The sequence below is a fragment of the Lutra lutra genome, chromosome 6 (genome assembly GCF_902655055.1).
Source record: "Lutra lutra chromosome 6, mLutLut1.2, whole genome shotgun sequence".
NCBI classification, from domain to species: Eukaryota; Metazoa; Chordata; class Mammalia; order Carnivora; family Mustelidae; genus Lutra; species Lutra lutra.
Window position 1 is genome coordinate 140,956,889 of NC_062283.1, and position 122,898 is coordinate 141,079,786.

At 36.0% G+C, this 122,898-nt stretch overlaps 1 protein-coding gene across 3 annotated transcripts; it reads left to right on the forward strand.

Moving 5' to 3' along the window:
• Positions 1-50,829: 50,829 nt before the first annotated feature.
• On the forward strand, positions 50,830-119,995 carry OPRM1 (opioid receptor mu 1). 3 transcript variants are annotated; one of them, XM_047733019.1, is made up of 4 exons: positions 50,830-51,339; positions 101,491-101,843; positions 102,550-103,070; positions 119,466-119,995. In XM_047733019.1, the coding sequence occupies exons 1-4, from the start codon at positions 51,047-51,049 to the stop codon at positions 119,502-119,504; spliced, it is 1,206 nt and encodes a 401-aa protein (XP_047588975.1). In that variant the 5' UTR covers positions 50,830-51,046; the 3' UTR covers positions 119,505-119,995. The 3 variants fall into 3 exon arrangements, with proteins under 3 accessions (XP_047588975.1, XP_047588976.1, XP_047588977.1); XM_047733020.1 differs by lacking the exon at positions 119,466-119,995 and adding an exon at positions 105,744-105,788; XM_047733021.1 differs by lacking the exons at positions 101,491-101,843; positions 119,466-119,995 and having other exon boundaries at positions 102,550-102,848.
• The last annotated feature ends 2,903 nt before the right edge of the window (positions 119,996-122,898 follow it).

The following is a 122,898-nucleotide window of genomic DNA, read 5'->3' on the forward strand; positions in this document are numbered from 1 at the left end:
CATTGTTCTGTATATTTATGAACATACTGAATTTAGTACTCTCAGTGTGTTGAATTCTGCCATTCTGATATATATGTCATTATGTTTTAATTTACATTTCTGTAATCACCTTATTCTATATTTATTGAGCACTATGTATCCTTCTTTCTGTCCAAGACGCTTGCCTGTAGTTTACTAGACGATCTATCTCTTTTTATTTTCTTTGAATAATTCTTAATATAGTTTGGAAATAAGCCCCATTCATTTTTCAGTCTATTCTTTGATATGTTTAATTTAATATTTTGGTGAGTTGAGCAGGACAAGCTAGGCTTACGCTAAAGGAACACATAATCTTCAATGATCAGCGGACTCACACATAAATGTTAAGATTTGCTTCAGCCCATTGGATTCAGGGACAACTACTTTACTCCACATAGTTCTACCATTTCAAATGCTGTTAGTTGCCACAGCAGGAAAAGAAAGAAAAAAGTTCACATCAGAAATGATACACCTTATTTTTGTTCACATGACAACATGTCAGCTCTAGTCAATTGTTCATACCTAGCCTTGAAAAAGATTGGAAGTGCACTCTATCAATAATGCCCAGGAATATTGGTGAGAACTAATGTCTACCATGTCTGGACATTTCCCCTTATCAATAATACAAGTCTAATTTTTCTTTTCATTCCAGTTTGAGTTTATATTATACTTTAGTGAAGTACTTCCCCAAATTATTCACACTGTGGCACACAAGAAAAATAATATTTCTGTAGTAAAATGGGGTGACTACCAAAGACTTGGTCATACTAGTGACATCTATATGGTTTTGGGTGAAAAAAATAATTGTTTCTTTTTTATATTAGTTTTATATAGTTTATATTAGTTTATAATTAGAAAAAAATGTCTTCAGTTATGTATTGTGTGATGAATTTCTATAAAACATTCAAATTACAGCTTTTCAAAAATGTAACTGAAAAACTTGAACTGTTTCTGTAAACATGTCTTTTTTTAATATCAGGTCTTGTACTTGAAATGGCAAGATGAAGCTCCTGGTCAAGGCTTTTTTACATGATGATATAGTCAAGTTTTTTATGTGATTATCAATAAAACTTTATTCACATTAATTTGCTGAAAAAAATAAAATTACCGGGCGCCTGGGTGGCTCAGTGGGTTAAGCCGCTGCCTTCGGCTCAGGTCATGATCTCAGGGTCCTGGGATCGAGGCCCGCATCGGGCTCTCTGCTCAGCAGGGAGCCTGCTTCCCAATCTCTCTCTCTCTCTCTCTGCCTGCCTCTCTGCCTACTTGTGATCTCTGTCTGTGAAATAAATAAATAAATAAATAAATCTTAAAAAATAAATAAATAAATAAATAAAATTACCTTTTTGGAAATTATATTTGAAGATTCCAACAGCTCTTCTTTATCTTTCACTGTCAAATTAATTTTTAAAATCGCTTATTGAAATGACAATGAATTCTGAAGCCCAATTCAACATTGTCAACTCAGCTACTTCAAATTACTGATGTAGGTTTAATTTGTAAAATGTCCATGCATTATTAGAACAATATTCTATAGCTAGCATAAGCATCACAAAAGGGATATATCAACCACAAAAGGATAAAAGTATCTGATATATGTAAAAACAGAAATTCAGAGATTGGGGCAAGTGCACCCACCAAGAAGAGCCCCTGCCTACCTCCGTACATCAACCTGGGACAGCACTCAAGAACTCCTACGTGCCAGAGACGCCACTCCTCCTCACAACATGCAAACCCTTGTCCTGATGGGCAGCAGCATACTCTGAAGCTGACAGCTAAAGTTGTCAAGGCGGTTGACACACCAGTGTGTGGCAGTGAAGTCCTTAGTGCCCATCACCTGCAGAAAACTTGGGTGTATCACAGTCCTGCTCTGAGGAGCTCTGGGGGAGTTCCTTGCTACGGCAAAGGCACCTAGCAGGGAGATGTGTTTGGCTAAGCTCCATATTGCTGAGCTCTCTGCCTCTTTTCACAATATTCTGGGCACTAATTAACTAGACCCAAATAGGAGGTCATAATGACATTTGCTCAATTTAACACAAGAGAAAACTGGGGCACAGAAAGATCAAATGTCTTATGCACAGCGACACAGAGTGCTAAGAGGGGGTTAGGATTTGAAACCAGGGAATTTGCTCTATAGTTGCCGCTCCCAAGCATTAGAGATGGACATTGATTTTTCTCAAGGTGAAACAAAAATGGCGCAGTGGCAAAGAATGGATATGTTGTGTTGATATTAACCATCTACAGTGTGTGACCTGTTATCTACAGATAAGAAACACCTGCAGATTTGCACTAAGATAATGGCCTTTTGCAATTCATCATGACTCTGGCTTTTTCTCACTTAACAAAATGAGCTTAGAACTAGTTTGCCTGTAAATTGAACATGTTAGAATATAGGATGAAAACTGTGATGATTATAGCTGAAATTTGTACAGTTCTTTTAAATTTCTCAGTGTTTTGATGTGGTATTAATTGTATCAATAAAATTGTGGGTTTTTTCAGGTGAAACATGTAGAATTTCCAGAATTGATCATACATTAAATTAGAGCTTAAGTGGGTACATTACTTAGCAACACAATTTCCCTATTCTCTTGTAATGATATAGAAAAGTTCTACAGTAAGGAAATCACAAATTACTTAAATTAACACCATTCTGAAGATTATTATTCAAGCATACTCTCGGTTTATTGTCTTATACAAAATTTGACTAGCTAATAGGACTATTACTGTAGATTTCTAATAAAGAATATTAATTGCCAAAAAAAGAATATAATTACATTATCGTAGCTAAACTGACATACTGAAATTAGTAAAAATAAATCTGGTTAACCTTTTTGACACCTAGATCTTTAGAAATCAGAAAATGGCATTATCATTTTTTTTAAGAATTTATTTATCTGAGAGAGAGAGAGAGCGCATGAGCAACGGAGACGGGGGCGGGGCAGAGAGGGAAATGCAGGCTCCCTGCTGAGCAAGGAGCTCCACATCTAGGTGGGGCTTGATCCATGGACCCTGAGATCATGACCTGAGTCGAACCGACTGAGCCACCCAGGCTTCTTGCATTATCTTTCAAACTGTAACATATTTAATGACATTTTAATTTTAATTGAAAACCTCAGACTGGGATGCCTGGGTGTCTCAGAGAGTTGAGCGTCTGACTCTTGGTTTCGGCTCAGGTCTTGATCTCAGGATCTTGATATCAAGCCCCAAGTTGGGGTCCCATGCTCAGCAGGGAGTCTGCTTGAGATTCACTCTCCTCTTCCTCAGCCCCTCCCCCCCACTTGTTTTCTCTCTCTCTCTCTCTCTCCAAAATAAAATCTTTTTTAAAAAGTAGGAGAATGGGGCGCCTGGGTGGCTCAGTGGATTAAGCCGCTGCCTTCGGCTCGGGTCATGATCTCGGAGTCCTGGGATCGAGCCCCGCATCGGGCTCTCTGCTCTCTCGGGGAGCCTGCTTCCTCCTCTCTCTCTGCCTGCTTGTGATCTGTCAAAAAAAAAAAAAAAAAAAAAAAAAGTAGGAGAATATTACATAAGGTAAGCATAGATTGAACTTCAACAAGTTCTAGCAACAAAGTATATTACAAATCTATTCTTGCCTTCTCCAATTTGTTCATTTTGACATGATTTAGTTGCATGAATTGCAATTTGAAGGAAATAGAAAATAGTTTAAGTTATTTTGTTGTGTTTTCTGGGAGGTAATTTTATTCTTTTGGACTTGAGATGCATGTGAGATCCATCAGCTTGTGGCACGCTCTAACGTTTGCTTCTTGTATTTTTCTTTTTAAATATATTTCCATGTGCTTTAATTTTCCTTCCTTTTATCCCCTTGTATATCATCCCTAATATTATCTCATCTTCCCCCAACCCATCATGTCACCATACTTTATGTGACTGCAGTTTTTTAGAATGATTTGCAGTTATTCGACTCTTTGTGTTACTTCAAATTTTTCACTAAGATTACCTCGGACTCCTCCATCCTGCTTCTTATAGGTAGAGAAGTTTTTTTTCTTTTCACTGTGGCAAAGTATTCCATCCTTTATGGCACCACATCTTACTTTCTCTGTCCCTGCTGCTGGTCATTGACATTGTTCCCCACTCTGTACCAGCAATGCTGGGCAAGTGCTTCACGGGTATGTACACTGTATTTTCTCAGAAGTACATCTCGAGAAAGAGTTAATGAGTGGTAACACATGTACATACACAAATCCACAACAGATTGCTGCGCAGAATGGTTAAACCTACTTATATTTCAGAAGCAGGAAGAGATTTAGTTTTCCACACTGATACCGGACCTTAATTTTGATGGCAAAATATTTGCATGTCATTATTGCTTTTTAATTTGATAATTTTCCTCACTATTGAGATTGAATAATCTTTACTTTTTAGGTATTTGTGTTTCTTTCTGTGAATGTAATTATCTAGTACATCTTTTCTTGGCTAATCAGAGATTTTCCTCTCTTATTATGTCTAAACTAAAAGAATGTCTTATGAATTTAAGATTTCTTATAAATTATTAAGAACAGTTTTTAGTTGTATATTGCTTCAGAATCATCTCCAAGCCTGTGATCTATCTGTTAATTTCATCCATGCCATTTTTATAACAGAAATATTTCCTTATATTATATTCAAAACCCACAAATTTTGCCTGTATATTTATTTTTTATTTTATTTTTCAATATTTTGTTGTGATGAAGGATCTATAAAGGGCCCAAATTTTGAGTGTACAGCTTGACAAATGTTTAATGAGCCTCTATGCATATACCCTTGTAAATGTCACTGAGATCAAGATAAAGATTTCTAGCATCCCAGAAGCTTCCCTTGTGTCTTTTCCCAGCCAAAACCTACTCTTCACCCACACCCAGACAGCAACCACCATACAAGCAAACATCAGTTTTGTTTGTTCTTCAACTTCATATAACTGGAATCATAGGTTATGCACTCTTGTTGTCTAGTTTTCTTTGCCCAATATTATGATAGTGAGATTCATGCTGGTTGTGGCAGGTAGCTACTTTGTAGCTGTGTAGTTCTTCATTGTGTAAATAGAGCATATCGTATCTATCCATTCTACTACTGATAGGGATTTGGGTTTTTTCCAGTTTGGGACCATTATAAATAAGCTGTTACATATTGTACAAAGAATTTCAAAAACCTATTTCATACACAAATCTTTGAGTGGATGTGGGTACTTGTCTCTCTTGAATGCATTTATATAACACACATGTAGGTATACATAAAATTTCTGGGTCCAGGGTTGTGTAAATATTTATTAGGAATATTATTGCAAATTTAGTTTCCCCAGGGATTGTCCCAATTTACACTCCAAATTGCTCTACAGTTCTAATTGCACCACATCTTTGCCAAGATTTTGTATTGTTGGTCTGCTTAATTATAGGCATTCTCATGAGTGTGTAGCAGAATCACATTTGTGCTTATTCTCTTTTTTCTCAATATTGAACTTCATTTCTCTGTCTTTTTTTTATCAATTGTTTAGAGGGGAATATGGCTGGGAGTACCACAATACTAAAGTTATTGCCTATGGACTGTCAATGTGAATGAATCAATTTCCTGCCTCAGAACATCATTTAAGAAAATTTTCTAATCACATATAATAATCTTTGTCAACTTCATTTTCAGCATTTCTGTGTATGTAAAATTGCTTCATTTTAATATACTACTTGATGAATTACATTACCAGATTTCCCAGTGCTGAAACTTTGACATCTAACTGGATTAAAATGAAGTTTATTATGCTGTTAATGTGTTGCTCCATTCTGTTTCCTTGGAGTCCTGTTTACTTAGAATGTTTATATCGTTATCCATATGTGATCTTGGCTTCCTGATTTACTTTAATGCGCTGTATTTGAGGGGCATTAATACGAGGCTATGTTTGCTTCATAGAATAAATTGGAATTTTTTTTCTGTTTCTCTCCTCGGGGACTGGTCAAATAATATTGATGAGATCTCATTCCAAGTAAGGTAGAATTCTCCTGCCTCTCTGCAGCCTGGTGCTTTTTGTTTGTTTGTTTGTTTTTGTGTTGTTGTTGTTGTTGTTATTTGTGTGGGTTTTTTTTCCAGAAAGTAACAATGAGACAAGCAATTCCCATTTCCTTTGTGGCATTTGGCTTATGTTTTCTTAAAGGCAATGAAATAAATGGCTCAACGTGTGCACCTTGGTGCAGAAGCCCATGGTTTAGAATCTTGGTTCTATCCCTTACAGGCTGTGACCTTAGGCAAATCTCTTGTCCTTCTGTGCCTCCATGACTTCAGTGGAGAATAGGAATGATAGAAAGTTCTGATAGTCCCTCCATAATGTTGTTGTGAAGATTAAAATAAGTAGGTATGTAAAACTCTTAGAACAGTGTGTGGCACAAAATACAGATTTTAGTTCTATTATTTCAATACTTGTAGGGACAATTTGGGCAACTTACATGCTTGTGGAAAATATATTTCATCAAATTAAAATCAGAAATATGGACAGAACCATTTCTTTACATGCTTAACTTTTTAAACTTTCATTATTTCCTCATTATTTTTTTCTATTGATGTAGTCCTCTTTTCCTTGATTGATTTTGCTAACAAGTTTGTGATGTTGTTGTTTGTTTCCCCAAAGAACCAGCACAAGATTTATTCATTATTTCTAATGATTTTTGTTTTATTTATTATTTCCTGCTTTTATTTTTATTTGCTTCTTCCTTTGGTTTCCTTAGGTTAATTTTATTTTTTTGTAAATTCTTATGTTGAGTGCTTAACTTTTTTCCTTTCATTTTTCTTGATTATTTAGTTATAGTTATTTTATCCCATGTCTGTGTCAAAGATTCAGATATGTAATCTTTTTGTTATTTTTCTTTTTTAGATATTTTGCAGTTTTGGTGTAAATTTCCTCTTTTACCAAATAATTCTTTATGGGAAGTTTTTATCTGTTGATTTTTGTTTTTCTGCTCTTTTAATTTTCTTTTAATATGTGTTCCCTTATTCTCCAGGTCTCTTGTGAATAGAATAATTTTTATTGAATTTTGATCAGAAAGTGTTCAAATATCATCTCCCACTCTATAACTTGCTTTTTACTTTTTCTAGTGATGTCTTTTCATGAGCGGAGTTCATAAATTTAATATAGGGAAAATTTGTCAAGTGATTTACTTATTATCACTTTCTAAGTGTTATTTTTTTAATTTTTACTAGTCAAAGTTCATACAGATTCAACCTACATTTTTTCCAAAGTTTTCATTTTGCTTTTTACATTTACTTCCTTAATCTACAGAAATCCATTTTTTAATATGACATGAGATCTAATTTCAGTTTTCCTCATTTCCAATCTATTTTCACAACACTGTCTATTCAATTTTCCCTCTTCTACAATTCTACTTTTCATATCTATTGTGTCCATATGATTTGTCAGCTTATCTCTATTAAGTCCAATACCACATATAACTAACTACCGTATCTTTATAAAGGTTTTGTGATCAGTAGGGCAATTTCCTACAACCATCTTTAGAAACAGTTTGTCAAATTTCATTTACATATTCTATTGAAATTTTAACCCCACTGAAATTTTTATTTGAATTATATTCAACTGATCAACTTGGGAAAAATCAACATTGTTTTAACCTAAGCCACAACACATTTCTCCATTTATTTTCTTGACAATGTTACAGAAACAGTTACATTTTTTTTTTTTCATACAGGATTCACATATCTTTTGCTGGACTTAAATCTAAGTGATTTCTATATTAGTTTCAAAGGGCATTTCATTTTAGCAACTTAATTTCTGGTATACAGAAATGCAATAAATTTTTATACATTGACATTATATTCAGATATGTTAATGAAATCTCTTATTTCTTCTAACAATTTGAAAGTGTAACTTTTTAGTTTTATATGTAAATAATAGAACATCTGTGAATAATTACATTTTTGTTCCTTCCTTTTTAATCTTCATATTTTTTAATTTTCTTGTATTACAGTAGTAATAGTAATCTTGTATTATTCCTATATTATTCCTAAAACAATTTTTTAAAATATTTTACCATTCAAGATGTTTGCTTTTGGTTTATGTCAGATGTCTTTTGTCAGATAAAGGAAGTCTTACTATTTTGATAAGAATTTTTAACATAAGTGGATGTTGAATTTCATCAAAAGTTTTTCATACATGTATTAATATGGTCACAAGTCTTTTTCCTTTTGATATGTTAACGTGGTAGAAGATATTTCTGGACACTTATGCCTTCCTAGGATAAATTCAATTTGTCATGATATGTTCTTTTTCTGTTATAAATTTTTTTAAAGATTTTACTTATTCATTTGACAGAGAGCACAAGAAGGGGGAGGGGCTGAGGCAGAGGGAAAAGCAGACTCCCTGCTGAGGAGGGAGCCAGACAGGGAGCTGGATCCCAAAATCCTGGGATCATGACCTAAGCCAAAGGAAGACACTTAAGTGAACCACCCAGGTATCCTTCTGTTATAGAATTCATTCACTAACTTTGCTTAGGAATTTTGCATCTCAATTGAGTTAGGCTTAAAATTTTGTCTGATGTGGACATCAAGTTTCTATTGAATTCAACGTATGAATTAGGAGTTCTCTCTTTTCCTGTTCTTTTAGAATCATTTGTATAAGATTACAATACTCTACTCCTTAAGAATTTATGAAAATCAGTCTGTAAATCCATCTAGCTCAAGTATAAACCTTGGGGGAAAATTTTTTAACTAGAGTTAATTTCACGTATTCAGAATTTTTATTTATTTTTAATAAATTATAGTAAACTAAATTTCTGCCCATTTTATTCACCTAATCTTACTTCATTTGCCCAATATATTTTTTCTAAAATTTTACAAATTTAAAAAAAATTTTTTTTTTCCAAAGAACTAAATTTAGGTTGAGATTCCTTATGTCTTCTTTGGTTTCTATTTTATTTTCTACCATAACCTTTTTATATCCTTCTTCCACCTTTTAAAAATTTTATTCTGTTACATGTTATATGTTATACATACATATATATGTTATATGTATATATGTTATATGTTATATATATGTAACATATATATAATTTTCATATCTATATATCAGAAGAAAATTTTATATTTTGTTATATATGTATACATACACATATATATGTATATATATATACACACATTTAAGTTCTACTCTCAGCAAATTTTAATTATACAATACAGTATTATCAACTGTTCTCACTATTTGATACATTCAATCCTCAGACCTTATTCATCTTATAGAGGAAAGTTGTTCTGTTCTTTTTCTAACTTCTTAGGTTGGCTGCTTAGCTTACTCATTTTTAACCTTTGCGTGACCTTTTTTTTCCACCAGTGGTTTTTAAAAGTTTTCTCCTTACCTTTTGTTTTCTGCAGTTTCATCACAAATTATGTAAGCAGAAATTTCTTAGCATTTATCCAGATGGGTAGATGTTTTGCTTTCTTAAAAGTCTACGGATTTGTTACTTTATTTTATAAAATTCTCGGACATTATCTCTTCAAGTAATTCCTTCGCTCCACTTTTTTCTGTCCTCTTTTTCTGGAAGTCCACTTAAAATAGGTTATACCTTCTTATTCTTTCCTTCCTATATCCTAAGATTTCTCATTTTTTTTTCATCTCTTTGTATCTCTGGGATGAATTCTAATTAATTATTTCAAGAAATACCTTCCAAAAAAAAAAAAAGAAATACTTTCCAGTTCATTCATTCTGTGCTATATTTAACCTGCATACTTTGAGTTATATCAACACTTTCTATTTCTAAAAGTTTTATTTGTTTCTCTTTCAGATCGATCAGGTTTTTTCTGGTGGTTTTTTGTTTGTTTTCATGCCACAGTTCATTTCTTGAAACATTTCATCCGTGGATATGCTGTCTTTTCTGTTTCAAGGGTGCTTACTCCAGGAGAGCCTATATGAATTCTCCTGTTGTGACCAGTTCATAATTTCTGGAGTCACAGGTTTTTCTGTCAGTGGTCAGGAGATGGTTTATAGATGACTCAGACCATCCAGTGTTGCAAATGAATAGTCAATTGCCAAATGCTAACTTTTTCTCTCCCTATCGACTTTTGTAAGATTTTTGTATCTTTAGGGTCAATAAGTGTTATCAGAATATGTTTAGACACTTTCATATTTTCATCATTCCTACCAGGAATTTGATTATTCCTTTCAGTCTATAGGTTCAATTTATCCTTAATGCAGAGGTGTTTTTTTTTTTCTCTCTCTCTCTTTTTAGGCAGTACATATCCTTTATCTGTTCTTTTCTTTCCTTTTTAAATTATTCACATGTTAGATTCCTGGACTTATCAACTAAATCTTTCATCTTTTCCTCATAATTTTTATCTCCTTGTCTTTACTCTGAATTTTGAGATAATTTATGGTCTTTAACTTCAAAGGCTTTTAATTCAGGTTTCAACAGTGACAATAGGTTCCTTCAACTCACCCACAAAATGGATTTATTTGGGTAAACATAAGTAGTTTCTAATTCTAAAAACATTATTCTGTGTAATACATTTGTATTTCCTTAAAATCTGGGCCAGGGAAGTCCCCAGATTTTTTCATCTTCCTATGAAATCAATTATATTATACTAAAATGTCCTATTTGTCTTCGCTGATAATCATTTTTACAGCTATTGGGTCGCTTAGACAAGATGAATTTTTCTTTCCCCAGTCAGCACAGGTGATGAAAAGCAAAGTGTCTATAATATAGAACTAGGAGTGCTTCCTGCCAGTGTACCTGGGAGAAGCTCTCTTCTCCTCAGAACCTTGAGCTCTCCTGGCCTCAAGGACAGAAATGACTGACACTTCCCTTAGCAACTTCTGACTCTGAGTTATTGGGAAACCAAGTTCCCTGATGGTAAGTGCTGCTCAGTCTGCTACTTTCCAAGGCTTTTGCCAGGCAAAGGGTCAAAAGCTATGCACAGTCTGCTGGCATGAGACCGCAGGGATAATTGCCTCCAGGCCTACTACTGCTGTATTTTTGCCTTCTTTTCAACTACTCTGTTCCTCACTTAGCTTTTATGGGAAAGAGAGGAATATTTTGAGAGCTGAAGTTATTCAATCACCTAACTGGTATTTTTTCCCCCAGAAGCAGGTTAGTTGTTATTGTGGTTGTTCTTTCTCTATCAAAGATTTCCCATGGCCGTCAGAATTAGAATTACTTTAATGTCCTCTGCATACTGTTTCTCTGAGCACCTCAAGCCAAGGTTATTATAATTGCCACCATTTAGTAGTTGTGGCCCTTATGGTTTTTCTTTATATGATTTCAATCCTTCAAATCTCTTAGATTTCTATTTGTTTCCTGTGGCAGATAGAATAGAATTAGAACCACACTCCCCATGTCTTCTGAAAAAAATACACATATGAGAAAGAGAAAAATATTTTTTCCCTTGCCATAAACATCAACTTGGATCTAAACTAGTAGTTGTTTGTTCTGAAAGGCTTTGTCCTTTGTCTCTGAACTCTAAGCACCCTGGAATACCTCTCCCTGACAATGAAAGCTTTCATATTACTGTCACATCATGCCCGAGTTCCTCATCCACATCCAACATCAATAGATCAGAAAAATACCCAAAAGTATGTCCGTTCTATATGTGTTAGGTGAGAAGTGAAACAGTGTATGACAATTAAACGCAAGTCCATATCATGCAGCTTTTTTCATAGATGAGGAAATGCAAACCTGGGGTCTTTAACATTTCTCACAGTAATAGTTATAATTCTGACAGTTACAATTCTAATTCCCAGTATTTATTGAGAGCCCAGAATATCCTATTCTGTTCCATCTTTGCAAAGACAGGAATCCTCAGGTACCCCCTAGGCTTTTCTCTCTAGTGCATGGGAAGTATACACCCTCTCAGCCCTCTCACCCTGAAGCCTTTACAATAACTGGTGTATGACCATGCCTTGCTACCCCGACTTATTTTATGTCCAAATAACTTCTTGTCATGCTTTGGTCTGAGTTTAACCTCAGTCTGTGAATGCTCACCCATCTCATTTCCAAAAGTTCAATTACTTCAACTAGGTAGTTTCTCTAGAGACTTAGAGCTGGGAAAATTCTGGGCGCTATCACTCTTACTTCAAAAGCTAATTCTCATTCAGCAGAATGAAATATTTATCCCCTAGGGGAACTAAGGAAGCTAAAGAGCATGTTTCAATCATCTGCCTATTATCACTTCTGAATGCTTCCACTGCTTATTCCATTAGATAATTCAGTGACTCAAAGCCAGATGTTTTTATCCCCAAGTGAAAAGTCCTACATTTGGTCTAAAATTACAAATATACTGCAGTGCAGAAAATGACATTCTGAAATTGGCCGAAGAGTTTTATTTAACATCAGAACACTTAGAGCATTTCTGAGCTGGCACCAAAAATTTATCTTTTATAAATGTATTCTCTGTATCAGTATGTGTTTCATGACATATCAATACTTACTGTCTGGACAGTAAGATTTGTTTTCATACAGGTCTGGTTTTACCTAAGTTATGGCTTAAAAATAGATTGCCATGATTTTTCCTTTTTGGTGCTAAGGAAGACAAGTCACATTTCCCTCTTACTTCTCCATGGGTTCCATCACTAGTACCCCCTACTTGTTCCCTCTACAGTGTTGGATAATTCTTTTTTTTTTCTTTTTTTAAATACAGTAACTGATCTCTTTTTAAAATCTAAACAGGCTCCGCTACCTTTTTTTATTTACCACTTGAATAATAGAATGATTTTTTTCTAAAAATCGGTGAGATATATATATATTAACATACATAAACATAAATATATAACTATATAAACATATATTACATATATATTACATATTTATATAAACATAAATATGTGTGTGTGTGTGTGTGTAGTTCACCAGTCCCTCAGTCTCTCTCTCTATATATATGTATTACATATATATAATATATATATATAATATATATATAATCTCCAGACTTTTCTGGACACCACTAATCTGTAATTCAGGAGTTTAAGATCTTCCTGTAGTTCTGCGGTTCCTTGTTGATAAATAAGTATTATGTATAAAGTATATACATAAGTATATACCAAAAAAAAAAAAGAACACCTTTGTTGATGGATGATGAAAATGTGTTAGCAGAGAATGCTGAAGCTGCAAGACAGAATGGTATCACACTGACAGTAATTCATAGTTAGCCAAAAAAACAAAGAACCACCCTGAGGCCAGCTGAATGGCTTCAAACCTCAGCCACTGCGGAGCAAATACATTTTCTGCCTCCAGAATGGAATTACATCCTTGGAAATAATTCTGCCCTGTGGTGTTGCTAAAACTTTCACAATGACAAGCAAACGCACTCCTGAAGTCTGCCTGTATAGAGTCTAATCAGGTGTCCTGACTAACAGCACACCTATCCTGAATTTGTCCCCAACAGATGTGGAATTTGTGGTGATTCACTCAGTCTCCATGCATAAGCTCTATGGCAACCTTAATTCAGAACAATTTCAACAATAACTTTTGGGCAAAACGGTAGAATGCAGAACAACAGGACAGAAGGTCAGGATCAGATCACTCTTCTGTGGAGAGACAGAAACTCAGCACTTTCAATATGCTTCCAGATGTATGCAGCATTTACTCTACTGAGACGATTATCTCACAGTATTTTGTTTTTCCGCAGAACACCAACATCTCCCCAAAACATCATTCTAGCAGGAAAATCAGAAGGGCTCAACAGATAACCTCCTCATCCTGTTTCAGCAAGTCCACCACAATAAAATATCTATTCTTTTACACATGCCCCTGGTATTTACCCAACTACTTACATGACAGTTCTACTTCTGTCTGGTAGTTATACTAACAGTGATATCTAAAAGCTAAACTTCTATTTGCCTTTCTTAAATAGACTTTTCTCTAAATTTTTTCACCTCAGTTGCTCCAGTCAGTAAACATAAAATATCTTGATTCTTCTCTTTATCTCACCCCACCAGCCGCCCATCAACAAATCTTGTTAGAGATCTAACTTCGATTTCTTTTTATCTCCTGAAATCTTAGTTCAAGGCCACATCATCTCTGACCTGGACCACTGAGTAACCCTTTGACTGTTATGGCTGCTTCTTTTTTTTGCCTTTCCACATCCACATTCTGATTATCTGTTGTTGTGTAAAAAACTTTCTCAAAGCCTAGTGACTTGAAAATAACAATAGGGTCATTGTTTTTCATGATTCTGTTCTTGACTGGAATCAACTGAGCAATTATTTGGTTGATGTCTGTTGACGTCATTAACACAGTAGCAGTTGCGTAGTGGTTAAGATACTGAAAAACCTGGGTGTCTGTCTCTCTCTCTTTCTCTCCTTTCTAGTCTCAGAACTTGTCCTCTCCCTGTGATATCTCCAGAACAGTAACCAGGCTTCTTACATAGTAGTCAGAGGCTCCCAAAATGAGTGAAAGGCCTCTTAAAACTTAGACCTGGAATTGGAATAACATCACTTCTATAACATTTTATTGGTTAACAAAGTCAAAGGCCAACCCAAATTTATTGTGCTGGAAAGGACACACACACACACACACACACACATATTTTTTTTTTATAAACATATATTTTTATCCCCAGGGGTACAGGTCTGTGAATCGCCAGGCACAGACACATATTTTATATACAAACTATTTGTTCTGCTTCTCTAGAGAACCCTGACTAATACACTGATGCATATTTTACATACCAGGCATCCTTTTAGTTTTAATATCTTTCTTATTATTAATGTCTCTTTTATTGATTTCTCTTAGCTATTTTCATTTCAATATATCTTGGGAAAGAGAAAAGCAAATCTTGACAGCCACAAGCCAGTCTGGCACTCATAGCTAGGCCATGGTGTTCTCCCATGGAACATAATTTCAGAGAACGTCAATATCAAAGAAAGCCAATCTGTGATTCTATGGATCCAAAAAAAAAAGGAAAAGAAAAGAAAGAAAGAAAGAAAAAGACAAGACTGTAATCATGTCTGAACACAGACAAGAATATTAACATTGTCCAAATCATAAAAATGTCTGCACATCCCCTTATCCTGGCTGATATGAATGACTACAATTTTAACCTTAGTCTACTCTTCTCTCCCTGTTGATAAGATATATAAGACAAAATTACCTCCACTTTCTGACAGCATCCAATCAAGAACAAAGTCTGCTTCTTCAATCCTTTTCAAAATTGATAAACCAAGCCCAAATCTTATTTTACAAAGTTGTTTCTAAAACTCTCCTACTGAAATGACTCATAGTTCTTGAGGGCAAAGATTTACCTTAGATGAAATAAGCAATAAACCGAAGCTGCTCAACTACAATTATATTTCTGATAGTCTTTAACGAAAAAGCATTGGCAATCTTTTTTTTTTTAAGATTTCATTTATTTATTTGACAGACAGAGATCACAAGTAGGCAGAGAGGCAGGCAGAGAGAGAGAGAAAGAGGAGGAAGCAGGCTCCCTGCAGAGCAGAGAGCCCGATGTGGGGCTTGATCCCAGGACCCTGGGATCATGACCTGAGCCGAAGGCAGAGGCTTAACCCACTGAGCCACCCAGGTGCCCCAAAGCATTAGCAATCTTAACTTATTATATGTGCCATCAGTATTAGCCTTAAATGATTTCTAGGTCAAATCAAGGTGGTATGCAATACTTAAACAACAGGAGCATAAAATGAGTTTTGTATTCTAAGTAATTCTTAGAATTACTTCTTAGAATTACTGAGTGATTTCAATGTTTATTTTGGTTCTTAGGGTTACAAACCAATATTGAATATCAAAAGCACTCAGCAAATTGCTGTCTGGAAGTTATTAAATTAATCCCAAGTAGCTATATTGTTTCCTTTTCCTCAGGAAAACTGTAGGCTTGTAATCATTATAATTCTAAGTCCTGTGAGTATTCTGTAGCAATCAAACACTTATTAACTGCCACTGTTAATGCAGCCATCAAAAAAAAATGTAGAATGTATAAATTTTAATTCAATTTAGGAGATAATGGAATGACACAGTTAAAAATCCAAATGATGAACCAAAAAAAAAAAAAAAAAAGAGAGAGAGAAGAAAAAGTCCAAACATACTGAGGCACAGAAAAGAAGCATAAAAAGAAAACAGAAAACAGAACAAACACAAATTCAAATGTATTTTTACTTTTTTATTCTATTTTTTAAAATTTAATTTGATTTTATTTTTTTTCAGTGTTCCAAAATTCATTGTTTATGCACCACACCCAGTGCTCTATGCAATACATGCCAAATGTAGTTTTAAAAAGAGTAAGTTTCTCCTATTGGCCAAAAGGAGTCACAGAGACTTAACTAACACTCCCATTGAAACAATCAAAAACAGGATGAGATATATAAAACAAAAACCTTCAAGCATTGGTCTATGGCAACAAAGGACAGTGAGCCCTGAGAAACATAAATGAGGTAAACCCCACAATTCTCCAACTAACTGTCTTGAAAGAGCTCCCAGTCCACTGTCACAGGAAGGGGAAACATGGACAGAGAATGTGAGTTGTGAGAGAGAGCAATAATCCAAACAGCTAGATGTCATCAAGCAAGATCCTGGAGAGGAAAGGGCTGCCCAGGAAAAGGATCATGACATCTGCAGAAGCGCTCTCTTGAGTATTCAACATAGCACTGAACAGTGCACATGTGTGAAGAAGGTATGCAAGGCTGAGAAAGGATGAGAGGGCCCATTTTTACCGACCAAGTGCAAAAACATCCTATTTTAGAAGGCATTGAGTAGAATATTCTGAAGGTCCTCTAATCTACTAGTTAAAAACCCCACAAAGGTACGTGGGTTGGGACAAGAAATGATCTTACTGCAATTTCAATTATCATCTCAAAAATCAGCCTTTGTTTTTACTAATTTTCTCTACTGTTTTTCTGTTTTCTCTTTCATTGGTTTCTTCTCTGACCTGTATTATTTCCTTTCTTTTGCTTGCTTTGGGATTAATTTATTCTTCTTTTTCTAATAGTCTGAAGTGCAAGATGAGATCATTGACTTGAGATGCATTTTTTTCCTCATAAAAAGCTTTAGTGCTATTAATTTCCCTTTAAGTGTTGCTTTATCTGCACCACACAAATTTTAAGAAGTTGTGTTTTCATTTTTATTCACTTCAATATATTTTTAAATTTCCCTTTTGAATTCTTTTTCCTATGCCTTACTTAGAAGATCTCTAAGAATCCAGAAATGTTTCTCTTTATTATTGCTTTCTAATTTAATTCCTCTGTGCTCAGAGAACATATTTTCCATGACTCGAATCTTTGAAAATTTATTGAGACTCATTTTATGCTCTAGAACACGGTCTACCTTGTTAAATGTTCCATGTGTAATTAAAAGATTAAGCATTACCCCGCCTTTTCAGGGGGAATGTTCTATAAATGTCAATTAATTCAAATTGGTTGCAAGTATTACTCAAGTTCTCTATATCCTTACTGGTATTCTGTCTATTTGTTCTATTTATATTAAGAATAGATGATGACGATGATGATGGGATGCCTGTGTGGCTCAGTCAGTAAAGTGTCTCAGCTCAGGCAATGATCCCAGGGTCCTGGGAAAAAGCCTCCCTGCTCCAGGGGAAGCCTGCTTCTCCCTCTGCTCCTACCCCTGCTTGTACTCTCTCTCTCAAATAAATGAACAAAGCCTTTTATTTATTTTTTAAGAGTAGATGATGAACTATTTAACTATAATTTGGGGCTTGTCTATTTTTCTTTGAAGTTCTTTCATGTTTGTCAGTTTTGCCTTCAGGCTCTATTATTAAATGTATAAACAATTAGGATTATTAAGTCCTCTTCATTAATTGACCCCTTTATCATTATGAAATGGCTCCCCTTATTGCTGGTAATATTTATTCTGAAATCTAGTTTTTCTGATATGAATGCAACCACCCCAGATTTCTTTTCATTACTGTTATCATGGTACATTTTCCCATCATTTCCCTTTAAATTTATTTGCCATTTTTTAATATTTCTTTATAATTTTCCTAATTCTCCTTATTTGGAGATTCCATTGCTCAAAGTTTTTCTTTGGCTCTCTGATAGTATCTTCATTTTTGTTCATTCTTTACCTCTCTCTATTTCATTATGAGTATTCTTTTTTGCTATATCTGCCAGTTCATTGATTTCTTTCTTCTGCAATGTCTAACCTACCATTAATTTCATCCAGTGTATTTATCATCTTAAACATTATATTTTTCATCTTGAGAAGTTTAATAAGGGGATATATACATTTTCCCCAGCTTCATGAAGAAGTAGCCTATGATTACAATAACTGCTTTAATATCCTTGTCTACTAATTCCATCATGTGCATCATTTGGTTGTCTCGGTTAATTTTTAGTTTTAGTGCTCATTAAGGTTTATATTTTCCTGCTTCTTTGGCACACATGGTAATAATTTCTATTATTTGCCAACATTATGACTTTTACCTTGTATGTTGGATCCTTTTGTATGTCTATAAATATTTTTTGCCTTATTCTGGAATAGAGAGAAGTTTTTTGGTAGGATTCTTTCAGGTCTTGCTTTTGAATTTTGCTAGGCAAGACCAAGCAGTATTTAGTCTATGATGAATTATCCTACCACTGCAATAAAACCCTTTTGAGGACTTTTTTTGATATCCCTTCAATTAAGAGGTTTTTTATTTTGGTTGGTGGAACTATTCTCAGCCCTAGTTCAAGTACTGTTTTCTCTAATCCTTTCAGGTGGTTCTTTCTTTGGACTCAGTCCCTCACAGACATGTATGTATCAGTATAAACCTATATAAGAAGACCTGAGAAAGAACTCTACAGGTCTCTCTAAATGCAGCCTCCATGGACTTGAGCCCTCTTTTCTCAGTTGAAGGAGACCAAGAGATTCTAAATGGGTTTTTGTTTCCCTGTATTATAGCCATAAAACTTCATTCAAGCAAGAATTTGGACAAATTTGGACAAAGCTCAAGTTCACTTTGTTTGTTTTCTATTTCCCAGGCATTGTTGTCCTCTGTTGTCCAATGTCCAGTATCTTAAAGACCACTTTTGTATGTATTACATGTACTTTTACTTATTTAATAGGTTAAGTCTAGTTCCTCTTACTGCATTTCCACTGGAGGCAGAAGTCCTAGAGTTGAAGATTTGAATTTACAAAGTACTGATCCCTAATAGAAGTAGACTCCAAATTTCATATAGTATACCCTGATTCTTCCCAAGGATTTAATTATTGGTAAAATATAATGGATTATTACAGAATGGTAAGAAATGACATTACCTTAATATTTTTCGTTTCATACACAATAAAGGGAAGAAAGATTTCTCCCATTAAGGACATCTGAGTCTGCCCCAACTCTTATTTTCTCAACTGCTATCATCTATTCTATTTCCCATCAACTACTTCAAAGGAAGAACATTTCACCAAATTCAGTGACTGGCTAGTTGTCATTCAGCTAATTTTTGTTTTGTTTTGTTTTGTTTTGTTTTGTTTTTTTGTTTTTAAATTTTTTTTATTTTTTCAGCATAACAGTATTCATTATTTTTGCACCACACCCAGTGCTCCATGCAATCTGTGCCCTCTACAATACCCACCACCTGGTGCCCCCAACCTCCCACCCCCCACCCTTTCAAAATTCTCAGATCGTTTTTCAGAGTCCATAGTCTCTCATGGTTCACCTCCCCTTCCAATTTCCCTCAACTCCCTTCTCCTCTCCATCTCCCCTTGTCCTCCATGCTATTTGTTATGCTCCACAAATAAGTGAAACCATATGATAATTGACTCTCTCTGCTTGACTTATTTCACTCAGCATAATCTCTTCCAGTACCCCCATGTTGCTACAAAACTTGGGTATTCACCCTTTCTTTCTTTTTTTTTTTTTTTACAGCTTTATAAACATATATTTTTATCCCCAGGGGTACAGGTCTGCGAATCGCCAGGTTTACACACTTCACAACACTCACCATAGCACATACCCTCCCCAATATCCATAACCCCACCCCCTCTCCCAACCCCCTCCTCCCATCAACCCTCAGTTTGTTTTGTGAGATTAAGAGTCACTTATGGTTTGTCTCCCTCCCAATCCCATCTTGTTTCATTTACTCTTCTCCTACTCCCTCAACCCCCATGTTGCATTTCCTCTCCCTCATATCAGGGAGATCATATGATAGTTGTCCTTCTCTGATTGACTTATTTCGCTAAGCATGATACCCTCTAGTTCCATCCACGTCGTCGCAAATGGCAAGATTTCATTTCTTTTGATGGCTGCATAGTATTCCATCGTGTATATATACCACATCTTCTTTATCCATTCGTCTGTTGATGGACATCTAGGTTCTTTCCATAGTTTGGCTATTGTAGACATTGCTGCTATAAACATTCGGGTGCACGTGCCCCTTCGGATCACTACGTTTGTATCTTTAAGGTAAATACCCAGCAGTGCAATTGCAGGGTCATAGGGTAGTTCTATTTTCAACATTTTGAGGAACCTCCATGCTGTTTTCCAGAGTGGTTGCACCAGCTTGCATTCCCACCAACAGTGTAGGAGGGTTCCCCTTTCTCCGCATCCTCGCCAGCATCTGTCATTTCCTGACTTGTTCATTTTAGCCATTCTGACTGGTGTGAGGTGGTATCTCATGGTGGTTTTGATTTGTATTTCCCTGATGCCGAGTTATATGGAGCACTTTTTCATGTGTCTGTTGGCCATCTGGATGTCTTCTTTGCAGAAATGTCTGTTCATGTCCTCTGCCCATTTCTTGATTGGATTATTTGTTCTTTGGGTGTTGAGTTTGCTAAGTTCTTTATAGATTTTGGACACTAGCCCTTTATCTGATATGTCATTTGCAAATATCTTCTCCCATTCTGTCAGTTGTCTTTTGGTTTTGTTAACTGTTTCCTTTGCTGTGCAAAAGCTTTTGATCTTGATAAAATCCCAAAAGTTCATTTTTGCCCTGGCTTCCCTTGCCTTTGGTGATGTTCCTAGGAAGATGTTGCTGCGGCTGAGGTCGAAGAGGTTGCTGCCTGTGTTCTCCTCAAGGATTTTGATGGATTCCTTTCTCACATTGAGATCCTTCATCCATTTTGAGTCTATTTTCGTGTGTGGTGTAAGGAAATGATCCAGTTTCATTTTTCTGCATGTGGCTGTCCAATTTTCCCAACACCATTTATTGAAGAGGCTGTCTTTTTTCCATTGGACATTCTTTCCTGCTTTGTCGAAGATGAGTTGACCATAGAGTTGAGGGTCCATTTCTGGGCTCTCTATTCTGTTCCATTGATCTATGTGTCTGTTTTTGTGCCAGTACCATGCTGTCTTGATGATGACAGCTTTGTAATAGAGCTTGAAGTCCGGAATTGTGATGCCACCAACTTTGGCTTTCTTTTTCAATATTCCTTTGGCTATTCGAGGTCTTTTCTGGTTCCATATAAATTTTAGGATTATTTGTTCCATTTCTTTGAAAAAAATGGATGGTACTTTGATAGGAATTGCATTAAATGTGTAGATTGCTTTAGGTAGCATAGACATTTTCACAATATTTATTCTTCCAATCCAGGAGCATGGAACATTTTTCCATTTCTTTGTGTCTTCCTCAATTTCTTTCATGAGTACTTTATAGTTTTCTGAGTATAGATTCTTAGTCTCTTTGGTTAGGTTTATTCCTAGGTATCTTATAGTTTTGGGTGCAATTGTAAATGGGGTGGACTCCTTAATTTCTCTTTCTTCTGTCTTGTTATTGGTGTAGAGAAGTGCAACTGATTTCTGTGCATTGATTTTATATCCTGACACTTTACTGAATTCCTGTACAAGTTCTAGCAGTTTTGGGGTCGAGTCTTTTGGGTTTTCCACATATAGTATCATATCATCTGCGAAGAGTGATAGTTTGACTTCTTCTTTGCCGACTTGGATGCCTTTAATTTCCTTTTGTTGTCTGATTGCTGAGGCAAGGTCTTCTAGTACTATGTTGAATAGCAGTGGTGATAACGGACATCCCTGCCGTGTTCCTGACCTTAGCGGAAAAGCTTTCAGTTTTTCTCCATTGAGAATGATATTTGCGGTGGGTTTGTCATAGATGGCTTTGATAATATTGAGGTATGTGCCGTCTATCCCTACACTTTGAAGAGTTTTGATCAGGAAGGGATGCTGTACTTTGTCAAATGCTTTTTCAGCATCTATGGAGAGTATCATATGGTTCTTGTTCTTTCTTTTATTAATGTGTTGTATCACATTGATTGATTTGCGGATGTTGAACCAACCTTGCAGCCCTGGAATAAATCCCACTTGGTCGTGGTGAATAATCCTTTTAATGTACTGTTGAATCCTATTGGCTAGTATTTTGGCGAGAATTTTTGCATCTGTGTTCATCAAGGATATTGGTCTGTAGTTCTCTTTTTTGTTGGGATCCTTGTCTGGTTTTGGGATCAAGGTGATATTGGCCTCATAAAATGAGGTTGGAAGTTTTCCTTCCATTTCTATTTTTTGGAACAGTTTCAGGAGAATAGGAATTAGTTCTTCTTTAAATGTTTGGTAGAATTCCCCCGGGAAGCCATCTGGCCCTGGGCTTTTGTTTGTTTGGAGATTTTTGATGACTGTTTCAATCTCCTTACTGGTTATGGGTCTGTTCAGGCTTTCTATTTCTTCCTGGTTCAGTTGTGGTAGTTTATATGTCTCTAGGAATGCATCCATTTCTTCCAGATTGTCAAATTTGTTGGCGTAGAGTTGCTCATAGTATGTTCTTATAATTGTCTGTATTTCTTTGGTGTTCGTTGTGATCTCTCCTCTTTCATTCATGATTTTATTTATTTGGGTCCTTTCTCTTTTCTTTTTGATAAGTCTGGCCAGGGGTTTATCGATCTTATTAATTCTTTCAAAGAACCAGCTCCTAGTTTCGTTGATTTGTTCTATTGTTTTTTTGGTTTCTATTTCATTGATTTCTGCTCTGATCTTTATGATTTCTCTTCTCCTGCTGGGTTTAGGGTTTCTTTCTTGTTCTTTCTCCAGCTCCTTTAGGTGTAGGGTTAGGTTGTGTACCTGAGACCTTTCTTGTTTCTTGAGAAAGGCTTGTACCGCTATATATTTTCCTCTCAGGACTGCCTTTGTTGTGTCCCACAGATTCTGAACCGTTGTGTTTTCATTATCATTTGTTTCCATGAACTTTTTCAATTCTTCTTTAATTTCCTGGTTGACCCATTCATTCTTTAGAAGGATGCTGTTTAGTCTCCATGTATTTGGGTTCTTTCCAAATTTCCTCTTGTGATTGAGTTCTAGCTTTAGAGCATTGTGGTCTGAAAATATGTAGGGAATGATCCCAATCTTTTGATACCGGTTGAGACCTGATTTAGGACCAAGAATGTGATCTATTCTGGAGAATGTTCCATGTGCACTAGAGAAGAATGTGTATTCTGTTGCTTTGGGATGAAATGTTCTGAATATATCTGTGATGTCCATCTGGTCCAGTGTGTCATTTAAGGCCTTGATTTCCTTGTTGATCTTTTGCTTGGATGATCTGTCCATTTCAGTGAGGGGAGTGTTAAAATCCCCTACTATTATTGTATTCTTGTCGATGTGTTTCTTTGATTTTGTTATTAATTGGTTTATATAGTTGGCTGCTCCCACGTTAGGGGCATAGATATTTAAAATTGTTAGATCTTCTTGTTGGACAGATCCTTTGAGTATGATATAGTGTCCTTCCTCATCTCTTATTATAGTCTTTGGCTTAAAATCTAATTGATCTGGTATAAGGATTGCCACTCCTGCTTTCTTCTGATGTCCATTAGCATGGTAAATTCTTTTCCACCCCCTCACTTTAAACCTGGAGGTGTCTTCGGGTTTAAGATGAGTTTCTTGTAGGCAACATATAGATGGGTTTTGTTTTTTTATCCATTCTGATACCCTGTGTCTTTTGATTGGGGCATTTAGCCCATTAACATTCAGGGTAAGTATTGAGAGATATGAATTTAGTGCCATTGTATTGCCTGTAAGGTGACTGTTATTGTATATTGTCTCTGTTTCTTTCTGATCTACTACTTTGAGGGTCTCTCTTTGCTTAGAGGACCCCTTTCAATATTTCCTGTAGAGCTGGTTTGGTATTTGCAAATTCTTTCAGTTTTTGTTTGTCCTGGAAGCTTTTAATCTCTCCTTCTATTTTCAATGATAGCCTAGCTGGATATAGTATTCTTGGCTGCATGTTTTTCTCATTTAGTACTCTGAATATATCATGCCAGCTCTTTCTGGCCTGCCAGGTCTCTGTGGATAAGTCTGCTGCCAATCTAATATTTTTACCATTGTATGTTACAGACTTCTTTTCCCGGGCTGCTTTCAGGATCTTTTCTTTGTCACTAAGACTTGTCAATTTTATTATTAGGTGACGTGGTGTGGACCTATTCTTATTGATTTTGAGGGGGGTCCTCTGAACCTCCTGGATTTTGATGCTTGTTCCCTTTGCCATATTGGGGAAATTCTCTCCAATAATTCTCTCCAATATACCTTCTGCTCCCCTCTCTGTTTCCTCTTCTTCTGGAATCCCAATTATTCTAATGTTGTTTCGTCTTATGGTGTCACTTATCTCTCGAATTCTCCCCTCGTGGTCCAGTAGCTGTTTGTCCCTCTTTTGCTCAGCTTCTTTATTCTCTGTCATTTGGTCTTCTATATCGCTAATTCTTTCTTCTGCCTCATTTATCCTAGCAGTGAGAGCCTCCATTTTTGATTGCACCTCATTAATAGCTTTTTTTATTTCAACTTGGTTAGATTTTAGTTCTTTTATTTCTCCAGAAAGGGCTTTTATATCTCCTGAGAGGGTTGCTTTAATATCTTCCATGCCTTTTTCAAGCCCGGCTAGAACCTTGAGAATCGTCATTCTGAACTCTATATCTGACATATTACCAATGTCTGTATTGATTAGGTCCCTAGCCTTTGGTACTGCCTCTTGTTCTTTTTTTTGTTGTGAATTTTTCCGCCTTGTCATTTTGTCCAGATAAGAGTTTATGAAGGAGCAAGTAAAATACTAAAAGGGTGGCAACAACCCCAAGAAAATATGCTTTAGCCAAATCAGAAGAGATCCCGAATTGTGAGGGGGGAGGAAGGGGATAAAAAGGGGTTCAGAAAGAAAGAAAAAAAAAAAGAAACTATTAAAAAAAAAAGAAAGCCGGTAAAGAAAAAATATAAAAAGAGGAAAAAATATATATATATTAGATAAACTATTTAAAAAACGTTAAAAAAAGAAAACGGTAAAAGTTAAAAAAAATTTAGCAGAAGAAGAGAAAAAGAAAAAAAAATTGAAAAAGAAAAAAAAATTAAATTAACTGCAAGGCTAAAAAATCATGGGGAGAAAGCCTTGAGTTCCGTGCTTTGCTTCTTCTCCTCTGGAATTCCGCCGTTCTCCTTGGTAGGTGAACTTGGTCCTGGCTGGGTTTCCCATAGATCTTCTGGGGGAGGGGCCCGTTGTAGTGATTCTCAAGCGTCTTTGCCCCAGGCGGAGTTGCACCGCCCTTACCCGGGGCCGCGCTGAGTTATCCGCTCGGGTTTGCTTTCGGGAGCTTTTGTTCCCTGAGCGCTTTCCGTAGAGTCCGGAGGACGGGAATGAAGATGGCGGCCTCCCGGTGTCCGGCCCGGAGGAGCCTAGAGCCCGGGGCCCCACTCCTCAGTGTGCCCTCAGAGAACAGCACCCAATGACTCCCGCCACCCTGGCCTCCGGCCACGCTCCGAGCTGACCGAGCCTGCGACCGGTTCAAGGCAACCCCGAGCTGAGAGTCACTCCTCGGCTCTGTCTCTGTAGCCGGCTTCCCCGTTCTAATACCGGTAAGCTCTGCGACACTCAGACACCCCCGATCCTTCTGCGACCCTGTGGGACCTGAGGCCACGCTGACCCCGCCTGGGCTTCACCCCGGTTAAGCCTCTGGAGCGATGTCCCTCAGCGGAACAGACTTTTAAAAGTCCTGATTTTGCTCCGTTGCTCTGCCGCTCGCCGGGAGCCGGCCCCTCCCCCCGCGGTCTATCTTCCCGTCGCTTTGGATTCACTTCTCCGCCAGTCCTACCTTGCAGAAAGTGGTTGATTTTCTGTTTCTGGAATTGCTGTTCTTCTTCTCTTCAATCTCCCGTTGGATTTGTAGGTGTTTGCAATCTTTAGATAAGCTATTTAGCTGATCTCCTGCTACCCGAAGTAGTCTCAGCCTGCTACTTCTCCGCCATCTTGACTCCTCCCTCTCTTGTTTTGTTTTTTGTTTTGAATTGTTTTGTTTTGTTTTGTTTTGTTTTTTGTATTGAGAACAATGTAGAGAATCACTCTGGAAATAATTTGGGGAAGACTATGAATAGTGCTCAGTTGTGTTTCTCTTTTACTGCTGCTTTTATGGACTTTATGTTGTAGTTGGGTTGAAGTTCACAGAAGTTTTAATAAATGTAAACCCAGGGAACTCATAAACCTTGTCCCAAAGTCTACAACTGTAATTGTTCTTTATTTTGCTCTGCTCTAAGGAATGCTGACACACACCCATTTCTCAAAGAAATTTTCTGCTCTATTTAACTTACGTATTTATTTAGGAAATATTTATTGAACATAGCCATTCAAAACACTGTGAGACACTGAGGTTATAATATCTGAAACAAAAAATAGTCTTTTTACTAGCAAAATATATAATCTAGTGAAGAAATGGATAATACAAATAAGTATTTAACACAAGTTGTATTAGGTGAGGTGACGAAAATTAACAAGGGACTATGCTGCAGAATTCTTTAAAAATCAATTTTTATAATATACAAAAGTCTTTAGACAGTAAGTTATAAAATGATCCACCAAATGAAAACAATCAATCACAGGAATAGCACAAAAAAGAGTGGGCATAGAGATATATTTGTGCTGAAATATTAAGAAAGGAAAGTGGAACTTGGTGTGTTCAAAGATTTGAAATAAAGCCACTGTGGTTGAAATACAGCAAAGAAGAGAGTGGAGCAAATGAGGTTGAAAGAGAAGCAGAAGCCATACCACACAGGATCCTACTTGCAATAGTCATGAACAGTTTAAAGCATGGGGACAGCAGAATCATCCTTTTGTTTCCAAAAGACCACTCTGACTTCCAGATGTATAATAGATCAGAGGAAGGCAAGACTGGAAAAGATACTATCAAGTAGGAGACTAATGCAGGAGTCCAGATCAGAATGATAGTGAAATAAACTGAGGTGGTGGAGATGTAGTGAGTGGGTGACTATATGTTTGAACAGTGAGTTTGTGCATGGATAGGCATGGAGGTGGGGGAGAGTTTCTGGTTTGAGCGGCTAAGTGAACAACAATGCCCATCCCCGAGAGGTAAAAGACTAAATGAGGAAAAAGTTTGGAGGTGAAAGCAATTCAACTTGGCCCCCATTTAAGTTTGGAATGCTCAGGAGTTATCAAAATAGAGATATTAGGTAGCCAGTTGAATAAATAATTTACAGGAGGAATTTGAAATGGAAATATTATTTCTGTAGTTTTTAAAATTTAGATTATATTTAAAGGCATGGAACTGGATAAACTCACCTAAGAAAAGAAGGTGATCGGGAGAGCCTAGCACTGACCTCAAGTGTGATAGTTAATATTATATGTCAGTTTGACTGGATCACAGATATCTGACTAAAGATTATTCCTGGGTGTGTCTGTGAGGATGCTTTCAGAAGAGATTAGCATTTGCATTGGTAGACTGAGTGAAGTTCATCACCCTCCCCATTGCAGGTGCCCATCACCCAAACCACTAAGGACCTGAATAGAAGAAAAAGGAGGAAAGTAGTACCCTTTCTCTCTTCTCCCTCTCTCTCTTTCCTGACTATTGAATTAGAGCATTACCCTTCTCCTGTCCTCAGCACTTCTGGTTCCCAGGCCTTCAGACTCAGACTGGAATCTACACCACTGTGGTTTTCAGGCCTCCCAAATATGTCACTGGTCTTCCTGGGTTTCCAGCTGGCAGATGAAAGATCATGAAATTTCTCAATCTCCACAATCAACTGATCCAAGACCTTTTAGATAAGTAGATGAATAGATAGATGACGATGATAGATAGATGATAGAGAGAGAGAGAGATCCTGTTTCTCGGGAGAACTCCGACCAACATACACCAAGGAACCCCAACACCTAGATTTCGCACAGAGGAAGAGGAGTATCAAACAGGAAAGGACAGTGTGTTATCGTAAAAGCCAAAAGAGAAAAGTTATCTTTTGAGAAAGATAACATGAGTGGGCTGTGGAAAGACACGTCAATTAGTTCTAAATCTCAATAGCACTCTTGTGAAGAGTTTTTGCGAAGCATTAGAAGTGACAGGCAGATTTAACAGGTTAAGAAGAGGTAGGAAGTGAAGAAGTAGAGACTGCGTGTGTGACAAATAACTTGGAAAAATGATTTTGAAAAAAAATCAATGAAGTGCAGTCACAAATAGAAGGAAGCATGGAGTCAAGGGATTTGTATATATGTACATATATATGGTTCATCACTTTCCTTGCTAAAATAGACCCTGAATACTTGCCAAGGTACCAATTTGAAGCATATATAAATAAGTTAGGGAAAGAAATCAAAGTCATCTAGCATCCTCAAGGAAGAAAAGCTGCATAGTCATTCATAGTCCTGAAAGATAGGTGGAAATCCATTCTATCGACATTTGTGTAAACCAACCTATTGCAAAAACTCATTAGCATCAACACAGTTTTACAAAACAACTGCCTAATCAGAAATAATCCTTTTTCTATTTAACAAAAGGAAATGATTTTTGATGCAAATTCTTGTAAAACCACAGTAAGTCATGTGACATTACTATGAAAGTTCTCTTTCTCTGACTATATAATACTAAGCATTCCATTTAAAAGAAAAAAAAAAAAAAAGCATTAAGCACAACCAGAATGAAGATAGAGTTTGACCTCAGATTTAACTTCCAGGTGTGATTTTCCTGAAATTTTACTGAGAAAAGAGCCAAACGCACAGGATATTTTCAGCAAATAAGAAAACTCTTCAGTTTTTCTCCCAGTATTTGGTGATATATGGCAGGTGAAAAGTAAATAAATAAGCATAGGTGAAGGAATGAGGAGAACATGTAGCTGCAAGAGAACAGTCAATAAACTAGTCTTTTTTTTTTAAAGATTTTATTTATTTATTTGACAGAGAGAGATCACAAGTAGACAGAGAGGCAGGCAGAGAGAGAGAGGGAAGCAGGCTTCCTGCTGAGCAGAGAGCCCGATGCGGGACTCGATCCCAGGACCCTGAGATCATGACCTGAGCCGAAGGCAGCGGCTTAACCCACTGAGCCACCCAGGCGCCCCAATAAACTAGTCTTATAATTTACTATGAAAACATATGAATTTTAGGTGAAGGGACCATTTTTTATTTAATAATTCCCACCCAAGTAAGGACTCCAAGCATATTCTATTTGTTCTTACTGAACACAATGAGGTTGAGCTTATTGTTTTAATTTTACAGAAAAGGAAACTAAGGTTTATGGAAGTTAAACACGTTACCCAAGGACGCATAACTGGTACGTTCCAGAACCAGGGTGTAAACCCAGCTTGTCCAGCTCTAGAGCCAATGCTTCCAAAGATGGAGCATAGTGATCAGCAGTAGAAGGAAACAGGACTGTAGGCTGCGAACTTGGCTGCCTCCGTTTGACACCCAACTCAACCCCATATTAACTCTATGAACTTGGGCAGGTTGTTTCTTGTACTCGATCCCAGTTTTCTCATTTATAAAAGCGATATAATAGTTACTTCATAGATTGCTATGAGACTTAAATGAATTAAACAGGACTTGGACCATGGATTTTAATAAATGATAGGCATTAGTATAAGAGTAGTTCTTTCTTTGGTAAAGTTACCCTCTTAAGGAGTTCCTAGTGACTTCAGTGAGCAAAGATGATTCCCAGTCCAATCACCCTAAGTCACTTTTAACCTTACATCATAACACAGACAACTAGAATTTTAATTTCAAAATACAAATAATATTGTCTTTGTCTGATCATTGCTTATGTATTTGCTTGTTGTTCAAGATTTCCCCACCCCAGAGCCCTAATAAGTCTTTGTTTGTCTGAGAAGTACAGCAACTAAATCTATCAGCACCAAAACTGGGAAGGCTTCCAGGATCATTTGGAGAGTACTCCATAGAGCTTAGGGAAGTGTGATCTGTCACAATATTGTAAGCTTGCACTAAGTCTGCATTCTAAAAACTCACTGGGAAAAGCAAAAGCAAACAAGATGGAACAGCTGGGGTTGGAAAGGCTTCTCCATTCAGTGTGCAGTAATGATTTTTGCCTGCATTAATTGCCTCTTTCTTTTATGAACAGGAGAATTCAGTCAAGTAGATGTGGCATAACTGAATTGCTCTAAGATAATAAAAAAGGACTCCTATCTTTTATATAATTGCAGCTCTTGTTCTTGTGTTTGTTAGATGCAATAAATGTTATTCTATGAGAAGGACCAGCTCTTGCATCCCATCAAAATCTTTCCGGGAAACCTGAAGCATAGAACTCTGATATCCTCTCATATTGTGGCAGAAAAGCAGCAGTACAAGGCACATTACCGAAATAACATGCTACAAGGGAGATAGGGCTGATTTGTTTTGTTGTAGAACCTTTTCCACTGAATTTGCTGGAATAGCAGAGTAAGAGCTACTTAAGACTCATCTTTTGAATATTATGCATTCTGACTTGTCCCTGTGATAGAAGAGCAGAAAAATGAGGGACGGCAAACATAAAAAAAGTAATTAACAATTTTGAGAGTTAAATAAAAGGCATGTACGTGTGCATATCTGTGTTTTTCCAGAATGGCTATGGGATAAGTAATATTTAGGTTGAAGTATGGTTTTATACAAGTTATTTTAGAGTTCCTGTGGTTACTTACTAGTTTTATTATACATCTAGAAACTTGGAAAACAGAGGGAAATCTAGGGCTCCTACCTCTGTAATTAAATATTTAGAAAAATCTGCTAAAAGCAGAAGAGAAGAGATAAAACCTGCAACAGATGAAAAGTTTGACAAAAGTGTTGTTTTTCAATATAAACATAAACTAACTTAGGACTGTATGCTTATTTGTGTGCATGTCTTTGTGCATTCATACATGGTCACACACAAAAAGATTTTAAGGGCAAGCAATTTAAATTGAAATAATACATATGTCTCAATTATCTGGATGCTACAAGAAAAAGTAAAAGTATTCTGACCACAGTAAGTTTTCCATTTCAATCATGTATAGACAATTTTAGAACATACAGGACATTTTTCTTTGGAAAAAAAAGTCTTTGGCAGCTTTGGAATGGAGAACAAAATAGGTCCCATTTATTTGTTTCACAGATGGACTCCTAATAGATGGTGCTATTAAAATTACGTTACAGCAATGTTTGAAGAGAAGTGGGATTTAAATTCAAATATGAGAAAAAAGTCCATTCAGAACCAAAAAGAATGATACTTTGAGAAACAAGATGAGAAGACCTTCCAAGTAACTTAAGCAATACTTTATATACAAAATAATTTTTATTGCATTCCCACTTCCAAATGTAAAAACTTAAATATCACCTTGAATTCTTTCCCTTGTGCCACGAAGTCTCTGTTTTAAGGATTCGGTTGAAAGAGAGAAATAATTACATCCTTAGCACTTATGTGATGGGATCAATTCAATAATACCAATAGAACTGAATATTTATAATCATTCCTTCAGCAAATGGCCATATAGGCTAAATAATAAAAACAAGATGAAATTTTTATAAATGTGGTTAAATATTTGACAAATTTCTGAAATAATTGCAAGTAAAGCTCAACAGAAATAAACATTTGTTTTCCAATTGCTGTCATGATGGAAGCTTTCCATAGCAAATATTGTTGAATTGTTCTACTCAGAGAGGAACAGTAAGTAGATCACCAGCCTTTGGTCTAGATTATCAATGGCTACATCTCTTTTCTTCCTCTAAGAGGAGTTGGGTAAACTTAAGCTGAAAATACAAATTTGTGGAGTCCCCACTTTTGGCACTATTGGCATTTATGATGACATCTGATTTGCTGAGCCCTTCTTGGGTATCATACCTCCAAAGGGTTGAAGTGACAAATAATACCACATTCTGGCACCTGGGAGCCTAGCCTAGAGTCGCACATTAAAAGCAGAATTTGGGTTAAGATTGCTCTATATTTTCAATTACATTTCAGTCAATTAACAACATTTTCTCTAACTTTAAACTTATTAATTCTCAACAATGTTCAAAGATTTAAAAAGATCAATGAAATATTTTCCAAAAATAAATGAAATATGAGAAAATTTGCTTAGTAATATTTATTGTTCACTATCCTTATTCAGTTAGGCATGCAAAAGAGGAGAGGAAAATTTCAAGTGGGTATTAACCTTGAGCCCCCAAACAGTTTGATTCCTGCCTTTTTAAATCAGCCAATAATCCAGAGAAAACAAGAACAATGAAAATGGTTATTTGTAGAATACCAACCAACTGTAGTCATGATATTTTCAAATAATTATGTACAAAATTCAAAGGATAGTTAAAGACAGCTATATGCACTTAATTTAAATCACCAGTGTAAGTGTGTGAGAAAATAATTAGTTTGGGAAACTCTATCGGCAGTGTCGTACATACACTGAAATAATCAGTGTATGTTAGCAAAACTTACGGAAATAATTTATGAACTTACTCATCTAACAAATGTTTATTGAGAATCTACTCATGCCAGAAAAATTCCCTATCTTCATGGAAGTAATATTGAATGGTAGAAAACAATAAACACAAAAGCAACATATATTCAATTGATTCTTGAAAACATGGGTTTGAATTGCATAATCCACTTATGCACGGATTTTTTTCAATAAATACAGTACAATATTGTAAGTGTATTTTCTCTTCCTTGAGATTTCCTTAATAACATTTTCTTTTCTATAGTTTACTTTATTGTAGAAATAGAATACTTTACTGTAACAATGTATAATACATACAGCATAGAAAATATGTGTTAATCAACTGTTTATGTTATCAGGAAGGCTTCCAACCAAACAGTACGCTGTTGGCAGTTAAGTTTTGGGAAAATCAAAGCTATATGTGAATTTTCAATTGTGTGGGTGTCAGCACTTCTCACCCTGTCATTGCTCAAGGATCCACCGTAATTGACTGGATAAATGGTAAGTGCTAAATAAAGGTGAGTGCTGTGAAGTGGAATAAAGTGGCAATGGTGTACCTATTAGTCAACTATTACTACAAAGTTGTGACATTCAACAGTAAGCATTTATTGCACATATATCAACTATGCTGATGTCAGCTAGGATTGGCTGACTCTAGGATGGTCAAGGTCAATCTTGATCAAGGTGATTGGGCAACTCAGACCTAATTCATATTTCTCAACCTCCAGCAGGCTGGTCTGAGCAGGTTCTCAGGGCCCTGTAAGAGATGTGGGAGAACATATGAAGGAAACAGCCAAGGTTTCCTGTGACTTAGACTTGCAACTAACACACTGTTTCTTCTAATTCTACTGGCCACAGAAAGTCATATTGCTGAACCTAGACTCAAAGAACTGTGTATGTCACCCTACCCACTGGGAGAAAGAACTAGAGAGTTAATAGTAAGGGGTATAGACACAGGGAGGGGTAAAAAAAATGGGGTCAATAATACATCAACCACAGTATATAGGCTACTTGAAAAGAATGATCAGGAAAGGAGTTGTTGATCTATATGATCTATATGATGAAACACCTTAAAGAGGCAAAGGGGTGAGCCACTGGGATATGCAGGAGAAATAAGTGCAAAGACCATGAGGCAATATGGAGGAAATGAGGGACAGAAGTAGAAGATGAGGTTACACAGGTGGTGGAAGGAAGTGAATTGAGGCACAGATCTTATAAGGCCTTATGAGCCCTGGAAAGTATATTTATTTTCTTGTAAGTAAGAGGAAAAGCCGTTTCAATTTTATGAGATGAGGTGAAACAAACTATTTAGGGGAACTACAAATGACAAAATGCTGGGCAGGCTAAAATTTGCCATGAAAATTGAAAAATTGAGAGCCATAGAGAAATATGTATCTATAGACTATAAGAGAAATGGGTAAATTCTACAAAAGGATTCATAGACACAAAACTATATACAGTAGTTCCCCAGTACCCACAGGGATAATGTTCTAAGATCCCCAGTGGTTGCCTGAAACCACACACAGTAGCAAATCTTATATAGACTATATTTTTCCTCTACATACATACCTATGATAAAGTTTATTTTATTCATTAGCACAGTACAAGATTAACAACAACTGAAAATAAAATAGAAAATTACATTAATATACTATAATAAAAGTTACATGAATGTGATCACTCTCAAAATATTTTACTTACTATACTCACCCTTCTTCTTCTTGTGATGATAGGAGAGGAGAATACCCATGTGATGATATGAATTGAAGGGGATGACATAAGTGTTCTGAGGTAGGACCAGGTTACTATTGACTTTCTGACAATATCTCAGAAGGAGAATCATCTGCTTCCAGACCTTGATTGACCACAGGTGACTGAAACTACAGTAAGAGAGACTGCAAATAAGGGAGGACTACTGTATATATACCTTAAAGGAAATCTAATGGCTCTTCAAAGTAAGGTGATTTACAACTTGCTTATGCTGAATTTAGAATATAGCCCAACCAGGGGCGCCTGGGTGGCTCAGTGGGTTAAAGCCTCTGCCTTCAGCTCAGGTCATGATCTCAAGGTCCTGGGATCGAGCCCTGCATCAGGCTCTCTGCTCAGCTGGGAGCCTGCTTCCTCCTCTCCCTCTGCCTGCTTCTCTGCCTACTTGTGATCTCTGTCTGTCAAATAAATAAATAAAATCTTTAAAAAAAAAATGAATATAGCCCAACCAAGCAGAGATTTGAGACTTCAGTGTGGGCTATGGTCTTGGATTTATTACCTAGAGGCTCATTGAGCACAGATATTCTTTATTTTATGTGGTATATGTATTTCTGGAAATTTTCTGGGGCTTTGAATTTTAAACTGAAATAATTTCCCAATGGTTATTATTTAAAATATGTGACCCCATGCAAAAATAAATTGAAATCCCCTAAAATAAAAAAATATCATAAATAATAAAATAACATGTATGAAAATTAACATACAAAAACAATATCATATATATATATATGTATGTATATATATGTATGTATATATATATATATGATGTAACCAAATAGAAGATATAATGAAAAAAACACATTTGCAGCAGCTAAAAATGATAACAATAATATGTTACCTAGGTCAAATTTTAAGAAATATCCACACTTCTATGATGAAATCTTTAAAACACTCTTACATGACACAAAAGTAAATGTTAACAAGTGAAAAAATAGACCATGTGCTTAAGAAGAATCAACATTATAAATAGATCAGTTTCCCTTAAGGTAATTTAGATTTTAATACAATACCACTTGAAAAACATCAGGCTTTTTTTCTTTTCCAGACCTGGACAACTTAGCTATAAATTTCATTTGAAAAAACAAATAAGCAAAAATATTGAAACAGAAGTAGGGAAGTGGCCAGTCCTATCAGTTCTTAAAATACACTGTGGATCTTCATAACAGTGTGGAAACTGTTGCGTTAAAAAGACAGAGAGACTAATGGAATGGAATAAAACATTCAGAATAAACTCAGTTACATATATACACACATAAAACAGAGTACAATAAGGAGGTGGTATCTCAAGTCTGAGGGGAAACACGAACTGTTTAGTAAATGGAATTATGATAACTGGATAGTCATATGAAAAAAAAGCATAAAAATTAAACCCATTCCATACATCATAAAAGACAATAAATTCCAAAAATACCAAAAAAATAGACATAAAAAATGAAACATCATAGTTCTAGAAGTTAGTATGGTTAAATTCCTCTATAGTCTGGGAAACTTTGTGTACCTACTGCTCAAATTCCAGAATATGGGGAAACATGGATAAATTTGAACACATAAAATAAAAAGATACTTTTTGCATGGCAAAAGACCTTAAGCAAATTACAAAGACAAATGAAAAACTGGGGAAAAAATACTAACTGAAGTGTTAATATCTCTAATATATAAACTGGTCCTAAAATAAAAAAGACTAATCACCTCATTTTTTTTTTATTTTTTTAACTTTTTTAAAAGATTTTGCTTTAATTCTGCGGCAGTTAACATCCAGTGTTATAATAGTTTCAGGTATACAATATAGTGATTCAACAATTTAATGACCCTATTTTTAAAATGAACAGAGCACAAAGAAAACTAAAGGCTGGCTCTTAACTCTAAGGAAAGATATTCAACCTTACAGAAAAGAGAAAAGCAAAGTGAAACTTCTGGTATACTATTTCTCTTCTACCACATAAACAAAAAGTCCAGAAGGTTGAAACCACACTCTGTTGGCAATTCAATGTAGAATCAGGCACTCAAATTTTTCTGTTAAAGCTGTAAACCATGAAATTCCCAATGAGAAGAGTTTAAAAATACCTAGCATAATTATATACACATTTACCCTTTGATCTAGCAGTAATTCCAAGGACCTATCTAAAAGACATACTGGCAAAAATATGAAAAGCACAGGTGTTCATTGCACTAGTATTGGTGGTAGCAAAAGTCTGAAAGCAATTCAAATGTCCATCAAAATGGATCGGTTGAATAAACTGTGGAACATCCAAATAATAATTTGTTGCTTACAGCTGTAAGAAGGAAGGAATAACAAATATGTGCTATCTCCAGAAAATTTAAATAAATTTTCAATTTATTTTAAAATAATTGATTATAGGGGTGCCTGAGTGGCTCAGTCCGTTAAGTGTCTGCCTTGAGTTCAGATCATGATCCCAGGGTCCTGGGATGGAACCCCACGTGGGACTCTGCTCAGCAGGGAATCCACTTCTGCCTCTCCCCCATCCCTCCCCCGCTTATATTCTCTCTCTCTATCACTCATTCTTTCTCTCAAAAAAAGAAAAAAAAGAACTTAAAAAAAAATAAAGTAATTGATTACAAAGTTAACATGCACAAAGTATAAGAAAGCAATAAGGGGTGGGGGGATGGGTTAGCCCTGTGATGGGTATTAAGGAGAGCACAAATTGCATGGAGCACTGGGTGTTACACACAAACAATGATTCATGGAACACTACATCAAAAACTAATGTTGTACTGTATGGCAACTAATGTAACATAATAATTTTTTTTTAATTTAAAAAGTCAAAAAAATTTTTTAATTAAAAAAAGAAAGCAATAAAGAAAAAATCTATGATGTGCTAACAATTGTCTAAGAATGGAAGGACACTATTAATATATTTGTATAACTAGGGCACTTGGGTGGCTCAGTTGGTTAAGCGACTGCCTTTGGCTCAGGTCATGATCCTGGGGTCCCAGGATCGAATCCAACATCAGGCTCACTGCTCAGCTGGGAGTCTGCTTCTCCCTCTGACCCTCCTCCTCTCATGTGCTCTCTCTCTCAAATAAATAAAAATCTTTAATAAAATATATATATGTATATATATAACTATTTATAATTTAAAAATCCATGGAGAAAACACAGTTAAAAAAAATTATCCCTAAAAAATAATAATTATAATACTTAGCTTTAAGTCAGAAAGGAAAAAAGATAGTTAGTAGGTATTGAGTAACTAAACTTCCGTAAAGTACTTTGTATCTTCACACTAAGAGTTTAAATTGCTTAATAAGTTTTAGAGCTGAATTTAAAGAATTTATATTGAAATTCGTTTTCAAGTTTGGAAATTCTAATTCAAATTTGTTAACATGAAATTAGATTATTTTCTACAGTTCCTTATACATAATAGATATTTTGGCATTTGTGAAAGCACAGTATTTATGGACTGTATTTTTTGCTGTGATAGGTGTTCCCATTATACTGTGAAGAAGGAGATTGAGTCTGGTGGAAAGTTTGCCAGTTGAAAATCAGGTTATCAGCCAAAACTAAAAAGATTCTAGAAATAAAAACCTCAAGTGCCACCTGGGTGGTCCAGTTGTTTAGGCATCCAGCTCTTGATTTGGGCTCAGGTCATGATCTCAGGATCATGAGACCTAGCCCCTCCTCAGGCTCTGAATTAAGCATGGACCCTGCTTAGCATTCTCCCTCTGCTCCACCCCCTCACCACACACACACCTGTCTCTTAAAATGAATTAATTAAAAGCTCAATTGTTAGTAATTGAGGAAATAAAAATATGGTTGAGCTTTATTCTCTTAATTCCTATGATCTCATTTATATAATCAAATCCAAATATCTTGATATGCCTCTCAATTTGGTTTCTCATTGGACTACCAATATGATTTTATCACAAAACGGGCTTGTTTTTTTCCTAGCACTTATTATTATCTGACTAATCGTAAATTAGTCATAGACTAATTGTTCTCTCCCTGTCCCTTTCCCACTGCCCCCAACACTTTTTCCCTCCCTCCCTCTAGAATGTAAGCTCCATTCACACAGGGACTTGTTCATTCTTTTATCCTAGTATCTGGTTCCAGTGCCTGGCATACAAAGTTCTAATGTGTCTGATCATGTGTATAAACCCAGGTGTTTATGATGTACAGCATAATCTCTAGGCCCTTAATGACACTGAGCTACATGAGATCAACAGCAGAATGTAGTGACTAAAGAGGAGCCTTTGAAGTCCTCCTCTCCAACTTCTCATAGAGCTCCATTACTCACTTGTATAGAAGTCTTCATGATATTACTTATCTCTTAAGGTTATTTGAGGTAAAGCACTACCACTGTGCCTGGCATAAAGTAGCCTGCAAGGAAATGTCTTATTTATACTCATATGCTATAAGAAGGGATTAAGAAAGAAGACTGAAGGAATTTGCCCCGTAACATCTAACTTCCTCAAGTCTCTGTTCTACTATTTTCCATACAGGTGATCATCGTTGAGTTGTTGAAATAGTTTGAGCTTCAGTTTCTGAGTTCGTAAAGTGGAAACGAAGTGATTTCTACTCAAGCTACCATTTCCAGGTTGTTTTGAGAATCATATCAGACAATTTAAATGGAATTCCTATGCTGTATCCTTTGCCATCTACCCATTCAAACCATTTAATCAAATAAGTTACCTGCTCAGTCAATGAAACTGCACATATTTGTGATCACACACCTTGTGAAATACACTGAACTTTATGGAATTATTTAGCTATTTATAGCATTACCCAAGGGAACCATACAACAATTCAACAGCGTCTCCCGACTTTTGTTTAATATTTAGCTGCTAGCATCTACATGTAAATGTGGAAGAGAACCCAACACAAGCATCCGTGGGCTCAAAGTTCTTTCTCATTTTCCATTTCCCGCCAGCAATTCCCTTTCTTGTCTCTTCTACTTGTGCTCATCAAAAATATGGGAGTCCAAAACCTATTATTGTTCTGGGAAATAATAAAAGTAGAATAAGGTCATTTATTGCTCCAGCAGAAAGCATTAGATTTCTCCTTGAGATGGAGTGTTATTCTCTCGCCCATACTTAGGCCCAGGTATTCAAGTCCTGAAAATAGTATTATGCTCAGATCTATGATAATTTTTCCTTTTGTGTTTCATATATCACTGTATGATGTATGAAAAAGAGACCATTTTCTATTTGGGTGCATGGTACCCCCTCCTTGGATCCATCATTGAGCTGTTTTTCCAGCCAGTCTATTCCCACCCTGTTAATATATCTTTCCTCTTTCTGGACACAGAATTCCTCCCCCACAAGGTTTTTTTTTCATTCTATTGTCACTTTTCTAACAATATGATCATCTTGTTTGTCCATCTTATAGAATCCCCTCCTCTTTGTACAGGTCTCCATATCCCTTCCATGGGCCTTCACTGAGCTCAATATAAATTCATACATTAAAATATTGCCCATTTATGCTCTGAGCTTTCCTTAAAATATTTAATATACATAAGACTGACACTTTCTAAGGTAATATACATGCAATATCACAACAAATTAAATGTTTTTTTTTTAAAAAAAACTAAGCACTCTAGAACATAAATGAAAGTATTTTTTCATATGGTCATTTTATAAGATTATATTTTTAGAAAAGCTTCCTGCTTATAGAACTAATCTTGAAATTGCCTACAAAAAATGTATAAACCAAATATTTTAAAAATCCATCTCCATACTCTAGGGCTGACTATCTTATTTTAAACCCAAAATAAAATGATGAAAGCAGAACAGATAAACTTGGCTCTAAATGACTCTTTTATTATGTTAGAAAATCAATCTTAACCTCAAAGAAAGAAGACTCTAACACTTGCAGCTATTTTAAAAGATACATTAATAATTATAAAGAAGCATTGTTTCAGGTGAGATTTTTCTATCCACATGAGATGGACTAACATTGATAATTCTGAAGGCTCCTATCAGGGAAAATTTGGAGAAAAATTCCTGTTTATATTTATATTCAGAAATGTTCCCTTAAACATTCAGAGTAGACATCACATATTGTACCCTTCTCAGAGTTTCCTCATGCTATCCAGGTATTCATTTACACTTATGAAGGTATATTAACATATATACAAAGGAGGGTAAATCTTGCTTTTTGCTCTTGAGGTTCTTTTAACTTGTTGAAGGGAATAAATTGATAGGTAGTATGGAGACACTAGGATTTTAGAAATTTTCACTTACACTGAGGAAAATTATAAAAATCCAAAACTGGACTATGTCTGGTTCCTTTAAGAATTAAAAACTTTAATAGGATTGTATTATCAAGTATGAGCGTGGAAGTGTTGATTTGCCTGAATCAAAAGTCTTACTGTCTGCCTGGACTCTTTCAAGAGAAGTGTGGTGAAAAGTAAAATTATAAGCTAAAAACAAAAGGAAAATAGTGTTAATCATGTGTACTCAGCTTTCCCCTCACAAATTTGTTTTTAGTAAAGAAAAGTCTGGGATATTCTCCTCACAGGACGTGGAAAGTATAGGGAGTTTGGGCAAGAGGTTTGGGTGACAGATGTTGTCCTACCTCAAATTTTGTGCAATCTATTCATGGAAAGCGAGGAAAGTTATATGAAGATCAGAAGCATCCAGAGTTAAAAAACAACTTTAAAAATATATGTATTGCTTTCATTGTTCTTGTAGAAAAGGGATCACGGAAAAGACAAAAAATAGGGGAAAATTGTATTAACATATCTCTCTGAACCTGCAAATAGACCCAGGTGAAGGCTAGAACGTGTAACCCAAGGTAATGGTCAGAAAGCCACATTCCAGCCACAAATGTTACTTAATGGTGGAGTTATCATAGAAGTTTGTCTTAACTTTATATTAAAAACAATAAGAAAAAAGGGAATTAAAGAAAAATCTATGATAGTTTAATTCCATCAAAAGCTCTGTGACAGTTTATATCTCTTTAAATCCTATTTCAAAAACACAGTCACTTAATGTTAATATAAAAATATTGGCATTTAGACAATTTTACATTGTTGTTTTACCACAGGTCCTCAAGAGGGAAATGACCAATTAGTTGTTGGGCACAAATGCATTAAGTTCTGAGATACTCTTCTCTGTATATCTAGAATGCATCTAACGATTGGGTCTTCTCCACTTTCCTGCCAATCAGTTGTTACAGGATGTTTACTGAAGATTTGCTCTATTCCATTACTGTACCAGTCTCCATGGTCAGATGGGGCTAAAACAGTGCCTTACAGCCAGTCAACAAATACTTATTAAATACCTCCTGTGTGCCAGAGAAGAAAATGATGAAAATACAGAGACCAGAAAGAGTAAGGCAAGTACTAGGAACTATATAAGTCATTCAGTATTCACAGGGAGCAAAGTGCAAACAGTGAGTACCCCAGAGATGAAGCTAACAGGGTTGATCCTGAGGGACCATATATAACAGGAAATTCAACTTTATCCTATCAATAACGGGAAGCCAACAAACTAGATCAGTAGCAGCGCAGTCAGATTTCTATTGTTTAACATCACCTTTTGGCAACACTGTGTAAGGTGAATGCAAAGAGAGAAAGAACAGTTAAGAATTTACTATTTAACTCTACAGGAGTAATAAAAGCCTAAATTAGAAGACTGATAGCAAGAATGAGAGAAAATTTAACAGGCAGAATCAGCAGTCACGGTAACTGGATAGGGGATTAAAAAGAGTGAGAGCAGTCTATGAGTTTATTTAACAAATATTTCTATCACGTTTACATGTGCCAAAGACTCTTGTAAGTATTTATTAACAAAAACTCAAGCAATACCCATAAAAGCCATATCAGGAACTCAATTTTATAGATGAAAACACTGGCTATTAGATTAAGTACATTGTCCACAGTCACATGGTTTGATTGTGGTTAAAGTGGGATTTTACCAAGGAATGGGGCACCAGACTTTACACTCCTAACCACTACATGCTGCCCATCTAGAAATGCAAGTATGGCTGTCAGGCTTCTCATTTGGGAGACTCAGGGGATAGTGACACCATTAAGAGAAGTATGTTTGGATTGGATGGTGAAAATACTTTGGACGTATGGCATCTCCAGTACCCATGAGTTGTTCAAGTAGAAATGTCTACCAAACATTAAAATCTGAAACATTAGATAAAGGTCAGAGCTGGAGATGTGAATGATTGGGTCCGTCAGCATATAGGTTAAAAATCAAGAGTGATTTGCTATTACTTTGGAAATGCATGTTGAGAAGGTTAGTAGAGGAGATGTTGAAAAATCAATATTTAAGGAGCAAGTAATGGAGAAAGGAACAATTAAAATAAATGAAAAGGATAGGATGTGATAAGCACTGGGTGCTGTACGCAACTGATGAATTGTTGAACTAGTGATATACTACGTCTGAAACTAGTCTGAAACTAGTGATATACTATGTGTTGGCTAATTGAAATTAAAATAAATGAAAATATATGATCAGAGCAATAGGATTATCAAGAAATAGAGTTGAGGTGAGGCACTAAAGAGTATCAGGAAGAGAAATCCTATAAGACTTAAAGTGTCAGTAGGTTAGCATTATGAAAGTACCTAATGTCCTTAGAAATGAAGGCCAGATTTTTAGGTGTGGAGGAGTAAATGAGGCTGTGAGAAAAGAGAGGGAAGATTAAGGGCAGGGCTTGGGTTAGAGAAAAAAACATGAATAAAGTGCCTTTTTAATGAGGATGGAATGGCCTGATTTTATTAACACCAAAGTAGAAGGTCTTTTGTACAAAGGCAAATGTGTAATTATTTGAATGCAGAATTAACACGCTAGGAAAAAGTTGCCACCATCACTTTCTATGTGATCTTTGGAGCATGCAAGTTCAAGGAGCGGAAAATGGGGAAATGAATTAAGAAAAAGGAAATATAGAGTAGTCTGTACAAAAAATAAAGGTTGATAAAGTTGGTTTAGGTTAATCATTAAAAGCTATGGTACAAAAGAATGATTTGCTCAAGGAATGATTTTAAGAAGATTTATATAGCACTGACACATATGTCCAGTAGACTGATAAGAAATAAAAGCAGACGGGACGCCTGGGTGGCTCAGTTGGTTAAGCAGCTGCCTTCGGCTCAGGTCATGATCCCAGCGTCCTGGGATCGAGTCCCACATCGGGCTCCTTGCTCATCAGGGAGCCTGCTTCTCCCTCTGCCTCTGCCTGCCATTCTGTCTGCCTGTGCTTGCTCTCTCTCCCTCTCTCTCTCTGACAAATAAATAAATAAAATCTTTTAAAAAAAAAAAGAAAAAGCAGAAAACAGGAGATATTTATAAAAGTCTAAACTGGTGGTTCTGAAAGTGTGGTCTAGGGATTCCTGGAGGTCTTTAAGACTCTTTCAAGGGATCCACGAGGTCAAAACTGTTTTTATAATAACCCTAGAAAGTTCTACAACTTTCTCACTCTTGCAATTTGCATCAATAGTACAAAAGAAATGATGGGTTGAAACTGTTAACACCTTAGTAGGAATCAAGGCAGTGACACAAAACTGTGTCATTGTATTTTTCACACAATTCACAGAAAAGAAAAAAGAAGTTTCACCTTTAAAATGTCATTGATGGAGAGGGTGGTTGGGTTATGGACATTGGGGAGGGTATGTGCTATGGTGAGTGCTGTGAAGTGTGTAAGCCTGATGATTCACAGACCTGTACCCCTGGAGCAAATAATGCATTACATGTTAATAAAAATAATTTTTAAAGATAAAAATAAAATAATATGTCATTGACAGATCAGTAAAAATAATTAATTTTATTAAATCTTGACCCTTAAGTAAATGTCTTTTTGATATTTTGAATGATGAAATGGGAAGTACACATAAAACACTTCTGCTGCATACTGGAGTAGGATGGTTTTCTCCAGGAAAAGTATTTCTGTGATGTGGGATGAACTGAACTCTTCCATGGACTACTATTACACTTATGACTGAAAATAAACTACATGTATTCAGAATTGTATGTCTAGCAAATATTTTCCTAAAAATGAAGGGAATGAGCCTATCACTTCAAGGAAAACTGAATATATTTCTTACCAATGATAAAATCCAGTCTTTCAAGAAAAATTGAAAATTAGAAAAATTTGTCTTCCATTGCAGCTTGCCAACATCCCAATATGTGAAGAAATTTCCTATAATACCAGTAGTGACATTAACAAATGTGATTTTTTTTTTAATATCTAGTGGACTGGTCCAGCATTTGGAAAATTGACATAATCCAGTAAACCAACATTTTCCAAATGATCAATACATGATTTACAAAATCATGCACAGTAGCGAGTTCATTGAAAAGTGGAAGATAAACCACTGGATTTTAATTGAAAAGAAAAAAATCACTACTTCAATTTCTACATTCCAACTAACCTTTAAGTAACTAGCACTTGTGAACTTTGGGTTTACTATCAAAGAAAAATATCACAATTATCTGCAAAGGCCACTGAAATACTCTTCCCCTTTCCAACCACATATTTGTGTAAGGCCATAGTTTCTTCATTTCCTCAACCAAACAACATATTGCAACTGATTGAATGAATAAGCAAATATGAGAATCCAAATATTTTCTTCTAAACCAGACATTTAAAAAAAAAACATAATGTAAGACAATGCCACTCTTCTCAGTAAATATTTTCTTACTCTGGAAAATATAGTGTTTTTTTTCCCTAAAAAATTTTTACCTATAATAAGTTTACTGTTTTTATTTTAAATGAATGGATAAATGCTTTTAAATTTTTTGTCTTAATTTTTAATGTTACAAATTGTGATAGAGAACAACCTACATAAACCAAAGTTTCTATGAATTGTCAATAATTTTTAAATGTGTAGATTCCTGAGACAAAAAAGTCTGACAACTTTTTGTTTAGGTATAAAGTGATAAAAGACTATAATAGAGTAATGGCAGTCCTCTATAACTGGAAATCGAAGAGAAAAACTCAAGTAGCAATGATCCAGATTTTAAGGAAGATATTTAGGCTTATGAATCACTTAAACTACCTGCTTTTATAAATTATTCAAGAGAATTAACTGAGTTGGACTTACAGGTACCATCTTCAGGCCCTTAAAGGAATCAGGCCCTTTAAAGTCATTTTTGCACTATTAAATATACTGTATATTTCCTGTAATTCATCTTGCTAATCTTCAAGCCACATTCAACAAGATATAAAGATCCAAAAGGTGAAGGATAAATACTTTCACATACAATGGAATATTACTCAGCCATGAAAAGGAATGGAGTCTTATCATTAATGACAACCTGGGTGGACCTAGAGGGTTTTATGCCATGTGAAATAAGTCGGAGACAAATACTGCATGATTTCACTCATATGTGAATCTGAAAAACAAAGCAAAGGAACAAATAAAATGAAATAGTAACAGACTCAGAGACAGAGAACAAACTCCCAGGTTGCCAGAGGGAGGACAGGCAAAATGGGTGTAGGGGAGTAGCTGGTACAGTCTTCCAGTTATAAAATAATTGTCATGTGAATAAAAGATTAAACATAAGGTTTATAGTCAATGGTACTATAATAATGTTGTGTGGTGACAGGTGGTGGCTACACCTGTGAGCACAGCATACAGAGTTATTGAATCACTATGTTGTAAACCTCAAACTACTGTAACATTGTATTTCAACTATATTTCAATTAAAAAATGTTTACAGGACAGAACCCCCCACATCCCCAAAAAGAATTATCCAATCCCCTCTAAATGTGAATTACTATGTGGTACACCTAAAACTAATATAACATTGTATGTCAATTATAATTCAATAAATAAATAATTTTTTAATGTTTTAAATAAATAAAGTCCAGGGTTTTTGTCTCTTCTATCCCAGACATCTCTCTCTTAGGTTTATTGAGTTGAAGTGATTGTGAAATTATTTTTTTTCCTTTTTGTTTTATTTTTACCATATAAACATACCTGTTGCACTTTACTGGATGTTTATGCAACAATACAGTGGTCAAGGATAATATTGCATCATAATGCATTTAAATTTTCTTTAGTTATACACATTCAGATGTTAAATAACATAGAAAATATCAGTCAATAAACACATAAAGTGTTCTTCTAATGAAATCTTAGATATCCCCTTTTATCCTGAGCTTCAAACCACTATAATAGTTTTATACATTGTATTTATGTCTGTATTCCTCATTAATAACCATTAATCTTGTGTTCCATTAACAGTCAGTCTCCAGAAAAAATTAAGACTAAGCTATTAAAATATGTGTGGGATAATGGCAATTATATGAATAATTAAAGCTAATATATTTTCAAATTCAGTGAGTGTCTTTTAGCACCTGTCTAGAATCCATTCTTTTACTAAATGCATTGCTTTGAAGCAAATATTTTTATGAAAAATGTTTTATGATAAGGGTTTGATAGTAATGTTAAGTCTTGACTGGTAGATAAGTTTTTCTTTCTTCAAATAGAAAATCCAGGTGAAATAAGAAATACTAACAAAAATGCAGATATTCCTATTATACAGATAACTACTAAGACTTAAGGAAATTAAAGATTATATAGTTAGAATTTAAGTTATATAAAATAATTAGGCATGTTATAAAATGACTTATGTATTTACATTTCACCTCTTTTTACAAGAGACCTGAGATTTCACAGCAGACTTATGACCACTCTGTAAGAGGGGCACCTGCGTGGCTCAGTGGGTTAAGCCTCTGCCTTCATCTCAAGTCATGATCCCAGGGTCCTGGGATCAAGCCCTGTATTGGGCTCTCTGCTCAGCAGGGAGCCTGCTTCCCCTCTCTTTCTCTGCCTAGCTCTCTGCCTAATTGTGATCTCTCTTTCTCTGTCAAGTGAATAAATAAAATCTTAAAAAAAAAAAAAAAAGAGAAAACTCTGGTAAGAAACATGAAAGTAGGAGAAAAGGGAGAATACCCCATAGGGCAACTAAGATAAAACAAAACTGGAACTTGAGGTCCTTTTATACTATATATTAAGTGGTATCAAATTTTATTTCTGTAATAGCTTTTCCCTGGGTTTCTCAAGGCTGTCCTATGACATTTGAAAGAGAAATTAAGTTTGTCTTGCATTTTCTGAAATTTTATATTGGTAGGATATACTCAGCCTGCAAGGAAAGACTTGCATTGGTGTCCAGAAAATCCTGCATTCAAAATAGAAATAATAATTTCCTTAATAAAACTTGAGAAAGAGTAATAGAAAAGCCAAGCATCAAATTTCAGTTAAAAATATGTAATTAAAGCCCAGAATTCAAATACTTACTTGATAGAATAATTGTATATTTATAAAATAGAATGATAAACAAATGATGTTTCTAGAGAAGGATAATGGGAATTTGTACTCTGTGACAGTAATTCTAAGAGAAAAGTTTCATGAGCTCTCCATATGTCTGTTCATTTAAATGCTGACTAGTTAACAGAATATACTGAATTTAAAAGGGCAAATATTATTATTATTATATTCATTAAAGTGTTTTTTTTCCTAAGCTGTACCATTTAAAAATCAGCCAGATTAGTTTAGATGATATTATTGTCTTACTCAATTTGGGCTGCTATAACAAAAATGCCATAAACTGAGTGGTTTATACATAAGAGAAATTTATTTCTCAGTTCTGGAAATTGAATTCCAAAATCAGGGTGCCAGCATGGTCAGGTTCTGATAAGGGTCTTCTTCCAGGTTGTAGACTGCCAAACTGCTTTTTTCTCATTGTACCTTCAAATGGTGAAAAGGGAGCTAGAGAATTTTCTGGAGTTTTTTTTTTAATAAAGGCAATAGTCCCAGTCCTGAAGCCTCCACCCTCATAACCTAATTGCTTCTCAAAGACCCTATCTCCTAATACCATCACATTGGATGTTAGGATTTTAACATATGAATTTTGGAGGGGCACAAACATTCAGTGACAGTCCGTAGCATTTATAAAACATATGGTATATGTTTATATTATATTTATATATATGTATGCATGTATGTATATATATAATATTATATATAGCATATAGATAGCATATGACATATGCTATATGTATATATTATATCTCAATTAAATTAACATATTATATATGTACACATACTATATATTTAATACATAAAGAAGGAAAAAGTCCACTATGTATTAAGTACATAGTGAACAAGCCCACCCTCAGGAGTCAGTTAAAGCTGGGAAGGTAAATAAAATATATAAAGTCAGAAGCAGGCATACAGAAGATGACAGAATCACAATTCCAAAAGATTTTATTAGATATGAATCATAAACTAGATCTAACAAGATGTAATCTAAAAATTAAAAACCTATTTGTTGTACTCAGATCTCTCTAAACAACTATAAATTTATAGGAAAAGAAAAACATAACTTACGCGATATGAGAAGTCAGCTCCTGTGTCCAAAAATAATTGTACCTATCTTTTAAAACCACAGTACCCGACCCAAAGTAGATCTTTAATAAATATCTATTGAACTCATTTGGATCATGTTTAGGGAATGGTGTCAGTACTAGGCCTCAGGAGTGTCAAGAAAGCATGTGATTTCAAAAAAATAAAAAGTTAATGGCACCTTCCAATACATATATTGGTAGAAAGAAAAGTTTATAATCTTGCTCAGTTTTTATCGGTCATGCCAACTTAGGGCACTGTTTTTAGCTTTGGAGCTCTACCTTACGAACAGAGAACTGACATACAAAAAAAAAGTAGAAGAAGAACAGATGTGCAAACTATAATGTGAATAGAAAAAAACGGAAGCCTACTGAAAAAAAACAAAACTATACTTTATAAGAAATAGCCAAAAGAAGCTGATATTTAACTTGTGGAAGAGACTACTTTGTTATTTTCAAATATATAAAATGGAGTAATAAGCTATCATTTACTAAATAACTAGTATTGTATTGTATACCTTATTTAATCCAGCTAACACACCTATAAGGTATTATTAACATTTTTTTACTGATAATAAAACTGTCACTCAGTGAGATAAAGTAACATATTCAAACTCACACAGCTAAATAGTTATAAATCCAAAATTCACAAAATTATTTGAGCCCAAGTCCACGGCTTATTACATTATCCTTATTTGTCTTTCACATGAAATAAGCTTAAACTGATTCTATGTGTCCTCAAGAGACTAAATAATGTCAGACAGATTTCAGCTCAATGTGTGTGAGGTCGTATACTAGTTCATATGAGAATATGTGGCAAGGTATTTTTACTAGTCCTTAGGAGATCTTTGTGAACTTTTACTGATGAATTTATACCTTTAGTGTAAAATGATAAAAATAATGTTGAAAATTGGTAAAGTAACCTATGATTAATGGAGTTTACCTGTGAGTTATCTGTTTTCAAGAAAATGGTAGAAATAATATGGGAATTAAATGTTCTTTCCAAGCTCCCTAACCCACTTCTCTTCCTGTTCCCCAAGAGTGTTGTTTTCTACAACCAATTGGGGATATCTAATACCAGTGAATATTGTTAAAAGATATATACATATATATACATATATACATACACAAATACACTTACAGTTATGAGATTTACCTCACAATTAGTGTTAATTTACAAAAAAAAATAAATAAATAAACAACAACAATCAAAAGATCTTCACCCTGGTTGATTTACAAATTTATTTCCAAAATTGAAGTATTTGGGATCTTGGAAGTTAGGTATCAAATTTTAAAATGTATCAAAATTCCCCAACTTTGTGTGGGCCGCTCCAGTTCCAGATGTTTGTGAAATTCCTCCTGGAATCTCTACACTAGGAAACAGACTAAACTAATGCAAATATCTGATTTTGAGAACTGCTACTGAGAAGTTCATGTCCATGTGGGAAGTCTGTCAATAAAAGGGTAATAAACAATTCTAAATGGATCTTTGAGATTTAAGATGTGGAGGCTCACCATTATTTTTGGTTGGCTTTCCTGGATGCCACAACCCCCTGATTTCTGTAACAGAATTTGTGCCTCGTCCCCACCAAGACAGAAATCAGGTGTAACCAAAACTTCTACTTTAAGAGAAATTAGGGGAATGTGGAATGAAAGGAACAGGTTTCCTACACAAAAGTTGTTTCTCACTTCTTTTTTCAGAGACAGGACCACTTTTTTTTTTTCCAGACAGGTTTGAAGGGTTGAAAATTCTCATTTAGTGATGTAAAAAACATGGTTACTTTTGTGTGTGCGTGCAGGACTGAGGCAAGAAAAGGCAAAGAAAAGGAGTTAGTGTAACCTGTCCCGAATGATTTCAGCAGACTGGAGGGCTGGAAGAGCGATGGGATGTAAGGATTGTCCCGGTTGCACCAGGCCAACGTCTTTCCTTTCATATTACACAGAGAAAACGGAGCTGGGAAAATAGACCGATGTCAGCCCCCTTTCTTTTGCTTTACTGCTGCCAAGAACTAACTCTCTGTCTCCCCCGCCCCTTCCCTCCAACTCCCTTCCCCATTCTGCCCCTCCTTAGTGGTGTTTGCACGGATGCGTGCCGAATGGGGAGGCAGACCAACTGGTCGGATTGCTTTGCGCAAAATCCACCCCTTCTCTCTCCTCCCTCCCCTCCAGCCTCCGGATCCCGCACAGCCCTCCCTCCCCTCCCCATAGCGGTGTGAGGTTGAGGATGTGTCTCTACTACTAAGGCGGAAGGGGGCTACAAGCAGTGGAAAATGTCAGATCCCCCCTCTCCCATTCTACCTGACGCTCCTCTCTGGCTACACCAGGGCTGATCTCTGTAAGAAATAGCAGGAACTGTGGCAGCGGCGAGAGGAAGCGGCCGAGACGCGTGGAACCTGGAAAAGTCTGGGTGCTCGGGTTTACCTCAGAGCGAGGTCCCAGCCAGCCGTCAGCACCATGGACAGCAGCACCGTCCCCACCAACGCCAGCAATTGCACTGATCCCTATACGCACTCTTCAAGTTGCTCCCCGGCACCTAGTCCCGGTTCCTGGGTCAACTTCTCCCACCTAGATGGCAACCTGTCCGAACCATGCGGTCCGAACCGCACCGCGCTGGGCGGGAGCGACAGCTCGTGCCCTCCGACCGGCAGTCCTTCCATGATCACGGCCATCACCATCATGGCACTCTACTCCATCGTGTGCGTGGTGGGTCTCTTCGGAAACTTCCTGGTCATGTATGTGATTGTCAGGTAAGAAAGGCGCCAGGACTCCCACCAGAGACTTCAGCAGCTAATAGGGCATAAAGGGACACCTGACCCCCCAGGCAGTGTTTGGCGGGAGGATGAGAGAAGGGAGGTGAATAAGGGGGTGACAATGAATAGAGTGGTTATTGTGAGTGCAAAAATTCACTTTTCGACTTTCCCTTCCACTGTTAAAGAAATCAAAAATTTCAGTAGCAGAGAATTGCCTTGGTAGAAGATGTAAAGCTCTGGGAGAAAAAAAAAAAAAAATATATATATATATATATATATATATATATATATATATATATATATGCTCTGTCTTAGAGCTCACTTACACTGAGCCAAGAGGGTTCTTGGGCACAGAATCCCACAGTCCCTTCCACAGGAGCTGTGGAAAAGGTAATTTGTGCATAATGGAAGAGGAATTCTAGTTAGGTTTCCTGGTGAGAGGGCCAAACTCCTTCTCAGTTCTTTTCAGACATGAACCTTGGCAACTTTCCTATCCCTGCTTTCTTACCTGTACTTTACTGCACCATACCACCACCCCCATTCGCTTGTCACACTTGTCCTTACCCCACGGTTCCTTCTATCCTGAGGACACACTCAGTGAGAAAGTTTTTTTCTGGTGTCTCTCTGCAGTAAATAGTGTTTTGTAGTAACAAATGTGACAGTTGTGTTGCCTAGACCATTTTGCAGTTGGCAGCTGCCAACTCTGCTAGGGGAGTCACAAACTGAATTGGACATAGACAGTGTGTTTCGGGAGAAATGCAGAGCATGACTGTTTTCCAAATCCTCTGAAAGTGGAAGCCAATTAGAAGTGACCAAAAGCGCATAATTCTGGATTAAAACTATTATATAGGAAGTTACAGTGGTTGCTCTGGGAGGAAAATCTGTCTTTATCCGTGAAATTATTTCAAGATTTTGTGTCCCATTTTCTGTTTACCTAGATGCTCCAGGTTTATTTGGCAAAGAGTGTGCAAGCTTTCAATATTAACTGTGTTAGTGTTGGCGTGCATATTCAAGTCCTAATGATAATAATTGAATACTATATATGCATTTCTGTTAAGGTAGATAAATATTTTAACACTTTAAAATGATTTCTAATTTGAGATGTTCTTCCTACTCAGGGTTATATGTATGTAGAGAACATGGCAATTTCATACTTAGTTGCAATATTTTTCATCTATTCAGCAAGTACTGCAGGTTTTAATGGAGTTCCTTAATCATTTAACATTCATTTTTCCTATTATGCTTTCATGATCAAGTTCTGCGAGTTGTTTGTAATTGATTATTTCTTGTATGTCTGATTGCCTTAATTAATGATTGTTAAAGAATAAAACTAATTTCTCTAATCTTTTGATGAGGAATAAGATAAATAGTGTCTCTGAGAAAAGAGCACCATCTATTGAGAAGAAGGCTAACAACAGAAGGGAAAATGCAGGAAGGAAATCAATAGAATTTATTTTTTTAAATATTTACCATGTATAATGTAATACAAAGACTCCTATCAAAGATAAAAAACCAGTCTTACTTACCTTTTTAATAAAAATCATAATTAAAGATCTTCCTTATGAAGAGAAAATATGTTTCTCATTTGTCCTAAGAATATTCATAGATTCATAAGCTGATAGGGCTAGAAGGGAACCTAGAGTTTACCTATGGTAGATGAGTAAATTGAGGCACAGAAAGTATTAATGATTTATTCAAGGACAGTAGTTCATTAGTTCAGTAACACTGTATTAGTTCAATATAATATCTATCTTAGCCAATATAGTTTTCTTGTTATTAGAGTGGTAAATCATGATTTGAGTTAATTCAACTAAAATATTGCAAAGTAGATTTGATTAGCAGTAATAATGTGGAAATAATAAAGTACCCCAAATTTATGTCTGGAATCCTGGAGAATAAATGATGAAGAGAGATTACCGAGGTCTCTAGAAATCCTGCTGTCTGAAACATAACCCTTTATTCCCTTTTATTGCTTCTCCTGGTATTGTCCTTCCTTATTTTTCTCCCCTCTAGCTTATGCTTTTCCATAAAGAGAGAGCCGATAAAACAGCAACTGGCTGTGAAATAAGATTGGTCTTATTTCAGTGTTTAAGTGATTGCTGGTTGATTTTCTTTTACAGGCATTACCTCTGACCTCTTGATGACTTGGAGAAGCATAGGGACATTGCGTCTTAGTAACAACATGACATTATGCTTTACTTCTCTTTACCGAAAGTTGGAACAAAATGCAGTCTGATTTGAAAGGTCACCCCAAATATCCACCTATGACAAGTTGGGTGTTTAATTCCATAGTCAAGTAACCCTCTGGGAATATGACAGTGAAACAGAAAAATGGACAATTTAGTGACCAATGAAGTAGTGAAGAAAACATTTGGGGATTGAATAAAATATGTTTATTTAGCTTAGAATATTTAACTGGACTATCTCCAGGCTGTAGTGTTTTCACTACAAAATAATAGTTCAGAGATATTATTGTCCCTGTTAAAAAGATGACTATAATGCTACATCTTATTGAGGTGAAATGCTTACTTCCTGCTATTATTTAAAAATACAACAAATACTTTTGAATGGTCAAGTGCAGTTAATGGTCAAGTTACAATCTTCTATCCAGATTAAGGTGATATTTATTAGAACGTTTTAATACATCAAATGAATTATGAGTCTCAGATGACTATAGCAACCAAAACAACAACAAAAGTAACCGGCAATACAGATGCCATGATTCATACTTTTTTGCTCTATGTCTCAACTCCACCATCATCATACCGTCATCAACAACATTATTAAATAGTATTAACTTAAGTAGAATTCTTACACTGTGCTATTCTAAGGAACATAAGGGAGGAAAAGAGATACTATCATATGATCCAAAGATTTAAAATCTAGCTGTTAAATGATTAAAATATTAAAACTATTCACCACATGGAAACTTTTTCAGTTTTAAAGAAAAAATATTACTTGCAAGATAACATTATTATAATAATTTAATAAGATAATAATATTATATTAATAATAATAATAAATATTATAAAAATTACCATAGATTCTAAAGAATATGGAGATAAAATATTATACAATTTAGCAATTATTTCAAATGGGATGATACTTTATTACTGTCAAGACTGTTTACTAGGGGCACCTCACTGACTCAGAGAGTGGAGCACACAACTCTTAATCTTGAGATTGTGAGTTCAAGCCTCACGTTAAGTGTGAACATTACTTAAAAGTCAAATTTTTAAAAGAAATAGAATTTTTTAAAAATTAACCAAAATAGTACACAAAGTTATAGCAACCAGCATGCTTCACTTTGTGAGAACACTTGACCCAAGAATAGAATTAACCATAAATTTAAAAATTGATATTGTCATACATGTATTTATTTTGTGATATATTCTTCCAAGAATTTGTTCATATAGTCATGAATATGGCCTATGCACACACTATTTTAAAAAAGTAAAGGGTTGGAAACCATTAGATCTTTATGAGCTGTGTAAACCATCCTTCCCAATAAATTACCAATGAAGAGTACCCAATATTGTCTTCATTTTTCAGATTATTTCTTAGTATGACTAGATGAATTCTTAATATAACTAGTTATCAGAGCAGAGCATTTAAATATATGCAAGATTTTATTGTCATTTTTCTTTCACTAAAAAGTATTTCTCATTTTAAAACACTTGTTCTATATACTAAGTATTTGATTCAGGTTTAAACTATGAAGTGATCAGTCATGCCTGATTGGAACAGAACTACAAGCTTTTTTACTTCATATATAAGTTGCTGGGAAAATAAGGAATAACAATATTTTTTGTAAGTTTATATATGTTGTATTTATATATATACATCTATCTACAAATACATATATACATATGAATTAATTTCAGTGCTTATGTCCCTGAATATGATCACTAGTAATTTTTATAAAATAAAAGTTTTTTTATTTTAGAAAGCTCAAATACCAATAAAGCTCACTCTCTTTTTTTAAAGATTTTTTTTTATTTGACAGAGAGCGATCACAAGTAGGCAGAGAGGCAAGCAGAGAGAGAGAGGGGGAAGCAGGCTCCCTGCTGAGCAGAGAGGCAGATGCAGGGCTTGATCCCAGGACCCTGAGATCATGACCTGAGCGGAAGGCAGAGGCTTAATACACTGAGCCACCCAGGCACCCCTCACTTTCTTTTTTTAAAACTATAAAATATCCTAGTTAGAGGTTGGATTCAAAGGGAAAAAAGAAACTCTGTCTTTGACATAATGTTTTACATGAAAACATAAGAATTTAATTGTATTCCTTTTACTTCACAATGGAGAGCTTCTAGTATCATCTATTACAATTTCAACTTTAACTGCTGTTTCCCACACAGGTGCTAATTCTGTCAGAACAGTTTTCTTCCATGTGTCCCGAAAACAAAAGTTACTTTTCATTTCCTCAACTGAATGCTATGTCTGTCATTCACATAGTGTTATCAATCAGTTTCTTTTCCTTCTCGTCTTTGCTTCTTGAAAGAATGAGCTATCTTATATTTTATGTAATATTACCAACATAGAGGAATGTATAGAGAGTAATAGAAGATTCTTCACCTTTAAAAGTTATATATAATTATAATAATTATATATATTTTAATAATTATATTATTTATTATATTTATTAATTAATATTATTATTTATTATATTTATTAATAATTATATATACTTCTAGTAATATGTTATATATAATAATATCCATTATTTATGTATATTATACAATATGTAATTCATAATTATGTATGACTATATATTATGTAATACATAATTATATATCTATAATAATGTATAATTTATAAATTGCATTATATATATATATGTAATATATATGTATAAGAAACTTCCTTTCTTCTCCTATTATACTGCTTCCCCAGAGACTATTATTAATGCAAATTTGGTGGTTATTATTCACATGAATATTTTTAAATATTTTTAAACTTTATTTTTAAACTCTGATGTGTTTCTCCACAAAATATAATCTTTTTTTTTCTTTTTTTTTTAAAGATTTTATTTATTTATTTGACAGAGATCACAAGTAGGCAGAGAGGCAGGCAGAGGGAAAGAGGGGGAAGCAGGCTCCCTGCAGAGCAGAGAGCCCGATGCGGGCTCAATCCCAGGACCCTGGGATCATGACCTGAGCCGAAGGCAGAGGCTTTAACCCACTGAGCCACACAGGTGTCCCAAAATATAATCTTTTAAACATGTTCTTTGAACTTTACATATTAAAATTTATATTTTTCATTAATGTTAATTTAGACATAATTTCACTATTTTCCCAGAATTATTCTAGTTCCAGCAGATCATGATAGAACCAAGATGTCAAAGAACTAGTCCTCCTTAATACTTTTAACTTATCTGTAAATCTGTGTTAAAAATCATTGTAAAGATTTCTTTGCAAGTGTTTTCTTGAACTAATATTTTCATTAATACTTACATTCAATATTTGGGGAAAAAAATTTCTGGCAACTGCTACAGTAAGTAAATCTGTTCATAAATAAAACCTAGGTGTAATTTCTCTATTCCAAGAAGGAAATAAAAATAATTTGTTTCTGGCTACTTCAAAATGTCATTCAAGTAATAAATGCTAACAACACTTACTTCCAGATTTTGAATATCTTAGAGAACTTTTTACACATTAAAGTTGAAAATGTTACTTCTTCCATTATTCCACTTTAGGTATTAATTAAAATAAAATTATTTTAGTTTCCATAAATAATGTAAAACAATATAACATTTTAAAATATGTTAATGATAAATACCAAGACTAAACATGTGAAATGCTAAAATACGAGAATTTCATATCTTTAACCTTCATAAAGTTTAATTTATATGAACTAAAATAATGATTTATGACAGTAGTCTCCAAATTTGTTTATAGACATAGACACTTATTTCAAGAACTTATGGCCAATATATAAAAGAGATCAAACGAACTATGCAGGATTAATCACATGCTGCGGCCACACAGTACTGCTCAACTGCTACCCCCATCCTACACTCCACTGGGGTCCCCAAGGTACCTTCAAAGAATTTCTAGAGCACCCTCAGGTAATATTAATATTGTAAAACAATGGTTTTCATAATGTTTCAGACATTTGTGTATCTCACCTCTCATCCTGAAGCTCACCTTTTACTTCAGTGATCGGTATGACAGTCAGTTATGCCCAGATATAACTTGTTAATTCTCTATCCTAGCTACATCTACACCCCTTGCCTTTGGCTCTGGAAGTTCTCTGATTTCACCACCCTCCACAAAAACCATTGTGATACAACAGATCAGAAAGTGTGAGGGAGTTGCCACGCCATGAAACAACCACTGACTGGGGAAATGAGAGACTGTGGATGAATGTCACCTAAGCTTCCTTCTATCGAGTTCTAAGATGCAGACCACAAGGCACATTAGAATTTGTGTTCCACATTGTTTCCTTCTTTCTTGTTTCACTTTCCTACTCCCCACTTCTGGTCCCACTTCTCTTCCCTACAGTTGCTTTCCAAAATGATTCACCTTCACACCAATTCCTGCTATTTTACAATGGGTTACAACATTTTGGCACAGTAAAATCTTACTAATAAAGTCTTTACATTATCATAGAATATAGGTTTTTCTCTTTTTTTAAGATTTTATATATTTATTTATTTGACAGACAGAGATCACAAGTAGGCAGAGAGGCAGGCAGAGAGAGCAGGGTGGGGGTGGTGGGGGGCGGGAAGTAGGCTTCCCTCCCAGCAGAGAGCCCGATGCAGGGCTTGATCCCGGGACCCTGAGATCCTGACCTGAGCCGAAGGCAGAGGCTTAACCCACTGAGCCACCCAGGTGCCCCTAGGTTTTTCTTAATAATTAAAAAGTTCTTAAGAAAAACTTGAATAAGTAACCCAAATTCGAACAATGAAGAGAGTTCATAAGTGAAGTTTTTCCTTTTATTTGTTTTCCTGCCTCAGGATTCAGGAAAGTCTTTCTTAGTACATTTTTACTTTATGACAACAGTCATGTGTGGTGTCCAGATTACTTCTTGAGTTCAAGAGGATGGTGGCAGTAGGGTCTCTGATATGGAAAAGAAATAAAACCTCCTGTGCCTTCTAACAAATTATCAGAAAACAAAAACTACCACCCCCTTCTCCACAGATTCCAAGTTGTATAATAACTATAAGGGTTCTTATAATAACTGGGCTCAAGAAAATTTCAGGATCCTCAAAGTGAGCTGAAACAACAGATAGAAGAAATGTCATGTATAAGAAACATTTTATAAAGAGTTTGTTTGAGCACCTCCTTTCCCTTAGCCACCTGTGTCGCTTCAGGCCACTTTCTTTCTCCACAAATTCTTCAGGCTGAGGGTCCTTGAACCAAGATAGACATTTATAATGGAAAGGTTACATGGAATAAAAAAGAAAAAAAGTTGCTTTAGCTCAGAACCCTAAGTGTCAGTTGTGACTTAACTTCAAATTGTTCTGTGCCTCATTCTCCTCACCTACAAAATGTGAGAATTAAACTAAAAATCTTGGAGTCCCTTCTAGTAGTAAGAATTCCTATGGCAACTTCAAGGACTGTTTCTCCATAATTTTTGTAGCTGTACCATATAGAGAAAAAAGTAATGATCTACCAAATTAAATAACCTTGGTTTCATTCCATCTCACCCTTTGGATTCTAAATAAGCTCAAATGGAGTCTGCCAGAGAAAGAAAATGCTGAGCTGTCAGTTTTATGCTTGTCAGTTAATGCAATGAGACTAACCGAAAACAATAAAGACTTTATTCACTTATTGTGAGAGTATAAGCAAGACATGAAACAGGAAAAAGGTGTCAGCTTCCCACTCTTCAATTTTTCCCAACAGAAGAGCACCAGGTTACATGTATGAGTATAGATGTGACAGAGGGGGGAAGAAGGCCATCATCTTGTTGTACAGAGAGCCCCAAAAAACATATTTTATTTACCCACGGACCAGAGGGAGGGAGAGGTAAAAGAATAGGAATGGGAAAGTATGGAGTAAGAGAGGAGAGAAGTTTTTTCCAGAACTCCTGATATGGAGGTCTCAACAGAGACACTTGGAAATAACCTTCTTAAGGGCTCCTCAACAAGGAGACTTCAAATGGAGGCTGTTGGACTAGCAATGCATATACATCTTTTCTTTTTAAAATTTTTTATTAACATATAATTATTATTTGTTTCAGAGGTACAGGTCTGTGAATCATCAGTCTTAAATAATTCATAGCACTCACCATAGTACATAACCTCCTCAATGTCCATCACCCAGCCATCTTATCTCTCCCATCCCTCTCCCCTCCAGCAACCCTTAGTTTCTTTCCTGAGATTAAGAATCTCTTATGGCTTGTCTCCCTCCTGGTCCCATCTTGTTTCATTTTTCCCCTCCCTTACCCCTATGACCCCCCACCCTGCCTTTCAAATTCCTTATATCACAGAGACCCAAAGATTGTATGATAATTGCCTTTCTCTGATTGATTTATTTCGCTTAGCATAATACCCTCTAGTTCCATCCACATCGTTGCAAATGGCAAGATTTGGGGGAGTTTGATGGCTGTATAGTATTCCAGTGTGTACATATGTATGTGTGTGTGTATATATATATACACACACATATATAACACATCTAAGAGCATGGTTGTTGAGTTGGAAAAGGAGCATGAGTCCTTGATCACAACCTCCTCCAGATTATGTACCAAGTTTGTTGTGAGGAGGGCAGATTCTTCCCATGAAGCCGGTTAGATAAGCCTTTATAATTGCCTATGGTTGGGCCTCAAAGTTCACACATAGGATTTTGCCTGAACTCAGACCCTTCAAATTCAGCTTAAACCCTGACACCCTCTCTTCTCTCCTATGTCTTTCTCTCTCTCCTTCTCTAACACCCTCTCTCTTCCTTTCTCCCTCTCTCTTTTTCATTCTCCTTTTAATTCATGTAAAGATTGCTTTAATATTTGCTTTCAGAAATTAATTATATTCTAGTTGTTGCATTCTAAAGTAGGGTGGATAGGGCTCTTACACTTGATGGAAACTGGGATGCATTTTAATAAGAGAGACATTATTCTGCTCTGGATATAAGTTTCTGCCCAGGCAAGAATACTGTCGAGTACAGTTGTATAATTTTTCTTATTCAATCATGTGTTATTCTTATTATTTACATATAAGTAGATGTTCTAAAGTGATTCAAATGGTAATCATTCATACAAAAAAGTATTCTTAATAATTTAAATTAATGATAAATAAATTAAACCCAGGGTACCTAGGTGGCCCAGTTGGTTAAATGCCCAGCTCTTGCTTTGGGATCAGGTCATGATCTCAGGGTCATGGGATTGAGCCCCACATCAGGCTGCATGCTAAGCATAGAGTCTGCTTAAGATTCCCTCTCCCTCTCCTGCCCCTTCCCCTGGTGTGTTCTCACTCTCTCTCAAAGCAAATAAATAAAATATTTTTAAAATAATAAATTAATTAAACCAACTTAACACATTCACTATCTCCAGATACACTACATATTAATTTCTCCTACTCTACTTTACTTCTTTACTTCTTTCTATTTCTTTACTTCTTTTTCTTTACTTCTTTCTATTTTCCCCTATCATCTACTTTTTCTAATAAAAGCCTTGTTCTTCAAGTCTCAACTTAAAGCCATGTCTCTTTGCAGTCTCCTCATAGTACTTCTACAACCAAGCTCCCTGCAGCATAATCCATGATAAATGTTCTGATTGTGAAAAATCTGGGAATTTTCTCATGCTTTTACAAAATGTCTTTTCCTAATCATTGAAGATTTGACGTACAACTATTTTTCTGCTGTAGCTAAGAAATTTAAACATCTTAAGGTTTAACAAAAGAACCATGCATCTTTGAAATATTTTACAATTGAAAGTTTTTAGCATTTCAAATTCACCTCAAAGTATTCAGATACAAATTTTCATTGATCAATTCTCTCCATTCACTGCTTTGTTCATGGGCATTTAGCTTTTATAACTTGAGTCATGAAAACTGATCTGTACCAATAGATTAATATCAACAAATCATAAATTCACACACACACACACACACACAAGTAAATAAATAAATTCACATAGATAGATAGATAAATGGATAGATGATAGATGTGTAAGTCCAAAAATTTTAAATAGGAAACAGATCAAACTCATGGCTGAGATACAGAAAGTAAAATCTTAAAGAGTAAGAAAAATAAAAAGTTAATAATCAGTTCTCATTATTCACGATAGTTATGTTCTATGAAGTCATTGTGATTAGTAAATTACAGAAGACTGTATTATTTCTAGAGAAGATGCAGGGTTAGGTTCCTATGAGCCTCCAATTTCATTTGTATCAATTAATCAAAACATAACTCTCTGTTATTTGTGGTTCTGTTTTAAAGGTGTCTGTTTAGTGTATATTGTTGATTCATTAACATTGAATGTATGATCAACAGTATTATAACTAATGCCTACATGAAGCTCATCTAAGAGACCTACCTCTCCATTAGACACATCACTACTATCTTATACTTAGAAACACCTAAACACCTGATAGCACTTCAGCACTCTGTTTGAGGTCCATTTTAAACACTGAGATCACCAACAAAAAACACAAAAATGCTATAAGTATGTCATTAAATAGGGGGGTTCCCCTCTCTCCACATCCTTGCCAACATCTGTCATTTCCTGACTTATTAATTTTAGCCATTCCAACTGGAGTGAGGTGGTATCTCATTGTGGTTTTGATTTGTATTTCCCTGATGCTGAGTAATGTTGAGCATCTTTTCATGTGTCTGTTGGCCATTTGTATGTCTTTTTTGGGGAAATATCTGTTTATGTCTTTTGCCCATTTCTTGACTGGATTATTTGTTCTTCGAGTGTGGAGTTAGGTAAGTTCTTTATAGATCTTGGATAATAGACCTTTATCTGACAAGACATTTACAAATATCTTCTCCCACTCAGTAGGTTGTCTTTTGATTTTGTCAACTGTTTCCTTTGCTGTGCAAAAGATTTTATCTTGATGAAGTCCCAATAGTTCATTCTTGCTTTTGTTTTCCTTGCCTGTGAAGACATGTTACACTGCTAGTGGTAATGCATGCTGGTAGAGCCACTCGGGAAAGTGGTACAGAGATTCCTCAAAAAATTAAAAATAGAGCTACCTTATGACTCAGCAATTGCACTACTAGGTATTTACCCAAATGTTACAGACATAATGATCTAAATGGGCATCTGCACCCCAATGTTTATAGTGGTAGTGCCCACAATAACCAAACTATGAAAAGAGCTCAGATGTCCATCAACAGATGAATGGATAAAGATGTTGTATAGGGATGCCTGGGTGGTTTAGTTGCTAAGCATCTGCCTTTGGCTCAGGTCATGATCTCAGGGTCCTGGGACTGAGACAAGCACTGGGCTCCCTGCCCAGCAGGAAGCCTGCTTCTCTCTTTCCCACTCCCCCTGCTTGTGTTCCCTCTCTCTTCGTCTCTTTCCCTGGCAAATAAATAAAATAAAAACCTTTAAAAAAAGAAGAGGTGGTATATATACAATGAAATATTACTCGAAGATCAAAAAGGATGAGCTGTTATGATTTGCAATGACATGGATGGAACTAGAGGGTATTATGCTAAGTGAAATAAGTCAATCAGAGAAAGACAATTATCATACGATTTCACTCATATGTGGAATTTAAGAAACAAAACAGGATCATAGGGGAAGGGAGAGAAAAATGATAAGAAAATCAAAGAGGGAGACAAACCCTGAGATTCTTAACTATAAGAAACAAACTGAGGGTTTCTATAGGGGAGGTGAGGTGAGGATGGGGTAACTGAGTAGTAGGCATTAAGGAGGGCACATGATGTAATGAGCACTGGGTGTTATATGCAACAGATGGATCATTAAACTCTACCTCTGAAATTAATAATACACTATATGTTAATAAATTAAATTTAAATTTTAGAAAATAATAAAAAAATAAATGAATCACTTAATGAACCTCAGAAAGGAGACATTTAGAGTCTGACAGCTAAAATGGGACAGCAGAGTGTTGCTTTTACCTCAGCTGAGAACTTGCCCATCAGAGCAATTCAAATTTTTCATAACTCTGTACATATCTGCAAACGACCACAAAAACCCAAAAGTAAAGATTTTCAAGGTTAAAATACATTCTAGTATGTAAGGTTGTTTGCTGATACAGAATCCATTCATAATGAGGTTTGACTGCATATGCAAATGTTTTACAAGGAAATATTTTAAAAACACAGCTGAAGAAAAAAATCAGAAATTATGTTCCACATTAAATATAATGACACTTTCATGACATGAAGACAAGTTTAATGTTTTTATTTTCATTATCATAATCAAAAGGAATAGCTTGAAAATAAAATGGATTCCCATATGAATCAATCATCAGTCTGTCACTAGATACCTAGGTCGGCACACAAATTTAAAAACCTACATTATGCACAAGGGTCCCCAGTTCTCAGCATTTGTTACTTCTTGACTTTTTGATAATGGTCATTCTAAGAGGTATGAAGTGGTATATCACTGTGGTTTTAATTTGCATTTCCCTAATGACTAATAATGTTGAACATTTTTCCATGTACCTGTTGGCCCTTTTATAGATCCTCTTTGGATAAATGTCTATTCAGGTCCTTTGCCCATTTTTTATTCAGTTTATTTGTTTTCATGTTACTGAGTTATACAAGTCCTCTCTCTACTTGGCTATTACCTTTTTATCAGATATATGGCTTGCAAATACTTTTTCCCATTCCATAGGTCCTCTTTTCACTTTGTTGATGGTTTATTTTGTTGTTCAGAAGCTTTTTAGTTTGATGTAGTCCCATTTGTTTATTTTTTATTTTGTTGCCTGTGCTTTTTGTGGCATATCCAAAAAGATCATTACCAAGACCTACATCAAGGAAACTTTTTCTTATGTTGTCTTCTAGGAGTTTCATGGTTTCAAGTCTTACACACAAGTCTTGAGTCTATTTTGTGTTAATTTTCATGAGTGGTGTAAGGTATGGGTCCAGTTTCATTCTCTTACATGTGATTATCCAATAATTCCAGCACCATTTAATTGAGACTGTCTTTTCACCATTGCATATTCTTGGCTCCATTGTCAAATATTAGTTGCCCATTGTGTTTGAGTTTATTTCTGGGCTCTTAATTCTGTTCTGTTGGTCTATTTGTCTGTATTTATGCCAGTCCCATACTGTTTTGATGATGATAGCTTTATAATATAGCTTGAAATCAGGAAATGTAATATCTCCTGTTTTATTCTTTCTCAAGATTTCTTTGGCTATTCGGGGTCTTTTCTGGTTTCATATTAGAAGTGTTTTCTCTACTTCTATAAAAATGCCATTGGGATCTTGATAGAGATTGCATTGAACTTATAGATGACTTTTGGTAATATTGACATTTTAACAATATTAATTCTTCCAATCCATGAACATGGGATACCTTTCCATTTATTTGTGTCCTCTTTGATTTCTTTCATCAATATCTTATAGTTTTTAGAGAGATCTTTTGTCTCCTTAAATTTACCCCTAAGTAATTTATTGTTTTGATGTAATCATATATGGAATTGTTTTCTTAATAATTTCTTTCTGATAGTTTGTTATTAATGCATAGAAGTGCAGCAAATTTCTGTATGTTGATTTTGTATCATGAAATTTTATTGAATTCATTTATTAATTCTGACAGTTTTTTTGTAGAGTTTTTAGTATTTTATATCTATAGTATGTCATCTGCAAAGAGAGACAGTTTTATTTCTCTCCACTTTGGACTTTTTTTTTTCTTTTTTGTTACCTAATTGCTAAGTCTAGGACTTCCAATACTATGTTGAACAAAATGGCAAGAATGGGCAACCTTTTCTTAATAATTATCTTAGAGGAACCCTTCAGTTTTCCCTATTGAGTATTATGTTAGTTTTAGGCTTCTTATATATGACCCTTTATTATATTGAGGCACATTCCCTCTATATCCACTTTGTTGAGAGTTTTTATCATAAATGGGTGTTGAATTTTGTCAAATGTTTTTCTGCATCTGTTGAAATGATCACATGATTTTCATCCTTCATTTTGTTAATGTGGTGTGTGTATCACATTGATTATTTGCAGATGTTGAACCATTTCTGCTTTCCTAAAATAAATCCCACTTGATCATGATGCATGATCCTTTTAAAGTGTTGTTGAATTTGGTTTGCTAATCTTTTGTTGAGGATTTTTGCATATGTTCATCAGGAATATTGGCCTGTAATTTTCTTTTTCTATGATTTCTTTGTCTGGTCTTGGTGTCAGGGTACTGTTGGCCTCATAAATAAGTTTGGAAACATTCTCTTCTCTTCAGTTTTTTTTTTGGAAAAGAAGGATAGGTATTAAATATTCTTTGAAGGTTTAGTAGAATTCACCCATGAAGACTTTTGGTCCTGAACTTTTGTTTGTTGGGAGGTTTTGATTAATGATTTTATCTCCTTGCTAGTAATCATTCTGCTCAGATTTTCTGTTTCATCATATTCATTTTGGTAGGTTTTATGTTTTTAGGAATTTATCTATTTCTTCTAGGTTGTCCAATTTGTTGGCTAAAATTGTTCAGAGTCATCTTTTATGATTTCTTGTATTTCTGTGGTATGAGTTGTAACTTCTCTTTTTCTTTTCTGATTCTATCTATCTATCTTCTATGTTTTCTTAGTGAACTAGCTAAATGTTTGTAATTTTTTGAGATCTTATTTATTTATTTGGCAGAAAGAAACACAGTGAGAATAGGAACACAAACAGAGGGAGTGGAAGAGGGAGAAGAAGGCTTCCTGCTGAGCAGGGAGCCTGATGAGGGGATTGATTCCAGGACCCCAGGATCATGACCTGAGCTGAAGGTAGACACTGAGGCACCCAGGCCCCCCATGTTTGTAAATTTTGTTTATCTTTTCAAAGAACCAGCTCTTACCTTCATTGACATTTTCTATTGTCTTTTTAATAGTCTCTATTTCATTTATTTCCATGTTATCGCTGCTATTTACTTCTTTCCAATCCCTTTGGACTTTGTTTATTCTTTTTTTTTCCTAGTTCCTTTAGGTGTAAGGTTAAATTGTTTATTTGAGTTTTTCTTGTTTCTTGAGAGAGGACTGTACCACTATAGACTTCCTTTTTAAAATTGCTTTTCCTTCATTCCATAATTTTGGTCTGTTGTATTTCCATTTGCATTTCTCTCCAGGTATTTTTTTTTCTCCTTTGATTTCTTTGCTGCTCAGTGGTTGTTCAGTAGCATGTTATTTAATATCCACATATTTGATTTTTCTAGTTTTCTTCCTGTAAATGATTTCTAGTTTCATGCGATTGTGGCCAGAAAAGATACTTGATAATGATTTCAATCATTTTAAATCTATTGAGACTTGTTTTGTTGCCTAGCATCTATCCTCGAGAATGTTTCATTTGCACTAGTATTCTCCTGCTTTTGAATGGAATGTTCTGCATATGTTTATTAAGTTCATCTAGTCTAATGTGTCATTTAAAGCTAATGTTTTCTTACTGATTTCTGTCTGAATAATCTATTCATTGATGTAAATGGAGTAAGGTCACTAACTATTATTCTATTGCTGCCATGTTCTCCCTTTTTTCTGTTAATATTCGCTTTATATATTTAGGTGCTCCTATGTTGAGTGCATAAATATTTACAACTGTTGTATCCTTTTGTTGAATTGGCCTCTTTATCATTATGTGATGCCTCTTTTTGTCTTTTACTACAGTCTTTTCTAAAAGTTTATTTTGCCTGGTATAAGCATAGCTACACCAACATTCTTTTTGCTCCCATTTGCATGGGTCATCTTTTTCCATCCCTTCACTTTCAGTCTCAGTGTGTCCTTTAATCTGAAGTGAGTCTCTTATAGGCAACATAATTTGAGTTTTGTTTTCCTCATCCATCCAACCACTCTATGTCTTTTGATTGGAAAATTTAGTCTATTTACATTTTAAAATAATTATCAATATGCATATGCTTATGTCATTTAGTTGATTGTTTTCTGGTTGTTTTATAGTTCCTCTCTGTTGCTTCTTTACTTGTTTGCTTCCCTTGTGATTTGGTAAGTTTCTCTAATGTTATGTTTACCATATCTTTATCACTTTTTTTGTATATCTACTATAGATTGCTTTGTGGTTCACATATTCTATCCCAGATATTTAACAGTCTATTTCAGGTTAATAGCATCTTAAGTCTGAGTGTATTCTAAAAATTCTATATTTTTACTCTCCCCCCCTGTGTATTCTGTTTTTAATACCATATTTTTCATCTTTCATTTTACATATCCATTAACTATTATAGTAATAGTTAATTTTACTACTTTTTTCTATTAACCTTCATGTTAGCTTTGTAAGCAGTTAATATACTACCTTTAATATATATTTGCATTAACCAGTGGGATTTTTACTTCCATATGTTTTCTTGTTACTAATTAGTATATTATCTTTTCAGCTTAAAGAAATAACTTTGACATTTCTTATAAGGTCAGTTTAGTGTTAATAAACTTCTTTAGTTTTTGTTTGAGAAACTCTTTATATCTCCTTCAGTTCTGAATGGTAACCTTGCTGGGTAGAATATTCTTGGTTGGAAGCTTTTTCTTGTTGGCATTTTGAATATATCATGCCTCTGTCTTCTGTCCTGCAAAGTTTCTACTGAAAAGTTAACTGATAGCCTTATGGGGGTTCCCTTGTATATAACAAGTTGTTTTTTGTGTGTGTGTGTGTGCTTTTCCCTTTTGATGCTGTTATTTCTCTTTATTTTTAATCTTTGGCCTTCTAATTATATTGTGTCTTAGGGTGATCTCTTTGGGTTCATCCTATTTTGAACTATCTTTGATTTTGGACCTCAATGTCTATTTCCTTCATCAGGGAACTTTTCAGCCATTATTTCTTTAAAAAGCTTTTCTACCTCTTACTCTCTCTTCTCCATCTGGAACCTCTATATGCAGATATTATTTCTCTTGATATTGTCTCATGGATCACTTAAACTATTTTTACTTTGTTTAATTCTGTTGTCTTTTGTTCCCCTGATTGGGTGATTTCCACTGCCTCATCTTCCATATTGCTGATCCATTCTTCTTTTTCAACTAGTCTGCTGTTCCACAGCTCCAATTTATTTTTCAATTCAGTGATTGTGTTCTTCAGATCTATGGCTTTTGCTTGGTACCCTGTTATGTTTTCTGTCTCTTTGTTGAAGTTCTCATTGTGTTCATCCATTCTTCTCCTGAGTTCAGTGAATATTTTTATGACCCTTACTTTAAATTCTTAATAAAAGAGTAAGTAGATAAATATATAATAAATAGACAAATAGTAAATAGATAATAGATAGATAACCTATCTTTATTTCATTAAGGTGTTTTTCTGAGGTTTTGTCTTATTGTTTCATTTGGAATAAATGTTGTCTTTCAGTCTTGAAAGAGTGGCCTTATAAAGGAGATGAACCTTGTCATTCAACCTTGCCTTAGGTTTTGGTTGTTTCTCAAACCTCTTTGATTATCTATGTATCCTGATTTGTTTTTGATGGGTCCCAGCTGTTGACAGTGTGTAAGGCCTGTCAGTGTTCCAAAGGGATGGATCTCAAATAGTGCTTAGTTTTAGGCACCATCATCAAACAGCAGCTTTTATGATATAGATAGATGATAGATAAATAGAAAGATGATGTATATAGATATATAGATATAGATATAGATACAGTCTTTTGAGTCTGTGATCATAAATCCTGTTGACTTCTAGACCAAGAGTTGGAGGTGTCCCCTCAACATTTGCAACATTTGCAAAAAATGTGGCTTTAGTCATGTGTATAAGCTCATTTCTGGAATGTACCAGTGATCTGTGGCAAAGCCAAGGGAGTGCTTTAATCTGGTATCTCCCTGCCCACATTTCCTGGGAATACATCTGTAGCATCTGGATGTGTGGCAAATCTGAAGCCTACCCCTCGGGCTGAAACTCTAGGACAAAAAAAAAAAAAAAAAGGGTATTTTTCTCATGAAGACTGGAGATATGTGTCAGTCTGCTGTTTATGCATTACTCTAGAGATGGTAACCTGCCACAGACTGTCTTTCTGATTATTTTAGACCTAAAGAGCACAGAAACACATCCTCACTGGCCACCAGAGCCAGGCACTCAAGCCAGGTACTCAAGGGGCTGTGCATACCCACCATCTGTAGTAAGGCAGGCTGTGGTTGTGACACATGGTAACTGGGGCAGGACACCCCATGGCCAAGATCAAATGTAAGGTACTTGACTGCCCAACTGTGGTGCATGAGGGCAAGACAGTCAACAGCTATGGCTTAGTGTGAGGGGATGGGACACTCCCACTGAAGCTAACAGGCCAGAAGGCAGGTGTGATAAACAGTACCCACCAGCTCCAGCACCAAGAAGGCAGAAGGTGAATGCAAAAATGGCACCTGCCAGCATCTCCATCCTCAGAGAGAATCCCAACAGTTTCTTGCCTGTTTGAAAGATGCTTTAAGGTTAACAAATGAGTCTCTTCATATGATTTAGTTACCTTTCAAATGGTTGCTTTTGTACCGGGTCTCCATGTAAGTGAGTCTGTGCTGAGCCCTTTGAGAGTGGATTTTCTGTCCCTATACTCTATGGTTCTCCTGGAAGTAAGCCTTGTTTGTTTTTAAGACCAAACTCCTTGGGGGCTAATCTGTCTGGTGCAGTTCCCAAGGGTAGAAGTGCCTGATATGGGACACAAACCCCTCACTCTTGAGGGATAAGCTCTGTATTATGAAATCCCCCCTTAGAGTGCCTGGGTGGCTCAGTCAGTTAAGTTTAAGTTTCTGGCTTTGGCTCAGGTCATGATCCCAGGTTCCTGGGATTGAGCCCCACACTGAGCTCCCTGCTTACTAGGGAGCCTGCTTCTCCCTCTCCCTCTGCTTGCCACTCCCCCTATTTGTGTGCTCATGCTCTCTCACTCTGTCAAAATAAATAAATAAAATCTTTTAAAAAAGAAAAGAAAAAAGAACCTCTCCTGACTATGGGTCACCACACGTGGAGGTGGGGTTTCTTGCAAGACCGTGACTCCGCCTCTCCTGTCCACTTTGATGTGGCCTTTTAATTTTTTGTTATGGAAGCACTGTTCAGCTAGCATTCAGAAGGAATTGCTCCATATGTAGCTGCGGGTTTGTTGTGTTTGTGGGAGAAGGTGAGTTCAAGATCCTCCTATGCCACTATCATTCGCACTTCTCCCACCAGACAATTTGCAATATTCATTACCACCCTTAGCCAGCGATCAGGAAGTAAGTGCTTAGAAAATAGCATTGCTGAAAAGTTTCCCTCAATTGGACATGCTTTATGGTTATCTTAAATCAGTGCAATTTTCTAGGCTTTCTCACAGTATTTTCATCTTCAACTATTTGAAGCTTTCAGGAAAAATTGGAACTGTCATCGGCAAATTCATATTAACTTCTTAGCAAATACAAAATCTGTCCTCAAAGACACCTATGTCTGCATACCAGCCACTCTGCACCCACCTTCATGCACCCAGATGGTGACTGGCAGCTTCATTTCACCCAACCTCTCATTATGCCCTTTCAAGCACAAAAGCTCGTTGCTTGGAATTTTTTTCCTTTTTTTCTAATTTATGTAACTTGCTCATTTAAAAATAAAAAAAAAAAAAACAGTTCTCTGCAGTTCTCAAAGTTTGCTTTGAAAAATGTGTTCCCTTGTGTTTTAGTATTCAGACTGGCTAGCTGGATAAAAAGGAGCATCAGTTAGGCCAAAGCATTCTGTAGTGTTTGTAATCCAGTGGTTTCTTATCCATGGTTTTCTCATTGGTTTTCTAAGGATTCACTGAAATCTCTTTTATGCCTAGCTCCATCTTTAATTCAGTCCCCATCTGTCTCCAAATGATTGCTACTTTAAAGAGTTGTGCTTAGAGAAAACTTTCTGGCATGTAAGCAATTCTTTAGATTAGCCAAATAGCCCCTGGATATAAGTTTGCAAGAGGAGCAAAGTTGAGAAGAGATTTAACTGGGTGATATACAGTCCAGCTAAAAAAATTCTATAGTTCCTAGAATCACTTATGTGAGAATTAGATCTATACTCTATCAAAGAACCCAGACAGGTTAAAATAAATAATAAAATTTGAGTTTCCTTCCAGTTAAGTCTTGGAACATCAAAATATTGAACAAATCCTTGTAATATGCTTGGCACATAAAAGAAGACCTAGAAGAAAACTTCCCAGATCACCCATTCCTGTGGTGCTCAATCTTGGTTTACACATCAGAATCACCTGGGTAGGCTTAAAAAAAAAAATGGAAGCCCACCTCCAGCTAAAGTTAAGGTTAATTAAATCAGAATCTCTGGGGGTAGTTTCAGGGAATAGGCAGGAAAGCCTTAATGTTCAGCCAAGATTAAGGGTCACAGATGTGGTCCAACCTGTTCATTTTATGAATGTGAAAACTGCAGCTTGTTTGTCAAGGAGGTTTGGGGTTTATACATATGTCTTATTTCTCTGAACTTGAAGAAGCTGTTTACAGAGTAAGTAGCAAATTCAATTACCTTTACCTTTTCAGAAAAGGTAAAGCTCAGCATGTTTCCAAAATTTCCCTAAAATTGACCAATTGGCTCCCTTCATAATAGGCATAGTGGACAGAGTACTGAACCTGGAATGAGAAGAACTGCATTTGAATCTCTGCCTCTTGCTAGTGAACATTGTCACTCAACCACCCTAAATCTCATGAGCTAACCTTTACTAAAAAATAATAACCATATTCAATCTCACATGGATTTTAAGTCCACATTATATAAGATATATGGAAGTGTGTATGTGGTGAACACTAAAAGGGCTATATAAAAGTAAAGAGTTTTGTTATTTGCTCCCTTCCTATTGGGAATTTATCTTCCTTCCCACTAGGTTCACACCATTAGCATGTGGGATCTGAACACTCACCCAGTGTTTTGCTTTTGCTAAGGTCATATATATTACCTGATATAATATTTTGAAATACAGTTTATCTTTTTGGAATCACGATTTCTGCAGAAGCAAAGCAAGGCATTGCATGGGTGTCAATATTGTCATTCCTCTCTTCATCCTAGTCAACTCCTTCCTAACACTGGATGGTTTCAAGATCATCTTATTGACTACCATGATGCTACCAAGAAAATTCTAAAGACAGAGAAGTGCAATTTACTTGATTCCATTTTGATAAGTCTTTCTTTTTATACTGTCCACTGAATAAATTCACTGGGTAAAAACATGCAAACCAATTATTTGGGGGAGAAAATAGCTATTTTGTTACTTAAAAATGTTTCACATTTAAATTGGTATTATAGTCACAACATCTAAAGCAGAATTTAAGTTTAAATGCTGATTGCATATGATGAAATTTGTTTTTAGCCAGCAGCATTGTTTATTTGAATTAGAAGAAATAACTTAAAATAATGGTGTTTTCAAACACTAGCTATGGAAATTTAGGCATTTAGAATTCCATCTCTGGGAAGAGAATCCTACCTTCGTTTATGAGTCTGACTCACTAATCACATTAAAATTGGTCAAAAAGGTGGAGCTCTTCATAATGGATGCATTAATGATGGTACAGTGAATCTGTGTGTCTGTCTATTTCTAACACCTTAATGGATTTTTTTCAGAACTTTCAAAGCAATGTATGTAAATGCCATAAGAGTAATGAATTGTATAAATAAGCAACCACAGGGTAGAAAAATAACATCCATGGGGCTTAGTGTCCCTGAGAATTAAAACTATTTCAATATAAAAGCTGTGGGAAACAAGGAGATCAATGAAAGGAAGGCCTTCCTTGTCTCTGAACATTTTTCCATAAAACAGTGGGTTCAGTGCCAATGAGAGATTGAGCATTTTGCGGGGAAGTATTAAATGTTAATTGAAAAATGTTGCTAGCAGTATAACCTCAACATCAGAACCTGATTTCATCTGCCAGGAACAGGAGAAATTACTAGACATTATAATTTCATACTTATCCAGGCCCCATGGCCTATGAAAAGGTAACCATATGATTTGAAAGAAATTAAATATGAGTGTGCTTCTGATGATGCTGGTGGTCCAAGGCACCAAAATAAGAGGTCCGGTAAAAGTCAGACAGCGTAAATTGAGATCCTCAAGTCTTTCCTTCCAAAAACAAAAGAAAGCTTATTTAACGTCTCTGTAAAAGAAATAAAACATATATCTAAATAATAAAGATTATACCTTACAATTTTAAAGGACCTTAATTTTTTCATTACAATGACTAATTTGAATTTCATAAAATTTTTATGATCCTAGGGAAAAAAATTGTTAACTAGTCTAATACTAAAGAGGAATGAAACTGAGGCTCAAGGATTTATTTGCAATGATTGTTGGACACTAACCATGTAAAAGCACTCTTCCAGAGACTCCAGATAAAGTAGTGAGAAGATTGATACAGTCTTCCCTGTCCACAAAAGTCCAGTGTAGTGGAGAAGAAAATCAAACCATTTCACTAGCTGATAAATGCCAAGGATAAGATTATAACAACCAACCTAGGTTTTTCAACCATACTGTCAGGCAAATACTATTCCCAAGCTTTTTAACAATTAATTAGTATAGGACTTCTTTCTCTATCACCAAACCCAGCAATGAGGTAACTCCTAATTTAAATGTTTATTCACTTTTCCAAAATTTTTTAAAGGTATTATTTATGTCTCAGAGACAAGATAGAGAAAAATGAGTGGACAGGGCCCTGGTTAATTTAAGAAAACAATGAAAGAGATTCCTATCAATCCTAATTTACAAGTGTTTCTCAAAGCAGATATTGTAAACATTTTTCAAATTAATAAGGATATTAGAAGAGTCCTGAATGAACAGGACAAGGAGGAAGAAATATCTCAAGAATCATTGCTTTAGGATATTCAACCACTAGTGCCATTAGTGCCATAAGTACTCTAACCCTGGCCAGGGTTCAGAGTGCTGAACCTGGAATGAGAAGACTGGCCAGTCTTCTGAACACCTTACAGCATGAACACAGGCAGCAGAAAGCTCAACCTGGAAGTCAGACATAAAACTTCTGTTCTCTAAAATTACTATCCTTTTATGGAATTTAGGATAGAAGTTTCAAAGGAAAAATTGATGCCACCCTTTGAAAAGGATTACTTCCCTGAACAAAGATGTTTCCTGAATAAAAATAAATATGTCACATTTACACAAAAGACATTACTACATGAATCAATGCCACAACACACATATTAAAACACATGAACCACACCAATGATCATTTCCACAAAAGTATTATTTTCTCAAAAATTTAGAAACTCATAATAATAATATATGAACCAAAGAATTAATAAGTCATCTACACAGCCTTGTTTTAATTGCCTTGTAAAATACATTTTATATAAAGTTATATGGCTTCTGCTATTCTAGTATAGCGATAGAAACCATGCATTAGTGTAACTGAGATGTTTTGTTCACACAATTGTTTGAAGTTAAGCTGTTATGTAAAACATAATATACCAGTCAGCCTTCTAGCTAACATATATGAGGTCATGAACTTAATGAACTATTGTCAAAGAATATAGTTGTGGATTTTTAGAATAACCATAGGTCAGAGTGCAACTTTAGCACACATAAGAAACATACTACAAACAATGTTAGTACAGGCAAAACAAAAGTAACAGAACATTTACCAATGTCTTATCAGAGAATAATGTCAGCCTCATTAAATTTGAAATACTCTTTCTTGAGCTAACATTTGTTACAAGTTACTACACATTAGACTCCATATTAACAATCCTTAAATGAAATCCTTAAAATCCTTAAATCCTTAAAAATCCACTTTTTAAAAAATTTCATTACATGAACCATAAAAAGAAAGTACTAATTACATTCCAAGTTTTACAGAAGAGAAAAATAGAACTTGGGAAATGTAAGAAGCTCAAGTTTGTCCAACTAATAAGTAAAAGAACTAAGATTTGAATCAAGATATATATGATCCTGAAATTTAACTTTAAAACCTGTTATGTTTAATTCCATCGAGGTGAGATTTTCAAGCCATTTCTCAAGGCTTCATCAAGACTGCTGATTAGACTTTCATCTTACCTTCTACATCGTACTTCCATGGACATTCTCCAACTGACAACCTGTTCATGATATTCCTTTAGTTGATAGGCTGTGCCCCCACTGAAATGGAAGTGAAACAAAGGAAAAACTTGTGTCCTTACAGGGTGTAAATCTCGAGTTTCCCGTTAATATTGGACTGTAACACTTTGAAGTGAACATATGCCTTTGGTCTAACTTGACCTAGGTCTCTAATTGAGTCTCCCTTTCAACTGAAAAGCAGACTGATTAGTTCTGATTAATAGAATCCATTTTCTGTAAAGCTTTCCAACTACAGAAACTCAGTTGAGAACCAAAGCTGCTGTCTAAGTTGAATAGATTTCCAATAACCTGATTTTATGTTGTGAAAAATGGATGCTAATAATTCATATCAACATACTGATCAGGGGACAGTTTGTATGACAGACTCAGCACTGACAGCTATAGATCAAGCTTGGTTTTTGAATCAGTTATCTAGCCAAACACCATTCATTTTTATATTTCTGTTTACAACAGTGATCCCTTCCTACATCTTTGGAAAAAGGAAATTTCCAATTTGGAAAATGTAAGCTCCTTGAGGATTTGACTGTATATATATATTTTTTCATTCTTTTATCCTCAAGCCAAAAGAGTAAGAAATGGTCATAGGACATAGTGTTGCTGAAATGTTTCAGTACATTGAATTGATTACACTGTTATATTAATGCTAGACTAATTTCAACCATCTGAGTTTAAGTGTCCCCTTTCTACTTTGTGAAAATAAGTTTTGTATCATCTCTTCTCTGAGAGTTAATGGTTGAAATAAGCTTAGAATTCTTAAAAGTAAAATTCTATTCTAAAATTCTGTTATTTAGGGGTGCCTGGGTGTCTCAGTGGGTTAAAGCCTCGGCTTTCAGCTCAGGTCATGGTCCCGGGGTCTTGGGATCGAGCCCCACATCGGGCTCTCTGCTCAGTGGGGAGCCGGCTTCCCTCTCTCTCTGCCTGCCTCTCTGCCTACTTGTGATTTCTGTCTGTCAAATAAATAAAAAATCTAAAAAAATAAAAATAAAAAATAATCAAATAAAATTCTGTTATTTAATTTAGAAACAAAGATATTTTCCAGGATTGTTTTACACATTCAAGTGGAGAACCTGAGTCCATACTGTCTGCTTTTTCCTTCTTCCAAATGTCCCAAGGAATCCAAATGGGATAAGGGCAGCAAGGAGATAACAGAGAATGGGAAAAATTGAATCTGGAAGAATTAATTCTAGAAGAATCCAAGAAGAATTTCTGCAAGGAAAGATAGGCCTTTACTCAGGACTTTGCCAAAGATTCACCTAATTAAATATTCAAAGAAAAGCATGCTATTCCATGCCCTTATCTTCCTGGTGAGCAAAACACCAGATGGACAGGCTGGAGGCAAGTTATCTGGAATTACTCCAGATGAAAGTAGCAAGGCATGTTGGTGTTACTCCAGGGAACCTAAATAGAGTAAATAGAAATCTTCCCTTCTCACTTGTGGCTCTTACCTGTGACACTCTTTTTTTTTTCTTCTCTCAAATGGCTTATAGGGCCACTTGTGAAAAGTATAGAAACCTAGCCTATTCAACTCCCATGCCAAATTCTTTCCATATACTCTACTCCATTTCATTCCACATCCCATACCTTGCAGACAGATGGGTAATATGAAGTACCCCAAGAAGTTAAGAGTAAATGGAATTCTGCTTCTTGCGTAAACATGATAGACCAAAAACAGGCAAACATTAGGAGAATTCTTAGTGGTGAGATTTTTTTCCCCCTGAAAAGCCAGTGGACTACACCTCCCAGGAGAAGAAAGACGAGGTGACAATGCCCACAATAACAAGGGAAAATAAGAGGGGGGTTCTTCCCCAGGAAATGGAAAGAAATAAATTATAAGATAATGTATAACTAAGAAATATAGATTCATCTTACTGATGTATCCATTTGATGGACTAACCATCCCACAGACATTTAAAAATACAAAGCTTAGGTCAAGAAAAAGAAGTCCTAGTTCACACAGCATAAAATAAACTGGCAATAAAATTTTGATAATTACTATCAGTAAAGTGAGTAGTAAAATTTGCCAATTTAAATGTATTTAGTAATATTTCTGGAAAACCAATACATAATACAGGTACAGACTAAGTAAAAAAAAAAAAAAACAAGATTTACTTTTATTTCTAGAAAACAGATAATAGATTGTCTTATTTGGGGCCAACCCTCTACTAATCCCTTCCTACCTCCATCAGAGACAAAATCCTCCACAGCATGGAGCAGGCATATGACCCCAAGAAGCAAATTTGATATTTTCATGGATACTCCTCAGGTAATGAAACAAATTTTGAATAATTGCAATTTTCCTGACACTGAATTAAGATTAGGTTCTCCTCTCAACATTGTTACATCTCCCCCACTTGTCATAATATCTAATACACTATTTTGAAATCACTCAGTTCTTCTCTCCCACCAGACTACAGATGCCTTCAAGGCAGGAGGGTTACGTCTCATTTGATAACCATTGCCTACCACAAAACTTGGTGAAAATAAAAATTAAAAGGTGTTAAATAAACACATGTTTGACTTAATATTGACACAAAGGATTTTGTGGTAAAACAAGTAATTATAAAAATATAATAAGAACCATATGATCCACTAAAGCATTGCAGAAAAAGCATTTGATGAACCACAGCATCCATTCTTTTTTTTTTAAAGGTTTTATTTATTTATTTGACAGATGGAGAACACAAGTAGGCAGAGAGGCAGGCAGAGAGAGATGGAGAAGCAGGCTCCCTGATGAGCAGAGAGCCCGACATGGGACTCGATCCCAGGACCCTGGGATCATGACCTGAGCCGAAAGCAGAGGCTCTAACCCACTGAGCCACCCAGGCACCCCACAGCATCCATTCTTGATAAAAACCTTCAACAAAGTAGGGATAGAGGGAACATACCTCAACACCATAAAAGCCATACATGAAGTACCCACAGCTAATACCATCCTCAATGGGGAAAAACTGAGAGCTTTTCCTCTATAATCAAGAAAAAAGACAGGGATGTCCACTCTCACCATTGTTATTTAACAGTACTGGAAGTCCCAGCTTTAGCAATCAGACTACACAAAGAAATTAATGGCATCCAAATCAGCAAGGAAGAAGTCAACTTCAACTATTTACAGATGACATAATACACCATATAGAAAACTCAAAAAACACCAAAAAATTGCTAGAACCGATACATGAATTCAGTAAAGTCACAGGGTACAAAATCAACATACAGAAATCTTTGGCATTTCTATACAGCAATAATGAAGCAGCAGAATGAGAAATCAAGGAATCAATCCCATTTAAAATTGCATCAAAAGCCCTAAGATACCTAGTAATAAACATAACCAAGAGGTAAAACATCTGTACTCTGAAAACTACAGAACACTTATGAAAGAAGTTGAAGAGGACACAAAGAAATGGAAAGACATTCCATGCTCATGGATTAGAAGAACAAATATTGTCATAATGTCTATACTACCCAAAGCAATCCACACATCTAATGCAATCCTTATCAAAATACCAATAACATTTTTCACAAAGCTAAAACAAACTATTCCAAAATTTGTATGGAACCCAAAAGAACCTAAATAGCCAAAGAAATCCAAAAAAAAAAAAAAAGAAAGAAAGGAAAGAAAGAAAGAAAGAGCGAGCAAACCTGGAGACATCACAATTCCAGACTTCAAGTTATATTACAAAGCTGTAGTGACCATAAGGTACTGGCACAGAAGCAGACACATAGATCAATGAAACAGAATAGAGAACCCACAAATGGACACACAACTATGTGGTCAACTACTCTTTGACAAAGCAAGAAAGAATATCTAATGGAAAAAAAGACAGTTTCTTCAACAAATGGTGTTGAGAAAACAGGACAGCAACATACAAAAGAATGAAATGAGCCCACTTTCTTATACACAACAATAAATTCAAAATGGATAAAAGACCTAAATGTGAGACAGGAAACCATAAATATCCTAGAGGAGAACACAGGCAGTAACCTCTTCAACATTGGCTGTAGCAGCTTCTTACTAGATATGACTCTGGAGGCAAGGAAACAAAAGCAGAAACAAACTACTTGGTACTTCACCAAGATAAAAAGCTTCTGCACAATGAAGGAAACAATCAACAAAACCAAAAGCCATCCTTCAGAATGGGAGAAGATATTTGCAAATGATTTATCTGATAAAGGGTTAGTATACAAAATCCATAAGGAACAGGTCAAACTCAACACCAAAAAAAAAAAAACAAATAACCCAGTTAAGAAATGGGCAGAAGACATGAACAGACATTTTTCCAAAGAAGACCTACAGATGGCTAACAGACACATGAAAAGATGCTCAACATCACTCATCATCAGGCAAATGCAAATCAAAATTACAATGAGATAGCACTTTGTACCTGTTCAGAATGGCTGTAGTTAACACAGGAAACAACAGATGTTGGCTAGGGTGCAAAGAAAGGGGAACACTCTTACATTGTCGGAAATGCACTGTTGCAGCCACTGTAGAAAACAGTATGGAAATTCCTCAGAAAGTTAAAAATAGAGCTACCCTACAACCCAGCAACTGCCCTACTACATATTTACCCAAAGGATACAAGAATACTGATTTGAAGAGATAACATGCTCCCCAATGTTTATAACAGCATTATCAACAATAACCAGTTATGGAAAAAACCCAAACGTCCACCAACTGATGAATGGATAAAGATGTGGGAGCTACACACACACACACACACACACACACACACACACACACAATAAGCATTATTCAGACATTAAAGAGAATGAAATCTTGCCATTTGCAATGACATGAATGGAACTAAAATGTGTTATGCTAAACAAAATAAGTCACCCAGAGAAAAACAAATACCATATGATTTCACTCATATGTAGAATTTCGGAAATGAAACTGGTGAACATAGAGGAAGGGAAAAAAAAAGAGAGGCAAACCATAAAATAGACTCTTAACTATAGAGTACACCTGAGGGTTGCAGTGGGTGGAGGATGGCTTAAATGGGTGATAGGTATTAAAGAGGTCTGTTGTAATGAGCACTGGGTGTTGTAGGTAGGTGACAAATCACAGAATTCTACTTCTGAAACTAATACTATACTATATGTTAACAAACTGGAATTTAAATAAAAGCTTGAAATAAAAAAATACATATAACACAAAAAATGAAGAAATAATATTTTTTGTTAAAAAAGAAAATATAAATGTTTTCTATAAAAATTAAAGACATGCCTATAATTCTTCAGAGGTTCTATTTCATAATATAAAGTCCCATATAATTTTTATATTAAGTTAAAGGAAATGTGAAGTGTATAACTTTGATCACAAAATTAGACTATTAAATATAGTAAAATGTTATGAGAGTTTGTATCTACACATTAGTTTATGATGTTCTGTATTTCATTTTTATATTCATACTTTTTACAATGGTATGCAATCTTATAATGAAGAAAAACACAATAATATGAAAACAAAAGGGGAGAAATTTTTTTAAAGTAATAGATGATCTTGAAAAGCAATAAAATATTCATCAGAGGGCTTTTTCACCAATATATAAGTTGAGACATTATTTCACCAATATATAAATTGAGATGTTGTTTGAAGTTTTCCTATTAAAAGTACAGTTACATACATTAATTGTAACTGAAAATGTCGACAGACATTTTGAAAGACAGCTCCATTTGATTTAATAACTCTTCTCACACCATGAGACTAAATGTTCAAATTTTAAAAACTAATGGGGCTTATTTGCTTTGCCAAGTTACTAGTATATATATATGAATCTTTTTTTTTTTCTCCCAACAAGTGCTATTAAATTCTCCACAGGGGAAGGGAAATACCTTCCAAAAAAATCTCTCTGCCTGAAAATACTTAGGAAAAAAATCAATAAACTGACTTCTGTTTCCTAGAAAAATCCCAGGTAGGCATGATGATTAAGTTATAAAGAACTTATAATTCTTGGATGGAAAACAGTCAGCATAAATAGACTACTTTACATAAGTGAAGATCTAAAGAAGCTAATTGTATTACCTTTATTTCTCCCTCGGTTGGTCCTGAAAGATTTTCGACAACTATTTCTGCAGGAATTAACTGAATGCCAAATATTTAGATAACTGCAGGTTCTATGACACATTAGAAGAGGTAAACAGGGAATGCTCATCAACAGTTTTGACAAATGGAATTTGAAATTGAGTCTTCATGTATCTTAATTAAATCTCTCTGTTGCAAAACTCAGGAGCAATGTGAACATTCCTATTTCAACTCCCTGAACAGTATCTTAATACATGATTCTCTCCAACATGCTGTGCTGTTGTTAAACACTTGAAATACTTATTTCTAGGGGATACACACACACACACACACACACACACACACACCCCACGTGCAAAACATCTAAATTATATAGGTATTTTGCTTGCATAGCAACAAAACCTCCAGGTATTTCAAATGTATAATGCTATACATGTTTGTTCTGGACACTGCTCCAAACCTCTGTTCTCCTTAAAATGGGGACAATAACCATGGTGGCTGCAGCTACCAATAGAACTTTTGTGAGCACTAGTTTACACATTGTTATGTAGAAGCATTTGTAAATCTTACTGCACTTTTTAAAAGTTAGTAATTATTATATAGACAGCTTATATTGTATGGTATGTGTTGTAGCAATGCCACATAATAATGAAGAGCGTAAACCATAACAGGTATGAATTTAAATTCTGCCTCTGCCACTGTTATTCCTGAGCAAGCTACTTAACCTCCATGGACCTCAGTTTATTCTTCTGCAAAAAGAAGTGATAATATGCAATCCATAAGTCTGTTAGGAAGACTGGCAAAAAAAATCCAAGTAAACTGCTTACAGCTGTTCCCCCTTATCTGAGGCTTCACTTTCCAGAATTTCAGTTACGAGTACCCTCAGGGAAAATGACCCTCTTCTAAAAGTAGCATTTGAAGGTCAATAGACTAATGCTGTGTCACAATGTCTATCATCATTTACCTTATGTCATCTCCACACATGGGCCTTTTGTCATCTCACATCATCACGAGAAGTTTGATCACAGTAGAATAAGACATTTTGGTGAAAACAGAGACCACACTCACATAACTTTTATTATAGTATATTGATAGAGTTTCTCTATTTTATTATTAGTTATTGTGGTTAATCTCTTATTGTACCTAATTTAGAAACAAGCTTTATCATAGGTATGGCTATATAAGAAAGAACATAGTATACACGGTGTTAAAACTACCCACAATTTCAGGCATCCTTGGGAACACCGTCCCCACAGACAAGGGACACTACTGTGTAGCAATGCCTGGCAAAAAGCATTAAGTAAATGTTGACTATGGTTATAATCATTAAAAATAGCACCTATCACCATCATAACTTTTTGGTCTAATGATGATTTTTAGAGGTAACATAATCATCTCTTTACAGTTGTGAAAATTCACAGTTGTGAAGTTCAACCACTTAGCCAAGATCCCAAGCCACCGCACTCAGACCTGTGTATCTTAATACTAAACTGAGTGCTCTTCCTTCTAGGTGACTGTTTTACTCCCAACTTGATTAAGATGCTAAATTGTGGGGAATTAACAAAATCAAGGTAGTTTTTGTTATTCAATAGCATTAAAGTGTTATTCATAACATTTTAATGGGACTAGCCTTGGTCTTCAGAGTAAGTAAGCAGTTCGTAGGACTAGAGAATTACCAGGAATGTTCCTCCTCTAAAAGGTAAGGTTTTTGTTGTTTAATCTCCTGACACTTAACATTTTAATTAGGGAAATATCAGATAGTCATTTTAAAATGTGAACTATCTCAGGGCAGCGGGGGGGGGGGGGGGGGGGGGGGCTGAGTCAGTTAAGCGTCTGCCTTTTGCTCAGGTCATGATTCCTGAGTCCTAAGATCAAGCCCCACATCAACTCCCTGTCAGCAGGAAGTCTGCTTCTCCCTCTGCCCCTCACCCCACTCATGCTCTCGCTCTCTCTCTCTCTCTCTCTCTCTCTAATAAATAAATAAAATCTTTAAAAATAAATAAATAAAATCTGAAGTATCTTAAGAAGATATTGAAAAGAAACACTATAAATACAAAACATATGACTATAATTGAGCAAGCAGATTTTTTGCTTCCATGACTCCTAGACCTAAAAAAACCACATTCAATTAGTATTTGCAGGAATGCAATGCATAGTAGGTGGAGAGTTACCGAGGGCATAGGGAAGGCACAGTGCATGGTCATAGGCTCAGAAAGAGGACAGCAGCCCTGGAAAAAGATGAGATGGTAACCAATATGAACCACCACCACCACCACTCCCCCCGCCCCCACGACCATCTGGAAAGGATTCTGACTGCTACAGATGGACATTGAGTGAATACATTCACCAGGATTCCAGTGGTGCAGGCAGCTGTTGTAGTTACAATGCCCTCTGAATGGCCTATACCCATCTGGGGACATCATTGGAAAATTACTAATGCTCCTTCCAGTCACTGATTGCTGTTAGCCTGATGATGCTGGTACAATGTCCTGAGCCAAGTACACTCTACTATCAATGCTCACCAGCTGAAAGCCACCAGGAATACACCTGGAGCCAAACAAAACTAGACTTACTAAGCTTGCTGCAGTGAAAGAGACAGTACACCACAGGAATTTTAGTTCCTGTTTAGTGATTTAAGATTGAATTCAAAGAAGCAGAGGTCTATCTGGACAGGGTGCTGCTCCAAGCAAGACTAATCTGATGTATGAGCATCAAAAATTTTTTAAATCTAGGACACAGAGTAAACAAAGTAGGGCTGGAGTCATCATTGAATAAGAAGCAGCGGTCACTTAATGCTAACCAGGAGAGAGGAGATGTTTGGCATTTTTATGGCTGTGGGTGATTTGGGTTTTATCTCTGTTCAGACATAGTTATAGAGTCAACTGGTTTTCGTCTTGTGGCATCACAGCCATGAAGAGTTCTCTTACGATGTTAATATTCTGTAGAATTATGTTCCACAGAAAAATACCACAGCCTGGCTATTAGCAACTAGGCTAGCTCTGTGAAAGCTGGCAGGGGCTTTTCCCCTCATATTCCTCAGCCTCACTGTCATTATATACAATCCCCTGCTCTCCTCTGGCAATAGGGAAGAGATAAAAATGGGGATTGATGTGGGAGTGATAAGATGACATCGGATGAGAAGGTATGATTTATTTCTATTAGGGTAGAGAGAATTCCTTAGGAATATGAGGTGAAGAGGAATGTCATATTTAAAGAGATATATATTGATGCAGGTGTTTGAGTCAGGAGAATTCATCATGTTGTTCAGGCAAGCAGACAGTAGAGGAGGGATTGAGCGCAGTCCCTATATTCCAGAAGCTTACAGTCCAAAAGACAAAATAGCTAATTCTAATATAATCACCACAAATGTTGCACAGCACTAAAATCTCATGTGCAAGCATCCAAAAGGCTGAAATTTATTCTCAAAATCACTAATAGTACAAGATTTGCTTTTCTTGAATACTCAAGTACTTGTTGAGGGTAAATACCATACAATGTTTCATTTTCAGTTTGATTAAAAACAAACACAGCACTCCACTCACAGCCTCCAAACTTTAGAACAACTTTTAGAAACTATTGTTTTTAAGTTTTACTTATTAAAGTAATCTCTACCCCCAGTGTAGGACTCAAAACTCAAGACCTGGAAATCAAGAGTCGCATACTTTACTGACTGAGCCAGTCAAGCACCCCATAAATTATTTTTTTAAATGGCATAAATTAGAGCAATAAATCAGTGAATAGACACATGTAAATTTATGAAAATTATAGAGAAATTCTTGGAAGGGAATGTGGATGTTTAAAGAGGCTATTAAATGCCAAGCCTAATTTCCTTGCTAATGTTTGAACCAACTGAGAGATGAGATGAAATGAATCAGTGAATGAAGAAAAAATATCAGCTTTATTAGGATAAGTACTTTTCTAGTAGGTGTGACTTAGATATGCCCTATTCATGGTTTCTTAATTATAAATCCAGAATGAAATATATTCACCCACCTACTCATAGTCCTGGACCACTAGTGACCTCCCCATATGGAAATCAACCCCTTTAAAATATAGAACGTGAGGTTGTGAGATATAACATGTGTTTCCTTTGAGCATATGAGTCTCAGAAAGAGAGAGTAGAAGGGATAGAGCTACACATATCCAATCCCTAAACATATAAACTAGGTATGTCACTCTTCCTCCTTTCGAAAGGAGTGAATGATGCAACAGAGATTGAATGCTTGAGTCACTGATGACTCTACTCATGAAATGTGAATTCAGAAGAAAAAAGATTCTTTCACCTCAGATAAACTAAAACCTTGAACAAATATCTGGGGCAAAAAACCAGACAATCCAAGCCTCAGGTTGTGGAGAACACCCCGGAGGGAATTTTATAATAGAGTGGATTTCCACAGCACTAGCAGCCATGTTAGTTGACCTTTGTGTATTTTCCAGTCTACAAACTAGACAAAAGCAACAAAGTCCATTTTAAAACTGATGCAGTGCCTGGAGCAGAGATACTAAGCTTTACCTAGGAGACCAGCAATGGACTAAAAATTAGAAGGTAAGCACCAATGGACTATGTCTACTCAAGCCCATCCTACCGTCAGTTCTTATGGAAAACTGTGGTGGACAAGGCTCAGGAGCAGTTTCCAAATTCTGCTCCTGGTCAGGCTGCACAGCAGATGTGTGAACTGTCTACCAAGGAATATTGATTTCAAGGATCATCTCAAAATCAACAGTAATCATATTGTTAATGAGTGACCACACCATAAAAGAGATGGCATCTGGGGGAGAATACAATAAACAAAATGATTTACACTTGAGGAAACAACTAAAAAGCAATCATACAAGAACTTTAAGATGTTATATTTAGTATCTTCAAGGGGGAGAAAAAAGAGTATTATGCCCATGAAACAAGAAGAAGCAATTAGGATAAAAGAAATGGTTATTAATTTTAAAAAGATGGTAGTTAAGGACCCAAACAACTTGGACTCAATCCTGGCCCCAGCAATTGCTAGTCAGGAGTCTCTATGCTAATTTATTTGGCCAGTGTTTGTCTTAGTTTTTGCATCTGTATAATGGAGTTAATCATAATAACTCCCTATTTATTTAATGTTTGTAAAGAACTCAGGGCAAGAGCTGACACTTACGTGTCTGTGACATATAGAAACAAATTTGAAATCCTGAGAATAACTGCCACAATTTTTAGCATTCAAGACTCTATGGGTGACCTGAAAAACAAAATGAAGGGAGGTAAACAGTGTGTCAGTGAGTTGGAAGAATATAGTAAATGGGATAGGAATAGAGAATGAAAAAGCAAATAAGGTACCAGAAGGGAAGATAGAATAGCTAAGATGTCTCTATCAGAAGCAGAGAACACAGGGAATAGAAGAGACACAATTTTTGAAGAAATAAGAGCCCCAAATTTCCTGCGACTGAAGAGGGTGATGAGACTTTAAACTGGAAGGGTTCTCTGAATGCCAAGAACAATAATTCTTTAAAAAGAAATTCTCACATTTTAATGAGGTTCAAGAGCATAATAGATAGAGGTAAAAATTTCAAAGAAAGAGAAGAGAAAATAACATGATGTAAAGTAATAAAATCAGTCCTCATCAATACCATTGGAGTAAAGACAAAGATGGAGTAGTATTTTCAAGGTGAGCAAGAACTACTTCGAATGACAAACAAAACTATTTTAGAAGCTATATCCTCTACATACATTAGAAGCATGTTATTTACAGATGTTAAAGTAAACACTAAAATCCATTCCAAGTACTAAAATTGATCACTTGAACAATAGGAATGAGACAGAATAAGAGAAACTAGCATCTTTCATCACCAGGATGAAATTATGTGCAGGGATTTCTTTGAAAGGCGTTAAGTGTATTTTTTAAGTAACCAAATAAAATAAGCACTTCTGAGTGCCTACTGTAAATCTGATGGAGGAGTACTAAGACTCAGACTCTGGCCCTGAGGACTTTTCGTTTGTTTGGGGGAGGGAACACAGAGCAGTGAACAGACAGGGGTCATCCCAGTTCCGTCACTCACTGGCTTTACAACCTTGGGTAAGATTGCTGATCCCTGAGCCTTTGTTTATCATCTTTAAAATAGAGATGATAAAATGCCTGTCCCATCAATTTTGTAAATTGCTTAATGCAAAAACAGGCATGTAGCCAGCTTTAATAAACGTTATTCTTCACGTGTGTGAGATGTTTGGAAGGATATTAGCCAAAATAGCCAAATCCCCTCTCTCTCCAGTGGCTAGAGTTTCAGTTGATTTTTTCTTTTATTCTTTGTACTTTCCTGTATTATTTGATTTATTTTTACATTAAGCATGCATCATTTTTAAATTCAAAAATGCATTCAAATTTTCTTAAATTATTGAAAGGAAATTTTAGAGATTTTATTGGTCTCTGAAATAGAATAAAAGAGGCCTTTGTGAAAAAGGTGTGTGTGTGTGCATGCAAACACACACACACACACAAACACACACAAACACACCCCCCCATAATGTAAGTTAAAATTTGATACAGCTGGAGGATTAAAAAAAAAAACCACTAATAACATAAAATAAAGAGCAGTAGTCTGTGAGGAAATATTTGCAACATATATTTTTAACCTCTTACTAATCAATAAGAAAAAGATAACCTAACAAAAATGGGCAAAAAATGAAAAGATATTGAGTAGGCAATACAATGTACCGAGAAATACATGAAATTATTTTCAACCTTTAGAGTAATAAGTGGTAACTAAAATGATAATAAGATAATATATATCACTCATCAGACTGATACATGTTTCCAAGTTAACACCAAATATGGGAAGCATGTAGGAACCAGAAACAGTCTCATGCTAGAGGTGGGAGTATAGCCCCTTTGCCAAGTTATCAGGGAGACCCTCTCTAAACAGAAAACATGCATCATCCATGACCCAGCAGTGAGGGTCCAGAGGAAGACTTGCAATGAGCATAAGGGAAGGGCACGAAATCCACGTGCTCTTGTTAATATTGAAGAAATCAATAATGCAAATGCCAACCAGCTAAAAGGATATGTAAAATGAGGCATATTCATATAAAGAACTTCTAGAAAGCAGTTAGTTTCATCCAGAACTTGTGTATAACTTGTGTTACCATAAAGGAATTGGAATGAATTTAAAGACAGAGGAGAAAAAAACAAGTTTGACACAATACCTGTTTTGAAAGAATGGCACGCTACAGAAGATAGAACAAGTGCACAAATGCATGCAAACCAGATATACTGGAGGAGGAAAAGCAGGAGAAAGAAGAAAGGAGGGGAAGAGAAAGAGAAGGAAGCAGAAAAACAGCAGAATGAGCCAGGACCAGAAGAGTGCATGGTAGTACTAGAAGCAGCATCCAGCATCTCAACAGTAGTCATTACGGGAAGTGTCTAGATCACGACTTGGGAAGGGCAAGAGGCATCATGAAGGATGGGATTTGAATGGAGCTTCCTGGTGATATTTTATTCTAGCTTGACTTTATCTTCATCTTGCATAGTCACACCCTACCACTATCCATCAACAATTCCAAATCTCCCCTTTAAGGATCCCTACTCCTTTTATACTAATAGCTCCTAATTCAGACCCTGAGGATGGTATTCCCTCAAAACTGAGGGTTTCCATCCCTCTTTCTAACCACTTGTTTTGCAAACTACAAATCTCAAGTGAGTGCCCACCACTGGCAAGCAAATGTTTCTCTGATGAATTTACTTTCCTGCTCTCCTCTCTGCCAGATCTCCCATCTTTCTTGCTCCATCACCTTGTTCATTGACGCCTCAGACTTTTTATTCGTGCATTCATTTAATAAATATTGTGTCCCTACAGAGTAGAATTGAAAACAGTGCATATGGATTTTTTTTTCCTAAAACTTGGTGAAACAAAAATCAGAAATGGAAACCACAAAATGGAAAATGAGGTCAAGAGAAGAATTTCGCTGGAAAAATATAGCATGCAAACAAACTTCTTCAATGAGTCTGCAGACCTTGTCTGTATCTGTCTCCCTACCTTTAGTCTTGCTGCTCGTGGTAATCAAGAAGGGACCAGACATTCACGTGTGCTGTGAATCCTACCTCCTTTCAGATTCTCAAGGACATTGCTCTCACGAGTATCCTCTATTTCCCCCAATTCATCAAATTTTCATTGCTACATGATTCCATAGCACACACACATTCTCTCTGGAATATCAGATCAAGTTTTTAAAAAATCCTTTCCTGAACTCCCTCTGTTCTGCATAGCAAAAGTATGCAGAACATTTTACGTCTTCCTCCTGCTGGGGACCCATTTACTTTTTTTTTTTTTTTTATGATAGGGTTCAGCTTTAATCGAGAAATGCTCTACTTTTTTTAAAATCATTTTTTAATTTATTTTCAGCATAACAGTATTCATTGTTTTTGTACCACACCCAGTGCTCCATGCAATCCGTGCCCTCTCTAATACCCACCACCTGGTTCCCCCAACCTCCCACCCCCCCACCTCTTCAAACCTTTCAGATTGTTTTCAGAGTCCATAGTCTCTCATTGTTCACCTCCCCTTCCAATTTCCCCCAACTGCCTTCTCCTAACTCCCCATGTCCTCCATGCTATTTGTTAAGCTCCACAAATAAGTGAAACCATATGATAATTGACTCTCTCTGCTTGACTTATTTCACTCAGCATCATCTCTTCCAGTCCCGTCCATGTTGATACAAAAGTTGGCTATTCTTCCTTTCTGATGGAGGCATAATACTCCATAATGTATATGGACCACATCTTCCTTATCCATTCGTCCGTTGAAGGGCATCTTGGTTCTTTCCATAGTTTGGCAACCGCAGCCATTGCTGCTATAAACATTGGGGTACAGATGGCCCTTCTTTTCAGTACATCTGTATCTTTGGGGTAAATACCCAGTAGTGCAATTGCAGGGTCAGAGGGAAGCTCTATTTTTAATTTCTTGAGGAATCTCCACACTGTTCTCCAAAGAGGCTGCACCAAGTTGCATTCCCACCAACAGTGTAAGAGGGTTCCCCTTTCTCCACATCCCCTCCAACACATGTTGTTTCCTGTCTTGCTAATTTTGGCCATTCTAACTGGTGTAAGGTGATATTTCAATGTGGTTTTAATTTGAATCTCCCTGATGGCTAGTGATGATGAACATTTTTTCATGTGTCTGATAGCCATTTGTATGCCTTCATTGGAGAAGTGTCTGTTCATATCTACCCATTTGCTTTTTAACTCTTATCTACATATCTTCCACCCCCACCACTCCACAGCACTTGTCAAGACCATTAATAAGCTGTATTTTGCTAAGGCAAACAAATATATCTCTGTCCTCCTTTCACTTAATCTCTGCAGCATTCAGTGAAGTTGACCACTAAAGACTTCATGACAATCTTCCCTTCCTTGGTTTCTTTAACCCCAGCTCTAAGTTTCTTCTTTAAATCCTGGCTATTCCTTACTTCTCCATCTTTATGAGGGTTTTTTTTTTTTTCCCAGTGTTCCAAGATTCATTGTTTATGCACCACGCCCTGTGCTCCATGCAATATGTGCTCTCCTTAATACCCACCACCAGACTCACCCAACCCCCAACCCCCTCTCCCCTCCAAAACCCTCAGTTTGTTTCTTAGACTCTGTAGTCTCTCATGGTTCATCTCCCTGTCCGATTTCTCCAACTCACTTCTACTCTCCTTCTCCCTTATCAGGGCTTTAACCTGAGCCATTTTCTCTCCCTATAGAGACTTTCTTCTCAACTGGTCTTCCAGGGCCCCAGGCTTATATACTATACAGATGTTAACCCCTCCCATATCCACTTTGCCAGTATGTCCTCTTCTAGACTGCATACTCCAACTACCTATTTCATTTTTTCACCAGATATCTAATAGGTACTTGGCAAAAGAATAAACTAAAATACTACCTAATGCATGTTTTCCCTATCATTAATTCCTTTTTAATCCTGTAGCTCTTTTATATTTAAAATCAAACTATGGGGCTAATCTTTATTTTTCCAAAAAAGAAGAAACTATGAAAGAACCCAGGGAGGATGGAAAAAATTAAGTTCTTGACTGTAAGTTCCATGATGGAGTTTTGAAAGCCTTAGCTTTAAAATGCATGACTATGTAGACAAAAAAGGAAAATATTTGGGCTTGATTATGGAAAGCTCAGCCTAAAGGACTGGGAGAGTAGAGTTTATACAATAAACCATAAGGTAGGACAGAAAAGCTAGCAAAAATTGTGATTTTCCTGCAACACAGAGAGGAGAGAGAATTTTCTTGGCTTTGAAAGACAGGAAAAAGAGAACAAATAGGTCAATTCTTTATTTGGGCCCCTGCCCTTATCACTTGCCCACATGGCTACTTACTCCAGGGGCCAATTCTTTATGGGGATATAAATCACAGATCTGTGAACTCAAAACAATAAGACATTTGATCTCATACCTGGCTGGAATTCTGGGACGAGATGCCTCACGGAGCATCCCATGGTACCATTGAATAGTGATGGTGAAGTAAAATGGTTGCAAGGCAGAACAAGGCAGAGAGAGGAACTGAGATGGTTTTGCATTATATGGTGGAGATCTAAAAATGGGATATAAGAGATTATTGAAATTGAGAACTATTGTGCCATCCAGAGGCACCCCTGCCACATGCAGTAAATGAGCCCTCTAGTTAACTTGTGTGGGGGAAAGCCCAGGGCAGAAACCAAAAGGATCATGGGATTGAATCTCAAGAAGTTCCCTATGGGTGGGAGCTGAGAAGCAGGCAGGGATGGGCTCAGAATATGTGAGGTAGAGCTCAAAGCTCATACATTTTGGAACTTCAAGAAATTGATTTTTTAAAATTAAATTAAAGATTAATTTAGAAATTAAATTTAAATTAATTGAATTGAACTTAGAAATTAAAAAAAATAATTAGGTTGAAAAATCATTAAAAATACAAATTTTTTTTAAAGATTTTATTTATTTATGACAGAGCGACAGAGAGAGAGAGTTTACAGGCAGAGAGAGCAGCAGAGGGAGATGGAAAAGCAGGCTCCCTGCTGAGCAGGGAGCCCATGGTGGGGCTCAATCCCAGGATCCTGGGATCATGACCTGAGCAAAAGGCAGACACTCAACCAACTGGGCCACCGACATGCCCCCAAACTACAAATTTTTAAAAGCTGATAAATACCACAAACATCACAAAATCCATAATAATAATATTTTTATTAGTTAACTCCCTGCCATACTCTGTAATACTTTCGTAAATTTTAGGCCATATAGTTTTTTGAATGCCTCATCACTTGATACAACTTTGAACTGTCATTTTCCATGAAAAAGAAGAAAACCAATTTAATTTTCCTCTAACATAAACGATCAAAATTTATTTATTTTTATTGATTCTTTAGAAAAATTTCTTTCCTTTACAGATTGATGGTGGAATGGTACAAAATTATAAATTGTCAAATTTAGGGAAATATATATCAAATTTCTTACATGAGCTATAAGATTTATCAGAAAAACATTTATCAAATAAGTAAGATGTGATCCAATATGTTAGGAGTCATGAAATATGCAATTTCACATATAGATACACTAATGGCTATAGGACTGCTACAAATTCATGCTTTCAAAATCAAGAATTCTGATAAATTCTATTTCAAACAATTGTCATAGTTTTATTATCCTTGAGTAATTGCATTTTATACTATATAATCAAATATAGTCATGATAGGAAAGAACTATTTTGATTGGATATTTATAAAAGTCAAACTCCCCACTTACAAAAAAAGTATCTGTCTGGTGATTAAAAGACGTGCCCACATTCTAGCTCTGACATCTCATTTCCTTCCCACTCACACTCCAATGCGTCCTGTGTAACACATTTATACCCTTTCTCTGCCTCTCTCCTTTTCCTTTACTTCCTTCTCTGTCCTTTTCTGAAACATTGTCCTTCTCTGCCTTAACACTGTTCACATTTTGCATCTCACCACAAAGTGATTTCATCCCCTTGCATGATTGGAATTACCATCCAGAGGCTGATGACTTACGAATGAACTGCTCTAGCTGAAATTCAAACAATAATTTTTCCTTTGTCCCACAACATAAAAAAATCAAAATCAAACTATCGGTACTGAATCTGCTTTTCCTGTCTTCCCTTCCTGTTAGATAATGGTACTACTGCCCTCTCCATTCTTCCATAGTAGAATTTAGGACTCATATTATACCCTTCCTCCTTTATTCCCTATTTCTTAAAAGTAATTAAGTCCAGTTGACCCTTCTTCCTAATTACCTCAATTCACCATTTGTTACATCTTCTTAAATGATGTTACTAATTATTTTGTGTTTGCTGATTGTGTGATAGTGGTGGAGGTGGTGATTAAGGAGTAAGAAAGAATGACTACATCTGGGGAAATACTGCACTTGAGAAGCCAATGGCAGGTGCGGGTACTCAAAAGCGAGCTGGAAAGGGAGTCATAGAACCTGAGAGAGGTTGTGGATCAACTACATAGAATTGATAAAGGATTGTGAGAAAGTAAAGCAAAAGATATGAACTCCACTCTTTAAAAACTATGATTCTGTTACAGCATTCAATATAATGAGAAAATGTCTCAAAGTTTCTAAGATGTTCCCAGCATGGCCATTTTTGAGATTAAAAAGCTTTGCATATCTACCATGTTTTAACTAGATGCCCAAACACTGTTGGGGCAAAGTACTTTGCAATGTTACTAGCAACACACTCCCAGAGATGTACATGGCCCACATTACAGTACAGAAGGCACACTGTACTTTTAGGTGAAGCCTAAATAAATGGGGGGAAAAATCTCAAACATTTGTACATGTTTCCATGCTTCAGACTCTTTTACCATAAACAAGGTGATCAGACAATGTGGTTTAGAAAGCCCCTTACAGTACCTTCTTATAATTACATGACTTTTTGATCCAAGTTCTTTTTAATTTGAAAATGAACTAAGGGGAAAAAAAGAATATTCCCTCTTTACTTTTACTTTAAAAACTGTTGATTCCCTAAAAAACATTTGGCTTATTTTACTAAAATAAAAATAACACAAATTCTTCTTTCTAACATTAAGTCAATTTTTTTTTAAGATTTTATTTATTTATATGACAGAGATCACAAGTAGGCAGAGAGGCAGGCAGAGAGGCGGGGGCAGCAGGCCCCCTGCTGAGCAGAGACCCCCCCGCCCCATGTGGGGATCGATCCCAGGACCCTAGGATCATGACCTGAGCTGAAGGCAGAGGCTTAACCCACTGAGCCACCCAGGCGCCCCCTTCTTTCTATATTTAATTTCATTCAATAAGCATTTATTGGTGCCCATTTTGTGCTGAGTTCTTTGCTGAATGGATAAATTTTCTCTATTTTTATTTAACTTTTCCATTTGTGTTATCTTTCATATTTTACTTATAGTGAGTGATCATATGTACATCATCACCAAAAGTATAAATGAAGCCTTATATTTGTTGTATTAAGTATAATAGGTAATAATTTTACAGGAAGACTATGCCTTCTAAAAATTTATAATCTGTAGCATATGCTTGATCTTCTTTAGAGAGCAATTTTCTAATATTGCTGTTGGTAGAACTGCTTTATCATATTTTGAAGTTGTGTTCTTTTGTTGTTGATGTTGTTGTTGTTGTTGTTCCTTCATTATTAAACAAGTACCTAGGGATAAACCATTATTGAAGTTAGTGGTAATATACACTTGATTCTTTTTTATATACAAAATTTTTAATAGAAGACATCTCTTTTTCTCTGAGAACTTCCAAATTTGAAGTCTAAGATATTTCTAAGTTCTAAAAATCAGTCCTTTAAAATAAAAGCAAAACATTGTTTTCTATTAACCAAAAAGTTCTATCTCTGAGGTACATATTCTCATGCTGTTTTGGAAGTCAGTTTGTCTAAGTAGATGCTATTTTCCTGCAAACAAAAATCTAAAGCTATAGATAAGAATATTTCAACCCATTATAATGATTAAGTACATCAGAGGATTTAGCATAGTAATATTTTTCTATGATACATAATATTATTTATCACAGAATTTGGCATCAAGTAGGCAAAAGATGATTTTTTTTTTCATATAAACTTCTGATGAAATAAATGCTATTCATGTCCTGAGGTAAAATTTCCAGAAATGAAATAAAGCAGGAAATAAGCACTTCCAAAAAGCATAATCCAAAAAAAAAAAAAAAATGGTTACACAAATTCTCTTAGCCATAATGGTAGTCTCTCACTTTTTCCTCTGACCAGACGCGTGGTGCATTGGCATCTGACCATGTTCTCACTCCATCCTCCACCTCAGTTCCATTTCCAAAAGGAGAACTTGAAGAATCTAACAAAAATGCATACAAGAAAATAAGAGAAATAAAGAGGAAAATTGGCAAAGAATAGGCAATAGAAAAGGAAATGATGAGATTAACAGTAAAATTGATACAATAGAAATGTATTTGATTGTAATGTTATTAGGATTCTACACAATTATTAAGAGGAAACATGGATTATACATTGATTTTTCTGAGCCACGAATGCAAAATATAATCACTTATTCATCTCACATTTTCTATTTAAAGTGTTCATCCATTCAATCTACTTCAAGAAAGCAGATTTTTCCCTTGCTCTGGGTGAAAGATATTTTTCTCATGAATTATCATTAGTGGGAGATGGAGGAGAATGAAAGAATAAAAAGAGAGAATAAAAAATAAAGCAGGTGTGGATAAAGAGAAAGGAACACTCAACCAAAAAGTACCTGATGGTCATCACATTCTGGTGACACAGAGACAGAAAGAACCAATTAACCTCTGAAAAGAAGTGCCTCTTTGTTTAATTTCCTATAAACCTCTCTCTGTCTTCTTTTTTGAACCAAACTAGCAGGCAACAGTCATTTTATTGTCCACAGGGCTTGGAGGTCTGAGGTTACTACTGTCTCTTTTTTTTTTTTAGTATAAGCTTATTAGAAATTTGATCATTGACCACATAAAACCACTTCAAAATAAATGTAAGTGAAATATTTTAAAACATTCTATGGCAAAAATGAGAAATCCCCGTTCCCTCTTTCCCTAAACTAGTGGAGAACATAAAAGAAAATAATAAATTAGTATACAGTCTCTTTCTATGTTAATGAGAGTATTATCACTGGCCTTGGCTTTGGTTATTTTAGATTTTAGATCTCAAACTCTCTCTCTCTCTCTCTCTCTCTCTCTCTCTCACACACACACACACACACACACACACACACACACACTTGCCTGAAATATCAAAATAAAATGGACAATAAATGAGAAATTTAAGTAGGTAGTCATATGACCACTTTGCTCATCTAATTAATACCTTATCTTCTCTGTTAAACATATGAATTTCTTTATGTGAGCGTGGATAGACATAAAAGTCAGGGCAGATAGAATAAAAGTATATTTCCAAGCACAGTGCTGGAAAGGGCTCATTGAATCCTTACTGGATTAGATGACTTTCTACTTCACAGGGATTAGCAAACAGGGAAAAAGAGGGAAAAAAACCTCCATTTGGTAAAAACATGATAGAGCAGAAAATTAGCCCAAAAAGAGGTGAAAGTCTTCTGCGCATCCCAGTTGGCTGTGTTGTGAATTCCTAGAGAGGGTAGCAGACCACTGTAAAGGGCTTGACATGGTATAAAACTGACAAGCTTGATTCTAGAATATGTTCTTCTTTTCAAGCTTTCTTCGTTATTTTTTTTTTCTGGCCAGAGACAAGGCCATCACAATTCAAAAATTAACTCAAAATAAAACCATAACAAAAGGTTTGCAAAGCGCATTGGGTTTACACAAGTAATTTATTCAGTGTGGCTTCATTTAACATACGTTGGTAAAGACCAATGATGTATTGTCAAGTAGTAATAATTGTGAAAATGACACCAAGAACAGGTCTGAAAATAAACAGAAGTTCTTTTATGACCACAAAGAAAGGAAGGGTATTTACAAACAAAAAGTGCACATGAAACTTGGGAGAATATTTGAGCTGCCAATGAAATGGGATTCATAATGCCTCCCCCAACACAGCATCTGGAAGCTCCATAAAATGGGTCCAACACTGAGGGTCTGGAGAATATAATTTTTCAAAAATAATAATTACATGGCAATATATTTGGATTTATATAGAAAATTAGCTACTCAATCACTTGGAACAGGTTTTAAAAAATACATACTAGGAAAATTTCAATGGGAATAATAGAAAGAAAATAATAGAAAGAAAAGAAAATAATAGAAAGAAAAAAAATAGATTAAGCCTCTGCCTCGAGGAAAATCCCTAATTCAGAGGGCACAGTAAAACCGGCCAAGGTCAGAAAGGGCTTGTGAGTTCAGGAGAGACACTCCAAGGACATGCCATGTATTCCTCCCATTTCACTTTGTCAACTTTGTCACCAAACTCATTCATGGCACAGGAAGAAGGAAGAGGTGCAAAGGACGACAAGAGGCTCGTGTGTTAATATCCAGAGGCTTTATTGATGTATGTTTATTTCAGTTAAAAAAATTTCCTTCCCCCGAACGAGATGTTCTCAGGTCCACTTGGGTAAACCTCTTTGTCATGGTTGCTAACACTGGTTTGTATACATCAGTGTGACCGACTGTTGATGTAACTTACAGTGTGACCAACTGTTCATATAACTTTTCTGAGGCAAAATTCATATCACTGCATCGGAACAGAATGAAACAGAATGAAAAGCTCATGTTTGCTAGATGGCATGACCCCTTTTCTGATCAGACTGTCCTATTAGATTCAAGCCTTCAGAGATATGTTGGAGGCAATTGGAATTCTCAAACCTTTGGTCTTGTATAATTCTCTTACATATATTTAGGAAATTACTAAACCCTCTTTTATATGTTGCTGTGACTCAAAGGGTGAGTAATTGGGGTAAGAACACTGGCTATCTTTAGAGAAAAGCTCTTTGGATAAATTGAGAAAATTCAAATGGCTTTGTTCCTGTAAAATGCCAATTGAAACAGCTTTTGTAGATAGTCACTTTCGCTCTCGTGATAGAGGACCCTAACCTAATTTGGTTTCATAAACATCTCGTTCTGGGGGAGGAAATTTTTTTTAACTGAAATAAACATACATCAATAAATACCTAGTGTTAAGATGAGCCTGAAGAAAAGGTTAGAGGTATTCTGAGTCATAAAACTGACAGTAAAGAACCTGATTATTTAACATAATACACTCTTAAAGATAAGATGTAAAGTGTAAGGTCAGCTGAGTGGGAAGTGACTAAGACAGTCAAGCCTGCTTTTGTATCCTGCAGGTCTGTTATCAGTGGTGTAGCTAATAAGGTTCTTTTTTTTCCCCCCTTGTTTGTGGAGGAAATTTATTTTTATAAATATCAAATTTTTTTAAACTTCTTCAGCATCCAGGTCGGTTATTCTAAAATCCTTAAAGTCATAGTTTGAATTTTGTTTTTATTTGCTTATTGTTGAACTTTGGAGGATCTTGTCTGAATTACCCTTTTTCTGTTTGCCACATTTAGAGTCCTCACTAACGTCAGGTTGGTTTACCTCCTCAAATTAAATGGCTTTCTCTACCTTTTTCCCTTTTTAAATCTTTTAAAGGAATAAAACTTCTAAACCAATTCAAAAGGCCCCAGATCAGACTTGCAGGCATTTCCTGCAACTTCTGCAAGTTTGACAGTCAAGTTGGTGTCTCAGAATTTTAAAGCTCGAATAAACAATTTGAGCCTGTTGACCTTGAGAGGGTTCATAAAATCCTTCATTATAACTGCAGCTTCCTGGTGCTTACTGAAACCAAACCAACTTCCCTCAACACTGAATTAAGGCCCTAAGAAAATGAGTCCATAATACTATCTCCTCCAACCAGCAGCCATCTTGGGCTAGATGAGTTAGCTTTTTAATTTCATGGGACTGAAAAACACAGGCTAAAGTTTAGAGACAATTGATTGCCCCATGTAAACAAGAAGTTCCTTGCTCTCTCAAATCCACATCCTCCGTATTGGATCCACTTTCACACAGGCCCTTCCAACAACCCTACATTCTCTCAGGTTTAATTATCTAAAAATACTATACTCAGAGGGCTCTGGTGGAAACATGAGACCAGCCCCGAACATTCACCATGGCCCCAAACACTTTACATCTTGATGCACTGAACTAGTAACAGAGCCCACTACAAAGCCTACACTTGATCTTGGAGGCTGCAAAGCCTACAGACTAAAGGTGGAAAAGGTCATTTCCCAGAGTGAAACTGAGTACGGTTCCTAACATTAAGGTAAATAGATACAGAATGTCAAATACATCTGACAATTGAACAATATATTAGCAAGATATTCTTCTACCATCATATATAATTTAGTAGTATTGTCAATATACCTGTTCATCCCTTCTAAGTTCTAATTTCTGTGGCTTTGAAGACATATAACACTCCTAGATACTTACACAGGGGAAAGAAAAACATGTTTCCATGCAAAGACTTCATTAATGTTCAGAACAGCTAACTCAGTATCCAAAAACAACCTGCAACTCAATTCCCATCAATAAGTAAATGGATAAACAAGTCTGGCATAGCCACACAATGATATCCATATCCATACTCAGTAATAATAATAATATCCATACTTAGTAATAAAAAGAATGTATTATTGATACATGCAACAAGATGTGGATGAATCTCAAAATATTATGCAGAGCAGGAGAAGCTAGACAAAAAAGAGTACATATAGAATGATTCTATTTGCATAAAATTCTAGAAAATGAAAACTAACCTATAATGATAGAAAACAGATCAAGATCAGTGATTGCCTAAGGGTGGAGGTCAAGGCAGGGAAGGGAAAATGGAAAGATCAAGGAGCTGCCCAAGGAAACTTCTGAGGGTGATGGTTATGTTCACTATCTTGATCAAGAGTTGGAATTTTTTGTTGTAAAGGGCAAGATAGTAAATATTTTAGGCATTGCAGGCCATATGGTCTCTGTCACAACTACTCAACTCTGCCACTGCATCATCAAAACAGCTACAGATAAGAAGTAATTAAATGAATGTGAGTGTGTTCTTTCCAAACAGGCAGTAGCCCAACCGAGTCTGCAGGCTGTAGTTTGCCAATTCCTGATCTTGATTAAGATGATTGTTTCTCAAGTGTGTAAATATGTCAAAACTTATCAAATTGTACACTTTAATTATAGGCCATTTATTGTATGTCAATTATGCCTCAATAAAGCTACTAAAAAACAAAACAAAACAAAACAAAACAAAACAAACAGCCTTAGCTTCCTCATCATGGATTGGATAAAGTTCAGACTTCTTACCATGGCATACAAATCGCTCCATGAACTGGCCTCTGTATTCCTACCCAGCCAGAGTTACTATCCTTCTCTGGTGGGATTTTACTTTTGGGCACTACCAAAATACACACATCATGCCATTTCAACTCTATGCCTTTATTTAGGTGTTCTATCCAGAATAACATCTCTTACTAATGTAAGATTAAACTTGCACATTTACAATTCCAGGATGCCTTCCCTCATCCCTTACCTTACCCCTTCATTTCTTCTTTGTGCCACCATAATAGTCTAGGTGTGTGTGTGTGTGTGTGTGTATGTGTGCATATACCAATATATATTTATACACACATATAAACACACTTGTACTATTACATTGATATAAATACATACACATTTTTGCATGATTACATTTTTCCATACTTTTAGCTATATATATCTGAAATTTTTCTTTTACATATTTAGAGTTAAAATGAATTATCATTCATTTTATATTCATTTCATGAATATCAGTAGACTTGGTTATATGACTGAGCACTCCCTGTGTCTATTACATCTATCGCAGTGTCTGGCACATTAAAAAAATTCAATAAATCAGTTTGTTAGCTGTTATTATGGCCATTTTAGAGTTTATAAAATTGATAGGTAGAGAAACTTTATTTAGCTCATAGACACTTGATTAGGAATAGCCAATCTAGTATCAGAAACAAGTTCTCCCATATCTCATCTCAAGTACTTTCCACTAACCATTGCAATATTTTTTATTATTGGAAACTTATCTATATTTCACACTGGTCTCTTTCTTACTTTGCCACTGCTCCTCCTTTACCCCCTAGATACACCAAAATGAAGACTGCCACCAATATCTACATTTTCAACCTTGCCCTAGCAGATGCCTTAGCAACCAGTACCCTGCCCTTCCAGAGCGTCAATTACCTAATGGGCACATGGCCATTTGGAACCATCCTCTGCAAGATTGTGATCTCCATAGATTACTATAATATGTTCACCAGCATCTTTACCCTCTGTACCATGAGTGTTGATCGCTACATCGCAGTCTGCCATCCTGTCAAGGCCCTGGATTTCCGCACTCCCCGCAATGCCAAAATTGTCAATGTCTGCAACTGGATCATCTCTTCAGCCATTGGCTTGCCTGTAATGTTCATGGCAACAACAAAGTACAGGCATGGTAAGTTGCAGGCCTGAGGGGTGAGGGGTTTATAAACTGATGTGCTGGTAAAGTCATGAGTGGTACAACTTCTTAGTCAAATTGTAATTTCAGTGATTTTTTTCTAGCAAAATGACTTTGAATGTTTTGTAATAGGAGTTCTCTCCTAAATTTTAAGACACTAAACATTTTAAAGAAAATATAATCTATTGTTTCCTGATTTCTCTGTATTGACTTCATCAAAATTATGGGAAAATAAGACTATAGCTCTTACAAGATTAGACTTAAACCCAAAAGAACATTAAGGTGTTTTAAAATTTCAAATGGCTGTCAACATGACAAATTTATTTTTCTAGTCCTCATATAAAAATCATGAACCACCTATCAAAAAGTGGAAAGAATTTATCCATTACCTAGAACCTCCTATAGACTTTGGACAATGATTGTATTTTTTATGTCAACATGGACCCCATAGGGGATCTAGCTCAAGTGAAAGGTTCCATAATTGTTGATTAAATGAAAGCTTAATGTGATCAAAATAGATGAAACATAAGATATTTAGAAAAAAAAATCTAAAAATAACTCCCTGAAAATCAACAGAGAGCTTTCTCCCTCGATTTCTTTAAACCTTCCCTTATTGGCTTTCCTTAATGGCTTTAAGTTAGCTCTGGTCAAAGCTGTAATTAGTTGTTGCTGCTCATTCTGCCTTATAATTATTGTTTTCCAGGTTCCATAGATTGTACACTCACATTCTCTCACCCAACCTGGTACTGGGAAAACCTGCTGAAAATCTGTGTTTTCATCTTTGCCTTCATCATGCCCGTCCTCATCATTACCGTGTGCTATGGACTGATGATCTTACGCCTCAAGAGTGTCCGTATGCTCTCTGGCTCCAAAGAAAAGGACAGGAATCTGCGAAGAATCACCAGGATGGTGCTGGTGGTTGTGGCTGTGTTCATTGTCTGCTGGACTCCCATTCACATTTATGTCATCATTAAAGCCTTGATTACAATCCCAGAAACTACATTCCAGACCGTTTCCTGGCACTTCTGCATTGCTCTAGGTTACACTAACAGCTGCCTGAACCCAGTCCTTTACGCATTTCTGGATGAAAACTTCAAACGATGCTTTAGAGAGTTCTGTATCCCAACTTCCTCTACCATTGAGCAACAGAACTCCACTCGAATCCGTCAGAACACCAGAGACCACCCCTCCACGGCCAATACAGTGGATAGGACTAACCATCAGGTATGCAGCTTCTAGAACTGGGTACACCTATGGGGGATAACATAAAAATTATAGATTTTTGTTCCAATCCAAACTTTCAAACCATTAGAAGTGAATTAGTAACTAAGGGATGGAGGTTCCCCCCTTATGAGGACTGAGGGAGGAGAGCAAATTATGGTCACTGTGACAGAGAGGTACTTTACATTATTTAAACAGCTCTATGTATTGTGTATATTTATTTATATATAGAGGTACACCAACTAGAAATCCATAAAGCTACTAAAAATCGGTATCTTCACAGCTGTTGCTTCTATGCAAAATTAATGATGATAGCACGTTGTGGAAGTGATGATGTTCTAGACTTCTCCTCATTTTCCCCAATGTTTATGTTTCATGCATATCATTCCAATATCCCTGTCACTTCTTAAGAGTCAGTCCTGTTCTGGCTCTGTAGTTAAACAGAAAGGGTCATCACTTCACTCACTGTGGTGATGGGTGCCAGATGTTCCCAGCAAATCAATGTCACAGCAAAGGAGAAAAGACAGGAAAAAAACAAAATTGCCAGCTCTAACTTGTTCAGCCATTGGTTTGTCAATTTTTACACCTGAACTCTAGTGGAAACCTCAAACATATCGCTTAATTATTGGAACTAACTTACTTTTTTAACAGTCGTTATACCAGTCAGAGTTAATATGGCGAGGAGTGACTATTTTTTGGAAGATATATTCCCTTGCACAGAGTACAGAGGGCAGCCTGCAGGGAGGAGTCAAGATTTATATACAGTATTATAATCACATGAGAATCAGAAAAGAGAAAAATGTGTCTCTAAGTTAATATAACCTTGATAAGCCACTGATGTGCAAACTGTGGGGTCTGACTAGAAAGTAAATCAAACATACCACTTAACTCTTAATATTAATGTAAATAAGTAAAGTTTCAAATAATAATGTCAGCATCCAAAAATCACTGCCTCCATAATTTTATAACACAGAACTGAAATTCAACTTCCAGTGAAGTAAATCCTTGAGTCAGAACCTGGTCAGAGGCCAGGACTGTGAGAACAGATGCCTTTATAAAAATGACTAGGAAGTCTAATTGAGGAGGCAGATGAAGAAGAGCCTTGCAGTACAGAGCAGCTGCTTCCTCTTCATTTACTTTTCTCCAGGTCCCACTCTGTCTCTCCCACACCCACTACAGGCCCCCAGCCCAACCCCGCCCAGGCTCACCCTTTCCTACTGACCACAGGTCTAGCTTAAGGAGGTCCACATGGTCTGCCATAGGCGACACTAATCCTCACACCTCTGATACTAAATGTTGTTAAAAGGAACACCAGAACTTGGGACCGTCTAGGCAGTATAAGGTAAAGATGGTCGACTCACTGCCAACCAAAGGGAAATTATTAATTTACTTTGTGCCACTTCTAGCTCCATTTCAGACTGAGTCAAAGACAAAAAGAAATCTACTCTGCTTCTTTTCTATTTTTTCCACATCAAGACCTCTAAACCTGCTTCTTCTACTAAGCAGCTCTCCCTTCAGCAGCTATCAAAACCCTGTGAGTAACTTAGAGACGGTAAGGATTCAAATAGATTTACTCTGACGTGAGGATAATACATCACAGAATGCAATTTGAAACTCTCAATCCTAAACCAAGGTTAACACATTTTGCCTTGGAACAAAGTACTTCCCCTGGAGCACAGGGACGAAGCCCACTACAAAGTATTGATTCTCCCTCAGTTGGGGCCTGCCCTACCTTCCCTCTCTTGCAGACATGCTGGGGTGTGGCTGTGAGTAGCCTTACCGTAGACCATTGAGGGGCCTCTCATCACATCGGATTCTCTCAGTGCCCTTCCCTCACCAGCTCTCCTGGAGGCACAGTTCCTGGCCTGTCTGATGGAGTGCTTCTCCTGAGCTCAGTATGATCATCCTTTCGTTGTCCCAACCCTGTTCTTGACTCGCATGCAAATCCAGCATTTTCACATTTAGTGTGGTTCCTGCACAGCCAAAGAGCAGGGAAAGGAAGCTAATTGAGGAAGCTCTGTTCTAAGTAACTAAAAGATTTGCTTTAAAAATACATCCAATTAGGGCTTATCTTCATTGTTGCTTCTATGAAGCAGGATCAGTGTCAGATAACAGCAGAAACACATTAGCCCTGGAATTGGCTGTCTTCCCAAAATGCCCAGCTGAGAGGGCTGGACAGAAGAGTGGCTGCCAGGAAAAGAGGAAAAGGCACTCTGACATACTTGAAAATTAAGATAAAGCAAAGATCTCTTTCACTCATCTCCACTGATGTGTCATCATTAGAATCGCAATGGTTACACAGGGACTTCTGGAACGATACATAAGCCTTTGGTGATAGTTTCAATAATATATCAAAATAATGAAATTATTTGAAGGAAAAATCAGACACTTTATGGCCATGTCTATAGGATATAGTTGGTTAGTCAGACAAATTCAGAAACTGACAGATAGGTTTTTGGGGTTTTTGTTCATTCATGTTTTTTTTTTTTGACACCATGACCCATTATGTTGCAAAGCAAAGCTAATTGGATTTGCATGAACTTTTTGACTGCTGGTTTGGACTTGGTACTGTTGTAGATGTTTATGTCTCGCCTACATATTTGTATTTTCTCCAAGAAATAAATTATACTCTATATGTCACGTTTCAAGCGCATTAGTCAACTTCATATTCTGCAGATCAGAGATCCAATATCAAACCTTCCCAGGGTGTCTGTATTCTGACAACTGTACACTGAGACCATGTCCCTACAGCGCAAAATGAAGAGTTGGCAGTTATCAAGGTAATTTCATAAGCCGTGTGAGAAAATTCTGTGCCCCAAATAAACTTTGCATCATTTTTACATAGTTAAGGGTGACTCGGTCAGCTTTTGCTACCTAACAAATCATTCCAAAACATAGCTGCTTAGAGCAACCATTTATGTAGTTTGCATTTCCGTAGATCAGTAGTTTGAGCTGGGCTGGCCTAGAATGTTCCTCCAGTTTTAGCCAGGCTCAGCCTAGGGGGTGGCACATTAGCCCTGCTGTCCTCATGGTAGCTCCAGGTTCTAGGTTCAAGGTGTGGCAAAACAGACCTTACCTCCTGATGGTAGTAGCTTCAGTTACATTGCAAAGGAGTACCTACTTACAGTAGGCACATGCTTCCCTGGACAAGCATAGCTTCTTGAAGCCATGAACCACATCTGCCTTGCTCTTTCTTCTTCCTCCAGCAGCTACCTAAAACAGTGTCTGACACATTCAAAAACTACTCCAAAAATATCTGTTGAATGAATGAATGATGAGAGGGCTCATGATATTTCAGGAGATATGGAGGGGGGTGAGAATGACCCCTTTCTTAAGCAACTGATGGACAACCCCAGTGCTTGCATAACACTGACGTTATTCCAGGCTAACCCTTCAGTAACTGGAAAATATTCACGGGAGGGGTTCTTCCTTTTCTTTTCTCTAGTCCTCTGATCAAAATTTCTACTTTCAAAACAAAAAATTGTTACATCTGTGCTTGTCTTCTAATTTTATTTCTAACAAGTGCTATTGATAAGCTGGCCACAAACTGGATTCAGTGCCCTAAAGAGGTCTTGCCCTGACTACTAAGTATAAAAAAGTAAAATAAAAAATGTCCTCATGTCCTTTTGTGAATTCCAGGGCTCAGGCTCCTTCTCCAGCTGTAAAACTCCATGCCTGATTTATGTTCAGCTCGTTGTCTTTATGGCTTCTAGATTTTTATTAGATAGACTTAGGCAAAGACATCCATTTTGCATCTGCTATCCATGCAATTTAATTTCTCTGTACATGTACCAGTCGACAGTTTTTGCTAGACTCAACCTTGCTTCAGAGCACATCCCTCATCTGCTCAGATCAATTCAGATCAGCTCAGACCTGAGACCCTGGCCACTGCAACCCACCTTCATTGGTTGGCTTCCCACCCCGACTGCATTCCATAATGCATTTCTGTTGTGATACCTAGACTATGTCCTTTAATGTTTAACATTATATGGGAAAAGAAACAACTCTCTTAGACCAGTTGGATTATTATTTAAAGAGTTTGTACTAACCATAACCATCATAATAGTGCTATCTTACATTAGTATCGCAGCATACAGATTAAAAAGTGCACTATCACCTTGACTTCCTACAACAAACCTGATGGGTAAACATGAAAAACTGAATGCTCAGGGAGGCTCAATGATCATAAAGATCAAGCCACCAGTAAGAGGCAGAACCCTGGGCTTCTAATATTAATCCAAAGCTTTCCTCTGCTTTCTTACACAATGCCACTTTGTGTCCAAATATTATTCCATGGTCTCAACCATAAGTTCTCAAACCTTATTAAGAGTGTAAGTTCTGAGACACTTCTCCAAGAAACTCTGGTTCACTGGGTCAAGGTCAAGGTAGGGAACAAGTATCTGAATTTTGAATAAAACATGAAACTGAAAACTGATTTAAATTGTAACTTTATCCAAATACTGCTAAAGTTACTGTTTTGTCTAACCTGGCTACCATTTTAGTCAAGCTGGTTAGCAAGAATTTTTCTACCACATGAGTCTTGTGTTTAGCAAAACAGTGTAGCTATAGAGCTATAGCTGGACAAAGCCTTAGTTTGCTATCAGTGAGTTTTATAGGCTATAGTGATATAACATTGATAAACCTAATACTATGGTATCTCCTGCCAACTTCTTCTCATTAACATGGCAAGTCCAGCCCTAAGACCCCTGGTTACTGTTTTTAAAGCATTTTCTTGGCATTTTAATGCAAGCCACGTGTCCAGAAATTAGGAGATGCTTTGCAACAGTATTAACTACAAAACTATATTATCCCCAGCTAAACTAAAAGCAGAAGCCTAATTTTTTAAACCAACCACATCATTCTCAAAAACTACATCTTGATTTTTTTTTTTTATAAAACATCTGTGGAGAGATAATTTGAGAAGGAAAAGCATTTCAATTCCATCACAAAAGCCCCAAATGGGAATAGCTCACAAAATTACAGAGCTTGATCACATTAATGCATATTTTGTGAATAAAACCAAAATGGCTATTCTTTCAATTCTAGGGTTTAAAAAGAAAATGGATCCAGTTACGTGTGTGTGTGTGTGTGTGCGCGTGTGTGTGCACATGTGCATGATATCGGAGTGCCTCTTTATGTGTGTGTAGCCCTAGAATGTATTTAGATTTTAAATGAATAATATCTTTAATAAATAACAATAAGAATGTCATGTTTCTATAACTCAGCCATAATCTGGGAGGAGAAAATATTGTCTAATTTAAAAATATGTTTATTCATAGAAAACATTTGGTTTTAAGACTATTAGAAATAACATTTACTGCCCAGTTTGTGCCCAGTATATCTTATTTAGCCTCATTATGTAGGATCTTTATCTCTACAGTTGAGGAAACTAATGTTTACAGAATTCACCTGCCCGAGGTCATAGTTACAAAAGGAACTGTGAGGAATGAATCCAGTTGAATGTGATTTTAATCTATATACCCTACTGCCCTACCAGACTGGTTGTCATTCTTCTCAATGGTAGCTCTTAGAACTAAATTTTAGTATTTACGTACTAATGATTCAAATCTCATAAGGTCTTTATGTAGGCTTGTTTAGATGTATTTGTAGCTATCTGTGTATCTGTGTATAATGATAAACATCCAAATAGATTAATGAATAGCTTGGGAAATTAGAAATTTAATAATAAGGACTTGGGTTATGAATATATGAGTTCCCTTATTTGAACGAAAATTTTTTGCCATCATTAAGGTCGTATTAATTCTCACTGAGTGATACCATTTGCATTTCCACAGGTAGAATTTTTCATTCATGTGAGAGAGTTTCACTTAGTATTTTCATAAATCGTGTTTATCCTACTGGAAAAGGCAGCTTGGTGGGTGATGGTACCAGAAGAGACCGGGACAGGGAGTCAGGTGAATGTTCTAGTGGTCGTGTTTTGCCTGTCCAACATGTGATGGAACAAAGCCCTTCAATCTTATAAGAGCTCAGTTTTCTCAACTTGAGCATGAGAGGTTGAACCTTAAGATTATTCTGCATATCAGAACCGTACAGTGAACCTTGATGCATGAATTAACTAGCGTTCTTCTTGAATGAATGTTCACATCTTTCAGGGAGGTTAAGTTTCAAATATTAGATTAACTAATATAATTACTGCAGTGTTTTCCTGTGCTTGTTTTTTCAACTGATGTAACTAACTGATAAAATGCAGCAATATATTTATCTTTAAAAAACTAACTTTAAATGAGGTGTTACTTATTCAGCTGGCCTTAAGTGGTGAATTGCTATTTCATAATCATTTATCATGGAAAATTTAGTGTTTTGAAACATGTCAATCTTTAGTTGCTATCTATATAGTTTGGGAGCTAAATATGAAAGGTGGATATTTTGCTCTTTTAACTTTCTACAACACATTTATTCTTCCTTCCACCTCTATGAATTTGAAATACAGTTACATAGTATTTTTTTGCTTTTGCATTTTTTTCTTCATACCAAACAAACTGAATGAAGATGACCTATCACAAACCAGTCATTAACTTTTGAATGTCATTCTGATTGCTGTATCTTTTGGTAGGTTGCAATAAGTATTTGCAAATTGCTACAATTTTACAAATGACAAATTATTTTGGGGGTTACTTTATGAGAACTACAAGTTTCTAAAACAAAACATGTCTTGATTTTTCTTTTCTAATTATTATTTCCATGGAAATCAAGAACCTAGGGTCACAACTTTTGTTGCCCTTCTCCCTTTACACTAAGAAATTTCTTTCTTATATAATGGAGTTCCTGGCATTGAAGTGAGTAGAAAGTGGATAAGAGGAGACTACTAACAAGATTTATTTTGAATGCTAAATAGTTTTAATAGTACTTCTTCAAAACATGAATGGTTTGGGGGCGTCTGAGTGGCTCAGTGGATTAAGCCGCAGCCTTCGGCTCAGGTCATGATCTCAGGGTCCTGGGATCGAGCCCCGCATCGGGCTCTTTGCTCAGTGGGGAGCCTGCTTCTCTCTCTGCCCCTGCCTGCCTCTCTGCCTGCTTGTGCCCTCTCTCTCTCTCTGTCAAATAAATAAATAAATAAAATCTTTAAAATAAATAAATAAATAAATAAAATAAAAAATAAAATCAGGTTGGTAGATTCTAGTTGCTGAAACCAATCCCAGCCCTAGAACAAGAGGAATAAATATTAAAAAATTAAAAAAAAAAACATGAATGGTTTTCATGATACGTGTCCAAAAGTTTATAATGCCAGCTCTCAAGATGTCATGAGTTTGATCTTCTGCATTGCCAGTGATGAGTGCTGAAGGAACAAATACCCATAAATATTATTTTACTAATCATATCTGAGTAGGAGGTAAGTGTAAGTATAATTTAATGTTATTGTTTTATTGCTTATGAATAAAAGAAAATGAACTACTTTTTCTTTCCATAACAACTGAACTTACTAGGAATACATACAAATAAGTAATTAGCCTGATAAATTAGCTCCCTATAATTATCAAATATTAAATAAATATAAGCTGAAAGTTTCATTGTGACTTAAAATAATGGCTCTGTCAGTCCAAGAATGAATATTGAGAAAAATAATTCATGTGATTGTCTATAAAGCATAGTATTTATAAGGAAAGAAGGAGGGAAGAAAGGAAGGGAGGGAGAGAGGGAGGGAGGAAGAGAGTACATTTTGTGTTTGAAATCAGCCACATTCTGTTGCTTTCCATACAGATACCTGTGGAATCCTAGGGACACCAGAAATCTAGGAAATCTATCCAGTCCTACTTGGTTTTTCCCCCTTTCTCTACCTACATTATCAAATCTTCATAAAAGTCAAAAGAGAAAGAGAAAGAAACGATCCAGAATTCCAAAATGGTATGCCTAAGTCCCTTAAAGCATAACAAATGCATAACTTTTTCTTTTTGTGATGAGATATTTACCTCTAAGACATCTGATTGAAAAACAAGAAAGCAAAGGCTATGGAAAATGACATTAAGAAATAAGAATATTTTACTCAAGAAAGATCATATTTGACAATAGGATCACTTATTTAATCCATCTTATAATTTACCAATTTAGCAAGAATATTTCACTCTTGCCATTCTTTTTTTTTCCTCTATCATGTTAGCCAAATTGTCTTTATATTCAAAAATCCCCAAATATAATTATATATGGGTTCATTCAAATTCAAAACGTCAACCTAAAAAATGCTTTCTTTGAATTGCCCTTGGGAAATAGAAGAGACACAGGTCACTCCCAGAACCTTACCATGCTGCAGAGGGATGGAAGCTTGCAATATGGTTACCATATACTTTAACAACTGAAATTTTTTCTGGTTAATTCAGAAATTCAGTGGGACAAGTAGACTCTCAAATGACTACACTATACATAAATATCAACATCTAAATCCCATTAAGGCAAATGGACTTATCAAGCATATGCAAAATATTCACAGTTCTTAGGTGATTGTAACGGGAAAAATTACACTAGAGATCATCCAATACAAACTGCCTTATCCTACAAATGAGGAGTATAAGCCAGATACACACTTTTATAAATTTTGTGCCTTTTTTTCCCAAATATTTAAAAGATGATAGTGAGAATCTTTTCAAGTATCTGGTTTTCAAATAGAGTTTAGGAAAACTTTTATGACTAAAGAAAAAGTCAGGCTAATATGTATTATATATACTCTGGTATCTGTAAATTTATTTAAAAATTTCAGCAGGTAAGGGAACATTTTATAATTAGATAACAATAGCAGATATAATATAAAATCCTAAAAGTTTAGGTGGTACGTTTATTTATTTAGATTCTACCACTGACCAGGTCCTGAAACTCTCCAGTTTCAATGGATACATCTGTGAAAATGATGATAATTGTAGCAGCTAGCACTTAGTTTTCATGGAATGTAATATACCATAGTCCACATACTTTGCCAAGAAACTGGCTAGCATTATTATCCTAAGCCAGTCAATGAGACTTTACACTTTTCATCTCCTTTCTTCTCTTTTCCCCAAGAAACTGAATTACAGCGCTTGTAAAGGAAATTAAAAAGGAATAAAAGAATGGTGACAAAAGGAATCATAAGTTTGGTCCTAGCCAAGGCTTCTCAACCCTGGTACTGGTGACATTTTGAGCTGGTTAATTCTTGCTTCGAGGGAATGTACATTGCAATGTTTAGCAGCGTCACTGTCCTCTATCCATTATATGCAAGCAGTAGCCACCCACCCCTAGTTGTGACAGCCAAAATGTCTCCAGACATTGCCAAATGTCCCCTGGTGTGGGGTGGCAGGGGTGTCGCAGGGAGAGGGGAGGAATCAGTTGAGAACTATTGATCTAATGTGACAACCACATTTAAATGATGAAGAAATTAGTTGTGATGTCTTTAAAGCAGTGCCGAAAAATAGGAGATCCCAGGCATCCTGAGAGATACCACACTGATTTCTCAAAAGAAAGCTTCCTTCTGCACTGCTAACATTGCAAAGATTAATACTCAGTATTAATGGAAAAACAAGAGGAAAGCACAATTCTTCAAACCTTATTTTATTTTCAAGCTTCTCTCTCCGAAAAAAAAAAAATCTTCAGCCTAAAACATTTTTAGAAAGAATTAAAGGACAGTAAGTGTGAAGATACTGTTAAAGGATAGTAGGATACTCAGAATAAGGTCAGGTCTCCTGAATATTGTGAAACATTAAGAGAATTTGTAAATGAGGGGCGCCTGGGTGGCTCAGCGGGTTAAGCCGCTGCCTTGGGCTCAGGTCATGATCTCAGGGTCCTGGGATAGAGCCCCGCATCAGGCTCTCTGCTCAGCGGAGAACCTGCTTCCTCCTCTCTCTCTGCCTGCCTCTCTGCCTGCTTGTGATCTCTCTCTGTCAAATAAATAAAAAATCTTTAAAAAAAAAGAGAATTTGTAAATGAAACACAATTAATGAAACATAAATCATAACCTCAGAAGCAAAGAAGAATGGGCGACATTCCTGGAAAACTGGGGGAAAGAAATAGAGTCACAGCTTTAATGGCAACTTTGCAGCAACTAAAAACCTCTCATTGAATATTTAGCTTTGCACTAAATTTTTTAGGACCTAGAACAAATTATTAAAATTTATTTTGAGAACGGAAGCAATAACCTGTAGGAGGCAAGATAAGCTCTCTAAGAATTATGGTAAAAGGAATCTTGTGTTCTTAGAGGATACAGAACAAACACGGTGTCATTAGTGTTTTTAGCAAGAGATTTGACCAGCTCTTGCAGTTTTTAATAATGCTATAATATGTTGAATTATGATCTGGATATAATGGTATAATGAGATAGGTTTATAAGCTTTGGCAGATTCCCATCTTAGGAGTCCCAACCAATGGAGGAATGCTGAATAACCTAGATGCTAGGATAAGGGAACAAACATACTAGAAGAGTAAGCAAAAACGACAGCTAGAGTAGTTACGAGGGAAAAATTTTACTCCAGAAATCCATCTGTAGACACACAGAATGTGAGTGATAGCAGATATGAAAAATGTCATAGGTTTTATTTCATGGATCAGCAATATGATATAGGCCATCTCAACTATTGCAATGATAGATAATCATATCAACAGAAGTCTAGTATCTAGAGATTAAGACACATTAACTTTACTCTAATACACCACATTCTTCAGGAATGAAATACGCAAATTAGAATATGTCCAGAGATGAGCAACTAAGAAGGTGAAAAAAGTTAAAATTCTTCAGTATAACAAATAGGTGAAGTAACTGCACATGGTTACCTGAGAAATAGGACACTCGGAGAGGACAAGAGTGTTCTCTTTGTATACTTGAATGGATGTGAAGAGGGAATTGGACTTATGCAGTACAACTCCAATTCAAGCCAACAGGTGGAAGCTACAGGGAAAGGGATTGTAATGCAACCAAAGAAAGACTTTTCTAAGACTTGAGATACAAAGACTTCTTTGTCACTGGAGGCCTTAAATGTTCAAGCGTCAGCATTTTGCCTCCATGGAAGGGAATGTGGCCAGAATTTGGGTGCTAAGATTTGATGTCTAAGGAATCAGAACAAATGACTTTCTATAAGGATCTTACAGCACACTACTACAGTGAAATGTTAATATACGTTCCATGAGAAAATAGCTCTTTACACAAATTTTCAGAAATGTTGCATGTCTTATTTTGGTCATGGGGACTAGTACTGTGTATTAGCATTGTAAAGGCTTTGAAAAACCCTGCTTTGTGTGTGTGTGTGTGTGTGTGTGTGTGTGTGTGTGCCGCATTTACTTCATATATAGTATAAATAGGTTTCTTTTAATATATGTATTATATATATTAAATATATGTGTATATATATACATGTATGTACATATGTACATATATATGTATATATACATACATATGTATGTGTGTGTGTGTATATATATATTTTTTTTTTCATTTTGTTTTTTAAGCTCAAGTTCTCAAACTTACCTGTGTAAGTAAAGGATAGTTTCAAAGGTGTTTCAAAGGATATCTCCTAACATCTCACAGAATGGAGCTTTCACCAAGCAGTTTCAAAGCCCACTGTAGACCGTAAGTGCTAGTTAGGCACAAATATTTTCAAATTTCAATGTCTTACTAGAATAAATGGCAACATTTTTTTATCCCCGGTATTAACTAGGATTCTAAAATTGATCATTGAGCTCTTAGTCTCACTCATTTAAAATGTATGGCCTAAATACAAACAAGATACTGAAACTTGCTTCAGTTTGAAATCGAACAGGTTGTGTTTTGTTTGGTTTTCACTTTTGTTTTGCTTTGTTTTGAAATTTGCCACTTTCTGGTTACAATCCTAAAGGGGAATAATGTCTATGTAGCTTTGGGATATGTTTTCACTGATTTAAACTGCACATTGCTAAGAATAAGTCTCATAATTGGTACATTCTTCTGTTTTGAATAAAATGACTTTGAGGAAAATAGGTTTCTTTTAAAAATCATCTATACTCAACAGTGAGATGCATTCCAAAGAAGTTGAATAATTACAGTCTTTCTTGTGAAAGAACACAAGACCAGAAGCCTGGGCTCTGGTGCCAGGCTGCCAATAACCAGCTATGTGAGCTTGGCATCCCATGCCAGCCTTTGCATAAGAGATGTTCCCAAGCAAGACATCCCTGATCTCTTTTATCTGACAACAAATTAGGGCTCCTTCCTGGTTTTGACTGATCACCCATTCAGACACTGGGGACTAGTTTCTCCTAGTGAACAACAAAAGTAACCACCAAAGCTTCTTTTCATGAGAGAAAAGATTTATTATATTGAACAAAATAAATACACATTAAGAGCAGGAGGAAGCATACGGCACAGTGAGTCAGGATCCTTTGGAAATACCAGATTATTTCACTTCTCCTTGAATTCTCCTTTACTGAAGTTTGACCATGTGTCATACTCTAGATCTCAATATGTCTATTTAGGCAAAGGAGCTTAGAAAAAAATGATGAGTTCTATATCATTGAGGTAAATGGAGAGTTTTGTCTATTAGGCATCAACTCTAGGGTTTTTTTGTGGCTTTGTTTTTATGATTCTATAATAATGAAATTTTGAAGCCTATTGCTGGCTGAAACTCTGATCAGCTTCAAAAGTACCCAACTCTGTTATTGGTTTCATTTGCAACTTTGGATGCATCAAAAATAGGGAAGAGAAAACAAAAGTAGAAAATAAGTGGCTGCAAAAAAATAAAAATAAGAATATTGAACTATCTTTCTTTGACCAGTACTCAGGCATGTTACTTTACCTCTTAAGACCTCTGTTTCCTTCCATAGAATGATGACATTGGTTAAAAAAAGACAAAATAACAATCTTTTAAATTCCCTTCGGAGGTAGGAAACCCACTCCAATCATTGTGTGGAGAGAGAGTAAAAATGTTCTGGGGTCTCAGCCAGGTGAGGGATTTGGGTCTTCCAGGGGCTAAAGCATTTGAGAAAAGGACATGACCAAAGTCCAGGATAGCATAGCAGGTGCCATTATGGGCAATTGCTTCAGTCATAGTCACAATGGCTGGAGTAGCCAGGATGTAGGAGCACCAGCTGAATTCAGTTGGCAACTATCCTGCATAAGCCTCCATATCACCTTAGCTTTTTTCGCCAGGGACACAGAACTATTATATTAAGATACGGTGTTTTTCATAAGCAGTATTACATTTAAACTGTGATTTTCCTCTCCTTCTCCTGGAATTCTAAATTGGGTCTTCTCTAGACCATGGAAGGGAAACTGAAGTGGAGGTGTGATCTGTTGTGCATGCATCTCCCTCATCACCCACCCACAAGAGGCTCTTCCATATCAGGAACATCTCCCAGGAGAACAACCCTACACCGAACAAGCATGTAAATTATCAATGCCAATTATACATTCAGTCTTGGGAGCAACGAAAATGGTGCATGACAAGGATCCAAACAGTCACTTTTTTTCTCATTTTATTCTGTTTCAAATCTGGCTAATTGAATGTGTAGTCCTCACCTCTCAAGAGAACCTAGCATGTTAGTCTTTCAGGCACATACACACACACACACACACACACACACACACACACACACACACACACACACACATATAAATGAATATAAAATGAATATAAAGAGATATATATGTATGTATGTGTGTATATGTGTGTGTGTGTGTGTGTGTGTGTATTCACCCCCCCTTACCTTTCTCCCCTACCCCATTCTGACCTTCTAAGGATATGAGGTCTCTGATCCCTGCTGTAAATGAAAATACCTTACCTCATCCCTTATCTTTAAAGGTTTTCAAAGTATAATACAGAAATGGGGGTCAGACAATAGGAGTTCCAAAGGAGATATTTTCCCTAAGACAGCCACATGGCTTCCTAGCTCCTCATTAAAGGGAGATTAGTCTTCACAAAAGAATCTGGTTCTATGGAGGCACACAGAGTTTTATTTGTAATGAACTACTAACTGCCCCATTGGGGCCTGTCGTAGCCTTATATGTGGACTGCATTTTTTTGGTGATTATCCCATCTGCCTCTACTTGCGATCCTGCAGGTTAAGAGGCATATCACATTGCCTTATAATTTGGAGGACATTGGATGGTCCCATCTTGGCCTTTGTCTTAGATTGCAGAGAATGCCTGGTTTAGAGAGTTCTATCTTTATCATGGGTGTCTAATGGCCCTTAGCAAGCACAGCTTCTAACACAAGGTCTCCCACCAAAAAAAGTAGTAGAATGCTACCACCTTGTAGGGAAGGGGATAATCTTAAAAGTGAACCAGTCATTCTCTGGATGTGGGATCATAATCAAACTGTCTTTCTGTTCAGGATAGAACAAGTCTAGCGCAGCCTCAGCCTTTGAGTAGCTTTCTCCATAGGGTTTCATGGGATTTTATTGGCCTCAAGAAAGTCTCCTTATTCATTAAGACCATAACCTCCCTAACTCCTTCATCAGTCACATGTCTAACAGTTCCTTGACCTATTGATCAAAGCACTCCTGGATATCCCTATTTTCCCTCTCACTATGGATCTATGTCTTAGTATTCATTATAGAGGCATTTGCCCTCTAGTTGTTTCTAGTCTTGACTTAAAACTGGTGAAATTGTGCTTTCTTCCCTTGTGGGGCTCAGAGAGTTCTCTTAGCCTGTGTCCATAGGAGAGCAAGCAACAACCATGGCACCATTTGGGCAATTGGTTAGACTTTATCCCTCATCACTCAGCCCCCATTTATTGATTTGTGTCGTGTTCGTCAATAGCGAGGACAGGAATGGATGACTCTTTCTGTAGCACATTTGCCAGAACATTTCCTACCACATCCCAAGGACTTAAGGACTTTCTTCATATTTCCAAACCCAGTCCATGAGCCCTTGCCTTTTCTCTTCCAAAAAGTCATTGTCTATCTTGACATCCTGCTCATGGTGCCAGTTTGGGAAGAACCTCTTAGAAGATGGCTAGAAGTAACCAGATTTCAAAGGAGTAAACCAAGCAAACAAGCAAGCAGGTTTTTTGCTACAACTATTTAGGGGCCAAATGTGGACCAAAATCAACAGTTTAGTACTTACAGCACAACAGCAGCAGAAACTTTAGCATCACAGTGACTCTTCTATCCCCAAATCCCACTGGGCAGTGTGATGGGACCTGATGGTGGCTGCACACACAATGGGTTGTGTCACAGTTAAGGTACCCAGAGCTAAAGTCCCAGCCCTTTTGACGGCAAGCAATAAACAAACCTCCCTAGGAACAGGCACTTCAACAGTGATCAATGCTGTGGTCACTCTGGCCTACCTAATTGCTTATGTGACCACCTGCAGAAACTATTCCAGGCCAGAGGAGGGTTAAGCCTTGCAGTTTGGCACAGTCAGCAAGGATGTTCAGGAAAACCAGGGTTCATGGTAGACTGCCTCTCCAAATGATGATTCTGATCTTTCTATTCCTCATTCTTAGGAAATATATATTGAAATCTGTAGTGACAAAAAGTCAACTGAGTATCAAATAGTTCAGAGAGATAGTGTGTGTGCATGTGTGTGTGTGTGTGTGTGTGTGTGTAGAAGAAGAGCAAAAAAAAAAAACAGAAAGCAAATGATTAAACAAATGGGATAAAATGTTAATAGCAGGTGAGTCTGGATAAAGTATACACAAATGTTCTTTATGCTATTCTCATTCTTGCACTTTTCCTGAAGTGTGAAATTTATTAGAATAAAGTTAAAGGAAAAGCCCTCCCTTTATACTGACTCTATAAAGACCTCCTTTCCTTCTCACCAAAGAATATATTATCAATGACAGCAGATATTACTTGTTAATTACAAAATGTATTTCTTTGCCACAATTATCTTCCCATATTTGAAAATACCAAACCACATTTTTATGTGTGTGAACAAATGTCATGTTATTGCTCAATGTATATGCCAGCTTTACAGTGGAAGTGGGGGTGGCGAATGTCCCTGAACTTCAAATTGGTTGCTTCAGAAAAAAAAAAATCCATTAATTTTGAGAACTGAATGAAAAATAAAAATGTCTTCATCTAGAAATGAAGAACATGAAAGGTATTACAAAAAGAGACACTGCTATTCTTTTGAAATTTTTGTCAAGTCATGAATAATTTGAGGATAAAGAAGGAGAAAGAGAGTCAAGAACCCAGAGAGATAAGGGATTTGGATTCAAAATGTATTTTTTCAAGGAAGCCAATATCAATAATATCTCTTTGATGACTAGTGTATAATTCTTATTCATTAGTGTGTACAAATGCGATAGCATACTCATAATGATCCAAGAGATCATTCATAATGACCCAAGAGATTAATTAATGTCTTGACATTTAGTAAAAGCTCTGAAGGTTACAAGTGAAAGTATACTGAGGGCCCTCAGGACAGTTCTGACCCACAAAAGATGCCTGATAAATGTGCACTGCAACCCAATTTGAAATGCTCACTATCTTTGCTCTTTCCTCTTTCAGCTAGAAAATCTGGAAGCAGAAACTGCTCCATTGCCCTAGGTGGGTCTCATGCCATTCAGACCCTCACTGAGCTTAGAAGCCACCATCTATGTGGAAGCAGGTCACTGCAAGAACCTGTGGAAGACTCTCGTTTCCTAAGAAAGTGCCTGCTCCTGAGTCATCAAAACTCGATCTTCTGAGCACTCCACTCTACACATGTGAAGGACATCTCAACAAAGTCAGTTGCTGGGAAGGAAGGACCACACCACACTAAAAAGTCCAGCTTGTGTACATAATCACTAGGAAGATGTCCAATGGGACCAAAACGCACCATGGTATGTGAATTGAGGTCATTATAGAAGATGGCCCTTCTGTGTGTAATATTTTGTTTTCAAGCAAATATTTATGACCTCATCAAACAAAAACCATCAGTTGTTAAATTTAGCATGGTGACATGTAAAGTAAGTGCCACCTCTGATCAAAGGAACTTGTGTGGAAAGCTCAAGACTTTATCTAGTCTTCTGTAAGGAATACTTTCTTCTATCTAATATTAACCTTAATATTGGTTAAGACATCATTTCTACCTTTGTTTCTTTGTTTTGTATTCTTCTAAAGAATAATGTCTCCTACCTAGATCCATAATTTCGAGGAAGTAATTAGCATGAAATGTAATCTGAAACACAACAGTGTGTCAGCTGCAGAAAGGTTGACTCTTGTGCATTGCAGGTACTTCCCAAGAGTCCATGGGAGATTGTCCATTCTTAGGCTTTCAGTTGTTTGCTCCATAATTTTAACTGTGAGGATCCCATCTTTTATCTAAGTATTCATAAAAGGTAATTGTGGATCAGTGAACTCATCACTTCATCTGGGGAGGAAGTCAAGCTTTAAAATGTACTTATTCTTCATTTCTCAGTAGTTTCTCCATACTGCATGCTCCTTTTGTATATTATCTTATCTTTTTTTTTTAATTCTGTGATAAAATGACAGTCTAAGCCTCTTTAAAAATTTGTATCCAATAAGCTTAATCTCAAAACAGAAAGATGCAAGTGATCATAGATAAAAATGGTTAATCTTCTTTTCAATCCTATGGAGTTACTTGGACCTGAAATATTAACAGTGACCCAAGAATATTTTCCTGAAGATTGTGTTTATATAATGTCATCACCAATATGTTGGTCTTTTTGATCTTTGCTAAATGTCAAGATTTCCTTTGTAAAATGTCAGTCTTCTAAACAATTTCTGTAAGACAATTCTCCTCTTTGACTGGTTTTCTTTCGTATAAAATACAGTAGAGATTTGGCAATCACCCATTTTTATTTGATCTATATAGACAGTCAAGTCAGATGGCCTATGCAAAAAAAAAGCCCTCCACTTTGAACTTTTGTCTGGGTTGATTAAATGAGTCATGTACATTGTAGTTATCTATGAAGATATAGTACATGACAGGGTGCCAATTTCCTTTATAAAAAAGTATTTCTATGTCTATAAGCTGCCAGTAGACTCAATATTAAAAGTTATATCTGTTCCTCAATATAATAAGATACAAATTTGTACTGGGCATCCAGATCAAATATCCAAGACACCCTGGACCAGAATAACTAAATTTACTGTCTCAAATTTAGCTAGCTGTCATTATGTGGACCCAACACATGTATCCATTGGATGAGGAAAAAAAAGAAAAAAAAAAGATAATATTTTATCTTGAACCTTGAATATTGAAGTCTTACATTTGCCTCTAATAATCTCTATTTCTCAAATATTCTGTCCCAGAAATGATATGTATTATTTTTATTTTTTTCTGATCAAAGAAATTTAAACCAGAGCCTTAAAAAGTTTTAGATTGTTAAATAAATGCATTTGTGTATAAATACATATATGCATATAGACAATTAGAGCTTCCATAAGTAAAAGGATAATTCAAATGAAACACAATGAAGGAGAATGAAATATCTGTATGTAAGTCACTGGGGAGGAAAATTCTTCCCTTTAATGGGTTGTAATAACATCAGTTCTCTCGAGAGATGACGTAGTACTGCTTTCTGCTCATAAGGATGTTTCTCAACAATCATTTCTGCCTAATGACCAGCTCTTAGTTAAAACATTCTGAAGTAAATAATAAATATGTTTTTCAATGTTTTTCATTCAAAACGATTGTCACAAAATTTACTAGAACTGCCTTGATATTCCATGGCAAATGGGGAAGTATCAGCCCTGATTCAGTTGGTTGAGCTAAAGTTCCTTATGAAATCTGCATATAAAGTAAATGTAATGTTCTGCTTTGTTCTTCCTTCTCATTTCACCTTCCCGTCCTTACAGATAGGATTTCTTCTGGTTTGGCCTTCTTCCAGTGAAGCAGACTATTGATGTAAACTAAGGGTAAGGCATAGTAGCCTTAACTTCTCAGCTTCTCTGTGAACCACACACGCCCCTACTATAACTGTGCATTTACAGCCACAAATATGATCCTTTTCATAGAAATATCCACAAATAGGAAATGGGTGTCTTCAGGAATCCTTGCTGCCATTACAAAAGCACAGAGATTTTTGCCTACATTTTCAACATATTTCTTTTCTCTGAGCCATATTCCTTCAATGAGGGGAGGGATGGGAACAAACACCAACCTTCATCAGTGCCTTGGCCTAACCACTGTATTTTCCCTGGTAGAAGATGCTTCAGGATCATAGTGACAGAATACAGCCTTCAGATTATATTTAAGACCACTGCCATTGGGACATTAGAGCCTAAAATGACAAGCCAGTTAAAGGGTCTTGCTTTGTGACATTTAGCCAGGAGGCAGTTGAATTTAATTAATAATAATTTCAACCCAGTCATTGTTCACCACTGAGATCAAACTAAAACCACAAGGAGGTATGTACATTGCTAGCTGTTCAAAAGTAAGCAAAACCAAATGGCAAAAGTTTAGTGCACCATGGTGTGTGGCAAATATTCAAGCTCTTGTCAGGTAATGTCTTGGCATTTTTTAAAGGAGTCAGCACATAAGTCAAGTTCAGTTTGATTTACCTAATATTATTGTGTCCTAGACACTTGAGTTACAAATGTAAAGACTATTGACACTGAGGTTTTAGGATTATAAACAGTGGATTGAGGGTGGACCGAAAGTGCATCCTGTAACAAGGTACTTTTGAAGTAACATCGAATAGCGGCATATATATTTTAAGGGCATTTTAAAGGCTCAGAAAAAAATAAAATTGAATATATCAACCTTTGAAATATATCAGTCTTGACTCAAATATATGAAAAGATGATTCTAGACCCTTGGCACATATTCAGAGGGAGACCAATTTTTCTGGGGCTTTCCCCATCACATACATTTGAACTCACTTTGCATTTCCTATAACCTTGTATGAAGTGAGAATTTTAAAATCTGCACTTGAAATTGCACCTAAACTTTACAATGTTACGGAGGAAATTGGGATAATTACTTCTTCCTCTG

What these genes read in the sequence shown, in the direction of transcription:
- OPRM1 (XM_047733020.1), top strand. Translation starts at nt 51,047, where the DNA reads ATGGACAGCAGCACCGTCCCCACCAACGCCAGCAATTGCACTGATCCC. An exon ending in GTCATGTATGTGATTGTCAG is followed by an intron (nt 51,340 to 101,490) that starts GTAAGAAAGGCG and finishes TTTACCCCCTAG; the next exon opens with ATACACCAAAATGAAGACTG. An exon ending in AACAACAAAGTACAGGCATG is followed by an intron (nt 101,844 to 102,549) that starts GTAAGTTGCAGG and finishes ATTGTTTTCCAG; the next exon opens with GTTCCATAGATTGTACACTC.